The 144,179-nt window shown below is 38.1% G+C and overlaps 3 protein-coding genes across 3 annotated transcripts; 1 reads left to right on the plus strand and 2 right to left on the minus strand.

The window, feature by feature from the left end:
* Positions 1-7,252: 7,252 nt before the first annotated feature.
* On the minus strand, positions 7,253-18,926 carry LOC131395042 (glycine N-phenylacetyltransferase-like). The gene is given in 5 exon segments (XM_058526815.1): positions 7,253-8,225; positions 9,889-10,060; positions 10,915-11,041; positions 13,038-13,145; positions 18,843-18,926. Coding segments are annotated over 5 exon segments (888 nt in total). The 5' UTR covers positions 18,921-18,926; the 3' UTR covers positions 7,253-7,822.
* Positions 18,927-37,951: 19,025 nt separating this feature from the next.
* LOC131395040 (glycine N-phenylacetyltransferase-like) lies at positions 37,952-99,232 on the minus strand. The gene is made up of 6 exons (XM_058526813.1): positions 99,080-99,232; positions 50,169-50,264; positions 43,801-43,908; positions 42,011-42,137; positions 40,993-41,164; positions 37,952-39,311 (listed from the first exon to the last, which is right to left on the minus strand). Exons 2-6 carry the CDS (start codon positions 50,244-50,246, stop codon positions 38,909-38,911), a joined length of 888 nt encoding a protein of 295 aa, XP_058382796.1. The 5' UTR covers positions 50,247-50,264; positions 99,080-99,232; the 3' UTR covers positions 37,952-38,908.
* Positions 99,233-123,074: 23,842 nt separating this feature from the next.
* On the plus strand, positions 123,075-131,576 carry LOC131395041 (glycine N-phenylacetyltransferase-like). Its single transcript, XM_058526814.1, has 5 exons — positions 123,075-123,152; positions 126,142-126,249; positions 128,243-128,369; positions 129,226-129,397; positions 131,063-131,576. Exons 1-5 carry the CDS (start codon positions 123,075-123,077, stop codon positions 131,463-131,465), a joined length of 888 nt encoding a protein of 295 aa, XP_058382797.1. The 3' UTR covers positions 131,466-131,576.
* The last annotated feature ends 12,603 nt before the right edge of the window (positions 131,577-144,179 follow it).

Raw genomic sequence — 144,179 nt, forward strand, 5'->3', positions numbered from 1 at the left:
ATTCTAAATCTTTTCCTCCGGGTGCTGGGTTGAGGTGCTGGTAATGACGACAGAAGCAGCATCACATAGTGGCTCAGAGGGAGGATGATGGGGCCAAACTAAGAGGGTTGAGATCCTGACTGCACCACCTACCTACTGTGTGACCTTCGACAAATTATTTCATTTTCCATGCCTCTGTTTCTATATCTAGAAAGAGGAGTAAACAATAGTAATTACATTGTAGGGTTTTGAGGAAAAATTCAATGTTCTTTCTGTGCTCTGCCACAGGTGAGACGGTCCGTATGTCTTTTCTTGCCTAAGAATGGCATGTCCTTAATTGGAATTCAGGCAAGTGGGTTGCCTTATGCCCACAGATCGCTAATGAGTTCCAGAAAATGTATGATGTTATAGCTTTTTTTTTTTTTTCGAGTCAATAGGTCATAATTTATTTATTTATTTTATTTATTTATTTATTATTTTTTTTAAATTTTTTGTTTATTGCAGTAACATTGGTTTATAACATTGTAAAAATTTCAGGTGTACATCATTGTACTTCTATTTCTGCATAGATTACATCATGTTCACCACCAAAATACTAATTACAACCCATCACCACACACATGTACCGAATTATCCCTTTCACCCTCCTCCCTCCCCCCTTCCCCTCTGCTAACCACCAATCCAATCTCTGTCCCTATGTGTTTGTTTATTGTTGTTATTATCTACTACTTAATGAAGGAAATCATACGGTATTTGACCTTCTCCCTCTGACTTATTTCACTTTGCATTATACCCTCAATGTCCATCCATGTTGTCACAAATGCCTGGATTTCATCGTTGGGTATTTATCCAAAGAACTTGAAAACACCAATTTGCAAAGGTACATGCACCCCTGTGTTCATTGCAGCATTATTCACAATAGCCAAGACTTGGAGGCAACCTAAGTGCCCATCAAGGGACGAATGGATAAAGAAGCTGTGGTATATATACGCAATGGAATTCTACTCAGCCATATGATGTTATAGCTTATTCAGCCCTTTCTCATCATTAGTGTGGGAAAAATACTTTTTGCAGCTTTCTAAATCCTAGGTAGAAGTAGAAATAGGATCGTACCTTTTCTTAATTTAGATATGCAAAGTTATAATTGCTCAGACAGTAATTGCTTAGATAAGTTCCTGGTACATGGTAAGCATGTATAAATGTTTAATTCAATACAGAAATAATTTCTCTAATACAACGCATTATGCATAGGCAAATGTATATAAAAATATCTGGTGGAAATAATTCTTTCCTAGGGTTCTAGGTCCAGTCCCTTTCCATAAGCTCATACTCATGAGATGATGGAGACAAAAATTTCTTTAAAAGTTTCCATGCTGTTTTATCGAGGACATGTATGTCCCTCCCCGCAACCCTAAAATCTCTCATTAAATCCCTGAATTCATTAAATCCCCAAAAACTGATTTTCGACTTTTCTGACTAGTTTATCTCACACACCTCTGTGTACATACTTACATCACAGTTTCAAATGAAGCTTGCCTCAATCTGGAACCCCTGCTACCCAAAAGTAAGTATATGATAAAATATTATCAAAATATAGCCAGACAGCCTAACACCACCATAGGCCTTGATAACAGATAAAAGAGACAGAAGCGAATTACCTCCATCTTCTCAAAAGATGAATTTGGAGTGGAAGAAAGATATTTCTGTTGGATAAACCAGAAATCTTGATGGAGGTAAAAAAAAACGAGAAAACCAGACTGGGCTTACTTCCCAAAATGTTTAAAAATATTTCCCATTGTATGACAGAGAGAAAAAGTTCTAAGCCATGAAAGTAAGAAAAATGAGTTTCCAAAATCCATTTCTTGGATTTTGAATATTTCATGGATATTTCTTGAACACTTGTTTAAGGAAGTAGCCATACTTGATATCTGAAAGAAAAAGCTTGTTGCTTGGTGTTTTTCAGGCTGGTGGTATGGGAGCAGGGCAAATTTTCTCTTGTCCTGGTTTGGCCTCAATCTTAGGCAGGCCCTATATGCCTTAGAGGTGGGACCTTCTCAGCATCCCTGCCCCTTCTTCCCATAGCAGCCAACCTGAGCCTTGCCTCTAAGGCAGGTATTACATAGAAGAGTATTCTCTACCATCCCCACTCCCCAGTGCTAGCATACATTTACTAGTGTTGGAATAGGATCCTGGGCTCAGGACAATTTCCTGCCCCTCCCCAGGGGTATAGGGCTTTTATTTATGTTACTTTTCCCCAGCGACAATGGGTCTTTACTTGTACCTTGTGAGTGGCAGAGTTTGTGGCCTCTCTCACAGCAGCTTACAGGTTTTGCTCCACAGAAGAGAGTCCAGACACGGGTTGGGTTTCATTTCTTCCCGCAGTAATGTTCCTTGCAAAACCAAGGGAGGCACTTGCTGGTCCTCTGCTTGTCCCCAGTATTTAATGTTAGCATATGGGGAAGGCTCATGGAAAAGAATCTTGTGTCTGGTCACCCCTCCCAGGGGTTCTATATTGTCACGCTAGCTCACATTCAACCTTTAGCAATTTAATAAAATTTAAATTGATTTCTTCTTACCTGCTTATATGGAAGCCATCTTGCTCTTCCTATGCTCTGCCACAGGTGAGACAGTCTGCCTGTCATTCCTTGTCTCAGAAGAGCCTGTCCTTTCTTGGAATTCAGGCTATGTGGTTGTACTGTGGCCTCAGATCCCTAATGAGTTCTAAAAAATTTATGATTTTCTAGTTTTATCTAGTTTTTTCTCATAATTATGGTGAAAGCCATGCTCCTTCCAGCTTTTAAATCCTACGCAGAAGCGGAACTAAGATTATCTTTTCTTAATTTGATATGCATTTTTCCACCTTACTTCATATTAATCTTCAAGAAGGGTTATTTTAAGACAAGAAGGGTTAGCAACCGTTGGCAAAAAAAAAAAAAAAAAATACCAAAAAGAAAACATGGAAAATTGAGGAAATATCTTTTGAGACCGAACTGATTCATATGGTTAGGTGGAGTAATGGTACTTAAATAAAGATGTAACAACTCTATCCTAGATATTTATCTATAGCTATTTAAGACAATTTTTGATTAGAATATTCTTGATCAAAATCCATTTTAGAAGTATTAATTGCAGGTATGGCCATTAATTGGGTTTTTCCAGTTGTTGTCATATCCCATACTTCTCTAAATTGTTTCTACTAGCAGTAGCTTGGGATATTTAAATTATAGGCTAACCCTGTCTAGGTCATTAATATTAGTAAATGTAACGTTAAACTGAAAATCAAAGTTGAGTAACCTTCATCTAGTAAAAAGGAAACAAAGACTAAAAGAGTAAAAAGCAAAAGTGTGTGAAGGAGAATGAGGCAATCAGTGGTTCCATGCATCTAGAATCATCTGGTTCTGAGTAGAATCTATCTGTTTCAATGTGAATGTCTTCAAGTTGTGGGGATCGTGAGTCTGCAATCAGTTTCTATGGATTGTCCATTTGAAGAGATTCTCTGGAGAATTTCATTTCAAGATTTCTAATAGATGTAACTTTCCAATTGCCTTCTAATGGGAATGGATTATGTCATTTTAGTTGATAAACATGTATCCAAGGATTATTTCCTTGTAGTTTAGCAGCTGTACTCGTAGACAAAATTATCTTGATGAGGTCACTCCGGGCAAGGCTCGAGGGCAGGCTTTCTCTGATGTTTTTTCCAGAACATCAAATCATCTGATTTCAGGTAATGTCAGTGCTGATTGACTAGGTGGTTGAGGAGAAAAAGCATCCCATATCTGCTGATCTTAGAACTGAGTATTTTGGGCTAGTGATTGCAGCCAGATCTGCTTATATAGTGGGAGCTAAGTATGGCTGGAGATGTTCCTAATTAAATGGGCTGTTGGTGACTAGCTAATAGGATGACACTATGTGACTTTCTGAATAAAATAATGAAGAGTCATGAGAGTTAAAAGTAGTATGTTAGGCCAAGTGAGTTCATGAATATCTGATAATTGAGCTAATTCTAGTTCCAAAATTCTAAAATTTTGAATAAAATAGGAATAGATCCCCAGTGATATGTGAGATTACATCAAATTATCTAAAGTATACATAATTGGAGTTCCAGAAGGAGATGAGAGACAGAGATAGTAACAAAACATTTTTTAATGGCCAAAAAATTGCAAATTTGACTTAAAGTTATCAACCTACAGACCCAAGGATCTCAACAAACGCTGAGGATGATAAACACAAAGTAAAACAAATGTAGGAATATGCTAATTAAATTGACAAAAAGCAAAGATAAAAAGGAAATTTTAAAAGCAGTCAGAGTCAGTAAGATGGCATAATAGGAAACCCTAGATCTCCAAACCCTTGACACACTGACTCAAAAATAATACACATCTCAATTCACTTTGTGAGAAATCCAGAGACCAGTTGAGAAGCTGCTGGACACCAGCCGGGCATGAGAACAGCTGTATTAAGGCCAGTAGGAAAATATGTGGCACCTTCTTGCCATAAGCCCTCACCCTGGCACAGCACTTCATGATTGGAAGGAAGCCCCCAACTCCTTGCCTGTCCCTGGGGAGAAAGGGAGAGCACTGGACCATACACCCAATGATCTGACTTTTCAGAAGCAGCTTGAGGGACTTTTTTTTTTTTTTTGTCTTGCTTGAATCTGAGAGCTGAGAGGAAAGAGCCCCAGAATGGGGACCACCAAGAAGAAAGCTGATGGTTTGGACTAGTGAGCACTCACTGGCAATAGCCCCCCTCCCATGGAATAATGCAGAATGAGGAGGCAAAAATCCCCCAAATTCTAGCTTTTCCCCAAAACAAAAACTAAAATGTGTTGGCAAGGATGCGGAGACATTGTAAACCTTGTGCACTATTGGAAGAAATGTAATATGGTGCAGTCACTATGAAAACCAATATGACAGTTCCTCAAAAAATTAAAAATAGAACTACCATATGATCCATTAATCCCACTTCTGGGTATCTAGCCAAGGGAATTTAAATCAGAATCTTGAATAGCTATCTGCACTCTCACGTTCATTGCAACATTATTCACAACAGCCAAGATGAAGAAACAACTTAAATGTCCATCGACAGAGAAACAGATAAAGAAAATGTGGTATATCCATACAATGGAATACTATTCAGTGTTAAAAAATAAAATCCTGCAATATGTGACAACATGGATGAAACCTGAGGACTTTATGTTAAGTGAAATAAGCTAGTCACAGAAGGACAAATAGTGCATGACTCCACTTATATGAGGCATCTGAAGTAATGATACTCACAGAAGCAGAAAGTGGAGTGGTGGTTACCAGGAGCTGGGGAGAGGGAAAGATGATGAATTGCTGTTCAATGAGTATACAATGTCTGCTATGTAAGACGCAAAGTTCTAGAGATCTGTACAACATTGTGCTTATAGATAACGATACTGTGATACATTTAAATATTTGTTAAGATCTCATATTATTTTCTTAACCACAATAAAATAATAAAAATTTAAAGGGAGGGAAAAAGCAGTCAGACACACAAAGATGAAATTCATCCAGGGAACAATGACAAGAATTATGGTCGGTTTCTCATCACTACAATTTAGAATGCACTGGAACAACATTGTAAAAAGTGCTTCAGGAAAAACATTCATATAATTCTGTATCCAGTAAAAGTATCCTTCAAAAATTTAGGTAAAATAAAGCCATTTTCAGAATAAAACTAAACAGCTAGTATAATTTATCATTAGAATCTGTGCTGCTTTATATTTTCAGTATTCAGAAAATTCCAGTGTTGTGATGATGATCACAGTTGTCACATAAAGTGCCATCTCAGACCAGCAGAATTTGAGTTCATCTTGCTTCCTCCTTGATGCAGCAGCTTGGAGAATTCTGGTTTTTTCTACCATTGGTACATCCCCAGTGTCTATCTTCTCTGATTATCATATCTACTTCACACTAATTCATTAGAGATGTGGGAATTTTGTTGGCGTTGTTTAGCTTTATTGAGATGTGAGAATATTTTTTTATTCCAACACTATGCAGGAAAATATCTAAATACATAAATATATACACATATATATCACTATAAATTAGTGCATTAACAAATTAATGCATTATGCTATTCTCAAATTCCTTTTTGAGGAAGACAAAAAATTCATTACCTTAAAAATATATTTGATGGCAATATAAAATTCTTTCTTTCTGAACTCTTAGAATGTCGAGTGTATTACAAGAGAAAATTGAATATAAAGTCATCCTCCTGAACATTTTTGAAGCTTCAATTTTCTGAAACTGCACAAAACATTAGTGCATAGCATACAATATTAGATGGAGGGTTATTTTCAATATATAATGTCCTTTATTAAATTGTATAAAATGTCCTACAGGTTGGTACATGAATAATGGCTGGTATTAACTATGAAACTCCCCCTCACTCATGATAGAACATTACATTTGAAGTAGCCTTCTCTACCCAGAGTAGTCTTGTCTTTACACAAATAATTCAGGTTCATACTGAAACTTGGAGCAAGCTGATAACATGCCAAATTTCCTTTTATCATCTCAATTTATAAAATAACGTCATATTTGGTATTTACCATTTTAATCTAGTTTATAAAATATATAAACGTTATCTGATAAAACTCCACAAACTAGATACTATTTTTTGTAGATTTTTCCTGATTAACCTTAAATTTAAACTATTTTTGCTATCTAGACTTTAACAGTTATTGTACAATTTTCTTTTTGCATGTGTGTTCTTTCTGGATATCAAGATGTTAAACTGTCCCGCTGTTGTGATATGACAAGGTACTTAAAATATCTTCCTCTGTATGCCATGAACACACTCTAAATAAGGATAAATATGATGCTGCTGGAAAGAAGAATAAATGACACTACTAGAACAGTGGGTTGCTTTTATTCTTTATTGATTATGTATATTTTCCTTACCAGCCATATGGATTAAAAGAAAATTGTAAACCAGAGAAATAAGCCAGATGGAGAAACACAAATACTGCATGGTATCACTTACATGTGGAATCTAAGAAAAACAAAAAAGTCAAACTCATAGAAACACAGAGTAGGATGGCGGTTGCCAGGGTTGGGATGTGGAGGAAACAGGGAGAGGTTGGTAAAAAGGTACAAACTTTCAGTTATAAGATGAATAAGCTCTGAGGATGTAATGTATAGCATAGGGACTATACTTTAATAATATCGTATCACTGAAATTTGTTAAGAGAGTAGACCTAAGCGATCTCAGCAAAAAAAGAAAAAAAAAAAGGTATGTGTGTGAGGTGACAGATGTATTAATTAACTTAATTGTGGGAATTCTTTCACAATGTATACATATATCAAATCATCATGTTGTACACTTTAAATAAATTACAACTTTATTTGTCAATTATACCTCAATAAAACTGGGGAGGGGGTGAAGGGAGGATATTGGAAAGAGAAAGGGAAAATTACACTACCCATAAGATAATACCATATCTTGGCAAAACTGACAAGATATACCCATTAGCAACAATCCACGTGAGAGATAGGAAATCCAGGAGAAGCATTAGGGCAGTTGCAGCTGAATAGAGTGTCATCGAGATCCCAAAGTGTAGGAAACTCAACAAGACCAGGGTCCACTACAGGAAGGTCTGGCCATGACAGTTCTGCTGGACCCAAAGGGAAGTCCATGAGTGGTTTACGAGGAAGGACTGTGGCGGTTCTGTTGACCATTCACACTGCTTCCCCAGAGCCTAAATAACACGCACTGCTTTACTGCTGGTTACAATTTATTCTTTCTCTCTGCCCAACCATCTGTTCCTCCTGCCATGTGACCAGTCCACCCAGCACTGTCTGTGTTCAGGGCTGCTTCACAGAGGCACACAGTTCCACTGGTTCCAGTCACAGGGTATGCAGATGTGATGCAGATTATGACTCATTTTCTGCATAATCTTGTTGGCTCTGTCTATGTGGTTATATGCGGGGAAGCCAAGTTTGTCCAGAGCCTGGACATGAGCATGTAGGTTATGGGAGGCGAGACCCTGACCCCGGTACTCAGGCATGGTGGCACCCATCCTCATCTCTCCTGTCTGGTCCATCAGAGACCAGGACACAGGGGTCCCCTCAGGTCCCAGCACACACATGGTGGGGAAGGTCCGGATACAGCACTCAATGAATCTCTGGCTCCTCTCATTGCCGCCGAAATGCCAGAATTTATTCACCAAAGGAGCATGGGTAACATCCAGGGATGAGAGTTTAAACATCTCTTGGTTACTATAGAGAACAATGGAAAAGAATAGCCCATAATGTCACACATACTGTGCAGTATTATATTTGTTTTCCCAAAATTGTCTTCAGACCATGCAAATAAGGGCACAAGTAAAGGTACAGAGTCTGCAGCCAGGCTGCCTGGATTCAAAATCTGACTAGGTGTGTGATTTTAAGCAGGCAATGTAATGTCTTTCTGCCTCCACTTCTTCTTTATAAAATGGGGAATTAATAGCACCTCCCTCAAAGACAGATATGAATATTATAGGAGCTACTGCATGATAAGTGCCTAGGACTTGTGCCACACAAATTACAAGAATTACATAAATATTAAGTATTGCTCTTCTCAACATTGGTGACTCTCCACTTAAGATGGAGGAATTTATATTATCCCCAATCTACAGATAAGAAAAAGAGATAAACAGAAGATAAATGAGTGCCCAAAAGCACATGCTAGCAAGCTGTAAAGAATCACAGAGTCTTAGAATGCTGGCGTCAGGGGGCAGTGAGGTGGAGTGCAGGTGGCCCCAAGCTACAGAACACTGAAGTCTAAAGGCTTCCGCAACGGTGTAAAGGGGCTTCGGGAGGTGTCCCTGAAAGAACCCACAATGTGGAACTAGAAGATCTAGACTCAACCCCAGTTATGCCCTGAGGCATCCATGTGATCTGAACAAGCTATTTCATCATCTGAGCCTGTGTTCTTCCAGGAAAACGTGCATAATGTGTCCCACCTTGTCTATCTCATGGGCTGGACAAGAGAATCAAATGAGATTCCAGATGTGGAGGTGCTTCTCAGGTTGAAGTGTGATAAGACGTGAATAAATCTCTTCCAGCCCATGGTATTGGGCATGTCCAGATCAAATCTCCACCATCAGTGATCAATTCTATTCAGTGTTAGACTGGACATCAAGGGCGGAAAACATATAATTTGTTGAAATTCTCTTTGTTGGAAAACTTTTGCTCTGTGAAGTGAGTTCATTAAATGTGTAGTTATCAAGCAACTGCTATGTGTTTTGTTCTGGCTATTGAGGATCTATTGGTGAACAAAATAAAGAGGATCCCTGATCTAGTGGAGTTTGAAATATTGTAGGGGAGAATCAACAAACAGGTCAATAAATACGTGAATAAGATGATTTCAGATAATAAATGCAATAAAGAAAACAAAAATTGGGTTTTCTGATGAAGAATTATGAGAGGGGGTGGTTTTAGATGCTTTGAGAAAAACTCTCTAAGGTAACGACATTTAAGAATATGATTAGCAAGAAAGAGGCAAATATGTAAAGATGAGAAGGAAGGTCATTTTAGACAAAGAGGAAATGCAATGACCCAACGGCATGTGTGAGTGTGTGAAATCAAGTTGCAGAAGGAGCCACCAGCTGCTGTTGGGAGTAAGCAAGAGGGACAGGATGAAGTCCAGGAGGTGATGTGATGGGTACCAGATCTTACAGGACCTTGAAGGTTCAAAAGGAGGTTGGATTTTATTCAAGGTGAGCTGAGAAACATCAATGGCTTTCAAGTGAGGGAATTGACATAATCCATGTTATATACTAAAAGGATCATCCTGGAAATGGATTGTAGAGAGGCAAGAGTGAACGTAGAGAGAAAAGTTGGAAGGCTACTTCAGTAGTGAAAGATGTGAGCAGTGCAGAGCATCTTTTTTCAAACTCACACGGCCTTGGGGGTGCCAGTTTGAAGAGGTAAATTCTTTGTCTCCAGCAGGGAAGGGAGCAGTTTCCTGGCTGTCTCTGGCATCACGTAGAGAAGACGTTGTGTTTACCTTACCTTGACCAGTTTAGTGGTTCCAAGATTCTGTATCACCTCATCCAGGCTGGACTGTGAACCTAGAGAGGAACACAGGCAGGAGAGAAGTAATGGCCCACTTAGATGCTACAATCAGTTTCCCAATGGACATCTGCAGGTTTTAAAGTCAGGCAGTGCTGCTTCCGGTGTTACTAAAAACCATGTGACCACAGCCATGTCACTCCCTGAGCATGTTTTCTCTTACTCAAAACAGAGATAATACAAGAAATCCCGACTACACCACCGTGAAATCAAAGGAGCTGTGGTATTTAAAAAATAGCAGCCAACTTTGCATGTGCACATATTACATGCCCAGGTATTGGTCTAACACCACATTTAATTCTTACATTGACTCCATGTTATAAGTACTTCCATTATCCTCATTTTTTATATATGAGGAAACTGAATAATAGATAAGTTACATCACTTGTTCAAGATCACAAAGCAAGTAACAGGCAGAGAAAGGTTGTCACCTGAGGGAGTGTGACTCTGGAGGGCATGCTCACAACCATGGCAGTTGTTTTCATGACCTGAGAGGTGCTCTATGGTACAAGGAGCTGTCACTCTTATTGTAGGCATGGAAGGCCAGAGGGGGAGCTCTGCTCTCACACCTAATCACTTTATCTTAAGGAATCCTTAATATGTCTGCAAAATATATCACGAATCCTCAGCTAACAGTTTCTTATATCAACCCCATAGTTTGCAACGTTTGAATTCCACTCCACTGAAGATGTGCTGTCAACTGATACAAGGAATGAAGAAGGAGTCAAGCTGAGTGTCTGGGTTTGGTAAAAGGAAGTAAAGATTATAGGGGAATGTTCTTGGGATGAATAGTGACCCTAAAGGTATAGACATGAGCAGTCCCAGCAGCCAGCACACATCCCAGATCTCTTACTTTGGATCTGCAAATGTTGTTTCCAATTGATGATATCTGATGCGGCAAGGACTTCTTGACAGTTCTTGGGATCCTTAGAATAGATTTGGTAGGAGTTGGTATAGTGATCAAAGTCGTCTGTCATCTCCTGTTTGGTTGGGTAACATGGAATAAATCAAATTGATTATATCCAGTGGTTGGATTACTTGCGTTTAGTATTTCATTACACTGTGCTTAAATATTTACAAACTTAAATATTTATATTTTTCTCAACATTCTATCATTATTCCTGAATCATTTACATCATGAGACCAAGTCAGGGATTTAATCAATTATTTAATTTGTGATTAAGAAAAACTTGCTGAGGGCCAGCCTGGTTGCGTCTTGCTTAAGTTCGTGCGCTCCACTTCAGCAGCCTGGGGTTCACGGGTTCAGATCCTGGGTGCGGACTTCCGTACCGCTTATCAAGCCATGTGGTGGCAGGCATCCAACATGTAAAGTAGAGGAAGATAGGCACGGGTGTTCGCCCAGGGCCAATCTCCCTCAGCAAAAAGAGGAGAATTGGCCATGGAGGTTAGCTCAGGGCTAATCTTCCTCACCCACAAAAATAAACAAATAAATAAAAACATGCTGAAGTAGATATTTGTATGTCACATTATGATTTCAAATCAACCAAAGGTGCACCAATTATAGAAGAAAGTGTGCTTCTATAATTCTGTAATTCTCAGGAGAAAGAAAGAAAGAATTATTTTCAAAGGCAAGCTTCCACTGCAATAGTAAATCTTATTTTATTTCAAAGAGTCTCAGAACAAATGGATTATGAATAAGACAATTTTGAAATTGATAATTCTAACCTTGTATTAGAATTTTCACTTACACATGATAAAGTTATGCAAAACAAAGACACATGGTGTCTTTAAAACGTAAACCACAATGAACTGTTGTTTAAAAAGAATTCACATTCCCAGCATCATTGAAACACAAAATTTATCCAAAGAGATCTTCTCAAAGTTAACAAATAAGAGATGGGATTATTTGAAGATGAAGGAAGGAGCCAGAGAACAACTCAAGGGTAAAAGAGCTGGGGTGTTGCATGGAAACGCATTCATCACGTAGCATTAATGCCACTGATGATCTGTGCTTTTAAAATCACATAAAGAAAGCAAATATTATTCCATTTTTAGATTTCAATAATTAATTTAATTAGCTTAATTTTTGAATTGTGTTTAGGTTGATTTTTTCTTTTTCGTGAGGAGGACTAGCCCTGAGCTAACATCCGATACCAATCCTCCCCTTTTTTTTTTCTTGAGGAAGAGTGGCCCTGGGTAACGTCCATGCCCATCTTCCCCTACTTTATGTGGGTCGCTGCCACGGCACGGCATATCAAGCGGTGTGTTGGTGAGCACCTGGGATCTGAACCTGTGAACCCTGGGCTGCCGAAGCAGAGCACGAGCACTTAACCGCTTGCGCCACCAGGCCGGCCCCTAGGTTGATGTTTTTTAAAAATACTATACATTTAAATTTTATTTGTAAATAATTTATATTAAAATGATTGTATCTGGTTACATATTTTTGCATGCTGGAATTTTTATTTGATATTTTTCAATATGCATCAAACGTATTTGCACTTGAAATGTATTATCCTCTTAGTTTAAGTGATTTTAAAAGTCTAGTACTGAAAATACATTCCCAAATACAGTCATTGTAATTTGTTCTTTGTATTTTCCTAACATTCTTCATATTTACCTTCACATATTTTTAGGTGTTGCTTTCTTGCTTAGAATGCATCTTCTGTTCTTCTCAGCCTGTCAAAGCCTATTAATCTTCAAAACCAAGTTTTGGGGAAATGTCGACCAGGAAGGCTGTCTGATTCTCTCCCTGCATCCCGTGACATTTATAGATTTAATTATCTCTTAGCCAGTGCTACTTCTGTATCTTGTATGTTCTTGTACATTTTTGTGCATTTTCACACTGTGTTGTGATTTACTTTCCTCCAGGCTGTGAGCTTCTTGAGGACAAGGACTTGTTCACCATCACCGTGATTCATTTCTGTATCCTCACGGCCCACCACATCGCCAGTTGCATGGTAGGCATATAGCAAATAAGAACAGAGAAGCATATTCATTCCACATCTGGCATCTTACCTGCTCCTGAGGGCGGATCACCACTGTCCTAAAATCAGGCCACTTGTCCACCAGGGCCTTGAGCTTGAACGGGTTTCCCTGATTCATGTGGAAGACGGTCCCATAAACCTGCAGCATCCCGAGAAAGCGAGAGGGTCGGCTTATTAGGAAGGGATGGCAAAGTGTATTGTTAGAACAGAACAAGGATTATTTCTATGAAATCAGGGAAAGTAACTGATAGGACACCTAGTTCAAACAGTCTTTAGGTTTTGCTTTATTACTCCAAATGGAAATATATTTTCAGGTCAAACCATGAGAATATCATATGAATATAGTTAAATATCCAGATGAATAAAATGAATAAATTAAAAATCATGCACTATTACATTGTAGAATTTAGTGTTTTATCTTTCCTTTTTACTTCATTTATCTACATATACACACACAATTTTTAAACAATGAAATTACCTAATAAATATTAGGCTAACATCTATCCCCTCCCACACACAGACATACACACACTATACTATGGGCATATTTTCATGTCAATAAATCTACATACTCATTTTTAATGACTGCATACTATCCATTACATCGAAAGATTCTAATTCAATTTTCCTATCTCCTACTGCTGGTCATTTCAGTTTTTTCTAATTTTTTAGTTTAAAGGTTTATTCTTCAAGGACCATTTATTTTGCATAAATCTTTGCAAATATGCCTATTATTACAAATTTTATGAGGAGAATTTCTGCATCAAAGATCAACTCTTTTAAAGATTTCTCTTTTCTTACACATATCTCCAAATTACTTTCCAGAAAGGTTAAATGAGCTCCTGACTATTTAATAAGTAGAGACAGAGCATATTTTGGTGACCAAAGTCCGAGATACAGTGTAGTTTGGTGACCAAAGTTCAAGAACATGACACATTGAGCAATCTGTTTAGCCTTTTCCACAAACATCTGTTCAAACATCGGCGCCCTCAAAAAGAACATTGCAGAGGCTGAGAAAGAGAGATCTTCCAAATTGGAAGGGGCCCTGTGGTTGCGGGGAGAGGAAAAACAGCAGTCCATATCACTGTGGACCTTGAGACCTAAGTGCAGTTGGAAACATGATGCCTCAGCAGATGTTATGGAAAGATGCCAAAGACCAAGGACCAATGGAATGATGAACATTTCAATGACCAAAGACCACAAGTCACCCTGTGCTTCCCTACATTTGCCCTGAAATGTTTTGGTCAGACTTACGGAGAAAGGAGGCAAACTGATTTTACTGAGTTTTTAAGAAATTATTAAATTTCCTGCCATCAGCAGGGGCTCAATATAAAAAATAAATGCAGTTTTAGGAAAAATAAAGAACTTACTTTTTTAAACATTGGAGTTTGGAACCAGTGACATTCATATACACTAGATTAAAAAATAAGTGGAGTCACTCTTTTTCTATGCACATGGCATCATCACTAAGTCAGAACATAGTGACCCAGGCAGCCACTACAAATTGAATGAATTGGAGTTGACATGTGAGATGAACTTATTCAGTGTCTACTATTTGGAGAGTGAGATGGGTAGTCCTTCAGGCCGTGATACACAAATCTTTCTCTCACTTGAGACTCAGTGAGTATTGAATGGGAATGAGTTTTAGGTTATACCTTTGTAACAAGGACCATTCATACAAATATTCTAGATTTCTGTGTACGCAAAAAACTGTGTCATCAAAGAGTCAACTGAGGGGAAAGGAGAACTCACTAAAGTTGAGGATCTACTATTGAGGGGTACTTTGCCACACGATAGAGTTAGGCTAACCGTAGTGCCAAGAGTTTTCTCAAAAAAGTTGGAATCCACTTAACATACGAAGTGAAGAACAATTAAAACCCAAGAGATCTACCCTACAGAACATGCAAGAAAAAAATTTTAATCTGGAAAACTTTAAAGCAGCCACTCAAGATAAAAATATGTCAGTCCACAGAGCATCTAACTGATTTACTACCTTGCCCTCCTAAAAAGATGAAAGGTCATTATCTGTAGGATGAGTTAATTCATTGCATGTGACTTCTAGTTGAAGGCAGTTAAATGTTAATACAGACAAATGTTAGGTGATGCCTACCAAAAAAGATGATTTTAGTTTTAGCATGATTGATCTGGAGTCACTCTTTCCAGTAGTAATTAAACAAGTATGCACTGAATCTAAACCTAGTAAAGAAAATTCTGATTATTTCCTTTTCCCCAAATGCACACTCACCCTGGTTAAAGGCAGTAGGTCCCTTTGGAGAAGACTGGGAGAAAGATTGACAGGATACATTTTTGGCAGCTTGGGTGGTCATTGCTCAAGTGCACCATCCTTCCCTTCATTCAAGGAGTTCTGGGTCTGTAAACTGGCTCAAGTCTGGGAATTAATTGAGAGGATGTGACTCTCTGTTTTTATGATTCAAGTTAGACTTTTTCTTTTTGGTCAGGAAGATTAGCCTGGAGCTAACCTCTGTTGCCAGTCCTCCTCTTTTTGCTGAGGAAGATTGGCCCTGAGCTAACATCTGTGCCCATCTTCCTCTATATATGTGGACGCCTGCCACAGCATGGCTTGATAAGTGGTGCGTAGGTCTGCACCCAGGATCCTAACTGGCAAACCCCGGGCCACTGAAGCAGAGTGTGTGAACTTAACCACTATGCCATCGGGCCAGCCCCTCAACTTAGACTTTTGAGTTCATGAAAATGACACAGTGTACTTCCTGATATTTAGTAAGTGTTCAAGAAGGGTTGGCTCTTAATTTTGTCATTATCATTTTATTTAATCCTCCCAACAACACTGCGAGGTAATGATAACCCTGTTAAAGGTTGAGGAATGTCTACCAAAAGTATGTACTGTCGGGTTTCACTCATTTTACATGCAAGAACACTGAGACTCAGAGATGTTTAACTTTTGCAACATTACGCAGAAAACAGTGAATTTGTGGAGTCAAAGCAGTTTGACTCCAGACCCTGTCTCCCTCGACAGGTGCCCCACCCTACCTCAGTCAGCAGGATCAGTGACTCGGAGTTACACTAAGTGCCCGTGTCTTAGCTACAAATGATCCCTGTACAAGGTGGCAGAGCACCAGGAAAAGGAAGAAAAGGTAGAATATTATGTCATTCCTTCCAGCTTCCCCATCAGCTTGATCAGTGTAATAACTATTAAAGCACACCTCATACTCATGCTTGCCTAAGAAGCCCGGATGTGTGATTCATCAACAAAAGAAATGGCATTTATTTTAAAGGCAAGCCTTATAAACTAACAAGGTTTGTACCTAACGGTTTTTTTCTTGTTGTTGTCTTTTTTTTTTCTCTTTTGGTGCTATTGTAAATGATACTGATTTCTAATTTTGAATTGCAATTGTTCATTGCTGGTATATAGAAATACAATCAATTTTTCTATTTTTTATATTGGCTTTGAATCCTGTGACTTGTCTAAACTTAGTTATTATATCTAAGACCTTTTCTTTCCCATAGATTCCTTAGGAAGTTTTACATTAGACAATCATGCCATCTGTGAACAGACACTACTTTACTAATCTCTTTCCAATATGTATTCCTTTTATTTCTTTTTCTTGCCTTGTTGTACTGGCTAGGATATCCCATACCACATTGAATGGGAGTGGTGGGAATGAATATCCTTGCCTTGTTACCAATCTTAGGGGTACTATTCAGTCTTTCACTAGTTAGTATGATGTTAGGTGTAGATTTTTCCTATATGCTTTTTATCGAGTTGAAGATATCCCCTTCTATTCCTAGTTTGCTGAGAGTGTTATTTTTATCAGAAATATTACATTTGGTGAAGTATTTTTTTCTGCATCTGTTAAAGGAGGATCATATGGCTTTTCTTCTTTAGTCTGTTGATATGGTGAATTACATTGATTGATTTTTGAATATTGAACCTGCTTTGCATTCTCAAGATAAATTCCTCTTCGTTATGATGTATTATCCTTCTGATATATTGATCAACTTGACAGGACGATATTTTGTTGAGGGTTTTTGCATCTATGTTCATGAGGGATATTGTTCTGTAGTCTTCTTTTCTTATAACATCCATTTCTGGGCTTGGTATCAGGGTAATTCTGGACTCTATTCTGCAAGAGTTTGTGTAGAATTGGTATTATTTCTTCTTTACGTGTGTAGTAGCAATTGCCACTGAAACCGTCTAGGCACGGAGTTTTCTTTGTTGGAAAGTTTTAAATTATAAAATCAATTTCTCCAGTAGATTTAGGTTGTATATTTCTTCTTCAGTGACCTTTGGTAATTTGTGCTTTTCACAGAACATAAATTTTGAAATTTACGGGCACAGTGTTGATAATAGTACGTCCGTATTATCCTTATAATGTCTATTGGGTTTGTAGTAATGTCCTATATTTCATTCCTGATAGTGGTAATTTGTGTCTTTTCTCTTTATTTCTTGATCAGTTTGGTTAGAAGTTTATCAACATTATTGATCTTTTCAAAGAACCAGATATTAGATACATTGATTTTCTTAATTCTTTTTCTCCTCTCAAATTCATTGGTTTCTGCTCTTATCTTTTATAATTTCCTTAATTCTTTTTGCTTTTGGGTTAATTTATTCTTCTTTTTCTACTTTTTAAGGTGGAAACTTAAAGCATTGATTTAAAACCATTACTCTTTTTTAGTATAAGCACTTCATGGGATATATTTGCCACTTATCACTGCTTTAGTTGCATCTCAAAACTTTGGATATGTTCTACCTTTATTTTCAGTCAAAATATTTTCTCATTTCCCTTGTGATTTTCAAGCATCATTTATTTGGAAGTGTGTTGTATAATTTCTAAAAATTTGGTATTTTCCCGATATCTTTCAGTTTTTTAAGTTTAATTCCATATTGTTCAAGGATGTATTTGGTATGATTTCAGTTCTCCTAAAATTCATAAAAATAGGGCATATCTTGGCAAATGTTCCATGTGCACTTGAAAAATATATATTCTGCTGTTGTTGAGGGAAGTATTCTATAAATGTCAGTTCAAGTTGGTTCTTAGTATTGTTCAGCTCTTCTATATTGTAAGCTTTCTGCCTATTCTATAAACTTCTGAGAGAGGACTGTTGAAGTCTTTATACCTGTGGGTTTATCTATTTCTTCTTTAAGTTTTATCAGTTTTTATCTCATGTACTTTGAGCCTCTGTTGTTAGGTGTATACATTTCAGCATTTCTTATGTCTTCCTGGTGAATTGATGCCTTTATTATAATGCAATGGTGCTCTTTATTTCTAATAATAATTTAGTCCCCTTGTAACATATATTATTGCAAAAAAAAATCTCTATGGTACCAGATCATTAATCCATTTCTTAAACATAATTTGTCTTACCCCAAATTAAACATAATTCTTTGGGGTTTGACAAAATAGGTGTTGACCTATTACTAATTTCAAAGAAGAATCAATAGTTAACCTTTCATCAGGTGCTTGATTGTTTAGGAAGAATAAATTAAACATTAACATGTTAGTTTCAGTGAACTTTCCAATTCTGGAAAAACTTCCAGTGTTGCAGAACATAAATCTTGGAAGGGCACAAGGGGATGTTTTCGCGTCCTCACACAGTGAAGATCATAGGGGATTCAAATAATAGTCTTACCACTCACTATTGGTGTGATCTTGGTCAAGTCATATAACTGAGCCTCCATTTCCTTTGTGGTTCTATGGATAAAATATACCTGCCTTGCAGCAAGGTGATGTGAACTAAATGAGATGCAAGATGAGTGTCGGGCATAGACTAGGTGATCGGTGAGTGCTCGTTCTCTTTCCCACCCCTTTCATAGGCAGTTGCTTGTATTTTTTCCCTAAGAATGTTCCACTCTCACCTTTAAGGACTCAGGGAGGCTCTTCCTCAAGGATTTCTCTAGCATCTGCAGCATTTGTGGGCCTTGTAAGTGAAACATCTTGGCAGGTATATTAACCTAAGGAGAGGATCAAGAAACATCAAGGAATGAGAAGTGCTGGAAGACATGCAACAGACACAATAGGCGGTTCTGGCTAATGGCTTGGCCTTCATCCCTGCTGTTTCATTGGAGCCCCATTTACTAAACTTCTCACTAATCCAAGGAAGAATAAGACCGGCAGAAAGCACAAGTGCCTCTTTCTGAAATTAATTTTAATACTTTTTAAACTTTAAAAAATATTTCTTAAGTTTTCATACCACCCAGAATTCCAATAATTAAGGATGCACTGATATTAACATATATATATTATCTAAACGTACATGATTGCCCTTTGAGATTAAATTTCCATCCACGATAAGCCTGACTGCCACTTAGAAACTGTATGACGTTGAGCAAGTTACTTAGCTCCTCCGTGTCTTGGTTTCTCATCTATAAATGGCAATGACTATAGCACCTATCTCATAGAGTAGTTTTGACACTTAAATCAATACATAAAAGGTGCTTGGAACAGTGTCTGGGACATAGTAAGTGCTCAATTAATGATTATGATTATTATTATCATTTGCAGAAGCAACAGTAAACCCACACTGTCATCCAAAAAAATCCATTGGGTGACTTTTCTTCTGTGCAACAAATTGTTGTAAGGATTAAATGGGGTAATCCACATAATCTGGCAAGTGGTAGACGAGATCGTGAATATTAAGTCTTTAGCAGAGTGCCTGGCATAGAGGAGTACTCAATATGTGTAAGCCATTTTAATTATTGCCATCATTATAACTTACATAAAGCATATCTTTTCTTGATTCTAGAGTCCCTCCCCCCAAAAAAGGAAAAAATATTTTTGTATGGGGACAAATGAATGATGTAGCACAATATTTTGCAAACTTGACTATGTATTGGAACCATCTGAAAAAATGTTTTAAATTATTTAACCCTGCCCCTGCTATATTTTATTTAGAAGGGCTTAAGGGAGTATGAGATCTAGAAATCTATATTTTTAAAAAATCTATTCAGACTATTTTTATTTTTGTTTTTCAACTTCATTGAGTTATAATTCACATACAATAAAATTCACCAATTTTAAATGAATACTATGATGAGTTTTGGAAAATGTATATATTAGTGTAACTAGCACCATAATAATGATACAGACAATTTGAATAGCCCCAGAAGTTTACTTATGTCACGTTGCAATCCATCTCCTTTTTTTACTCCCAGTCCATAGCAATCATTAATCTGATTTCTGGCCTATGGCTTTTCCTTTGACAAAATGTCAAATAAAATTATTTATTTAGTTTGTAACTTTTTGAGACTATCTTCTTTCACTAGCAAAATGCCTTTGAGATTGTTCAAATTGTTGCATAATTTTATTGCTGAATAGTATTCCATGGAATGGATCTACCAGAGTTTGTTTATCCAGTTTCCTCTGAAGTACATTTGGGTTATTTCTAGTTTTTTGTGTTTATGATATTTGTACACGTGAACATTCATGTACAAATCTTTGAACATATGCTCTTATTCCTCTTGGGTAAATATGTAAAAGTGCATTTGCATGGTCATACAGTGAGCATATGTTTAACCTTATAAGAAACTACCAAACTGTTTTCCTCAAGTGGCGGCACTCTTTTACATTCCCAAAGCAGTGTAGCGAGTTCCATTTGCTCCACATTCTCTCCAACACTTCCCCAGATGATTTTCTTATGCAGTCATATTCAAGAATTGTTGATATAGTAGGTAAAATCCTCAACAATACCCTTCAAATCAGTAAAGCAAGAAGATTTGTAGAACTAATTCTCAAGGCAGACCAAAGGCTGAGGCCAAAATGTGTTTCAATAGATGCAATATTCTGAGAGCCTGACAATACTGAACGTTACCCAAGCCATCCTAGAAAACAGCAAGTGTTAAGGAAACCCGTTCTCTCCCTTTGCATTCCTGAAACAGCTTACTGCACGGGACCATCCTTCCCCCATCTGACTTAATAAGACTCATGAATATCCCCCTCGTTAACCTATGACAAGCCCGACACTGACCCTCCAAATTGCCAATCTTTGCCTCACAGATAATTAGCAGAACTATGAATCACCACTGATAAATCAGAACAAAATGCTTGTTAACCAAATTTCGGTTAAGCTTCTCTCCTTCCCCTAGGCTGAGTCAGCATATAGCCCCTTCTTAACAGCCCCTACCAAGAACAGGCTGAACTTAGGGTAAAACATTCTTGGAGCTGTATTGATCCAGATGCTCTTGCCTCCTACTTCCCCACACTGGATTCTCTCTAGCCCTGCTTCCTGGTCCCTCATAAATGATTAGCTTGACGATTTATCCCCACCGACCCCGCAGAACAAAGTGGTCAGATGTGTTCAAGTTTTAGTGGATTTAACCAAAGTTTAATGAAGCTTCTGTCCTCCACACAGGGCTCTGAACTGTGACCCACCCTCAGCCTGAGCCAACGCTGGCATGCAGAAAGACTGTCCTTCGCAGACACTCCATGAACCTGGCTTACTCCTCTCTATAAAAGAACAGCCCTTTTCTGCCTTACCTAGCAGAGGTTTGTAAATCTTACAGTCTGAAAGTTCTCCCTGTTGAAATAGTCTCCGCCTCCTATTATCTTTTTCTCCTCTTGCAATAATTCTTTCAAATAAAGTTTCTTCTTACCTAAGTCTGGAGTTGCTCTTTATTTAATAATACTTTGGTATAGCTTCATTATAAGTTAAATGGACTTTTGGGACTAGCCTGGAAACCTGAGTACCAATCTATTCATCCATTTATTTACTTATTCAATAACTCAATGAATATGTATTGAGAATCTACTGTAGTGGGTTTGTAAGGTGTCACCTCAGCTAGGCTGAACTCATTTTCCTGGAATTCCCTTCCCTGCATGTTTCCGGTTGGGGTGAGCCACAAGAGAGATTCCTGTGGGAGATATGGAGGGCAGACGTGAAGCAGCAGGCATTTTGTAGCAAACTTCCTGACATGAGGCAGTGGTTGGGCTAACAAGTGCTTTGCTGTCCCTCAGGTCCACCTTCAGTTTCTCTGTCACCTGGCCCAGGTGAGGGTGTTTTAGCTCCTTAATGAAGGAACCTGGCTTCTGCAGGACATCCATTCTACCAAGGTCAGAGTCAGCATGAAGTGACCAAGTCTCTGTCCCTGTGAGCTCCCGCTTGTGCTGTGGGTTTCAGCTTGTTCTTATTCTCTCTCCCTTTAAATCCATTTTCTTTTCCCAACTATGTTCTCTGTGTAACTTCAACCTTCAGCAACAGATGGGAAGAAACAGCCTTACAGAAACTGCTTAACTAGACACACAATTGCAAAAGGTCTAATCCCTGTTCTCTACTTGGACCCTGACTGATACACTTTGATCAACTCATTTACCTGCCTACTTTCCTGACTGTTGGTTTAAAGTTCACTCTGGACTGTTTTTGGTGTCCATGAACTTAGCTCATCAGTGCTAGGAATCTGACTTCAACTGGCTCCTTCTCTGCTCACTTTGGCTTCCTAACTCTCTGGCTACTGTGTTCAGAGCCTTCTCTTCTCCAGCTTGAACTCTGGGAACACTGGTTCTTTGGGAAGATTAAGTAGAATCTGTACTTGCAGAAATGGTGCTGGTGTTAGTGTGTTTCTATTGGCAATCACGGTCCAGTTACTAATGATCTCATTACATTCTTTTGATTCTGTTGCTTTAATTTGTAGAGAATTTTTGGACAATTAATGTTTTGATTTTGTCATGTGTGTTCCTTTTTCCTCATGTTTTTTGTCAGTTATATGGGGACGAAAAGAGTCCTTTCACTTAACCTTGAGTTTCCTTCATGATTTGTGGGGAGGAGACTCTTGAGAACCACTAAGCAGTGCTTGCATCTTTTTTAAAAACTTTTTCCAGCCTTATTGAGGTAGAATTGACATGTAACATTGTGTAAGTTTAAGGTGTACAATGTGATGATTTGATACACATATACATTGCACAATGATGCCACAAAATGTTTAGTTAACACTTCTATCACATCACATAATTACTTTTTTTGTGTGTGTGAGAACGTTTAAGACCTACTCTCTTAGCCACTTTCAAATATATAATACGTTATTGTTAATTATAGTGACCATGCTGTACCTTAGGTCCCCAGAATTTATTTATCTTATAACTTGAAGTTTGTACCCTTTGACTAGCATCTCTCCATTTCCTCCAACCCCAATCTCCTTGCAACCACCATTCTACTCTCTGTTTCTATGAGTTCAGCTTTTTTAGATTCCACATATAAGTGAGATCATACGGTATTTGTCTTTCTCTGTCTAACTTACTTCACTTAGTGTAATGCCTTCAAGGTCCATCTGTGCTGTCACAAATTGCAGGTTTCCTTTTTTACTCATGACTGAATAATATTACATTGTATACATATCCCATGACACCTTTATCCATTCATCTGTCTATGAATACTTAGTTTGCCTCTATGACTTGGCTATTGTCAATAATGCTGCAATGAACACGGGAGTACAGATATCTCCTAACGATAGCGATTTCATTTCCTTCACATATATACCCACAAGTGGAACTGCTGGATCGTATGGTAGTTCTGTTTTTGAATTTTTTGAGGAAACTCCATACTGTTTTCCACAGTGGTACCAATTTACAGTCCCACCAAAAGTGCAGAAAGGTTCCCTTTTCTCCACACCCTCGCCAGCAATTGTTATCTTTTGTCTTCTTGATGATAACCATTCTAACAGGTGTGAGGTGATATTTCATTGTGGTTTTTTTTTGGCAAGTTCCAATTTTTATTAGATTCAAAATACATTCAATAATATAATCAGAATAAACATAACACAGAGAAGACTTTTTTTAAAAAGGTATCAATATTTATTGAAAATGTACATATGATGATTAATGTGGAAAAGCATTCTGACTTTTGCAACTTTTCTTTTTGTTTGCCAATCATAGTTTAACAAAACCCTAGGAGCTAAACAGTAATTCCCCATACTAAATACCTATACTCACAATTTAAACAAACACAATATATAAGAAGATTTAAAATTTTTAATATGACAGATAACCTTGCTTCTTGTTAATTTCTCTAATCTATATTGAATTGATGACAATGCTATTTGCAGGCAATGATGTATATCTCAAGTGTTTCCACATTTGTTAAATAAAACTCATAATAGAGAGCATTCTCACACAAGCATGCTGGCGGGAAAGGTAGGCTTGATGAATTGTTAAAAGTAATTTCATTGAGCTTAGGATACTAGCTTTTAATTTTTATCCAAAATAAATACTATTTTTCAAAGTTAATCTGCAAAACTTCATCAGTAGCCAGTTTCAACAATTTTTCCTGTATTTTTAGTTACATTTACATCTTTATTTATTTATTTTTGGTTCCTTGAACTTTTTATTTACTTATTTTCAATGGAGCTATAATTGACAGACAGTATTATATTAGTTTCAGGTGTTCCACATAATGATTTGATATTTGTATACATTGTGAAATGATCGCCACAATAAGTCTAGTTATCACCGTGGTTAGTTATCATTGTGATTTTGATTTGTATTTCCCTGGTGATTAGTGATGTCAAGCACCTTTTCATCTATCTGTCGGCCATTTGTATGTCTTCTTTGGAAATGTCTCTTGAGGTCCTCAGATTCTATGCTCTTGGGTGGTATGAGTTCCTTATAAATTTTACATATTAACCTCTTATCGGATATATGGTTTGCAAACATTTTCTCCCACTTTCCATAGGTTTCCTCTTCATTTTGCTGATAGTTTCCTTTGCTGTGCAGAAACCTTTTGGTTTGATAGAGTCCCACATGCTGATTTTTGCTTTCATTGTCTGTGCCTTTGGTGTCATATCCAAAAATCATTGCCAAGACTAATGTCAAGGAGATTTCCCTACGTTTTCTTATAGGAGTTTTATGGTTTCAGGTCTTATATTTAAGTCTTTCATTCACTTCGAGTTAATTTTTGTGAGTGGTGTAATATCAGTGGTTGTGTCTGATTGTGACTGCTGGGTGCAGAGGCTGGGACTAGCAGGATTCACACAAGTCCTGTAAGTGATTTTTCTGTTTTTTCCATCAAAGCACAGTTTATTAGTTTCCTCTGTTGTCCTTCTCTTCTATGAAAGACCATGGAATATTTCTTTACCTCAGCATCTGATTTAATACCTCTGGTCTTTCTTCATTGTATTTATGCTCTACCTCAAGACAGCTGTCAAAATTCAGCTTTTATTCTTCTGTCAAAGTTTTACTGAAATGTCAGTTTTCCCCCATCGACTCCCTCCGCTCCCTCAATCCAAACAGAACAAATGACTCTCTTTTCTGCACTCTCCTAGAATCACGTACATATTTAAATTACAAAACTTGTTACAGTGAATTACAGTTTACCTTCTAGATTGTGAATCCTCTGGGCAGGGATTCAAATTATTTATTCTCTTATTCTCAACATTCATGACACTCTCTGAAACCCAGTACGGACTCAGTAAATATGTTTAATGATTGAATGTATGAAGTATTTATATTAAGCTAACCATCTATTTAGTCACTCCACTTACCAAGGGCATAGACTCATTCATTCATTCAACAGGTACCTATTGAAGGCCTACTATGTGCTGTGTGTGGGAATTTGTACCAGATTCTTCTTTGAAAAAAGCCCCAGACTAGAATAGAGGGACCTGTGCCGTGTCTTGAAAGGTCTCAGATGGTAGAAGTATAACATTTCTGAATATTAATCTGACATTTTAGCTATGGGCATCTCACAAAAATGTTACATGAAAATAAGAAGCAAAGCTGAGTCTGATGCCAGATTAATGGGGATTTATATTGATGTATTGCAAAGTACATTTGGGATTACATTCTGCTCATGCACAAACACACACACACACACACACACATACACACTGAAAACACAAATGATGTTCAATAAATGCCGTTGACTAAAACTGAGGAGACCCAAAGGAGCTGGCACATTATCAATGCTTGCAACAATGGGCAAATTCCTATAAAAGGCACTTTGAAACCTTTGACGTGGCCATTCCAGTACTTGGAAATTATCCAAAGAAAACAATTCAAATGAAGAAAAATGCTCTATGAAAAATTTTGTAAAGCAATATTAACTTATGGGGAAGTAGTGGAGACAATCTCAGTGTCTCTCTATAAAGGTAATCTACATAAATAACGATCTGCCATTATTTTACTACTATAAAATCCATTAAAATGAAAGTTATGATATACATATTGCTATATGGGAGACTCTTAAGATGAACAAGAAGAAGGTAGAAAATGACAGTACAGCTCATATTTTTTAAATTATATTTATTTTTATGGTTTTAATTAGCAATTAATCTCATCTGTATTATAGTATTTGTACTAGAATCTACTTTGTCCCTTTGAAACTTGAGGTGGGGCACTTCATTTCCCTGGTCATCAGATATCTAAAGAAAAATTTAATTACCTTAGAATATTTCTAGAGGATAAAATAAGACAATGTTTGCACAGTATGTCTACAAATCGTATTATATAAATGTGACCGGAAAAAGAACACTTCTACTAAAAGGCTGTTACATTTTCTATTCTCCTTATGCCAATGGCAAGCTCCTAAAACTCTCCACATTTATTTAATTCAGAACAAAAGTCCTGGCTTTATCCAGCCAAGAATTCCTTACAGAACTAGACTACTGCCCAATACACAGTGGGTGCCTGATACAGGTTCCTCAAATAGAAGAACATCCTTTCCCTCTGGCGTAATTCTCTACACAAATGAGCTGAGAAATCCGTATCCAAATCCAACAGTTGCATTTAGATTCATCCCACCTCTGTGGGGAAGCAAGAGGAAATGAGGAGAATGAGAGCAATGATTCTCCTCTGTTCTCACCTGCAAAGCTGTCTTCTCATTCAATCTCTGCAGAGATCCCCAGGAAAAGACAAGAGGCAGCAGACTATTCCAGAAGATGAAATATACCGTCGGTATAGTGGTCTTGAAGAGTGTACTTTGATCTGTTTTCTCCAAAAACTGCTGACCTGAGGTTTTTAATAGAAGCCACGCACCTGGCTGTGTGAACTTCTGGCAGCAGAGTGTGAAATGAAGTCCCTCCCTTCAGGTCTCATGATCAGGGAGGTGACTCTGTAACATTGAGAGGTTGGCAGCCTGCCCTCTGAGGCTCTTTTCCCAGAAGGCTGAACTGCTTTCTGGTCCTAAAGTTCCCGCCATTACTCAGCAACTCTGAGTTGTAATACAGCTGCCTAAGAACTGGGAGGTACGTGTATCTGTATAAGAAATACCTCTTTCATTCCCTCGCCTTTCACAAGTACCTGCAGCAGAAGCAAGAGACAGCTAGTGTTCAGATTCTATGTATAGAATCAGAAGTATTTTCTTAACCATAAGTAAAGAAATTACTTATTTAGAAAGTCAAAAGGGTTTAGGACCCTCCCCTTTTAGAATAAGCTCAGTGAACCTCAAGCAAGATAAACAGAAAGAAAACCACACTCAGACACATCATAATTAAACTACTAAAAACCCAATACAAGGAGAAAATCTTAAAAGCAGCCAGAGAAAAAGATGTATTACACATAGGGAAATAAAAATACAAATAATGGCTAACTTTCAGAAGATATATAATAAGGTCTAGAAGATAATAGAATGACATTTTTTAAATGCTGAAACAAAAATAACTCTCATCCTAAAATTCCATATCAAACAAAATATCCTTTCAAGATGGAGGCAAAATATAATCATTTTCAGATAAAGAAGACAGACCTGCCCTACAAAGAAGAAAGTCTGTAGGCCTAAAGGAAATGAAATGCAGTGAAATTTTTGGAATTGCAATAAGGAAGGCAGAGCATAAAAATATAAAAGAGTTTAAAACTTATTTTTGTTTCTGAAATTCATTAAAAATGAATTGACTATTTTTTTTTTTTTTTTTTTTTGGTGAGGAAGTTTAGCCCTGAGCTAACATCTGTTGCCAATACTCCTCTTTTCGGTGTGGAAGATTGGCCCTAAGCTAACATCCGTGCCCATCTTCCTCTACTTTATTTGTGAGACGCCTGCCACAGCATGGTTGATAAGCGGTGCATAGGTCCACACCTGGTATCCGAACTTGAGAACCCTGGGCCGCCGAAGTAGAGGGTGTGAACTTAACAACTATGCCACTGGGCCAGCCCCAACAATTGACTATTTTTAATTCAAACATAAGAATTGTATACTACAGAGTTATAGCATATCTAGAAGTAAATTATTTAACAATAGCAGAAGGGGGAGGAAATGGAATTATATTGTTGATAAGTTCTTATATGTGAAGTGGTGTGACATTAATTCAAGATAAAATGCAATAAGTTAAGAATGCATATTCACAACTGTTAGAGGTCTATGCCATCAGAGCGTGACATTCCCCTGGGAAGTGTAAGACTAGTTGGAATTTCTCTCTCTGTGTCTCTCTTGCTGCATGTTAACAACCCCTGTACTGGCAGCAAATCACAACCATAACGAGAACCAACCTTAGGATGAAACCAATGGTGATCAAAAAAAGAGAAAGAACCTGGCTCCTTGATGACGTCATTGGGCTGCTGATAGACACCAGCCTCAAGCCTGCTCTACATTTGGACTTTTCAGTTTTGTGAGATAAATTTCCTTATTACTAAGGCCATTTTGAATCAGCGTTGTTGTTTTTTTCTTGCTTGAAGCCAAAAGCATCTAAACTATTATACCAAGTGACAATATCATGAAATCATTTAAATTGTGTATATCAAAGACTTTAACAACATGGGAAATGTGTAAGTCATAACAGTAAGAATAAAAAAGTTGAACACAAAATGTTAATATTTTTCTTTCAAGCGTTTGAGAAACTACAGGATCTAATATTATTTCATAATCTTCTGTTATACACCAGACACTGTGTATGTTAGCCTTATTTATATTCTTCCTTATGTAATCTTCATAAGTCTCTATGAAATTTCATTCATTCATTCATTTATTTATTCATTCATTACTTATATTCATCCATTACTTATTCTTTCAGCAGGTATTAACTGATAAGTCTGTGGCTAGGTCTTTCAACTAAAGTTTCAATATGTTCTTTGCCTTCATGGAATTTACTTTGCAGTGCTGGGGAGCGGACAAGCATTTAAGAGATAATCGTACAAGTATTTAATTGTATTTGAGACAAGTTACATGAAGGAGAAATACAGGGTGGTAAGAGAACATACATACATATCAGGGGAAACTGATTCAGTTGGGTTAATGGTGGATGGGTCATGGAAAACTTCCCTTTGGAAGTCATCCTTAAGTTCATATCTGAAGGCTGCACAGGTGTTTTCAGGGATGGAGTAAGAATAGGCATAAAGAACCAGAAGAAAACCTTAGGATTAGAGGGAATTAGACTGTGTAGTTTCTGAGGTCTGTCCCAGTTCAAACATCCAAAGATGTGGCTTAACAGTGGATACATTTGCACATCACAGGTATCATAAACTTATCAGACAAAAGCAAGGGGCAGGTATGATAGAAGTTGTATGATAAATATGCTTTGACTTCAACAAACTAAGATGATTTGTGGTCACCAATGGAGCTAACCTGAGTAGAGGTACATTTCCACTGATCCCAGCCACAGGGTGCAACTCAGAAACCTGAACACTTCATGATCCTTAGGGTTTGTTCATTTTTCTCGGTCACATGTCCATAAAATGGGATACCTGCTCAATGAAGTGTCTCACTGTGTGTCCTGTGACCCACCCTGAGAAACCATAGAGGTGGAGACTAGGGTGGGTAAAAGCCATTCTCACTTCTCAGGACTGCTCCACCACATTCCAGGAGATGGAGTATCCTTCTGGGTTCAGTAGGCCAGGAAATGCCAGATGCAGGGCTGGACCAAACTCAGACTGGATTCATTCTGACCAAATTTCCAGTTACTGTTCACCAGTCCTGCATGCAAGACCTCTAGTGAAAAGATTTTGAAGCCCACGTTTGCTTTCCAAAGAAAAATTCCCAAATGAGAACCATATGATGTAGAGATGAAGGAAGAACATTTGGATTCTGGCTCACTCTGTCATATATCCTGCACATATGCTCACAGGTTCCTCCTCATATCTGAACTCCATCACTCTACATCCAAATTCAACCATAGTCCCTCACTTCATATCTCAAACTAGCCATTCATAGGCATGAGAATCCAAACCAATTTATCCCTAGACCCCCTCCTCTCCAAAACATCCCAAGCAACTCTACCCTCTGGTGCAATTTTATCTCCTTGGGCTATTGAGCAATCTATTTACAGTAAACAGAGGCACCCAAGGTCTAGTCTCACATTTTTTGTTCTCCATTTTTGAGCTGGGTACTTTAGAGGAAGCTCAAACTAGATTTTTTTGGGAATCTCCTCTGAGTTGGTTTGGATACCATCCAATAAGCAGTAGATTCCTCACATGGTCCACTTGCATTAACTTTAAAGCTCCAGTCCTTCTTGTCACCTGATCCATACTCCTCTGACAACTCTGACAGATAATAACAACAAACAACGACATGGAACATTGATTGAACGTTCACTGTGTTCTAGGCTCTGTGAGAAGCACTTTTTGTGCATTATCTGTTTCAGTCATCATTACATCTCTGTAAAGAAGCTGCCATTATTGTCCTTGTTAAGATGTGAGAACTCACTCAGGCTTAAAGAAGAACCCTCAAAAAGAGAAGAAATGTAGCCTAGGCATTAACTCAGTACCCTGCTCTGTCTCCCATCCCACATATCCCTACGTCTATTTTATGGGCCAAGAATTTAATTTTAGCAAACTTGGAAAATTTTAACATTTTTCAAATTCTCCTCCATAGGCCTTTAATTTACTCTGTATTCAGTGATTTTTCCCCTTCCTGTTTGGAAAAAATTTAAATAATAAATTGTTACTGTTATATACCACTTTCGAGTAAAAGTCAGACGAAATTATCTGTGCCCCGTTTGTGAAATAAACACGGAGATAATTGCAGATACCCTCAAGTGTCTGTAGGAATTCACAGATGAATTTTAGTTGCACCGATGCAAGACTGCTTCTCTGCCACTCACAGGTAAGACCAAAGAAGAAATGCTAGACACCTTCAGAAGCTATTGGAAACACCACATATCTCCCAGGAAGTAGACAGAGGCTCAAGGCTCTAGGGCTGTAGACTTGCAAGGCATAAACAAGGAAGACACTCCTCCACTTTGGGTTCAGATACAAGGGAAAAGGTTCAGGAGCACTGACATCAGTCTTCATTCTAAGTGTTTTCCTCTGGGTGCTGGGCTGAGGTGCTGGCAATGACAACAGAAGCAGCATTGTCTGGTGGCTCAGAGGGAGGACGATGGGGCCAAACTAAGAGGGTTGAGATCCTGACTGCACCATCTACCTACTGTGTGACCTTGGACAAATTATTTCATTTTCCATGTCTCTGTTTCTATATCTAGAAAGAGGAGTAAACAATAGTACTTACTTTGTAGGGTTTTGAGGAAAAATTCAGTGTTCTTTCTGTGCTCGGGCATGGGTGAGATGGTCGGTATGTCTTTCCTTACCTAAGAATGGCCTGTCATTAACTGGAATTCAGGCAAGTGCATTGCCTTGTGCCCGCAGATCCCTAATGAGTTCCAGAAAATGTATGATATTATAGCTTATTCAGCCTTTTCTCACCATTAGTGTGGGAAAAGTCCTTTTTTTCAGCTTTCTAAATCCTAGGTAGGTGTAGAAATAGGATTGTATCTTTTCTTAATTTAGATATGAAGAGTTATAATTGCTCAGACAATAATTGCTTAGACAAGTTCCTGGTACATTGTAAGCACATATAAATGTTTTATTAAATACAGAAAGAATTTACCTAATACAGTGCATTATGCATATGCAAATATGCATAAAAATATCCGGTAGAAATAATTCTTTTCCCAGGGTTCTCGGTCCAGTACCTTTCCCTAAGCTCACACTCATGAGATGATGGAGACAAAAATTTCCTTAAAAGTTTTCATGTTGTTCTACTGAGGAACTGTATGTCCCTCCCCACAACCCTAAAATCTCTCGTTAAATCCCTGAATTCATTAAATTCCCAAAACTCATTTTGGACTTTTCTGACTAGTTTATCCCATACACCTGTGTGTACATACCTACATCACAGTGTCAGATAAGGCTTGCCTCGATCTGGAACTCCTGTTACCCAAAAATAAGTACATGATAAAATGTTATCAAAATATAGCCAGATAGCCGAATACCAACATAGGCCTTGATAACAGATAAAAGATATAGAAGTGAATTACCTCCATCTTCTCAAGAGCTGAATTTGGAGTGGAAGAAAGATATTTCTGTTGGATGAACCAGAAATCTTGATGGAGGTTAAAAGACGTGAGAAAACCAGACTGGGCTTACTTCCTGAAAATCTTTAAAAATATTTCCCATTGTAAGATGGGGAGAAAAAGTTCTAAGCCATGAAAGTAAGAAAAATGAGTTTGCAAAATCCATATTTCTTGAAGACTTGTTGAAGGAAGTGGCCATACTTAGTATCTGAAAGAAAAAGCTTGTTTCTTGGTGTTTTTCAGGCTGGTGGTGTGGGAGCATGGCAAATTCTCTCGTCTTAGAGGTGGGACTTTCTCAGCATCCCTGTCCCTTCTTCCCATAGCAGCCAACCTCAGCCTTGCCTCTATGGCAAGTATTGCACCGAAGAGTGTTCTCTACCATCCCCACCCCCCAGGGTGATAGCATATATTTACTAGTGTTGGAATAGGATCCTGGGCTCAGGACAATTTCCTGCCTTTTCCAGGGGTATAGGGCTTTTATTTATGTTACTTTTCCCCAGCAACAATGAGTGTTTACTCATGCCTTGGGAGTGCCAGAGTTTGTGGCCTCTCACAGCAGCTTTCACGTTTTGCTCCAAAGGAGAAGAGAGTCCAGACAGGGGCTGGGTTTCATTTCTTCCCACAGTAATGTTCCTTGCAAAACCAAGGGAGGCACTTTCTGGTTTTCTGCTTGTCCCCAGTATTTAATGTTAGCACATGGGGAAGGCTCATGGAAAAGAATCTTGTGTCTGGTCACCCCTCCCAGGGGTTCTATATTGTCACGCTAGATCACATTCAACCTTTAGCAATTTAATAAAATTTAAACTGATTTCTTCTTACCTGCTTATATGGAAGCCATCTTGCTCTTCCTATGCTCTGCCACAGGTGAGACAGTCTGCCTGTCATTCCTTGTCTCAGAAGAGCCTGTCCTTTCTTGGAATTCAGGCTACTTGGTTGTTCTGTGGCCTCAGATCCCTAATGAATTCCCCCAAATTTATGATTTTGTAGTTTTATCTAGCTTTTTCTCATCCTTAGGGTGAAAGCCATGCTCTTTCCAGCTTTTAAGTCCTAAGCAGAAGCAGAAGTAAGATTATCCTTTCTTAATTTAGATATGCACTGTTCCACCTTAGTTGGTGTTAATCGAGAAACTACATGAAGGGTTAGCAATCGTTGGCAAAACAAAACAAAACAAAAGAAAAATTTTCAAGGCTACGCCACTACTCATAACTAGTTGGACTATATAATTTTAACTGATTCTTTGGGTGGTGGGGGCAGTTATGGTCTGCTATTTATTTTGTCAGCTAAATTGAAGGCTAAATATAATGTGACCACCCTACATGTTCATCTCCTTTTGGTAAGAGCATTAATTATTGAGTCTATTTCACCATTTATAATGTGTACCCTCAAGAAGATTTTTTCACTTCAAATTCTTTGTAAGGAGAAGTAGTCCACTAAGGATGTTGGACAGTCAAACACTAGAAGGGTCTGAGATCCCCAGAGACTAGTAATCTTTATCCTTGACTGGCACAGAAGAGCCAGATTCCCACAAGGGCAAAGAAATCAGACACTCCTCAAGAGAGTGACCAACTTTAGTGGAGCTGCAAATTTATTTTCTCTGGGTTTTGACATGACAAACAGTCTCAGTTACATCTCAAGAGTATTTGTACCTCCTCTTTCAGTACAAGGACATTTGTTTCCCTTATATGTTGTTTACAAAAGGCATATTGTCAATAAGGTTAGTGTAATATACCATTATCCCATTATCAGTTTTTTCTGTACCTAAAATGTTGAAATTCTTTTTATTTTCTTAGGAATTATTCATGGTTTCAAATGTCAAGTCTCTTTGTTATTTGATTTATAGGATCTCTAAAAAGAAAACATGGAAAATTGAGAAAATATCTTTTGAGACTGAACTGATTCATATGGTTAGGTTGAGTAATGGTACTTAAATAGAGGTGTAGCAACTCTATCCTAGATATTTATCTATAGTTATTTTAAGACAATTTTTGATTAGAATATTCTTGATCAAAATGTATTTTAGAAGCATTAATTGCAGGTATGGCCATTAATCAGGTTTTTCCAGTTGTTGTCATATCCCAAAATCCTCTAAATTGGTTCTACAAGCAGTAGCTTGGGATATCTAAATTATAGGCTAACCCTGTCTAGGTCATTAATATTAGTAAATGTAACATTAAACTGAAAATTAAAGTTGAGTAACCTTCATCTTGTAAAAAGGAAAAAAAAGACTAAAGGAATAAAAAGCAAAAGTGTGTGAAGGAAAATGAGGCAATCAGTGGTTCCATGCATCTGGAATCATCTGGTTCTGAGTAGAATCTATCTGTTTCAATGTGGATGCCTTCATGTTGTGGGGATCGTGAGTCTGCAATCAGTTTCTATGGATTGTACACTTGAAGAAGTTCTCTGGAGAATTTCATTTCAAGACTTCTAATAGATGTAACTTTCCAATTGTCTTCTATTGGTGATGGATTATGTCATTTTAGTTGAGAAACATGTATCCAAGGATTATTTCCTTGCAGTTTAGCAGCTGTACTCATAGACAAAATTATCCTGATGAGGTCACTTCTGGCAAGGCTTAAGGACAATCTTTCTCTGATGTTTTTTCCGGAACATCAAATCACCTGATTTTAGGTAATGTCAGGGCTGATTGACTAGGTGGTTGATGAGAATAAGCATCCCATATCTGTTGATATTAGAACTGAGTATATTGGGCTATTCATTTTAGCCAGATCAGCTTATACAGTGGGACTTTAGTATGGCTAGAAATGTTCCTAGTTAAAAGGGCTGTTGGTGACTAGCTAATAGGATGACACTATGTGACTTTCTGAATAAAAATAATGAAGGGTTGTGAGAGCTAAAGGTAGGATGTTAGGCCAAGGCAGTTCATGAATGTCTGATAATTTAGCTAATTCTAATTCTAAAATTCTAAAATTTTGAATAAAATAGGAATAGATCCCCCAGTGATATAGGAGATTATATTGAATTATCTAACGTATATATAATTGAAGTTCCAGAAGGAGAGGAGAGACAGAGAGATAGGAACAAAACATTTTTAATGGCCAAAAAATTGCAAATTTGATTAAAAATATCAACCTACAGATCCAAGGATCTCAACAAACCCTGAGTAAGATAAACACAAAGTAAAACAAATGTAGGAATATGCTAATTAAATTTCTGAAAACCAAAGAACAAAGGAAAATCTTAAAAGCAGTCAGAGTCAGTAAGATGACATAATAGGAAACCCTAGACACACCAACTCAAAAATAATACACTGCTCAATTCACCTTGTGAGAAATCTAGAGACCAGTTGAGAAGCTCTTACACACTGGGCGAGCATAAAACCAGCTATATTAAAGCCAATAGGAAAATATATGGCGTCTTCTCGCCATAATCCCTCACCCCAGCACAGCACTTCAGACTATAAGGAAGCCCCCAACTCCCAACTTGTCCCTGGAGAGAGAAGGAGAGGATTAGACCATATACTCAATGATCTGACTTTTCAGGAGCAGCCTGAGCGACTTTATTTTTTGTCTTGCCTGACTCTGAGTGCTGAGAGGAAACAGCCACATGTTGGGGATCACCAAGAAGAAAGGTGATGGTTTGGACTAGTGAGCGCTCACTGGCAATGGCCCCCCTCTCCTGGCATAATGCAGAATGAGGAGGCAAAAATCCCCAAATTCCAGCTTTTCCCCAAAACAAAAACTAAAAAGTGTTGGCAAGAGTGTGGAGAAATTGTAATCCTTTTGCACTGTTGGAAGAAATGTAATATGGTGCAGCCACTATGAAAAACAGTATGACAGTTCCTCAAAAAATTAAGAATAGAACTACCATAGGATCCATTAATCCCACTTCTGGGTATATAGCCGAAGGAATTTAAATCAGAATCTTGAATAGCTATCTGCACTCCCATGTTCATTGCAACATTATTCACCATAGCCAAAATGAAGAAGCAACCTAGACATCCATCAACAGATGAAGGGATAAAGGAAATGTGGTATATGCATACAGTGGAATATTATTCAGCCTTAAAAAAATAAGAAAATCCTGAAATATGTGATGACATGGATGAAACTTGAGGACATTATGTTAAGTGAAATAAGCTAGTCACAGAAGGAGAAATAGCGCATGATTCCATTTACATGAGGTATCTGAAGAAATGATACTCATAGAAGCAGAAAGTAGAGTCGTGGTTACCAGGAGCTGGGGAGAGGGAAAGATGATGAATTGCTGTTTAGTGGGTATAAAATGTCTGTTATGCAAGACAAAAAAGTTCTAGAGATCTGTACAACATTGTGCTTATAGATAGCAATACTGTGTGATACACTTAAATATTTGTTAAGATCTTATATTATTTTTAACCACAATAAAATAAATAAAAATTAAAAAGAGGGGACAAAGTAGTCAGACACAAAAAGACGAATTTCATGCAGGGAACGATGATAAGAATTGTGGTCAGCTTCTCATCACTACAAGTTAAAATGCACTAGAACAATATTGTAAGAAGTGCTTCAGGAAAAACATTCATATAAGTCTGTATCCAGTAAAAATATCCTTCAAAAATTTAGGTAAAATACAACCATTTTCAGATAAAAATAAACAGATAATATAATTTATCATTAGAATCTGTGATGTTTTATATTTTCAGTATTTAGAAAATTCCACTGTCACGATGATGATCACAGATGTCACATAAAAGTGCCGTCTTAGACCAGCAGAATTTGAGGTCATCTTGCTTCTTACCGGCTTGGAGAATTCTGTTTTTTTCCACCGTTAATTCATCCCTAGTTTCTATCTTCTCTGCTAATTGTATCTATGTCACACTAATTTATTAGAGATGTGGGAATTTTGTTGACATTGTTTAGCTTTATTGAGACATGAGAATATTTTTTTAAAAATTCCCACACTATGGAGTAAATATCTACATACATAAAGATATAGATATATATCACAATAGATTAGTGCATTAACAAATTAATGCACTATTCTATTCCCAAATTCCTTTTTTGAGGAAGACAAAAAATTCATTACCTTAAAAATATATTTGATGGCAACACAAAATTCTTTCTTACTTTCCGAACACTTAGAGTGGTGGATTGTATTACAAGAGAAAGTTGAATATAAAGTCATCCTCCTGAACAATTCTGAAGTTTTAATTTTCTGAAACTGCACAAAACATTAGTGCATAGCATACAAGATTAATCGGAGGGTTATTTTCAATATATAATATCTTTTATTAAATTGCATAAATTGTCCTACAGTTTGGTACAAGAATAATGGTATTAACTATAAAACTCCCCCTCACTTATGATAGAACATTACATTTGAAGTAGCTCTCTCTACCCAGAGTAGTCTTGTCTTTATACAAAGAACTCATGTTCATACTGCAACTTGAAACAAGTTGATAACATGGCAAATTTCTCTTATCTTGTTAATTTAGAAAAAACATCTTCAGTACTTACCATTTTTATCTGGCTTACAGCATGTATAAATATTATGTGATAAAATTCCACAAATTAGATATAGTTTTGTAGATTTTTCCTGATTAATTTTAAATTTAAACTATTTTTGCTATATAGACTTTGTTATTATATAATTTCCTTTTTGCATGTCATTGTTTCTGGATGTCAAGGTGTTAAATTGTCTTGCTATTGTGATATGACAAGGTACTTAAATTCTCTTGCTCTATATTCCATGAACACATTCTAAATAAGGATAAATATGATGCTGCTGAAAAGAAGAATAAATGACACTACTAGAATTGTGTATTGCTTTTATTCTTTATTGATTATGGATATTTTCCTTACTAGGCATATGCACAAGAAAATTGTCAACCAGTGAAATAAGCCAGACAGAGAAACACAAATACTGCATGGTATCACTTATTTGTGGAACTTAAAAAAACAAAAAAGTCATACTCATAGAAACGCAGAATAGAATGGTGGTTGCCAGGGTTGGGATGTGGAAGAATTAGGGAGAAGTTGGTAAAAAAGGCACAAACCTTTTTTTTTGTACCTTTTGTACAAACCTTATATAAAAGAATAAGTTCTGAGAATCTAATGGATAGCATGGTCTATAGTTAATAATACTATATCACTGAAATTTGCTAAAAGAATAGCTCTTAAGCATTCTCGCAAAAAAAAAAAAGGGTAAGTATGTGAGGTGATAGATGTATTAATCAACTTGATTGTGGGAATCCTTTCACAATGTATACATATATCATTTTACACTTTAAATAAATTACAACTTTATTTTTCAATTTTAACTCAATAAAAATTGGGTGGGGGGGTGGGGGTGACGGGAGGATAACGGAAAGGGAGAGGGAAAATTATACTACCCATAAGACAATACCACATCTTGGCAAAACCGGCAAGATATGCCCATTAGCAACAATCCACGTGTGAGATAGGAATTCCAAGAGAAGCATTAGGGCAGATGCAGCTGAATAGAGTGTCATTGAGATCCCAAAGTGTAGGAAACTGAACAAGACCAGGGTCCACTACAGGAAGGTCTGGCCGGGCCAGTTCTGCTGGACCGAAAGAGAAGTCCATGAGTGGTTTGCGAGCAGGGATTGTGGTGGTTCTGTTGACCATTCACACTGCTTCCCCAGAGCCTAAATATCACACATTGCTTTACTGCTGGTTACAATTTATTCTTTCTCTTCATCCATCCATCTGCTCCTCCTGCCATGTGACCAGCCCACCCAACACTGTCTTGTGTTCAGGGCTGCTTCACAGAGGCACACAGTTCCATTGGTTCCAGTCACAGGGCATGGGGATATGATGCATATTGAGACTCATTTTCTGTATAATTTTGTTGGCTTTGTCTGTATGGTTATATACAGGGAAGCCGAGTTTGTCCAGAGCCTGGATATGGGCACATAGGGTATGGGAGATGAGACCCTGGGCCCGGTACTTAGGCACAGTGGCACCCATCCTTATCTCTCCTGTCTGGTCCAACAGAGACCAGGACACAGGGGTCCCCTCAGGCCCCAGCAGGCAGATGTTGGGGAAGCCCCGGATACAGCGCTCGATGAATCTCTGGCTCCTCTCATTGCCTCCAAATTGCCAGAATTCATTCACCAAAGCAGCGTGGGGAATATCCAGGGATGAGAGTTTAAACATCTCTTGGTTGCTATCGAGAACAAGGGAAAAGAAAAGCCCATAATGTCACACATACTGTGCAGTATTATATTTGTTTTCCCAAAACTGTCTTCAGAACATGAAAATAAGGGCACAGGTAAAGGTATAGAGTCTGCAGCCAGACTTCCTGGATTCAAAATTTGACTAGCTGTGTGATCTTAAGCAGGCAACGTAATGTCTCTCTGCCTCCGCTGCTTCTTTATAAAATGGGGAATTAATAGCACCTCCCTCAAAGACAGATATGAATATTAGAAGAGCTATTGCATGATAAGTGCCTAGGACTTGTGCCACACAAACGATAAGAATTACATAAAAATTAAGTATTCTTCTCCTCAACATTAGTGACTCTCCACTTAAGATTGGGGAATTTATATCGTCCCCATTTTACAGATAAGAAAAACAGATAAACAGAAAATAAATGAGTGCCCAAAAGCACATGCTAGCAAGCTGTAAAGCCAGAGCTTAGAATGACGGAGTCTTAGAATGCTGGCGTCAGGGGGCAGTGACGTGGAGTGCTGGCGGCCCCAAGCTACAGAACACTGAAGTCTAAAGGCTTCTGCAATGGTGTAAAGGGGCTTCAGGAGGTGTCCCCGAAAGAACCCACAATGTGGAACTAGAAGCTCTAGACTCAACCCCAGTTATGCCCTGAACCATCCATGTGACCTGAACAAGCTATTTCATCATCTGAGCCTGTGTTCTTCCAGGAAAGCGTGGATAACGTGTCCCACCTTGTCTATCTCATGGGCTGGACAAGAGAATCAAATGAGATTCCAGATGTGGAGGCGCTTCTCAGGTTGTAGTGTGATACGATGTGAATAAATCTCTTCCAGGCCATGGGATTGGGCATCTCCAGATCAAATCTCCACCATGAGTGTTCAATTCTATTCAGTGTTAGACTGGACATCAATGGCGGGAAATATATAATTTGTTGAAATTCTCTTTATTGGAAAACTTTTGCTGTGTGAAGTGAACTCATTAAATGCGTAGTTATCAAGTACCTACTATGTGTTCTGTTCTGGCTGTTGAGGATCTATCAGTGAACAACATAAAGACGGTCACTGTTCTTGTGGAGTTTGAAATATTGTAGGGGAGGATCATGCTACAAACAGGCTGGTAAATACACGTGCAATAAAGAAATGATATGTGCAATAAAGAAAATAACAATTGAGTTTTGTGATAACGAATTACGAGAAGGGATGGTTTTAGATGGGATGCTTTGAGAAGAACTCCCTAAGGAAATGATATTTAAGAATATGATTGGCAAGAAAGAGGCAAATATGTGAAGATCAGAGGGAAGGTCATTTTAGACAAAGAGGAAATGCAGTGACCCAAGCTCGTGTGTGAGTGTGTGACATCAAGTTGCAGAAAGAAGCCCAGAGCTGCTGATGGGAGTAAGCAAGAGGGACAAGATGAAGTCTAAGAAGTGATGTGATGGGTGCCAGGTCTTACAGGACTTTGAAGGTTCATAAAGGAGGTTGGAGTTTATTCAAGGTGAGCTGAGAAATATCGATGGCTTTTAAGCTGGTGAATTGTCACAATCCAGGTTATATACTAAAAGTATCACTTTGGAAATGGATTGTAGGGAAGCAAGAGTGAACGTAGAGAGAAAAGTTGGAAGGCTACTTCAGTAGTGAATGATGTGAGCAGGGCAGAGCACCTTTTTTCAAACTCACATGGCCCTGGGGCTGCTGGGTTTAAGAGGTAAATTCTTTGTCTCTGGCAGGGAGGGGAGCAGTTTCCTCGCTGTCTCCGGCATCACATAGAGAATGCGTTGTGTTTGCTTGACCTTGACTAATTTAGTTGTTGCAAGATTCTGTATCACCTCATCCAGGCTGGACTGTGAACCTAGAGAGGAGCAGAGGCAGGAGAGAAGTAATGGCCCATTTAGATGCTATAATAAGCTTCCCAATGGACACCTGCAGGATTTAAAGTCAGGCAGTGCTGCTTCTGGTGTTACTAAAAACCATGTGACCACAGCCATGTCACTCCCTGAGCATGTTTTCTCTTACGCAAAACAGAGATAATACAAGAAATCCGGACTACACCACCGTGAAATCAAAGGAGCAGTGGTATTTAAAAAATGGCAGCCAACTTTGCATGTGCTGATATTACATGCCCAGGTATTGGTCTAACACCACATTTAATTCTTACATTGACACCATGTTATAAGTACTTTCATTATTCTCATTTTTTATATATGAGGAAACTGAATAATAGATAAGTTACATCACTTGCTCAAGATCACAAAGCAAGTAACAGGCAGAGCAAGGATGTCACCTGAGGGATTCTGACTCTGGAGGGCATGCATGGTAGTTGTTTTCATGACCTGCGAGGTGCTCTATGGTACAAGGAGCTGTCACTCTTATTGTAGGCATGGAAGGCCAGAGGGGGAGCTCTGCTCTCACACCTAATCACATAATCTTAAGGAATCCTTATTATGTCTGCAAAATATATCATGAATCTTCAGCTAACAGTTCCTTATATCAACCCATAGTTTGCAACGTTTGAATTCCACTCTGCTGAAGAGGTGCTGGCAACTGATACAAGGAATGAAGAAGGAATCAAGCTGAGTGTCTGGGGTTTGGTAAAAGGAAGTAAAGATCGTAGGGAAATGTTCTTGGGATGAATAGTGACCCTGCAGGTATAGATGTGAGCAGTCCCAGCAGCCAGCACACATCCCGGATCTCTTACTTTGGATCTGCAAATGTTGTTTCCAATTGATGACATCTGATGTGCCAAGGACTTCCTGACAGTTCCTGGGATCCTTAGAATAGATTTGGTAGGAGTTGGTATAATGATCAAAGTCATCTGTCATCTCCTGTTTGGTTGAGTAACATGGAATAAATCAAATTGATTACATCCAGTGGTTGGAATACTTGTGTTTAGTATTTCATTATACTGTGCTATTTTACATAGTTAAATATTTATATTTTTATTGATGTTCTAGCATTATTCCTGAATCATTTACATCATGAGACCAAGTCATGAATTTAATCAATTATTCAATTTGTGATTATGAAAAACTTGCTGAGGGCCGGCCTGGTGGCATAATAGTTAAGTTCACGTACTCTGCTTCAGTAGCCCGGGGTTTGCAGGTTCAGATTCCAGGTGTGGACCTATGCACTGCTTATCAAGCCATGCTGTGGCAGATGTCCCACATATAACGTAGAGGAAGATGGGCACAGATGTTAGCCCAGGGCCAATCTTCCTCAGCAAAAAAAAAAAAAAAAAACTTGCTGAACTAGATATTTGTATGTTGCATTACGATTTCAAATCAACTAAAGGTGCACCAGTTTAGAAAGCGTACTTCTATAATTCTGTAATCCTCAGGAGAAAGAATTATTTTCAAAGCCAAGCTTCCATTGGAAGAGTAAATCTTATTTTATTTCAAAGCATCTCAGAACAAATGGATTATGCACAAGACAGTGTTGAAATTGACAATTCTAACCTTGTATTAGAATTTTCACTTACACGTGATAAAGCTATGCAAAATGAAGACATATTGTCTTTAAAATGTAAACCACAATGAACTGTTGTTTAAAAAAAATTCACATTCCCCGCAAAATTGAATCACAAAATTTATCCAAAAAGATCTTCTCAAAGTTAACAAATTAGAGATGAAATTATTTGAAGATGAAGGAAGGAGCCAGAGAACAACTCAAGGGTAAAAGAGCTGGGATGTTGCATGGAAATACATTCATCACTTAGCATTAATGCCACTGATGATCTGTGTTTTTAAGATCACATACAGAAAGCAAATATTATTCCATTTTTAGATTTCAATAATTAAAATTATCTTAATTTTTGTGTTGTGTTTAGGTTGATTTTTTTTAAAAACCGCTATACATTTAAATTTTATTTGTAAAAAATTTATGTCAAAATGATACTATATGGTTACAAATTTTTGCATGCAGGAATTTTTACTTGATATTTTTCAATATGCTTATAACATATTTGTATGTGAAATGTATTAACTACTTAGTTTGAGTGAATTTAAAAGTCTGGTACTGAAAATATATTTCCAAATACAGTCATTATAATTTGTTCTTTGTCTTTTCCTAACATTCTTCAAATTTACCTTCACATATTTTTAGGTGTTGTTGTCTTGGCTTAGAATGCATGCTCTGTTCTTGTCAGCCTGTCAAAGCCTACTAATCTCCAAAACCAAGTTTTGGGGAAATGGCGACCAGGAAGGCTGTCTGATTCTCTCCCTGCATCCTCTGACATTTATAGACTTAATCATCTCTTGGTCAGTGATACTTCTGTATCTTGTATGTTCTTGTACATTTTTGTACGTTTTCACACAATGTCGTTATTTATTTACTTTCCTCCAGGCTGTGAGCTTCTTGAGGACAAGGACTTGTTTACCATCACTGTGATTCATTTCTGTATCCTCACAGCCCACCACATTGCCAGTTGCATGGTACACGTATAGCAAATAAGAACAGAGAAGCATATTCATTCCACATCTGGCACCTTACCTGCTCTTGAGGGCGGATAACCACTGTATTAAAATCAGGCCACTTGTCCACCAGGGCCTTAAGGTTGAATGGGTTCCCATGATTCATATGGAAGACGGTCCCATAAACCTGCAGCATCCCGAGAAAGTGAGAGGGTCGGCTTATTAGGAATGGATGGCAAAGTGCCTGGTTTCATCAGAACAAGGTGTATATCTATGAAATCAGGGTAAGTAACTGATAGGACACCTAGTTCAAACAGTCTTTAGGTTCTACTTTATTACTCCAAATGGAAATAGATTTTCAGGTCAAACCATGAGAATATCACACGAAAATAGTTAACTATCCACATAAATAAAATGAATAAATTAAAAATCATGAACTATTACATTGTAGAATTTAGTGTTATATCTTTCCATTTTATTTCTTTTATTTACATACACACACACATTTTTTAATCAGTGAAATTACCTAATATATATTAGTTTAACATCTATCCCTTCCCACACACACACATACACACACTATACTATGAGCCTATTTCCATATCAATAAATTTACATAATCATTTTTAATGACTGCGTAATATTCATGACATGGAAGGATTCTAATTCTGTTTTCCTATCTCCTATTGCTGGTCATTTCAGTTTTTTCTCACTTTTCAGTTTAAAGCTTTATTCTTCAAGGAACATTTATTTTGCATAAACCTTTGCAAATATGCCTGTTATTACAAACTTTAGAAGGGGAATTTCTGTGTCAAAGGTCAACTGCTTTTAAATTTTTTTTTTTCTTAAACATATCTCCAAATTACTTTCTAGAGAGGTTCAATGAGTTCCTGCTTATTTAATAAGTAGAGACAGAGTGTGGTTTGGTGACCAAAGTCTGAGCACATCATACACTGGGCAATCTGTTTAACCTTTTCCACAAACATCTGTTCAAACATTGGTGCCCTCAAGAAGAACATTGAAGAGGCTGAGAAAGAGAGATCCTCCAAATTGGAAGGGTCCCTGTGGTTGTAGGGAGAGGAAAAGCAGCAATGCATACCAGGGTGGACCTAAGACCCTAAGTGTATTTGGAAACATGACGCCTCAGCTGATGGTATGAGAAGCTACCAAAGACCAAGGACCAATGGAATGATGAACATTTCCATGACCAAGGACCATACCTCACCCAGTGCTTCCCTACACCTGCCATGAAATGTTTATGTCAGACTTACGGAGAAAGAAGAGGAGGCAAACTGACTTTACCCAGTTTTTATGAAATTATTAAATGTTCTGGAGCAGCAGGGGCTCAATATAAAAATTAAACGTGGTTTTAGGAAAAATAAAGAGGTCATATTTTTTAAACATTGGAGTTTGGGACCAGTGACATTCATATAGACTAGATTAAAAATAAGTGGAATCACTTCTTTTTTCTATGCACATGGCAGCATCACTAAGCTAGAACATAGTGACACAGTCAGCCACTACAAATTGAATGAATTGGAGTTAACACGTGAGATAAACCTATTCCATGTCCACTATGGAGAGATAGATGGGCAGTGCTTCAGGCCATGATACATAAATATTTCTCTCACTTGAGACTTTAAAGTATTGAATGAGAATGAGTTTTAGGTTATACCTTTGTAACAAGAACCATTCATACAAATATTCTAGATTTCTACCTATGTGAAAAACTATGTCATCAAAGAGTCAACTGAGGGGAGAGGAGAACTCACTAAAGTTGAGGATCTACTATTGAGGGTTACTTTGCCTCACGATAGAGTCAGGCTAATGGTAGTGCCAAGAGTTTTCTCAAAAAAGTTGGAATCCACTTAACACATGATGTGAAGAACAATTAAAACCCCAGAGATCTACCCTACAGAACATGCAAGAAAAAAATTTTAATCTGGATAACTTTAAAGTAGCTACTCAAGATAAAAATATGTCAGTCCACAGAGCATCTAACTTATTTACTACATCCTCTTCCTTAAAAAATAAAAGGCCATTATCTGTAGGATGAGTTAATTTGTTGTATAGGATTGCCAGTTGATAGCAGTTTAGTGTTAACACAGGCAAATGTTAGGTGATGCCTACCAAAAAAGAGAATTTTATTTTTAGCATGGTTGATCTGGAGTCACCCTTTCTGGTAGTATTTAAAGGGTAGAACAGGTTGCACTTAATCCACATCTAGTAAAAGAATGTCTGATTATTTCCTTTTTCCCAAATGCACACCCTGGTTAAAGGCAGTAGGTTCCTTTGAAGATGACTGTGAGAAAGATCGACAGCATGCAATTTTGGCAGTGTGGTGAGTCCTTCCTCAAGTGCACCATCTCTCCCTTCCTTCAAGGAGTTCTGGGTCTGTAAACTGGGTCGAATCTGGGAATTAATTGAGAAGTCATGACTCTGTTTTTATGATTCCAGTTAGACTTTTGAGTTCATGTAAATGACATGGTGTAGTTACTGATATTTAGTAAGTGTTCAAGAAGTGTTGGCTATTAATTTTATTATTATCATTGTAGTTAATCCTCCCAACAACACTGTGAGGTAATGATAACCCTGTTAAAGGTTGAGGAATGTCTACCAAAATATTTACTTTTTGGTTTTACTCATTTTACATGCAAGAACACTGCAACTCAAAGATGTTTAACTTTGGCAATGTTACTCAGAAAACATTGAATTTGTGGGGTCAAAGCAGTCTGACTCCAGACCCTGTCTTCCTCGACTGGTGCCCCACCCTACCTCAGTCAGCAGGATTAGTGACTCGGAGTTACACTAAGTGCCTGTGGCTTAGCTACAATTGATCCCTGTACAAGGTGGCAGAGCACCAGGAAAAGGAAGAATAAGTGGAATATTATGTCATTCCTTCCAGGTTGATTCCATCAGCTTGATCAGTGTAATAACTACATTAAATCATATATCATACTCTTGCTTCCCTAAGAAGCCCAGATGTGTGATTCAACAAAAGAAATGGCACTTATTTTAAAGGCAAGCTTTGTAAACTAACAGGATTTATACCTGAGGGTCTTTTTGTTGTTGTTGTCTGGGGTTTTTTTTCTTTTTGGTGCTATTGCAAATGGTATTGATTTTAATTTTGAATTCTAATTGTTCATTGCTGGTATAGAGAAATACAATCGATTTTTCTATTTTGTATAACAACCTTGAATCCTATGACTGCTAAACTTAGTTATTTTATCTAGGACCTTTTTTTTCCTGTAGACTCCTTAGGATTTTTTACACTAGACAATCATGCCATATGTGAATAGACACTATTTTATTTCTCTCTTTCCAATATGTATTCCTTTTATTTCTTTTTCTTGCCTTATTGTAATGGCTAGGATATCCAGTGCCACACTGAATGGGAGTGGTGAGAATGAATATCCTTGCCTTGTTACCTATCTTAGGGTGAATATGCAGTCTTTCAATATTTAGTATGATGTTAAGTGTAGATTTTTCCTGTACACTTTTTATCAGGTTGAAGATATCCCCTTCTATTCCTAGCTTGCTGAGAGTGTTATTTTTATCAGAAATATTACATTTTATGGAATATTTTTTCTGCATCTATTAAGAGAAGATCATATGGCTTTTCTTCTTTAGTCTGTTGATATGGTGAATTACACGGATTGATTTTTGAATGTTGAACCTGCCTTGCATTCTCAAGATAAATTCCCCTTCATTATGATGTATTGTCCTTTTGGTATACTGATGAATTGGACATGATAGTATTTTGTTGAGGGTTTTTGCATCCATGTTCATGGGGCACATTGTTCTGTAGTCTCCTTTTCTTATAATATCCATTTCTGGGTTTGGTATCAGGGCAATTCTGGACTCTATTTTGCAGGAGTTTTTGTAGATTGGTATTATTTCTTCTTTACATTCGTAGTAGAAATTGCCACTGAAGCCGTCTGGGCATGGAGTTTTCTTTGTTGGAAAGTTTTAAGTTACAAAATCACTTTCTCCGATAGATATAGGACACTTTAGGATGTATATTTCTTCTTTAGTGACTTTTGGTAATTTGTGCTTTCAACAGAACATAAATTTTGAAATTTATGAGTACAGAGTTGATAATAGTATGACCTTTTTATCCTTATGTCTATTGGGTTTGTAGTAATGTCCTCTATTTCATTCTGATATTGGTAATTTGTGTGTTCTCTCTTATTTCTTGGTCAGTTTGGTTAGAAGTTTATCAACATTATTGATCTTTTCAAAGAACCAGATTTTATTTATTTTTATTTTTAATTTTTAACGCCTTTTTTTTATTGTGGTAACATGGTTTATAACATTGTATAAATTTCAGGTGTACATCATTATACTTCTATTTCTGCATGGATTACATCATGTTCACCACCCAAAGATGAATTATAATCCATCACCGCACACATGTGCTTAATCATCCCTTTCACCCTCCTCCCTCCCCACTTCCCCTCTGGGAACCACAAATCCAATCTCTGTCTCTATGTGTTTATTTGTTGTTGTTTTTATCTTCTACTTATGAGTGAGATCATACAGTATTTGACCTTCTCCCTCTGACTTATTTCACTTAGCATAATACCCTCAATGTCCATCCATGTTGTCACAAATGACTGGATTTCATCATTTTTTATGGTTCAGTAGTATTCCATTGTGTATATATACCACATCTTCTTTATCCATTCGTCCCTTGATGGGCAATTAGGTTGCTTCCAAGTCTTGGCTATTGTGAGTAATGCTGTAATGAACACAGGGGTGCATGTATTCTTATGCATTCACGTTTTCATGTTCTTTGGATAAATACCCAGCAGTGGAATAGTTGGATCATATGGTAGGTCTATTCTTAAATTTTTTGAGGAATCTCCATACTGTTTTCCATAGTGGCTGTACCAGATTGCACTCCTACCAGCACTGTATGAGAGTTCTGTTCTCTTCACATCGTCTCCAACACTTGTTGTTTCCTGTGTTGCTAATTACAGCCATTCTGACAGGCATGAGGTGATACCTCATTGTTGTTTGATTTGCATTTCCCTGATAGTTGATGTTGAACATCTTTTCATGTGCCTGTTGGTCACTAGTTTTTAGATTCATTGATTTTCTTAATTGTTTTTCTCCCCTCGAATCCATTGGTTTCTGCTCCTATCTTTTATAATTTCCTTAGTTCTGTTTGTTTTGGGGTTAATTTACCATTCTTTTTCTAGTTTTTAAGGTGGAAACTTAAAGCATTAGTTTGAGACCATTATTCTTTTTTTGTATCAACACTTCATGGTATATATTTGCCACTCATCACTGCTTTAGTTGCATCTCAAAACTTTTGATATGTTGTACTTTTATTTTCAGTCAACTAAAATATTTTCTCATTTTCCTTGTATTTTTGAAGCATCATTTATTTAGAAGTGTGTTGCATGATTTCTAAAGTTTGGTATTTTCCAGAGATATTTCAATTTTTTAATTTAAGTTTAATCCATATTGTTCAAGGATGTATTTGGTGTGATTTCAGTTCTCATAAAATTCTTAAAAATAGGGTATATCTTGGTAAATGTTCCATGTGCACTTGAAAAATATATATTCTGCTGTTGTTGAGAGAAGTATTATATAAATGTCAATTAGTCAAGTTGGTTCTTAGTATTGTTCAGCTCTTCTATATTATAAGATTTCTGCCTATTCTATAAATTACTGAGAGAGGACTGTTGAAGTCTTTATACCAGTGGGTTTATCTACTTTTTTCAGTTCTATCAGTTTTTATCTCATGTACTTTGAGCCTCTGTTGTTAGGTGTATACATTTCAGCATTTCTTATGTCTTCTTGGTGAATTGATGCCTTTATTATAATGCAATAGTGCTTTTTACTTCTAATAATATTTTAGTCCCTTTGAAACTTATATCATTGCAAAAAAAATCTATGGTATAAGATTATTGATCCATTTCTTAAACATAATTTCTGTCTCACCCCAAATTAAACATAATCCTTTGGGGTTTGACAAAATACGAGTTGACCTATTGTTAATTTCAAGGAAGAATCGTAACAGTTAAATTTTCATCAGGTGATTGATTGTTTAGGAAGAATAAATTAAACATTAACATGTTAGTTTCAGTGAACTTTGAAATTCCGCAAAAAACTTCCAGTGTTACATAACATGATTCTTGCAAGGGCACAAGGGAATGTTTTTGCGTCATCACACAGTGAAGATCATAGTGGATTCAAATCATAGTCTCACCACTCACTATTGGTGTGATCTTGGACAAGTCATATAACTGAGCCTCCATTTCCTTTGTGGTTCTATGGACAAAATATATCTGCCTTGCAGCAAGGTGATGTGAACTAAATGAGATGCAAGATGAGTGCCTGGCACAGAATGGGTGATCGGTGAATGCTCGTTCTCTTTCCCACCCCTGTCATACGCAGTTGCTTGTCTTTTTTTCCCTAAGAATGTTCCACCCTCACCTTTAAGGACTCAGGGAGGCTCTTCCGCAAGGATTTCTCTAGCATCTGCAGCATTTGTGGGCCTTGTAAGTGAAACATCTTGGCAGGTATATTAACCTAAGGAGAGGATCAAGAAACATCAAGGAATGAGAAGTGCTGCAAGACATACAAAGACACAGGACAGACATGATAGGCAGTTCTGGCTAATGGCTTGGCCTTCATGCCTGCTGTTTCATTGGAGCCCCATTTACTAAACTTCTCACTAACTCCAAGGAAGAACAAGACTGGCAGAAAGCACAAGTGCCTCTTTCTGAAATTATTTTTATTATTTTTTAAGCTTTAAAAAATATTTCTTAGTTTTCATACCACCCAGAATTCCAATAATTAAGGATGCAGTGATATTAACATATATATATTACCTAAGCATGCATGAGCGTCCTTTGAGATTAAATTTCCATCCATGATAAGCCTGACTGCCATTTAGAAGCTGTATGACATTAAGCAAGTTACTTAACTCCTCTGTGCCTTGGTTTCTCATCTATAAATGGCAATGACTACAGTGACTGTCCCTTAGAGTAGTTGTGACACTTAAATAAATCAATACATATAAGATGTTTGGAGCAGTGTCTGGCACATAGTAAGCACTCAGTTAATGATTATGATTATTATTATCATTTGCAGAAGCAAAAGTTAACCCACATGGTCATCCAAAAAAATCCATTGGGTGACTTTTCTTCTGTGCAAGAAATTGTTGTGAGGATTAAATGGGGTAATCCACATAATCTGTCAAGTGGTAGAAGAGATCATGAATTTTAAGTCTTTAGCAGAGTGCCTGGCATAGAGGAGTACTCAATATGTATAAGCCATTTTAATTATTGCCATCATTATAACTTACATAAAGCATATCTTTTCTTGATTCTAGAGCCCCTCCCCCTCAAAAAAGGAAAAAATCTTTTTCTACAGGGACAAATGAATGATGTAGCACAATATTTTGCAAACTTGACTATGTATTAGAACCATCTGAAAAAATGTATTAAATTATTTAATCCTGCCCCTGCTATATTTTATTTAGAAGGTCTTAAGGAAGTATGAGATCTAGAAATTTACATTTTAAAAAAGCTCTTAAGACTATTTTTATTATTGTTGTTCAACTTAATTGTTATAATTTACATACAATAAAATTCACCAATTTTAACTGAATACTTCGATGAGTTTTGAAAAATGTATATATTAGTGTTACTAGCACCATTATAATGATATAGACAATTTGAATAGCCCCAAAAGTTTACTCATGTCCCTTTGCAATCCATCTCCTTTTCTTACTCCCAGCCCATAGCAATCATTAATCTGATTTCTGGCCTATGGCTTTTCCTTTGACAGAATGTCTAATAAAAGGAATTATTTAGTTTGTAACTATTTGAGACGATCTTCTTTCACTAGCAAAATGCCTTTGAGATTAGTTCAAACTGATGCATAATCAACAGTTCATTTCTTTTTATTGCTGAATAATATTCTATTGAATGGATCTACCAGAGTTTGTTTATTCAGTCACCAGTTGAAGTACATATGTGTTGTTTCTAGTTTTTTGTGTTATGAATAAAGATTCTGTGAACATTCATAGACAAATCTTTGAACATATGCTCTTATTCCTCTTGGGTAAATGTGTAAAAGTGCATTTGCATGGTCATACAGTAAGCATATGTTTAACTTTATAAGAAACTACTAAACTGTTTTCCCCAAGTGGTGGCACTCTTTTACATTCCCAAAACAGTGTATGAGAGTTCCATTTGCTCCACATTCTCTCCAACACTTCCCCAGAAGAATTTCTTATGCAGCCATATTCAGGAATTGTTGATATAGTAGGTAAAATCCTCAACATACCCTTCAAATCAGTAAAGCAAGAAGATTTGATGAACTAATTCTCAAGGCAGGCCAAAAAGCTGAGGCCAAAATGTGTTTCAATAGATGCAATATTCTGAGAGCCTGACAATACTGAACGTTACCCAAGCCATCTTGGAAAACAGCAAGTGTTAAGGAAACCCCTTCACTCCCTTCGCGTTCCTGAAACAGCTTACTGCAAGGTACCATCCTTCCCCCTTATGACTTAATAAGACTCACGGATACTTCCCATGTTTACCTATGACAACGCCAAACACCGACCTTCCAAATTCCTAATCTTTGCCTCACAGATGATTAGTGGAATTATGAATCACCACTAATAAAGCAGAACAAAATCCTTGTTAACCAAACTTCGGTTAAGCATCTCTCCTTCCCTTAGGCTGAGTCAGCATATAGCCCCTTCTTAATAGCCCCAACAAGAACAGGCTGAACTCAGGTAAAACATTCATGGAGCTGTATTGATCCCACTGCTCTTGCCTCCCACTTTCTCACATGGGACTCTCTCTAGCACTGCTCCCTGGTCCCTCATAAATGATTAACTTCACTGTTTATCCCCACCGACCCCACAGAACAAAGTGTTCTGATGTGTTCAAGTTTTAGTGGATTTAACCAAAGTTTAATGAAGGTTCTGTCCTCCACACAGGGCTCTAAACCCACTCAGCCTGAGCCAACGTTGGCAGGCAGGAAGATTGTCCTAAGCAGAAAGACACTCCATGAACCTTGCTTACTCCTCTCTGTAAAAGAACAGCCTTTTTCTGCCTGATCTAGCAGATATTTGTAAACCTTATAGTCTGAAAGTTCTCACTGTTGAAATAGTCCCCACTCTCTATTATCTTTTTCTCTTCTTGCAATAATTCTTTCAAATAAAGTTTCTTCTTACGTAAGTCTGGAATTGTTCTTTATTTAATAATACTTTGGTATAGCTTCATTATAAGTTAAATGGACTTTTGGGAGATCAACAAAATTGACAAACCTTTAGCTAGACTCACCAAGAAAAAAAGAGAGAAGGCACAAATAAGTAAAATCAGAAATGAAAGAGGAGAGGTTACAACAGACACCTCAGAAATACAAAAGATTATAAGAGAATACTATGAAAAGCTATATGCCAACCAATTCGACAATCTGGAAGAAATGGATAAATTCTTAGAATCATACATCCTTCCAAAACTGGATCAAGAAGAAGTAGAGAATTTGAATAGACCAATCACCAGTAAGGAGATCGAAACAGTAATCACAAACCTCCCCAAAAATAAAAGTCCAGGACCAGACGGCTTCCCTGGTGAATTCTACCAAAAACTCAAAGAAGACTTAATACCTATCCTTCTCAAACTCTTCCAAAAAATTGAGAAGGGGGGGAAGCTCCCTACCTCATTCTACGAAGCTGACATTACCCTGATACCAAAATCAGACAAGGACAACACAAAAAAAGAAAATTACAGGCCAATATCACTGATGAACATCGATGCAAAAATCCTCAACAAAATACTAGCAAATCGCATACAACAATACGTTAAAAAGATTATACACCATGATCAAGTAGGATTTATTCCAGGGATGCAGGGATGGTTTAACATTCGCAAATCAATCAACGTAATACACCACATTAATAAAATGAAGAATAAAAATCATATGATCATCTCAATAGATGCAGAGAAAGCATTTGACAAGATACAGCATCCATTTATGATAAAAACTCTGAATAAAATGGGGATAGAAGGAAAGTACCTCAACATAATAAAGACCATATATGAGAAACCCACAGCTAATATCATCCTCAATAGTGAAAAACTGAAAGCTATCCCTCTAAGAACAGGAACCAGACAAGGATGCCCACTGTCACCACTCCTATTTAACATAGTACTGGAAGTCCTAGCCAGAGCAATCAGGCAAGAGAAAGAAATATAAGGGATCCAAATTGGAAAGGAAGAAGTGAAACTGTCACTATTTGCGATGACATGATTTTATATATAGAAAACCCTAAAGAATCCACCAGAAAACTTTTAGAAGTAATAAACGAATATGGTAAAGTTGCAGGATACAAAATCAACATACAAAAATCAGTTGCATTTCTATACACTAACAACGAAGTAGCAGAAAGAGAAATTAAGAATACCATCCCATTTACAATTGCAACAAAAAGAATAAAATATCTAGGAATAAACTTAACCAAAGAGGTGAAAGATCTGTACACCGAAAACTATAAAACATTTCTGAAAGAAATTGAAGAAGACACAAAGAAATGGAAAGATATTCCGTGCTCTTGGATTGGAAGAATTAACATAGTTAAGATGTCCATACTTCCTAAAGCCATCTATAGATTCAATGCAATCCCTATCAAAGTTCCAACAACATTTTTCACAGAAATAGAACAAAGAATCCTAAAATTTATATGGAACAACAAAAGACCCCGAATAGCTAAAGGAATCCTGAGAAAAAAGAACAAAGCTGGAGGTATCACACTCCCTGATTTCAAAATATACTACAAAGCTATAGTAACCAAAACAACATGGTACTGGCACAAAAACAGACACACAGATCAATGGAATAGAATTGAAAGCCCAGAAATAAACCCACACATCTATGGACAGCTAATCTTCAACAAAGGAGCCAAGAACATACAATGGGGAAAAGAAAGTCTCTTCAACAAATGGTGTTGGGAAAACTGGACAGCCATATGCAAAAAAATGAAAGTAGACCCTTACCTTACACCATACACAAAAATTAACTCCAAATGGATTAAAGACTTGAATGTAAGACCTGAAACTGTGAAACTTCTAGAAGAAAACATGGGCAGTACGCTCTTCGACATCGGTCTTAGCAACATCTTTTCAAACACCACGTCTGACCGGGCAAGAGAAACAATAGAAAAAATAAACAAATGGGACTACATCAAACTAAAAAGCTTCTGCACAGCAAAGGAAACCATCAACAAAACGAAAAGACAACCTAACAATTGGGAGAAGATATTTGCAAACCATACATCTGATAAGGGCTTAATCTCCAAAATATATAAAGAACTCATGCATCTCAACAACAAAACAACTACCAACCCAATTAAAAAATGGGCAAAAGACCTGAACAGACATTTCTCCAAAGAAGATATACAGATGGCCAACAGACACATGAAAAGATGTTCAAAATCACTAACTATCAGGGAAATGCAAATCAAAACTACAATGAGATATCACCTCACGCCCGTCAGAATGGCTATAATTAACAAGACAGGAAACAACACGTGTTGGAGAGGATGTGGAGAGAAGGGAACTCTCAAACACTGGTGGTGGGAGTGCAAACTGGTGCAGCCACTATGGGAAACAGTATGGAGATTCCTCAAAAAATCAAGGATAGAACTACCATATGATCCAGCTATTCCACTGTTGTGTATTTATTCAAAGAACTTGACAACACCAATTTGTAAAGGTACATGCACCCCTGTGTTCATTGCAGCGTTATTCACAATAGCCAAGACTTGGAAGCAACCTAAGTGCCCATCAAGGGACGAATGGATAAAGAAGATGTGGTATATATACACAATGGAATACTACTCTGCCGTAAGAAACGATGAAATCCAGCCATTTGTGACAACATGGATGGACATTGAGGGTATAATGCAAAGTGAAATAAGTCAGAGGGAGAAGGTCAAATACCGTATGATTTCCTTCATTAAGTAGTAGATAATAACAACAATAAACAAACACATAGGGACAGAGATTGGATTGGTGGTTACCAGAGGGGAAGGGGGGATGGAGGAGGGTGAAAGGGATAATTCGGTACATGTGTGTGGTGATGGGTTGTAATTAGTATTTTGGTGGTGAACATGATGTAATCTATGCAGAAATAGAAGTATAATGATGTACACCTGAAATTTTTACAATGTTATAAACCAATGTTACTGCAATAAACAAAAAATAAAAAAAAAAACAACCAAAAAAAAAATCTGTAATACAGCATCATGTAGTTGTACATGTTTGAAGAAAATAAAGTACAGATGCATCTTATAAAAAAAAAAAAAAAAAAGTTAAGTGGACTTTTGGGACTAGCCTGGAAACCTGAGTACCAATCTATTCATCTATTTATTTACTTATTCAATAACTCAATAAATATGTATTGAGAATCTACTGTAGTGGGTTTGTAAGGTGTCGCCTTTGCTGTCCCCCAGGTCCACCTTCAGTTTCTCTGTCACCTGGCCCAGGTGAGGGTGTTTTAGCTCCTTAATGAAGGAACCTGGCTTCTGCAGGACATCCATTCTACCAAGGTCAGAGTCAGCATGAAGTGACCAAGTCTCTGTCCCTGTGAGCTCCCGCTTGTGCTGTGGGTTTCAGCTTGTTCTTATTCTCTCTCCCTTTAAATCCATTTTCCTTTCCCAACTACGTTCCCTGTGTAACTTCAACCTTCAGCAACAGATGGGAAGAAACAGCCTTACAGAAACTGTTTAACTAGACACACAATTGCAAAAGGTCTAATGCCCCTTCTCTACTTGGACCCTGACTGATACACTTTGATCAACTCATTTACCTACCTACTTTCCTGACTGTTGGTTTAAAGTTCACTCTGGACTGTTTTTGGTGTCCATGAACTTAGCTCATCAGTGCTAGGAATCTGACTTCAACTGGCTCCTTCTCTGCTCACTTTGGCTTCCTAACTCTCTGGCTACTGTGTTCAGAGCCTTCTCTTCTCCAGCTTGACCTCTGGGAACACTGGTCCTTTGGGAAGATTAAGTAGAATCTGTGCTTGCAGAAATGGTATTGGTGTTAGTGTGTTTCTATTGGCAATCATGCTCCAGTTAATAAAGATCTCATTACATTTTTTTGATCCTTTGTTGGAGAATTCTTGGATAACTAATGTTTTGATTTTGTTAAATGTGTTCCTTTTTACCCAGGATTTTTTTGTCAGTTATATGGGGACAAAAACAATCCTTTCTCTTAACCTTGAGTTTCCTTCATGATTTGTGGGGAGGAGAGTCTTGAGAACCACTAAGCAGTACTTGTATCTTTTTAATTTTTTCCAGTGTTATTGAGGTATAATACATGTAACATTGTGTAAGTTTAAGGTATACAATGTGATGATTTGATACATGTATACATTGCAAAAGGATTGCCACAAAAAGGTTAGTTAACACTTCTATCACATCACATAATTACGTTTTTTGTTATTGTAAGAACGTTTCAGATCTCCTCTCTTAGCAACTTTCAAGTATGTAATTTGGCATTGTTAATTACAGTGACCATGCTGTATCTTAAGTCCCCAGAACTTATTTATCTTATAACTGGAAGTTTGTACCATTTGACTAACATCTCTCCATTTTCTCCAACCCCAATCCCCTTACAATCATCATTCTACTCTCTGTTTCTACGAGTTCAGCTTTTTTAGATTCCACATATAAGTGAGATCATACAGTATTTGTTTTTGTCTGTCTGACTTATTTTACTTAGGGTAATGCCTTTAAGGTCCATCTATCTTGTTACAAATTGCAGGATTCCCTTTTTATTCATGACTGAATAATATTACATTGTATACATATACCACAACTCCTTTATCCCCCATTCATCTGTCTATGGACACTTAGTTTGCATCTATGACTTGGCTGTTGTGAATAATGCTGCAATGAACACAGGAGTACAGATATCCCTTCAACATAGTGATTTCATTTCCCTCAGATATACTCACAACGAGAATTGCTGGATCATATGGTAGCTCTGTTTTTTAATTTTTCGAGGAATCTCCATACTGTTTTCCATAGTGGCTGCACCGATTTACAGTCCCACCAAAAGTGCAGAAAGGTTCCCTTTTCTCCACACCCTCTTGGAGCCAACACTTGTTATCTTTTGTCTTCTTGACCATAGCCGTTCTAACAGGTGTGAGGATTATATCTCACTGTGGTTTTATTTTTTTTGGCAAGTTCCAAATTTTATTAGATTCAAAATACATTCGATAATATAATCAGAATAAACATATAATACTGATAAGATAAGATTTTTTAAAAAGGTACTAATATTTGTTGGAAATGTACAGATGGTGATTAATGTGGAAAAGCATTCTGACTTTTGCAACTTTTCTTTTTGGTTGCCAACCATAATTTAACAAAACCCTAGGAGCTAAACAGTAATTCCCCATACTAAATACCTATACACACAATTTGAACAAACACAATGTATAAGAAGATTTAAATTTTTTTTTTTTTAAAGAATGAAGACTTTTATTTATTTATTTGTGTGTGGGTGTGAGGAAGATCAGCCCTGAGCTAACATCCATGCCAATCCTCCTCTTTTTGCTGAAGAAGACGGGCCCTGGGCTAACATCTGTGCCCACCTATCTGCGCCCATCTGCTTCCACTTTATATGGGACGCCACCACAGCATGGCTTGACAAGCAGTGCCTCGTTGTGCGCCCGGGGTTCCGAACCCGGGGTGCCAGCAGCGGAGCGCGCGAACTTAACCACTATGTCACAGGGCCAGCCCCAGACTTAAAATTTTTAATATGACAAATAACTTTGCTTCTTGTTAATTTTTGTAATCTATATTGAATTGATGACAATGATATTTGCAGGCAATGATGTATATCTAAAGTATTTCTATATTTGTTAAACAAAACTCATGATAGAGAGCATTCTCACACAGGCTTGCTGGCAGGAAAGGTAGGCTTGAGGAATTGCTAAAAGCAATTTCATTGAGCTTGGGATACTAATTTTTAATTTTTATCCAAATAAATACTATTTTTCAAAATTAATCTGCCTAACTTCACCAGTAGCCTTTCAACAATTTTTCCTCTATTTATGATTACATTTACATCTTTATTTATTTATTTTTGGTTCCTTGAGCTTTTTATTTATTATTTTCAATTGAGCTATAATTGACAGACAGCATTATATTAGTTTAAGTTGTTCCACATAATGATTTGATATTTGTATATACTGTGAAATGATCACCACAATAAGTCTAGTTAACACTGTGGTTAGTTATCATTGTGATTTTGATTTGTATTTCCCTGGTGATTAGTGATGCTGAGCACCTTTTCATGTACCTGTTGGCCATTTGTATGTCTTCTTTGGAAATGTCTTTTCAGGTCCTCGGATTATACGCTCTTGAGTTGTATGGATTCCTTATAAATTTTGGGTATTAACCCCTTATCAGATATAACGTTTGCAAATATTTTCTCCCATTCCCTAGGTTCCCTCTTCATTTTGTTGATAGTTTCCTTTGCTGTGCAGAAGACTTTTAGTTTGATAGAATCCCACTTGCTGATTTTTGCTTTCATTGCCTGTGCCTTTGGTGTCATATCCAAAAATCATTGCCAAGACTAATATCAAGGAGTTTTTCCCTATTTTCTTATAGGAGGTTTATGGTTTCAGGTCTTACATTTAAGTCTTTCATTCATCTTGAGTTAACTTTTGCGAGTGGTGTAATATCAGGAGTTGTACCTTGATTGTAACTGCTGGGGGCAGGATCTGGGACTAGTAGGATTCATGTACGTCTTGTATTGAAGTTTTTGTTTTTACCATCAAAGTACAGTTTATTAGTTTCCTTTGTTGTCCTTTTCTTCCACACAAGACCACGGAATATTTCTTTAACGCAGCATCTGATTTAACGCCTCTGGTCTTTCTTCATTGTATTTATGCTCTATCTCATAACAGGTTTCAAAATTCAGCTTTTATTCTTCAAAGTCTTACTCAAATGTCAGTTTTTTCCCCTATCAATTCCCTCTGCTCCTTCAATCCAAAAGAACAAATAACTGTCTTTTCTGCACTCCCCTAGAATTATGTACATATTCAATTGCAAAACTTGTGACAGTGAATTACAGTTTACCTTCTAGATTGTGAATCCTGGGCAGGGATTCAAATTATTTATTCTTTTATTCTCAATATTTACCACACTCTCTGATACCCTGTAAGGACTCAATAAGTGTCTGTTTAATGATTGACTATATGAAGTATTTATATTAACATAACCATCTATTTAGTCACTCCACTTATCAAGGGCATAGACTCATTCATTCATTCAACAGGTACCCATTGAAGGCCTACTATGTGCTGTGTGTGGGAATTTGTACCAAATCCTTCTTTGAAAAATGCCCCAGACCAGAATAGAGGGACCTATGCCCTGTCTTGAAAGGTCTCAAGACAGTAGAAGTATGTCTTTTCTGCAGATTAATCCAACAGTTTAGCTATGGGCATCTCACAAAAATGTTACATGAAAATAAGAAGTAAAGCTGAGTTTGATGCCAGATTACTGGGGATTTAAATTGTACACTGCCAAATACATTTGGGACAACATTCTGCACGTGCACACACATAGACACGCTGAAAACCCAAATGATGTTCAATAAATGCAGTTGACAAAAACCGAGGAGACCCAAGGGGGCTGGCACATTTTGGTGGTTTGCCAGCACTGATAATGGGCAAATTCTTCTAAAGTGCACTTTGAAACCTTTGACGTAGCCTTTGTAGTACTTGGAATTTATTCAAAGAAAACAATTCAAAATACTCTACGAAAAATTTTTGTAAAGTAATATTAACTTATGGGGAAGTACCAGACACAATCTCAGTGTCTCTCTATAAAGATAATTCACATAAATAATGATCTGTCATTATTTTACTACTTTAAAATCCATTAAAATGAAAGTTAGGATACATGTGTTGCTATACAGGAGAGTCTTAAGATGAACAAGGGAAAGGTAGAAAATGACAGTACAGCTGAGATTTTTTTAAAATTACATTTCTTTTTATGGTTTTAAATTAACAATTAATCTCATCTGCATTGTAGTCTTTCTACTTGAATCTACTTTGTCCCTTTGACACTTTAAGTGGGGCACTTAATATCCCTGATCATCACGCATCCAAAGAAAAATCTGACTACCTTAGAATGTTCGTAGAGGGTTACATAAGATAATGTTTGCACAGTATGTCTACAAATTGTGTTATAGAAATGTGACCAGAACAAGCACATTCCTTCCCAGAGGCTGTTATGTCTTCTGTTCCCCTTCTGCCAATGGCAAGCTCCCCAAACTCTCCACATTTATATATCAATGCAGAAAAAAAGCCCAGCTTTATCCAGCCAAGAATTCCTCAGAGAGCTAGAATACTGTCCCATACACCATAGGTGCCTGATGCAAGTTTCTCAAATAGAAGAGCTTCCTTTTCCCCTGGCATAATTCTCAACACAAATGAGCTGAGAAATGTGTATGCACAACCAACAGTAGCATTTAGATTCATCCCACTTCAGTGGGGAAGCAAGAGGAGATGAGGGGTCCCAGAGCAATGATTTTCCTTTGTTCTCACCTGCAAAGCTGTCTTCTCATTCAATCTCTGCAGACACCCCCAGGAAAAGACAAGAGGCAGCAGACTATTGCAGAAGCTGAAATATACCGTCTGGGTATAATGATCTTGAAGAGTGTACTTTGATCTGTTTTCTCCAAAAAACTGCTGAGCTGAGGTTTTTAAGAGAACCCATGCACCAAGCTGTGTCAACTTCTGTCAGCAGAAGTGAGATGGAGTCCCTCCCTTCAGGTCTCCTGTTTAGGGAGACAGCTCTGTAATATTGAGAGGTTGGCAGCATGCCCTCTGAGGCTCTTTTCCCAGAAGGCTGAACTGTTTTCTGGTCCTAAAGGTCCTGCCATTACTCAGCAACTCTGAGCTGTAAAACCAGCTGCCTAAGAACTGGCAGGTAGGTGGATCTGTATAAGAAATACCTCTTTCTTCCCATCCCCTTCAGAAGTACCTGCAGCAGAGCAAGAGACAGTTATTGTCCAGATTTGATGTATAGAATCAGAGTTCTTTTCTTAACCATAAGTAAAGAAATTATTTATTTAGAAAGTTAAAAGGGTTTAGGATTTTTCCCTTTTAGAATAAGCTTAGTGAACCTCAAGCAAGATAAACAGAAAGAAAACCACACTCAGACACATCATAATTAAACTACTTAAAGCCCAATGTAAAGAGAAAATGTGACACCCTCTTGGTGTCAAGAGGGGGACGTAGGCAGACACTGAACTCACCTCCTCCCACAGACACAGCAGATCTACAACTACTCTTGGAACAATTACCCTTGAGAGAGAACTGAAAGCTGGGTAAGAGGAACCCCTGCAAAAAACCACAGTCCAGACTGAGGTGGAAGAGGCAGAAATTCCCTTCTGGAGAGAAAAGAAGCCACCTTCGCAAGCCACAGCATCTCACGGCCACCCAGGAGCAATCCAAAGGTAGGCAGCCTTCCCTGGAGGAGGGGGGGCCCTGAGCAGGGGAGTGTTGCCGCTATAAACATCTTTTGGACCCAGCACAGCCGAGACAAGTGTCATAATATCTGGCCTTTCTGGCTATTAACAACAACCAGCCATATCCACAGAAAAGCTATCAGACATAAGGGAAAGAAAACCAGTTCTTAAAGGGCCCACACATAAATTCACCCATTGGGGAAGCAACCTAAAATCCCCGGAAAGAAAGGTGCACAGCCCTTTGGTGAAAAGAGATTCAACACATAGGCTTTGGGTGCATCTCAGTGAGAGGTGAGACCTCTCCAGGGACTAAGACATTGGCAACAGCCATTATTGTGACCTGGTGCAGGCACAAATGCTGGCAGATGTCATTGATGTTCTTCCTCATGGCCTGCTAGCCCAGGGTCGGCCCCACCCACTAGAGCACAGATTTAATCCAGCTCAGCCAGGGCAGGCAGCCTACCCTAGGGACTGGCCCCACCCAACAGCCAGCCCTTGGGCCATGTGTGGGCCTGCATAGGCTAGGTGATTGCATTCTCTGCAGCCAGGTGAGTAGGTCCACCTCTCTCTGGGGCAGGGTGTGTGCGAGGAGGGGGTGGAGTGTCTGAGGTATTGGTGGAGTGTGGAAAAAGAAAAACAAATAAAGCCCAAAACCAGTAGAAGGAGGGAAATAATAAAAATCAGACCAGAAATAAGTGAAATGGACACTAAAAAGGAAAAGCAGAAAAAATCAATGAAACCAAGAGCTAGTTCTTTGAAAAGATAAATAAAATTGACAAACCTTTAGCTAGACTCACCAAGACAAAAAGAGAAAAGGCTCAAATAAATAAAATCAGAAATGAAAGAGGAGAAATTACAATGGACACCTCTGAAATACAAAAGATTATAAGAGAGAGCTACAAAAAGCTATAGGCCAACAAATTACATAATCTGGGAGAAATGGATAAATTCTTAGAATCATTCAACCTTCCAAAACTGAATCAAGAAGAAACAGAGAATTTCAATAGACCCATCACCAGTAAGGAGATCGGAATAGTAACCAAAAACCTCCCTAAAAATAAAAGTGCAGGACCAGATGGCTTCCCCAGTGAATTCTACAAAACATTCAAAGAAGACTTACTGCCTACCCTTCTCAAACTCTTCCAAAAAGCTGAAGAGGAGGGGAAGCTTCCTAACTCATTCTATGAAGCCAACATTACCCTGATACCGAAACCAGACAAGGACAACACAAAAAAAGAAAATTACAGGCCAATATCACTGATGAATATAGATGCAAAAATTCTCAACAAAATACTAGCAAATTGAATACAACAATACATTTAAAAGATCATACACCAAGATCAAATGGGATTTATTCCAGGGATGTAGGAATAACTCAACATCTGCAAATCAATCAACGTGATACACCACATTAACAAAATAAAGAATAAAAATCATGTGATCATCTCAATAGATACAGAGAAAGCATTTGACCAGATACAGTATCCATTTATGATAAAAACTATGAATAACATGTGTATAAAAGGAAACTATTTCAATATAATAAAGGGCATATATGACAAACCCACAGCGAAGATCATTTTCAATGGTGAAAAACTAAAAGCTATCCCTCTAAGAACAGAAACCAGACAAGGATGCCCACTTTCATCACTCCCATTTAACATTGTATTGAAAGTCCTAGCCAGAGCAATCAGGCAATAAAAAGAAATAAAAGCAATCCAAATTGGAAAGGAAGAAGTGAAACTCTCACTATTTGCAGATGACATGATTTTATATTTAGAAAACTCTAAAGAATCCACCAAAAAACTTTTAGAAATAATAAATGAATACACAAATTCGCAGTATACAAAATCAACATACAAAAATTAGTTGCATTTCTATACACTAACAATGGAATAGCAGAATGAGAAATTAAGAATACAATCCCATTTACAATTGCAACAAAAATAATAAAATACCTGGGAATAAATTTAACCAAAGAGGTGAAAGACCTGTACACAGAAAATTATAAAACAGTGTTGAAGGAAACTGAAGAAGGCCCAAAGAAATGGAAAGATATTCCATGCTCCATTCACATAATTAAAACGTTCATTATTCCTAAAGCAATCTATAGATTTAATGCAATCCCTATCAAGTTCCAAAGACATTTTTCACAGAAATACAACAAAGAATCCTAAAATTTATATGGAACAAGAAAGGACCCTGAATACCCAAAGCAATCCTGAGGAAAAAGAACAAAGCTGGAGGTATCACACTTCCTGATTTCAAAACATACTACAAAGCTGTAGTACCCAAAACAGCATGGTACTGGAAGAAAAACAGGCACACAGATCAGTGTAACAGAATTGAGAGCCCAGAAATAAACCCACACATTTATTGACAGCTAATTTATGACAAGGGAGCCAAGAACATAAGAAGGAGAAAGGAAAGTCTTTTCAATAAATAGTATTGGGAGAACTGGACAGCCACGTGCAAAAGAATGAAAGCAGATCATTACCTAACACCATACACAAAAATTAACTCAAAATTGATTAAATATTTGAATGTAAGACCTGCAACCATGAAACTTCCAGAAGAAAACATAGGCAGTAAGCCCGTAAGCTTTGGCACCATATTTTCAAGTACCATGTCTGACCAGGCAAGGGAAACAGTAGAAAAAATAAACAAATGGGACTACATCAACTACATCAAACTAAAATGCTTCTGCACAGCAAAAGAAACCATCAACAAAATGAAATAACAACCTGCCCATTGGGAGAAGTTGATAAGGGGTTAATATCCAAAATATATAAAAAACTCATACATTTCAACAAAAAAAAAACTAACAGCCCAATGAAAAAATGAGCAAAAGATCTCAACAGGCATTTCTCCAAAGAAGATATATAGATGACCAACAGGGAAATGAAAAGATGTTCTCATTAACTATCAGGGAAATGCAAATCAAAACTACAATGACATACCACTTCATGTCTGTCAGAATGGCTATAATTAACAAGACAGGAAACAACAAGTGTTGGAGAGGATGTGGAGAGAAGGGTACTCTCATATACTGCTGGTGGGAGTGCAAACTGGTGCAGCCACTATGGAAACAGTATGGAGATTCCTCAAAAAATTAAGAATAGAACTACCATTTGATCCAGCTATTCCATTGCTGGATATTTATGCAAAGAACATGAAAACACAAATGCATAAAGATGCATGCACCCCTGTGTTCATTGCAGAATTATTCACAATAGCCAAGACTTGGAAGCAACCTAGTTGCTTGTCAAGGGACACGTGGATATAAAGAAGATGTAGTACATATACACAATGGAATACTATTTACCCATAAGAAATTATGAAAACCAGCCATTTGTTACAACATGGATGGACCTTGAGGGTATTATGCTAAGAGAAATAAGTCAGAGGGAGAAAGTCAAATACTGTATGATCTCACTCACAAGTAGAAGATAAAAACAACAACAAACAGTCACATAGAGACAGAGATTGGATTGGTGGTTCCGAGAGGGAAAGTGGGGAGGGAGGAGGTTGAAAGGGATGATCAGCCACATGTGTGTGGTGATGGATTGTAATTAGTCGTTGGGTGGTGAATAGGATGTAATCTATACAGAAATCAAAATATAATGATGTACACCTGAAATTTATATAATGTTATAAACCAATGTTACTGCAATAAAAAAAAAGAGAAAATCTTAATAGCAGACGGAGAAAAAGATGTATTACACATAGGGAAATAAAAATACAGGCAATGGCCGACTTTCAGAAGATATATAATAAGGTCTAGAAGATAACAGAATGACATTTTTTAAATGCTGAAAGAAAAATAACTTTCAACCTAAAAGTCCATATCAAACAAAATATCCTTTCAAAATGGAGTCAAAATATAAACATTTTCAGATAAACGAGGCAGACCTGCCCTACAAGGAGGAAAGACTGTAGACCAAAAGGAAATGAAATGCAGTGATATCTTTGGAACTGCAGTTAGGAAGGGAGAGCATAAAAATATTAAATAATTTAACACTTATTTTTCTATCTTTCCTTAAATTCATTCAAAACAATTGACTATTTTTAATTCAAACATAATAACTGTGTACTACAGAGTTAGCATATCTAGAAGTAAATTATTTAACAATAGCACAAGGGGGAGCAAATGGAATTATATTTTTGTTAAGTTCTTATATGTGAAGTGGTGTAACATTAATTCAAGATAAAATGCAATAAGTTAAGAATGCATACTCATAACAGTTAGAGGTCTAAGCCATCAGAGCATGACATTCCCCTGGGAGTGTAAGACTAGTTGGAATTTCTCTCTCTGTGTCTCTTTTGCTGCATGTTAACAACCCCTGTACTGGCAGCCAAATCACAACTGTAAAGAGAATCAACCTTAGGATGAAACCAATGGTGATCAAAGAAAGAGAAAGAACCTGGCTCCTTGATGACGTCATTGGGTTGCTGACAGGCACCAGCCTCAAGCCTGCTCTACATTTGGACTTTCAGTTTTGTGAGGTAAATTTCCTTATTACTAAGGCCATTTTGAATCAGGGGTGTTTTATTCTTGCTTGAAGCCAAAAACATCCAAACTGCTATACTATGTGATGATATCATGAAATCATTTAAATTGTGTTTATCAAAGAATTTAACAACATGGGAAATATGTCAGTCACAACAGTAAGTATAAAAAAGTTGAACATAAAATGTTAATATTTTTCTTTCAGGGGTTTGAGAAACCAAAGGATCTAATATTATTTCATAAACTTCTATTATACACCAGACACTGTGTATGTTAGGCTTATATCCTTACTTAATTTTCACAACTCTCTATGAAGTTGCATTCATTCATTCATTCATTCATTATTTACATTCATTCATTATTCATTCAACAGGTATTGACTGATAAGTCTCTGGCTAGGTCTTTGGACTAAAGTTTCAATATGTTCTTTGCCTTCATGGAATTTACTTTCCAGTGCTGAGGAGTGGGGCAAGCATTTAACAAATAATTGTACAAGTATCTAATTGCCTTTGGGACAAGTTAGATGAAGGAGAAATACAGGGTGCTAAGAAAACGTACACATCAGGGGAAAGTGATCCAGTTGTGATATTAATGGTGGATGGGTCATGGAAAACCTCCCTTTGGAAGTCATCCTTAAGTTCATATCTGAAGGCTGCACAGGTGTTTTCAGGGATGGAGTAAGAATAGGCATAAAGAACCAGAAGAAAACCTTAGGATTAGAGGGAATTAGACTGTATAGCTTCTGAGGTCTGTCCCAGTCCAAACATCCAAAGATGTAGCTTGACAGCTTCTAGCTTTGACCTGTACATTATAGGTCTGATTAACTTAGATAAAAGCAAGGGTCAGGTATGATAGAAGTTGTATGATGCATATTCTTTGACTTCAACAAGATGATTTGCGGTCACCAATGGAGCCAACCTGAGTAGGGGTACTTTCCCACTGATGCCAGCCACAGGGTACAACTCAGAAACCTGAGTGTTTCATGTTCCTTAGGGTTTGTTCATTTTCCTCTGTCACACGTCCATAAAATGGGATGCCTGATCAACAAAGTGTTTCACCGTGTGTCCTGTGACCTGCCTGGAGAAACAATGGAGGTGTACAGCAGGATGGGTAAAAGCCATTCTCACTTCTCAGGACTGCTCCATCACATTCCAGGAGATGGGGTATCCTTCTTGGCTCAGGAGGCCAGGAAATCCCAGATGCAGGGCTGGACCTAACTCAGACTGCATTCATTCTGACCAAATTTCCAGTTAGTGTTCACCAGTCCTGCATGCAAGACCTCTAGTGAAAATATTTTGAAGCCCATGTTTGCTTTGCAAAGAAAAATTCCCAAGTGAGAACCATGTGATATAGAGATGAAGGAAGAACATTTGGATTCTGGCTCACTCTGTCATATATCCTGCACATAGGCCCACAGGTTCCTCCTCATATCTGAACTCCATCACTCTATCCAAATTCAACCATAGTTCCTCAATTCATATCTCAAACTAGCCACTCATAGGCATGAGAATCCAAACCAATTTATCCCTAGACCTCCCTTTTCTTCAACATATCCCAAGCAACTCTACCCTTTGGTGCAATTTTAACTCCTTGGGCTATTGAGCAATCTATTTACAGTAAACAGATGGGCCCAAATTCTATTCTCACCTGTTTTGTTCTCCATCATTTGAGCTGGGAACCTCAGCAGAGTTTCCAACTTGATTTTTTTGGAATCCCTGAGTTGGTTTGGATACCATCCAATAAGCAGTAGATTTCTCACATTAACTTTAAAGCTTCAGTCCTTCTTGTCACCTGGTCCAAACCTCCCTGACAATAACAATAAACAATGACATGGAACATTGATTGAACGTTCACTGTGTTCTAGGTGCTGTGAGAAGCACTTTTTGTGCATTATCTCTTTTAGTCCTCATTACAACTTTGTACAGAAGCTTCCATTATTGTCCATGTTAAAATATGATAACTCAGGCTTAAAGAAGAACCCTCAAAAAGAGAAGAAATGTATCCTAGGCATTAACTTAAGACCCTTCTCTGTCCCCCATCCCACATACCCTTATGGCTATTTTATGGGCCAAGAATTTAGGTTTAGCATATCTGGAAACTTTTAGAAATAAAGTCTAGCCCAATTCTGCCAGCTTACTATAACTGCTTCCCATCACCCCACTCCCACCTCAAACATACATCTGTTTGTTCCCTGCATCTCTGCTTGTCTTAACACTAAAGTATGTGTATAGGTAGAAAGGTGTTCAGTGAACTGAGACAGGACTGGTACCTTATGAAAATTCAAAATATTTAATTTTCTTTATGTTCCCTTTCAATGCTCTTCTCTTAACTCATCTTCTGGAAAGCTATCCCCTCCCTTTCTCCTGCCCCTCTCTCAGAAATATTTCCCTGTCCTCTGGTTACCCCATCATGGTCCACTGTGTCCCATATTCTAGATGTTTCCTAGTTACTCTAAATCTCCCTTTTGCACTGTATGTTAGGAATGCAAACTAATCACATCACACTATTACAACCGACTGATAAGGAAGCTGTTTGTATCTCACTAATTGGCCCACCCACACACCCCCATTCCTTCTGTTCTCACCAGATGCCACTTCTAACTATGGCTTTAAATGTTCTTTTAGGCAGATTTTGTTTGTTTGTTTGTTTCACTTGGCTTGGATTATTAGAGAGAAAGGCTATACAACACAATAAACTCAGGGCATTTGTCCTTTTTTATTTTCTTCCTGGAACTCCCGTAATCTCAGTGATTTTGTGCTTTTGGATATTGGGTCCACCTAGTCCGCTTGTAAAAAAGAACTAGTAATGAAGAGGGGGCAACTCGTATGATTTCTGAGGGGTCTCAATTTCTCCCATCTACTGGCATAGACTTTTTTAAAGCTTGGCTCATAAATTCTGGGTCTGGCTACACTGAGATAATACTCATTGTTTTCATATTTACAAATTAACGTTTATGACAAAACCATGCGATTTCATGAGCAACATACACATTTTAAAATGTATGTCATCTTCTTTTGTTGCAGATTTATTTCAACATTAAACTGCACAGAATGTCAGCCCTTGCGATCTGCAGCACATGGCAAGCCACTCACGATCCACAGCAATTTGAACAAACACTGAGATTGAGATGGAGGACTCTTTTTTTATCCATCTTTCCTTGGTTACTTTGGATTTGGAAGGCTTATTTCAGGTGATGACCCTGTGAGAATCCAGGATTTCCTGGAGATTTTGAGGTGCTCTGATGAAGACGTGATAGTGTTGGAACAGTGGTCCGAATTACCTGTTGTCTCCTATGTGGAAAGGGGAGAGTATGGGAGATGTGAATAACTGCTGCTCCTCTCTCACTGCTACATCTACACATCCAAGTCTATCCTGTTTCATTAGGTGGCAGAGCCAAGATTTCAAGTAAAATAAATGTAAGGAGATTATAGAAAAAGAACTCTGTGTAAGGAGGCAGCATGTCCACTCCTGTCTCCTCAGACCCTAGAACACTGTCTGGCACATAGTGGGCATGCAATAGATATTTGTGAAATGAACTTAAAATATTTACACTAGTAATAATAACTGCCATTGACTGAGTGCTTGTCATATACTAGGCACTGTGCTGAGTAATTTCTACACTAAACAACCTCACAAGCAGTATGATTCCCATTTCTCATTTGAGAAAATTGAGGCACAGAAATGATAAAAGACTAGTTCTAGGCTTGTAACTGTATTTGAATCCCCCTCAGTCTGACTTGAAGAACTCACCTCAACACTGCTCTCTCCATGTAGGCTCCAGGAAACATTTCCTTCCTTCCCTCGAAATGAATTCCTTTCACTTAAAATCTTTCCATGATAATCACTTCTTCCCAGTTCCCTCCCGGTTTCCTGTTTTTTTCCCAACATCTTTACTTTTTCTTTGTCGCTCTGTCTCTCTGTCTCTCTCTCTCCTGGCTTCTTTTATTCAGTTTTCAAAATCCCGGACTCAGGCAACAACAACAAAAGTCTTCCCTTAACTTTGTTGCCCTTTCTAGATTCTTTCAAAGCCAAAGTTCTTGAATGGTTCTGACATATTCTCTCCCCGGTGCCCCACAATTTCGCTTCTACCCTTTTTCTTCCACTTAAAATTCTCTTTGGGATATTACTTATCAAAACTTTCCTCATAATTTCTGTGTATCATTTTATATTTTTCCAAATAGAGTGAGAGACATTTATCAAATTGTCCTTTAGAGGTCTTTAATTTACTCTATATTTAGGGATTTTCCCCCTCCTTTTTGGAAAAAAATGTAAATAATAAATTGTTACTGTTATATACCGCTCTCAAGTATGTCATATGAAATTATCTGTGCCCCTTTTGTGAAATAAACACAGAGACACGTGCAGATATCCTCAAGTGTCTGTAGGAATTCACAGGTGAATTTTGCTTGCACCACTGAAAGACTGATTCTCAGCCACTCACAGGTAAGACCAAAGAAGAAATGGTAGATACCTTCAGAAGCTATTGGAAACACCAAATTTCTCCCAGGAAGTGGACAGAGGCTCCAGGCTCTAAGGCTCTAGGTTTGCAAGACATAAACAAGGAAGACACTCTTCCTCTTTGGAGCCTATGTAAAAGGTCTGTGATGCACTAAACCATTCCCAACTCTCCCTCGTCAACTCCCTCACATCCAGGGACTCAGGAAGGCTTCTTGTCAAGGACTGGTGCAGTTTTAGCAGAACTTTAGCATCATGCAATAGAGCATCTTGTGTGTCACTTCAAAACTTCTCTACCTTAATTAAAAAAAAAAAAAGCTCTGTAGAGTTGAAGAGAAAAGGAAAGAAAATGTTACAGGGACACAGAAGTAAAGGAATGCAATATTGTGGGAGATGTGCAAGCCAGTGTTATGCTAATTTCAGTTAAATGAGACTAAAAAGCTATTATGCCCTCACAATATTCAGCCCTCTTCTCATATGAAACTAAAACAAGAATATAATTTAAATTTTTTTGTTATGGAAAATTTTCAATATACATGTAGTAGAGAGAATAGGGTAATGAACTATATACCCATCACCCAACTTCAAAAATTATCAACACATGACCCATCTTATTTCATGTATACTACTCTACTTCTCTCTCCTCTGCTGAATTAATTCAAAGCAAATCCTAGACTTCATATAATTTCATCCATAAGAACTTCAGTATGGATTTCTAAAAAAGATATTTCTATCATACTCACAATGGCATTGCACAAAGCTAAATATATTAACAATAATTTCTTGATACCTTCTAATTTCCAGGCAAGGTTGACTCTCCTACAATTGTCCTATAAATATGTTGATAGTTGGTTTGTCCGTTTAAGGGTGTTGTTTTGTTTTGTTTTTAATTTTTGCTGAGGAAGATTGGCCCTGGGCTAACATCTGTGCCCATCTTCCTCTACTTTATATGTGGGATGCCTGCCACAGCATGGTTTGATAAGTGGTGGGTACGTCCACGCCCAGGATCCAAACCTGCGAACCCCGGGCCACCGAAGCAGACTGCGCAAACTTAACCACTACGCCACTGGGCCAGCCCCTAAGGGTGTTTTTAGTGATGTGCCATTTTCACTGTATGCATGGACTTTGGAGCATAGCCACCACATAAACTGTAACTTTAAGATAGAGATTTTCACCAAAACTCTACTTGCTAACAGAATCAGATTTTTTCCAGACTAGTAATGTGCATACTCTCTTTCTTACCCATCCCTGCCTCTTAAATTGTGACCTTAAGTGATTTTAACCAACTGTTACACTTTATAACCCAAAGTACTATGTTGTTTGCAAGCAGGAGCCTTCTTGCTTTCTGTGTCCTCCTGAGTATGGCCTTACAGATAGAAACTCACCATCTTCAAAATGCAGAAACTATTCACACAGAATAATTCTGCACTTCGTTTCTCTGATTAATTTCTTCTTCAAGCTGGAACTCAATATTCTATCTTTTTACAAGTTATTTAGAGCTGTGGAATTGACTCCTGTAATGCTGTCTATGAAACATGACCAGGCCAATTTTCGAAGATTGATGTTAGAACCAGGAACTGAAGTCAGGTTTTTTTTTTTTTTTTTTGTGAGGCGATCAGCCCTGTGCTAGCAACTGCCAATCCTCCTCTTTTTTAGCTGAGGAAGACTGGCCCTGGGCTAACATCCATGCCCATCTTCCTCCACTTTATATGGGACGCCGCCACAGCATGGCTTGCCGAGAAGTGCGTTGGTGCGTGCCTGGGATCCAAACCAGCAACCCCGGGCCGCCGCAGTGAAGCGCACGCACCTAACCGCTTGCACCACCCGGTCGGCCCCTGAAGTCAGTTTTTTTAAATTTTATACTTCACATCTCTCCTTCCCTCCTGTCTTCCCGCCCTCCCTCCATCCTATCTTCCTTCCTCTCTCTCTCATCTTTTCCTTCCTTCATTTTTAATTGTTTACTATTAAAAACAATACACATACACCCAAAGAACAGCTTAAAACAAATGCACAGTAAAATAAAAGATTCTCAGGTCGTCCAATCAAGAACTAGAACATTGCAAAAATGCCCAGAAACCCGTAGTGTGAATCTTCACACTCACAAATCTCCCCTTTCTCTTTTTAAGTAACCACCATTGTTACAAATGGTTCTCACTTGCTCTTTATGGTGTTTCCAACTATGTATGTATCCCTAGACAATAGAGCCTGGTTTTTCCTGGTTTTGATCTTTGTATAAATAAAATCATCTAGACATATGGATTCTTGTGTGTCTCTCTTATTTTGCTCAGTATTGTATTTTTAAGAACCACCCATGCTATTACATGTAGCTGTAATTTGTTCATTTTCATTGCCATATAGAATTCTATTTTATGATAATGCCACAATTTATCTATTTTACTATTGATGGACATTTTGTTGTGTCTAGTGCTATGAACATTCTTGTCCACATTTCCTACAGCACAGGTACATTTATTTCTCCACAATAGGTACACAGGGGTGGAATGAAGGATTGGCATATCTGCAGATCTACTCAGTGAGGCCAAAGTGGTTGCCAAAGAGATTTTCCCAGTCTATGTTCTATCAGTGTGTTTTCTACCATCTGTTTGGTATGTTCTGCTCTGTTTCTTTTCTTTTCTTTCTTGCTTTCTTTGGACTGATTGTTTTCTTTGTCATCCCCTTTATTTCCTCTACACTCTTTTTTCTCTTTTCTTGGCTATCGTAGAATTGCTCTTTATATTTTTAATAGATCATAGTCAAATATATAGTGATACTTTTACCCTCCTCCCAGAAAATGCAAGAAATTTAGAGCATTTTGACTCCATCTTTTTTTCTTCTGACCTGTGGCTACTGGTTTAACAAACCTAAGTCAAGGTTTATTTAAATTTAGTCATTTGTGGATAAATTTCTAGAAACACACAATCTTCCAAGACTGAATCATGAATAAATAGAAGATCTTAATAGACCAATTCCTAGTAATGAGATTGAATCAGTAATCAAAACACTCCCAACAAACTGGAGTCAAAGGCCAGGCAGCTTCACTGGTGAATTCTACCAAACATTGAAAGAAACAAAGTTATAAATAAGAAATGCAAATTGCTGGGAAGATGGTGGTGTAGGAGGACTCTGAACTCACCTCCTCCCACAGACTCAATAAATTTACAACTACCTGTGAAACAATTACCACTGAGAAAGAACTGGAAATTGGGTAAAAAGAACCCCCACAACAAGGGACAACACTGACAGAGGTGGAAGAGGCAGAAATACCTCTCTGCTGAGGAAAAAAAACACATTCCAGCCATGGTGCCTCACAGCTGGGAGCAATCTTACATTATGAAACTTTTCCTGGAGGAGCAGGAGAGCTATGTCACAATAAGCAGCCTTTGAATACAGCACAACTGATCCATAATGCCTGGCTTTGCTGGCTATTAAAACCAGTGGGGAATATCCCCAGAAAATCTGTTGAATATAAGAGAAAGAAAAGCCTGCTCTTAGAGGGCCCACTCACAGATTCACCCATTCCAGAAACCAACACAAAATCACAAGAAAGAAAGGTACACAGTCCTTTGGTGAATACCTACCACTTGATAGGCTCTGGGCACATCTCAGAGAGGGAGGAGGTGGCTGGCCCACCTTCCCAGGGACTGAGACACTGGCAGCAGCCATTATTGTGACCTAGTACAGATGTGCTGACACAGATGTTGGCAGATGCCACTGGATTTCTTCCTCTAGCCTGTTAGCACAGGGGTATGCCCCGCCCACTAGAGAACTGACATTAATCCAGCTCAGCCAGGGCAGGCAACCTGCCCTAGAAACTGGCCACCAGCAAGCATCTGGGAAACTTGTGGGCCCATGCAGGCAGGGTGAGACATTGTAGACATCTTATAGAATACTCATGCACTAGGCAGAAAGTTAAAATCACCTACAGTCCCACTATGGAGAGACAGCAACTGCTGACATTTTAATGTATAGCCCTCTAATGTTATTTTCTATGATTGATACTTTATTTATGAAGGTATATTTGTCAAGATAGAGGATAGAACACATTTAACAGCTTGCAGATTTTTTTTTGTAGTCTGAATATTTAGGGTTTGGTATATAGACCTATATTTTTGCTCCGAGTACCGCAAATGTCAGGGTGGTCCTGTCCTCCAGTGGAAGAGACAGAATTGTCCACAGATAGATCTCTGCGATAGGGCTGAGCTGTCCTGAGGAAGCATATGCACATGTGGCATCCAGTGGTGCTTGTGCAGCTGCCTAATCTTGGGAGAGGGGCAATGTGTTGGAATATGGGACAGGATCCAGAGAGGAAAAAATCACATAGATAACATTTTTATAAGACTGATACCCTCCACATTGTTTTGCAATCTGCTTCCTTCATTTAACAGTATTTTCATGAACATGTTCTCTTGACACTGAGTATTTTTGCTCAGTACCACTGAGTGGGTACAACATAAGGTTATTTAACCACTTCCCTATGGTTGGGCATTTAAATGTTTTTCTGACTTTTCACTTTTCAAAATATCTCTGTGATCAATCTTCCACACTTTCACATCTTTGTAAATAGATACAGTTATTTCCTTAAATTACATTTCAAAAATTAAAATTGAGAATCACGAATGGTTAATATCTTGTTCCAGAAACTTGTAAGAGCCAGCCTTTATGAAGCCTCTACTATGTGTTAGCTACCTTCACATAACAATATCTTATTTAATACTCTCAATAGCCCAAGTTATTCTCATTTTACAGATGAGGAAACCACGGCTCAAAAGGTGATTTATTTAAGGTCATTCAGCTAAGACAGTGGCAGACACAAGATCTGCACTCCCTTGTCTAATTCCAGTTTCAGTGCTAGCTCCAATCTGCTCAAGGCTGCCTGGGTTTCTTGCACACACTGTCTCACGATCTTGGACAGGAGGACAGCTTCCTCGTGGGCTCCCCTCCCATTTGTAGGGCAGCTGAGCATGCCAGTCCTTTTGACCACTTGGTCAAACTAGTATCCTCTGCAACAGCCTTAACGATAAGCTCTGGAGTCTCTCTGGAGCTCAGCCCAGGCTCATGGGGTGCAGAGGGCTAAAGCTCAACCTAGACCCCTATGCCTCCTTTCTCAGGAATGTCTGCCTTCTGACAGGCAGTGGTCACTTTGAAGGACTTCAAATCAACTTCCCTGATGCATCTAGCCTGTGGGTCAAAACAGAAAGTTTTATCCTTACGTGTCACTGTCTCAGGCCTCTGACATTAGTCACAAGGTAACTTCCTGAAACACTCATGGCAGCCTGGCCTCTGGCAGGAATGCAGGCTCTTTGAATGGTGGCAATGGATTCTGGTTTCACAGGTGTTCCATCCATGCTAATCAGTTTTGGCCTTTTCACGTTGTGTTTATTATTTATTTATTTATTTATTTATTTATTTATTTATTTTATTGAGGTCACATTGGTTTATAACATTATATAAATTTCAGGCGTACATCATTTTATTTTGATTTCTGTATAGACTACATCATGTTCACCACGAAAAGTCTAGTTTCCATTTGTCACTGTACACCTGTGCCCCTTTACTCTTTTTACTCTCCTTCTACCTCCTTCCCCTCTGGTAATTACCAATCTATTCTCTGTATCTATGTGTTTGTTGTTGTTTTTGTTGTTTTATCTTCCACATATGAATGAAATTGTACAGTATTTGGCTTTCTCCATCTGACTTATTTTGCTTAGCATAATATCCTCAAGGTCCATCCATGTTGTCGTAAATGGCAAGATTTCATCTTGTTTATGGCTGAGTAGTATTCCATTGTTATATATAACACATCTTCTTTATCCATTCATCCATTGATGGGCACTTAGGTTGTTTTCAAGTCTTGACTATTGTGAATAATGCTGCAATGAACATAGGGGTGCACATATCTTTTCAAATTAGTTGTTTTTTGTATTCTTTGGATAAATACCCATAAGTGGAATAGCTAGGGGTGACCCTCTCCCCTCTGATTCTGGGCCTTTCACAGCTTGCTATCCCTGAACTTCCTTCCATCCTTTAGGGCTCTGCAGTTCCATAATGGAATTATAGTGAAATGGAGGATGAGGAGGACCATTTGGGCATGGCCCCACTTCCACAAAGTGTCCCAAACTTGATCTTCTGGTGTTATCTCCCAGTGAGGTGGTATATACAGGAACTCTGACAGAACTGAAATAAAATATTCACCATAAACTTTTTAACCATGATTTGATATTTATTTATTTATTTTTTGCTGAGGAAGATTGGCCCTAATCTAATATCCACTGCCAATCTTCCTCTGTTTGCTTGAGGAAGATTGTCCCTGAACTAACACCTGTGGCATCTTCCTTTACTTTGTATATGGGATGCTGCCACAGCATGGCTTGATGAGCGGTTTGTAGGTCCATGCCCGTGATCTGACCCCATGCACACCGGGCCACTGAAGCAGAGCACATGAACTTAACCTCTATACCACAAGGCCAGCCCCCTATCTTTATGTTTTAATATACCCAGTACCACAAAGAATGGCCATGAACTGGCCATCTCTGAGCCTCTGTGAGGCTCTGACTCTCTTAAAGCTTTGGGACTGCAAGGCTGGGTGACTGTGGCTGGTGTAGCGTCACCCTCTGCATTCTCTCAGAATGTGTCAAGGGTCTCTGGGAGGCTCCTCTCATACTGAAGTCCTTCATTAACCCTTAACAATGTAAAACTGGGATGTAGAAGCTGCCTTAGGAATAGGAGTGCCCAACTGGTGGCAGTCAGCATTTGTCTATAAAATCCTTGGAGATCCTGAGGTGTCTTGTCCTTGTAAGATCTCTTGGAGGACTTTTGAGGGACCTAAAACTCAAAGGATCACTCTACCCCCAGCTTAGGTTAAAACTGACTCCTTAAAAGTTACCTTGAGACCGTGACTGGACATGTGCACACCTCTTCTGAGTGTCAGTGAATTCCTGGTTTTTGTTTATCATGGAATTTATCAAGAGGTCCTCTTACTCTCAAACCTGGAGACAGCTTTTACATAGAGAGTCTTTCTATGGTCAAGATCTTCTCTGCTGGCTTTTGAGATGACAGGAGGACACATGGGCTGGGGGTCCTCCTGATATATCTGCTCTGGCTCAGAATTCCTAATGAGGTTCCTCTTGATGGTCCACAGGAGAAGCCAGACTCTCAGTTCAGAAGCTTTGGTGAATGAGCAGATTCTGCACCTCTGGACACTCAAGGAGGGGTTATTCAACCAGTCAGAGGACCTTGGACTGCTGCTGACTTTAGATGTGGTTATACCTCTTTGTGGCAAAAGAAAGCTGTTCCAGCTGACCAGTGGCTGGTGGCAAGGCATAAAAGGGCCAAGACGATGCAGATTCCTTTGGGTCAAGAGATTGACGGCACCAATTTGAATGAGTCCCAGAAAGGGATGGGGGTCCTGGAGTTTGAGACAAGCAACAACTTTCCCCTGTAGAAAAACTTGAGGCCTAAAGTGGGGTCTAACCGGGGAAGAAAAGGGATGTTTGGGGACTTTATGGAGAGGACAAATCATTCTGAATTGTTCTAGGAGGTAATGAGTCTTCAATGACTCCTGAGAAATAGGGAAATGGGATATGGTCTTGGATAGATCAGGAATTTAGGAGAATGTGGGCTCTGCAAGACATGCTTCCTTGGCTTGGGGCATCCTAGAACATTTTCAAGCTCTCTATATTAGAGCTCTATACTTTAGAGGTACCTGATGTGTTCTGGTTCTGTTGGAGTTTAAAGAAGGGAAAAGCAAATATATTGTTAGCTGCACTACAAAGCAATAGGGGATTTTTTTTCTGTTGCTCCTAAATCTTTTCTTCCCTGATTCTTTGATCACTTGTTCCCACATTTTCTATCTCAGACTCAGCTTTCATTAGTTGCCTGGTCCCTGCTGATGGACAAACTATTCATTCTCTAAATACACGTTCTATAGCTGTGGATAAGAAAGACACACAATGCCTTCTACTTTGTCCCTTAGGACCAACCAACTGACCTCAGCCCCTGTCTGTCTTCCCTCTAAGAGAAGAGAATCAGAAAGTAGGTATAGTAGAAATTGCCAAGTCTCAACACCATTTTTTCACTTGTGGAAACCAAATCCCAGAAAATGGATACATAATTGCACAGTTATGTGCAAAACTGGGTCTAGAACCCAGGCACTCTGAATCCCAGGCCACTGTTCTTTATTTTTGCAGGAGATTGGCTCCCACTTCATGATACATTTTGCATGCGGTGGCTTCAAAAAACACCTTCAACATTTTATCATGAGCCTCTTCCTCTTAAGGGTTTAGTTTAATTAATCTCCATAATTTTTTGATCTGGAAACTTGTTTTCCTCTCACTCTAGTCTGGTCCTGGCTTGAATTACTTGAACAAGTCCTCCTCTCATGTCCAGGGAAAAGTTGATTAATAGATCCTTAAATAGGTATTTTGTCCTCTCTAACCCAAGGTATCCTTTTTTATTATATATTTATCATCAGAAAATCTGAAATATTCAATAAGCATCAGAAATCTGAACTACAAGCTGTACTTCATGAAGAAAGAGGCCAAAGACATTTTTCCCTCATTGTGTTTAACTTTCTTTTTTTAAAACCACTTTATTGAGGTATGACTGACATATAAAAAGCTGTACATATTTAACGTATACAACTTGATGAGTTTGCAGATACGTATACACTCATGAAACTGTCACCACAGTCTGTACCATAAACACATCCATTACCTTCTAAAGTTTCCTCCTGCCCTCTTTATTTGTTATTATTTTTATTATATTTATTATAATAATTATTGTGTGTGTGTGTGTGTGTGTGATAAGAACACTTAACATAAGATCTACCCTCTTTCTTAATTGGCAGGAGACTTGTCTCTGGTGCCTCTGAGGTACTTTCTAAATCATTGCATAGAAGTCTGATTGAGTTTCTGCCTTTCCCTGCTTATGTGGCCTTTTGTCTCCAAGCTCAAAAACCTTGGAGAAATTCACTGCCTCCTTATCATTATCTAGCAACCTCTTTCGGGTTAGCAAGGTGTTTCCTGAGCAAATTTTCTACTCACCTTGATACCTTTCATACCAAAACCCCATTCCCAACTAAATTTTGTTGGCAACAACTATTATCAGTTTACCGCTATGACGGAAGCGAATATTGGCCATTCTATTTCCTCTTCATGTTACCTTCAAATAAAGTTATAAGAATTTAACACCATATATGTTTGTTTCATGAATGCATATTTACATCACGTGGTCCTCAGAATGGTCACAATAAATCTGGGATTTCAGAATTCCATGGGGGTAAGTCTAGGGAAAACTGCTATCTAAGGGGAAAACTAGAAGTTCCATCTTCCACGTGTCCTATCTTTCTCCTTCTTCAGGGATATAGAAACTAACTAGATTGCTTACAGCACTGAAATACCCATTTTTGAATTTTTAGTCTATAAGATTAAAATATATAGTATACCTACATATTGTTATTATATTTCTTTTAATTAAAAAGTAATATATGCTCATTGTCATGAATCAAACAATAACAATTTTGGGGGATGCTAATGTAAATAGTATTGTGTTTTAAATTTCAAATACCACTTGTTCATTGCTGGTATATAGGAAAGCAACAGACTTTTGTATATTAATGTTGTATCCTGCAACCTTGCTATAATCACTTATTAGTTCCAGGAGGGTTTTTTTTTTTTTTTAATCAATTTTTTTGGATTTTCCAAATAGACAATCATGTCATCTGCAAACAAAGAAAATTTTATTTCTTCCTTCCCAATCTGCATACCTGTTATCTCTTTTTCTTGTCTTACTGCATTAGTTAGAACTTCCAGTTCAATGTTCAAAAAGAGCAGTGAGAGAGAACCTCCTTGTCTTGTGGGAAAGCTTCAAGTTTCTCATCATTAAGGATGATGTCAGCTGTAGGGGTTTGTAGATATTCTTTAGCAAGTTGAGGAAGTCCCCCTGTATTCCTAGTTTACTGATAATTTTTATAAGTATTGGATATTGGGTATTGGATTTATCCCAATGCTTTTTCTGCATCTACTGATACGATCATGTGATTTTTCTTTTTTGGTTTGTTGATGTGATGGATTACATTAATTGATTTTCAAATGTTGAACCAACCTTGCATACCTGGGGTAAATCCCACTTGGTCATGGTGTATAATTCTTTTTATACATTGTTAGATTTGATTTACTAATATTTTGTTGAGGATTTTTGCATCTATGTTCATGAGAGATATTCACCTGTGGTTTTCTTTTCCTGTAATATCTTTGTCTAGTTTTAGTATTAAACAGTAGCAATTTAAAAGAAAGAGTTAATAATCAATCCAAGACTCCTCTCCAAATCCACAACCCCATGGCAAGCAATATATTGACAGTTTGGAGCATCTTTTTACAATTTTTTTTAAATTTAACCTCCTTCACCCAAGGGAAAATTTTACCTTCATTTTTCATTTTCCCTAGCATCTAATATCAGCCATATTCTTTTCTGCTCAATAGAGAAAGCTCTTTGTATACAAAAGTGTACAGCAAAGGGATTTGGGAGTTGATGTTAGTTTTTTATAGGTTTTATTAGATTTCCAACTTTTCAAATTCCTAGCTTCCTCTCACTGAATGCACAGGAAAACCATACAGATGTGACCTTGTCCCAGTTAAAAAGCTGGAAAATCTACGAGGTGTGAAAATCAGAGTATTGCTAGGGTATATTATCCAGTTCTGGGTAGTCCAGAATTATAGCTATAAATAAGTCAGAAGCAGTTGTTTTCCTTGAACATATTATTCAAATTTGGAGCTTTTATGACACTGTTTTTTATTGTCATTCATCATTTTAACCATTTCAAACTGTAAAATTTGGTGGCATTTAGTACATTCACAATGGCTTCCAACCATCACTACTATCTAGATCTAGAATATTTTCACCATTCTAAAAGGAAATCCCATACCCATTAAGCAGTTACTCCCCTTTCTTCCCCTGGCCACCACTAATTTGCTTTCTGCCTCTGTGTATTTGCCTATTTGTGTGTTTCAGATAAATAGAATTATACAATATGTGGCCTTTTGTGTCTGGCTGTAGCATGTACTTTATTCCTTTTCACGATTAAATAATATTTCATGACCTCACAATGGACATATCACATAAATTATTATTATTGTAGAAATATTCCAAAGTATTTTAATTTCATTATATAAATCACAATCACTTATTTTACTATTTTTACCATCTTTTAAAGTAACAACTAGATCCTTCAAATGATATAAAGAATTGATGTCATACTTTATGCATGTTCCTTCTACATCTACATGAATACAAGTTAAAGAGAAATATTAATTATTTAATATGGCAAATGTTCCTTATCTCCTTTACGCAAGTGCTGCAAATATTGTACTAATTCATTAGAACCTCCAGACCCACGACTTGGAACATAAAGAAAATGGACACTTGGAGCTACCCTTATGTAATAATGTATTGCATTTAAGCTATCTGAGAGGAAGGATCTGGCAAGATAAGTAATTTGTATTTTTTCTTACAATGTTTCAGTAATGGCACAACCCACAAACCTTCATGGCATTTGGATGGTAGCTTTTCTTTCAAAAAATGTGGAGAAGCATTTCCCTGGGGCCCAAACAGTGTCAGTCACAAGAACAGATGTTTAAGTTTATAGCTTGTACTATGTCAGCACTGAGAACTGGATCCAAAGTGGTTAAAGAGCCCAAGTGTCCTTGAATAAATTTATTTTTGTGAATGGTTGTGATATGCTGATCGCTTAAACAATGGTTCCCAGGTCAGGCGCTCCTTTGGCCCAGACACAATTAGCTTCAAGGTCTTCCTCTGATTATGATGCACTATCAAGTGCATTTTGATGGTCTACACTCCAGGTTCTCCAGGGAATCTCACGACATGACCCTCTCCCAGTTACCGAGTGTGGAAGTAGAGTCAAGAATCCCTCACCTGTGGTATTACCCTTACTCATCTAACATCCACTCTCTCTTCTCCAAAGTAAAAATGCTTAGGGGAAAAATCACAGGTCTGATAACCAGCCTCCTCCTTCTCCCTCTTCTTTTCTCTCTCATAGTCCTAGAGTCCTAGAATGTCCTCTTTGTCATATCCTTTTTCTTCTGTAGAGCATTAAATCACATGGCCTTGATGCCATAAACAGAAGGGAAGCTGTCTATAAGAAGAGTCCTCCAGGTTTGGCTTTTGATAAGATAAAGGGGGGAGGAGAAACAAGCTTTGCTTCATAGACCTATTTTTGAGAACCAGAAACCAAACATTAATTCTTCTTCATTGCATTCCTTTTCTAAGAAGAGCCATGTCTCTCCCAAACATATGTTTGCTCCAGGTTAATACTATTTGTCAAGATATTTTAAAATTATATGTATTCATATAGCCTGAAATCCTGCAAACAACCTTGCAGGGTTGGTATAATTGTCCATATTTTACAGATAAAGAGGTTGAGATTTGGGTTAATTGCCTAAAGTCATACAGCTAATAAAATGGCAAAGCTAAAACAAGGTTTGAATAAATGACTAAATGAATGGAATTCTTGAATACATGTGTAAATCAAATGAATACCAAACGAATGAATACCAAATGTACTGCTTACCATATAAAGATACTTCATCAGTTAGGGTTATTGTTTGCAAGCAACTCTCTGGCTGATTTAAGTAAAAAGGAATTCATTGTGGTGGAAGAGGTCTTAGACATAGCATTGGGAACAGAGAGTAACTAAGGAAAGTTCTGGTGGCCCAGGAAGCAAGAAGTACAGCAGCATTCGCCTAGAAGCAGCCCTTTGATCAGCACACTTCTGTCCTTGCATCAACCACTCAGGATTCAACATCTCTAGTGAAAGTATCTAGTTGGCTGACCCTGCCTCCGTAGCAGGGGTTCAGAGGAATAAACTGTTTTCCTGAATAAAAACGTGACATTATTAGGAAGAGGGGATGGATGCTGGGAAACCAGATAAAACAATAAAGACCAGCACACTGGCATCTTGGTGGAAGTAATAATACTTTAAAAACACAATAGGTTCCAGAAAGCGAGTTTAGTGCATCTCATGCGTTATCTTATTTCATCCTCACAACAACCGTGTGAGGTAGACAGTATTATTGTTTACATGTTTATAGCTCTGTAAACTGAAGCTACGGAACTTCCGTGCTCAATGTCACGTAGCTCCTAAGTTGTAGAATCTGGTCTAGAATGCAGGCCCAATCAGCAAAAGTTCCTGGTTTTAACGATTATGTTATATTGCCTTTCTACCAGTGGTGGACAGGGGAGACTCATAGAAGCGGGGGATGCAGCAGCCTCTAGTCCATGTTTCTTTCAGCTTACTTGCTAATCTCCCAGAAATACTGAACGCTGAACATAGTGGACCTCAATACATTTATTCTAAACTAACTCGATTTGAAAAGATTTTTTTTATTTCCCACCCTTTGAATCAAGTGTTGTCTTATACTTTTGTTAAGTAGTTTTCAATAAGAATAGTTGAGTAAAATATATCTCTATGTATTTATCTATTTTTACCTTTTGTGGTCTTCCTGGGAATTCAGGCTTCCACATCAATGAGGAAACTGACAGACAATGTGGTCTCAAATAGCTAATGGTAATCAGAAGCAGCAGAATGATGTTTGCCTCCACATCTTGTTTGGAGGCACTTGACAAAGGTTTTGGAGCCTTAGTCTCTGGAATCAGACTACCTAGATTTGAGTTTTGGTTCAGCTATTTCTATTCTATGTGAACTTGAACAAGCTACTTAATCTCTCTGTATCTCAGTGTACTCCACTACAATATGTGAATAATGGTAATGTTTACCTCCTAGGGTTGTTGTGAGGATCAAATAAAATAACATGCATGTTAATCAGTATGTGCCTGGTATATTGTTAATTACTCAATAAATGTTAGCCTTTGTTATTCAAAACCTGTAATCAGGTAACTTGGGAACATCTTTGGATTTCTTAGTTACATTCTCATTGTCCTCTAATTGAATGTCCATAAGTAAATTTAAAAGGCCTCCTTGGTAAATAGTAAATCCTTCCTCATGAAGCATGAGGGGAGGACAGAGATGGAGCTGGATATGTAATAACCCCTATTGCAAAACTTGTTATTGAGAAACACATGGCCTCATGGAAAGAATAGGGTTGAGGGAACTGACTTTAGAAGGTGCAAGACCATGAAAGCCCTATAAAAAGTAAGTATATTCATAAATAGACACATTTGGTTTCATAGCCACTCAAATACCATAATAAAGACCTCAAGTGAAATAACACTGTTACCAACTTGCATATTTTTTCCTTAAAATAATTAAGATTATTGATGCTTCCAGTGGATTAGTCCACAGACCTAGATTCATCCTTGACTTCTCCCTCCTTATCAATCAATCACCAAATTCTGTCAATCCTACCTTTGAACTCTCTCAAATCTATCTAACTCTTTCTATCACAATGTCTATTGTACTAGCTCAGGTGGCTATCGTCTCTTGTGTGTATCCGTCTAACAGACATCCACATCCCAGCCACGTTTCTCCAGTCTTAACTTTCCAATGGCTTTCCATCACTCTTGTGATGAATTAGAAACTCCTTAACAGGTCTGATAAATCCTTTCCCACTCGACACCCTCTTTCACTCTCCCATCTATACTCCAGTCATACTTGAGTTCCTCAGGTAGGTCCTCCAAAGTGCTGTACTCGATTTTGCTCTGAGAAGTCACAGATGCTGTTCCTCTGCCTGGAGCATGGTCCTCACCAACTCCAATATCTCAACTCTCCTTCACTTGTCTGGCTCTAATTTGTCCTTCATGATTTGGCTTAATTATCACGTTTTCTGGGAGGGCTCTCTTGAATCTCACAGTCTAGGACAGTGTCTAACAGAGTGGGTACTCAACCAGCATTTGTTAGATAAATCAAAGAATGGCAAGTGAATGGTTTGCTGTACCTAGCCATGTTCAATGAAGGACTTAAGGCAATTATTTCTATTTGCCTTTCTCTGAACAAGAATCAATACTTCTTTCCATTCCAGCTTCCCTAAGATAGGTTAATTGAAGTCAGTTGTAAAGAATACATATTTTTCTGTATTGGGTTCTCTATCCATGTACCAGTGCTTTTCTGATTTTATGACTTGGAAGATATTGGTGCCTCTTCCATCAGGCTTCCTTCCTCATTTTCCAGCCTCCTCCCTTATCACAATAGGTTATTTTCCTTCATTGTAGCAGGTTCTGCACGTGCTCTCCAATATCTATACTCTCTTTTTTTCTTGAGACCACGGCTAGACCCTGTTGTCCAGTCTCATTTGTAGTTAAGTATGGCCATGTGCCTGATTCATGACTAGTGGAATTTTAGTGAAGTGATGGAACCACTTCCATCACGGGTCGTTGCTCTCTTTCACCATCTGTGAGCTGACTGGAGAGAACCCTGAGGTCTTAGAGGAGGATAGAACCACAATATAGAAAAAGCCTGCATCCTGATAGGATTGTGTGGGACAGAGTACCTGTGCTACCTCATATGGCACTGTGCTATGGGCAAGAAGTAAAGTTTTACTAAGTCACTGAAATTTTGGGGTAGCCTACCCTAACTAATACACTTGTCTTTGCAATATCTCAATGATAAGATCTCTACCATCTGGCTTCCCTCCCCTTTCTTTCAACCTTCTTTCTACGTGTTTATGAAAGACTGACAATTTGCATGGAAAAGATGCAAAAGTGTCCAAGTTGCATAAAGGCATGAGTTATAAGAGCGATTCTACTTGGGATAGGAATATTTGGTAGAATAAACCATTAGTAAAAAACGTGACTGTCCATATGGCTCTATGGAAGTAAGGAGGGTGTGTTCAGGAACCTTGCATTACTACTTCTCTCTCCTACATGTCTGGAGTTTTTAGAAGAGTCCAAATGTCATGAAATAAATAAAATTCTTTCTATGATGGGCAATTCAATTGTACAACTGTTGTAAACTATATTTATAAAAATTTTTAATGGCTTGAGGAATTACTTATGCAATACTTAGTGTGGGATACAAAATTGTGTGATCTCAACTATCTTCAGGGTGATGTGAACTATGTAAAAAAATTATGCATTTACTGGCAGTAAATAGACCAATGTTTTTAAAAAGGAGGATGAATTAATAGACTGTATAAGTATATGGAATTTTGTGAACAAATTAATCATATAACATTACAAATGTGCAAAAATTATTTGATGGATTGTATGATCCATTTTGGTTCAAAAAATGGAAATACTAAAACTGGCAGACTCAATGTCTTACATAACAAGCACATACATACTTATTACTAAATCCTCCTTGGTGGTTTTTAATATGTCATCTGAAGTAAATGAAGTAGATTTGTAAGAAGATATAAACTGACCAAGGATAGGGAATCACTCACTGAAGAATCATGGTGTCATTAAAAGAACCTGGTCTTTGGCTTCAGCTTGAGGCATTGCTGCTGTTTTGCTGTTAAGTCAGGACCCCAATGTGACTGTTTTCTAGGCTCAGGGGCTCACAGTTGTTGTAGGCCTCTGGCCTGTGGCTGTTGTCAGCTCTGTCAGGAGCACAGCTGGGTGGCGCTGGCCCCAGACATGGCAGCACACACTCCTTTCATGCATTGGAAGGTGAGGCAGGTCCCCTGTGTGGCTGCTTGAGGAGGCCAGTAGCACAAGTCTGCTGCAGCCCCACTGCCCACTCCCCCTCTCTCCCTCCAACACAGTCCTGCACCAGGAGCATGCCCTCCCCACCTACATGGGGCCACAAGTTCCCCATGGGCTTGCTGTTGGGGAGGGCCAGTCCTTAGGGCAGGCTGCCTGCACTGGCTGAGCTGGATTAAATTGGTGCTTTAGTGGATGGGGCAACCTCTGTGCTAACAGGCCAGAGGAAGAACTCCAATGGCATCTGCTAGCATCTGTGTCAGTACACCTCTATTAGATCACAATAATGGCTGCTGCCAGTGTGTCAGTCCCTGGGGAGGTGGGCCCAGCCACTTCCTACCTCTCTGAGATGTGCCCAGAGCCTATCAAGTGAGACTTTTTCACCAAAGGACTGTGCACTTTTCTTTCTGGTGATTTTGTGTTGCTTTCTGGAATGGGCGAATCTGTTGGTGGACCCTTTAAGAGCAGGCTTTTCTTTCTCTTATGTTCAGTAGCTTCTCTGTGGGTATTCCCCATTGGTTTTAATAGCCAGAAAAGCCAGGCATTACGGTATTCATCTCAGTTGTGCTCAATTCAAAGGCTGCTTAATGTGGCATAGCTTTCCTTCTCAGATTCCCTGCTCCTCCAGGAAAACTTTGTCCCTTAAGATTGCTCCTGGCTGTGAAGTGCCACCGCTAGCATGTGGTTTTTTAATTCACTAGAAATGTATTTCTGCCCCTTCCATGTCTGTCAGTGTTCTCCCTTGTTGTGGGGGTTCTTTTTATCCAGTTTCCAGTTGTCTCTCAGGGGTAATTGTTTACCAGTAGGTGTAGATTTGTTGTGTCTGTGGGAGGAGATGAGTTCAGGGTCCTACACCAACTTCTTCCCAGTAATCTGTGTTTCTTATTTATATATACTACTTTGTTTCTTTGAATGTTTGGTAGAATTCACCAGTGAAGCTGTCTGGTCTTTAACTCCTGTTTGTTGGGAGTTTTTTTGATTACTGATTCAATCTCATACTAGTAATCAATCTATTTGTATTTTCTATTTCTTCATTATTCAGTCTTAGAAGATTGTGTGTTTCTATGAATTTCTTCACAAATAAGTAAATTTAAATAAACATTGACTTGTTTGTGAAGCAGTAGCCACAAGTCAGGAGAAAAGTAGATGGAGCTAAAATGCTCTAAGTTTCTTACAGTTTCTGGGAGGAGGATAAAAGTATCAATAAATATTTGACTGTGATCTATTAAATATATAAATAGCAATTCTAGGAAAGCCACTAAAAGTGTAAAGAACAGTATAAAGGAAATAAAGGGAATGACAAAGAAAACAATCAGTCCAAAGAAAGAAGAAAAAAGAAAGGGAGCAGAGCATACTGAACAGAAAATACAAAACACACTAATAGAATATAGACTGGGCAAATTTCTTTGGCAAACACCTTGGCCTCACTGAGCAGATCTGCAGATATGCCAATCCTTCATTTCACCCCTGGGTACATATTGTAGAGAAATGAATGTACTTGTACTGTAGGAAATGTGGGCAGGAATGTTCATAGCAGCTTCATTCATAAGCCAAAACTAGAAACAAGAAAATGTTCATAAATAGTAAAATGGATAAATTGTGGCACAATCATGTAATAGAATACTATGTAGCAATGAAAATGAACAAATTACAGCTACATGTAATAGCATGGTAGATCTTGAAAACAGAATATTGAGCACAATAAGAGAGACACACAAGAATCCATATGTCTAGGTGATTTCATTTATGTGAAGTCAAAACCAGGCAAAACCAGGCTCTATTGTATAGGGACACATGCATAGATGCACACAAGATAAAGAGCAAGAGAGAACCATTTGTAACAATCATAGTTACTTAAAGAGAGAAAGAGGAGATTTGTGAGCGAGAAGATTCACAATAGAGGTTTCTGGGCATCTTTACAATGTTCTATTTCTTGATCGGATGGCCTTATAATCTTTTATTTTACTAGACATTTATGTTTTAAGCTCCTCTTCGGATGAATGTTTATTGTTTTTAACAGTAAACAATTAAAAACGAAGAAAAGAAGGAAAATAGGAAGAAAGGAAAAGATGAGAGAGAGAAGAAAGAAGATAGGGAGGAAGGGAGAGAGGAAAAGAGAGAGGGAGGGAGAGAGAGATGTGAAGTTTAGAATTTAAAAAACTGCTTTCAGTTCCTGGTTCTGATGCTAATCTTGGAAAACTGACCTGGTTGTATTTCATAGACAGCATCACAGAATTCAGTTTAATAGCTCCAAATAGCTTGTAAAAAAGACAGAATATTGAGTTCCAGCTTGAAGAAGAGAAACAAAGCACAACATTATTGTGTGTGGACAGTTTCTGCATTTTGAAGATAATGAGTTCCTATATATAAGGCCAGACTCCAGGATGACACAGAAGGCAAGAAGGCTTCTGCTTGCAAACAACATAGTGCTTTGGTTTATAAAGTTCAAGAGTTTGTTAATGTCCCTTAAGGTCACAATTTAAGAGGTGAAGATGGGTAAGAAAGGGGGTAGGCACATGACCACCTTGGAAAAAATCTGATTCTGTTAGCAAAGTAGAGTTTTGGTGAAAGTCTCTACTTTAAAGTTACAGTTTATGTGGTGGTTATGCTCCAAAGTCTGTGCATACAGTGAAAATGGCTTTATCATTAAAAATACTCTTAAATGGACAAAACAATTATCAAGATATTTATAGGACAATTGTAGGAAATTTAACATTGCCTGGAATTAGAAGCAATCAAGAAATTATTGTTAATATATTTAGCTTTGTGCAATGCCATTGTGATTCTGATAAAAATTTCTTTTTTAGAAATCCATATTGAAGTACTTATGGACGAAATTATACGATGTCTAGGATTTGCTTTGAATTAATTTGGCAGAGGGGAGAGAAGTAGAATAGTACAGATGAAATAAGATTGATCACACGTTGACAATCTTTGAAGCTGGGTGATGGGTACATAGTTCATTATCCTATTGTCTCTACTACACGTATATTCAAAATTTGGGGGGCTGGCTCGTGCCTAGTAGTTAAGTTTGGTGTGTCCCACTTTAGCAGGCCAGGTTCGGTTCCTGGGTGCCAACCTACTACTTGTTGGTGGCCATGCTGTGGCAGTGTCCCACATATAAAATAAAAGAGATTGACACAGATGTTAGCTCCAGGTGAATCTTAATCAGCAACAATAACAAAAAAATAAAAAAATAAAAACAGAAACAAAATTCTCCATAACAAAAAATTTTAAATTATATTCCTGTTTTAGTTTCCTGTAAGACGAGGGCTGAATATTGTGAGGGCATAATAGGTTTTTAGTCTAATTTAACTGAAATTGGCATAACATTGGCTTGCACATCTCCCACAATATTGCATTCCTTTACTTCTGTGTCCCTGTAACATTTTCTTTCCTTTTTTCCTCAGCTCTACAGAGCTTGTTTTTTTTTTGAGTAAAGTAGAGAAATGTTGAAGTGGCACACAAGATGCTCTATTGCATGATGCTTTGATTCTGCTAAAACTGCACCAGTCCTTGGCAAGAAGCCTTCCTGAGTCCCTGAATGTGACGGAGCTGAAGAGGGAGAGTTGGGAATGGATGGGTGCATCCCAGACCTTTTATATAGGCTGCAAAGTGGAGGAGTGTCTTCCTTGTTTATGCCTTGCAAGTCTAGAGCTCTAGAGCCTTGAGCCTCTGTCTACTTCCCGGGAGATATTTGGTGTTTCCAAGAGCTTCTGAAGGTGTCTACCATTTCTTCTTTGGTCTTACCTGTGAGTGGCATAGAAGCAGTCTTGCATCGGTGCAACTAAAATTCATCTATGAATTCCTACAGACACTTGAGGGTATCTGCAATTATCTCTGTGTTTGTTTCACAAACGGGGCACAGATAATTTCGTCTGACTTACTCGAAAGTGGTATATAACAGTAACAATTTATTATTTAAATTTTTTCCAAACAGGAAGGGGAAAAATCACTGAATACAGAGTAAATTAAAGGCCTATGAAGGAGAATTTGAAAAATGTTAAAATTTTCCAAGTTTGCTAAAATTAAATTCTTGGCCCATAAAATAGACGTAGGGATATGTGGGATGGGAGACAGAGCAGGGTACTGAGTTAATGCCTAGGCCACATTTCTTCTCTTTTTGAGGATTCTTCTTTAAGCCTGAGTTCTCACATCTTAACAAGGACAATAATAGAAGATTCTTTAAAGAGTTATAACGATGACTAAAACAGATAATGCATGAAAAGTGCTTCTCACAGTGTTAGAACATGGTGAACATTCAATCCATGTTCCATGTCATTGTGTACTGTTATTATCTGTCAAGGTTGTCAGAGGAGTTTGGATCAGGTGACAAGAAGGACCGGAGCTTTAAAGTTAATGCAAGTGGACTATATGAGAAATCTACTGCTTATTGAATGGCATCCAAACCAACTCAGGGGGGATTCCCAAAAGAAATCTAGTTGGAACCTCCTCTGAGATACCCAGCCCAAATGGTGGAGAACAATAGAGGTGAGAATAGACCTTGCTCACCTCTGTTTATTGTAAAAAGATTGCTCAATACACAAGGAGTTAAAATTGCACCAGAAGGAAGAGTTGCTTGGGATATGTTGGAGAGGAGGGAGGTCTAGGGATAAATTGGTTTGGATTCGCATGCCTATGAGTGGCTAGTTTGAGATACGAATTGAGGGACTATGGTTGAATTTGGATACAGAGTGATGGAGTTCAGATATGAGGAGGAATCTGTGGGCCTATGTGCAGGATATATGACAGAGCGAGCCAAAATCCAAATGTTCTTCCTTCATCTCTATATCACATGGTTCTCACTTGGGAATTTTTCTTTGCAAAGCAAACATGGGCTTCAAAATATTTTCACTAGAGGTCTTGCATGCAGGACTGGTGAACAGTAACTGGAAATTTGGTCAGAATGAATGCAATCTGAGTTAGGTCCAGCCCTGCATCTGGCATTTCCTGGCCTACTGAGCCCAGAAGGAGACCCCATCTCCTGGAGGTGATGGAGCAGTCCTGAGAAGTGAAAATGGCTTTTACCCACCCTAGTCTCCACCTCTATGGTTTCTCAGGGCAGGTCACAGGACACACGGTGAAACACCTCATGAGCAGGCATCCCATTTTATGAACATGTGACAGGGAAAAATGAACAAACCCTAAGGATCATGAAACACTCAGGTTTCTGAGTTGCACCCTGTGGTTGGCATCAGTGGGAAAGTACTCCTACTCAGGTTGGCTCCATTGGTGACCCCAAATCATCTTAATTTGTTGGAGTCAAAGAATATGCATCATACAACTTCTATCATACCTGACCCTTGCTTTCGTCTAAATTAATCAGACCTATAATGTGCAGGTCAAAGCTAGAAGCTGTTAAGCCACATCATTGGATGTTTGAACTGGGACAGACCTCAGAAACTACACAGTCTAATTCCCTCTAATCCTAAGGTTTTCTTCTGGTTCTTTATGCCTATTCTTACTCCATCCCTGAAAACACCTGTGCAGCCTTCAGATATGAACTTAAGGATGACTTCCAAAGCGAAGTTTTCCATGACCCATCCACCATTAATATCACAACTGGATCAGTTTCCCCTGATGTGTACGTTCTCTCAGCACCCTGTATTTCTCCTTCATCTAACTTGTCCCAAATGCAATTAAATACTTGTACAATTATTTGTTAAATGCTTGCCCCACTCCTCAGCACTGGAAAGTAAATCCCATGAAGGCAAAGAACATATTGAAACTTTAGTCCAAAGACCTAGCCAGAGACTTATCAGTCAATACCTGCTGAATGAATCAGTAATGAACGAATGTAAATAATGAATGAATAAATAAATGAATGAATGAATGAATGCAACTTCATAGAGAGTTGTGAAAATTAAGTAAGGATATAAGCCTAACATACACAGTGTCTGGTGTATAATAGAAGTTTGTGAAATAATATTAGATCCTTTGGTTTCTCAAACCCCTGAAAGAAAAATATTAACATTTTGTATTCCACTTTTTTATACTAACTGTTATGACTTACACATTTCCCACGTTGTTAAAGTCTTTGATAAACACAGTTTAAATGATTTCATGGTATCGTCACATAGTATAGTAGTTTGGATGTTTTTGGCTTCAAGCAAGGAAAAAACAATCCTCGTTCAAAATAGCCTTAGTAATAAGGAAATTTATCTCACAAAACTGAAAGTCCAAATGTAGAGTAGGGGGCCGGCCCCGTGGTTTAGTGGTTAAGTGTGCACGCTCTGCTGCTGATGGCCCGGGTTCCGATCCCGGGCGCGCACCGACGCACCGCTTCTCCGGCCATGCTGAGGCCGCGTCCCACATACAGCAACTAGAAGGATGTGCAGCTATGACATACAACTATCTACTGGAGCTTTGGGGGAAAAAATAAAGAAATAAATAAAATTACAAATGTAGAGCAGGCTTGAGGCTGGTGCCTGTCAGCAGCCCAATGACGTCATCAAGGAGCCAGGTTCTTTCTCTTTCTTTGATTACCGTTGATTTCATCCTAAGGTTGGTTCTCTTTACCGTTGTGATTTGGCTGCCAGTACAGGGGTTGTTAACATGCAGCAAGAGAGACACAGCGAGAGAAACTCCAACTAGTTTTACACTTTCCAGGGGAACGTCACTCTCTAATGGCTTAGACCTCTAACAATTATGAATACGCATTCTTAACCTATTGCATTTTATCTTGAATTAATGTTACTCCACTTCACATATAAGAACTTAACAACAATATAATTCTATTTGCTCCCCCTTGTGCTATTGTTAAAGAATTTACTTGTACGTATGCTATAACTCTGTAGTATACAGTTATGTTTGAATTAAAAATAGTCAATTGTTTTAATGAATGTAAGAAAAGTAAGGAAAATAAGTTTTAAATGATTTGATATTTTTATGCTCTCCCTTCCTAACTGCAGTTGCAAAAATGTCACTGCATTTCATTACCTTTCAGCCTACAGACTTTCTTCTTTGTAGGGTAGGTCTGCCTTGTTGATCTGAAAATGTTTATATTTTGACTCCATTTTGAAAGGATATTTTGTTTGATATGGAATTTTAGGTTTAGAGTTACTTTTCTCTTGGCATTTAAAAAGTGTCATTATAGTATCTTCTAGATCTTATTATATATCTTCTGAAAGTCAGCCATTATTTGCATTTTTATTTCCTTATGTGTAATACATCTTTTTTCTCCTGCTACTTTTAAGATTTTCTCTTTATATTGGGTTTTCAGTAGTTTAATTATGATGTGGTTTTTTTCTATGTTGTTTGAGTTTCACTGAGCTTATTCTAAAAGGGGAGGATCCTAAACCCCTTTGTCTTTCTAAATAAGCAATTTCTTTACTTATTGTTAAGAAAAGAATTCTGATTCTATATGTAAAATCTGAACACTAGCTGTCTCTTGGTCATGCTGCAGGGGCTTGTGAAAAGGGAGGGGAAAAAGGAGGTCTTATACAGATCCACTCACATCCCCCAGCCAGAAGTTCCCACAGCTTGGTGCATGGGTTCTATTAAAAACCGCAGCTTAGCAGTTTTTAGAGAAAACAGATTAAAGTACACTCTTCACGACCACTATACCCAGATGGTATATTTCATCTTCTGGAATAGTCTGCCCCCTCTTGTCTTTTCCTGGGAATCTCTGCAGAGTTTGAATGAGAAGACAGCTTTGCACATGAGAACAAACGAGAATCATTGTTCTGGGACCCCTCATCTCCTTTTGCGCCCCTCCCCACGGAAGTGGGGTGAATCAAATGCTACTGCGGGATGTGGATACAAATTTCTCAGCTCATTTGTGTAGAGAATTATGCCAGGGGGAAAGGAAGCTCTTCTACTTGAGAAACCTCTATCAGGCACCTGCTGTGTATGGGGCAGTATTCTAGTTCTTCAAGGAATTCTTGACTGGATAAAGCCAGGCTTTTTTCTGCATTGATATATAAATGTGGAGAATTTTGGGAGCTTGCCATTGGCAGAAGGGGAACAGAAGATGTAACAGTCTCTGGGTAGGAATGTGCTTGTTCTGGTCACATTTCTATAACACAATTTGTAGACATACTGTGCAAACATTATCTTATTTAATCCTCAAGAAACATTCTAAGGTAGTCAGATTTTTCTTTGAATAAATGATGACCAGGGAAATTAAGTGCCCTGCTTAAAGTTTCAAAGGGACAAAGTAGATTCTAGTACAAAGTCTACAATACAGATGAGATTGTTAATTTAAAACCATTAAAAAAAAGTAATTTAAAAAATATCAGCTGTACTGTCATTTTCTACCTTTTTCTTGTTCATCTGAAAACTCTCCCCTATGGCAACATACATATCTTAATTATCATGTTAATGAATTTTAGACTAGTAAAATAATGATAGATCATTATTTATGAAAATTATATTTATAGAGAGACACTGAGATTGTGTCCCATACTTCCCCATAAGATAATATTGCCACAAAACTTTACATAAAGCATTTTTTTTATTTGAATTCCTTTTTTTTTTTTGAGGAAGATCAGCTCTGAGCTAACATCTGACGCCAATTCTCCTCTTTTTTTTTTTTTTCCTGAGGAAGATAGGCCCTGAGCTAACAACCGCACCCATCTTCCTCCACTTTATATGGGACACCGCCACATCATGGCTCGACAAGCAGTGAGTCAGTGCTCACCCGGGATCCGAACCGGTGAACCCAGTGCGGCCTCAGCAGAGTGCGCGAACTTAACCACTTGCTCCATTGGGCCGGCCCCTGAATTCTTTTCTTTGGATAAATTCCACGTACTTGAGTGGCTATGTCTAGGGTTTCAAAATGCCCTTTATAGGAATTTGCCCATTATCAATGCTGGCAACCCACCGAAATGTGCCAGCTCCCTCAAGTCTCCTCAGTTTTAGTCAACTGTCAATTTAGTGAACATCATATTTGTGTTTTCAATGTGTGTGTGTATTTGTGTGTGTGTGCAGAAGGTTGTCCCAAATGTACTTGACAGTACATCAGTAAAAATCCACAGTAACCCGGCATCAAACTCAGCTTTTCTTCTTATTTTCATGTAACTTTTTTGTGAGATGCCCCTAGCTAAAATGTCAGATTAATCTTTGGAAATGTTATACTTCTATTGTCTTGAGAACTTTCAAGACATGGCATAGGTCCTTCTATCTAGTCTGGGGCTTTTTTCAAAGAAGAATCTGGTACAAATTCCCACGACCAGCACATAATAGGCCTTCAATGTGTACCTGTCGAATGAATGAATAAGTCTATGCCCTTGGTAAGTGGAATGACTAAATAGATGGTTATGTTAATATAAATATTTCATACAACCAATCATTAAAGAGACATTTATTGTGTCCTTACCGTGTGTCAGACAATGTAATAAACATTGAGAATAAAAGAATAAATAATTTGAATCAGTGCCCAGAGGATTTACAACGTAGAAGGCAAACTGTAATTCACTGTAACAAGTTTTGTAATTGAAATATATACATACCACAAGCGAGTGCAGAAACGAAAGTGATTTGTTCTGCTTGGATTGAGGGAGCAGAGGGAGTTGATAGGTGAAAAACTGACATTTGAGTAAGACTTTGACAGAGGAGTAAAAGCTAGATTTTGAAAGCCGTCTTGAAGTAGAGCATAAATACAATGAAGAAAGACCAGAAGAGTTAAATCAGATCCCGAGTTACAGAAATATTCTATGGTCTTGTGTAGATGAGAAGGACAACAAAGGAAACTAATAAACTGTACTTTGATGGCAAAAACAAAAAATTTATTTACAGGACCTAAATGAATCCTACTAGTCCCAGCTATACCCCCAGCAGTTACAATCAAGATATAACTCCTGATATTACACCACTCGCAAAAATTGAGTCAAGATGAATAAAATACTTAAATGTAAGATCTGAAACCATAAAACTCCAAACAATAAGAAAACATAGGGAAAAACTCCTTGGTCTTGGCAATGATTTTTTTGGATATGACACCAAAAGCACAAGCAATGAAAGCAAAAATCAACAAGTGAGACTCTATCAAACTAAAAGGCTTCTAAACAGCAAAAGAAACAATCATCAAAATGAAAAGGCGACATATGGAATGGGAGAAAATGTTTGCAAACCATATATCCCACAAGGAGTTAATACCTAAAATTCATGAGGAATTCATATAACTCAAGAGAAAAAAAAAGCCCATATACTCCTATTAAAAAATTGAGCAGAGGACCCGAAAAGACATTTCCAAAGAAGACATACAAATGGCTAACAGGTACAGGAAAAGATGCTCAAGATCACTAATCACCAGGGAAGTACAAATCAAAATCACAATGATAACTTACCACAATGTTAACTAGAGTTATTACGGTGATCATCTCGCAATACATACAAATATTGAATCATTAAGTTGTACACCTGAAACTAATATAATGTTATATGTGAATTATACCTCAATTAAAAATAAATAAACCGACAAATAAATAAATAAAAAGCTCAAGGAATCAAAAATAAATAAATAAAGATGTAAATGTAGTTATAAATACAGGAAAAATTGTTGAAACTGGCTACTGATGAAGTCTTGCAGATTAATTTTGAAAAACAGTATTTCTTTATTTTGGTTAAAAATTAATATCCTAAGCTCGATGAAACTGCTTTAAGCAATTCTATCAAGCTTACCTTTCCTGCAGCATACCTGTGTGAGAATGCTATTATGAGTGTTGTTTAAAAAAATGCAGAAATATTCTAGATATAGATTATTACCTGCAAATAGCATTGTCACCAAATCAATATAGATTAGAAAAATTAACAAGAAGCAAAGTTATTTGTCATATTAAACTTATAAATCTTCTTATACATCGTGTTTGTTCAAATTGTGTGTATAGAAATTTAGTATGAGGAATTACTACTTCAATTACCTAGATTTTTGTTAGGTTATGATTGGCAAACAAAGAGAAAAGTTGCAAAAGTCAGAGTGCTTTTCTGCATTAATCACCCATTTGTACGTTTTCAAAAAATGTTAATACCAAGAGTGACGTTCGCAACATGACGTCAGCAACATGGCGGAGTAAGCTGTTCCCTTTGCCTCTTCCCTCTTGAACTACAAGTAAATGTACATTCATTGACCAAGGAGGAAGCCCACACATCGCAAGAGACACAGCTATACATCTGAGGGTGGATTGACTGGCGCTCCGGGAAGTGGTGGAGATAGGTGAGCACTCCCTACCCTCCCCCAGCAGCCCTGTGCACGCGCACAAATGGCGCACACACGTTTTCCAGGCTGGCGCGATCGCCCAGAAAGTGGGAACGCTCACCGTGATCGCTTTCCTGGCGACGGGGGAGGAGGGATAGTCCACTGTGCCCTTGTGGCCCCAAGGAGTGGTCCTGGCTCCGTTCCCACGAGAAGCCCCAGCCGCCCACCAAGCACAGCCGCCCAGCTGGACCACAAGAGACAGCTGGAGACTGCGACAGATCTACCCGCCAGGGCAAGCACCCTTCAGGCCAGCGCGAGCACCGCTAGTACCGCGGAGCCTGTGTGCCCTGCAGCTACTGTAGGAAGAAGCAGCAGCTACCCTTAAGACCATGTTTTTAACCACTTAGCTTCCTTTCGTTTTGATTCTGGCAACACACGCGCAAAGACACACACACACGCTCACACGGTGGCTGCTAGATTTTCCAAGACTGTTGTGATTGGAAAACAATTGATGGCCTGCCTATAAGCCATCAAAATTGCTTTGAATTTCTTGTATTTGTTGGTTTTTGGAAAATATGGCTCCACTTATATAAATGTCTTTAATAATCATATATACCTTGATCAGGAATATGTAATATAAATATATAATTATATATATAGTCAGATATTCATGTGAAAGAAAGTTCATATGTGTTTCTTTTTTTTAATTTATTGTTATTGAGGCAACATTGACTTGTAACGTTATATAAATTTCAGGTGTACATCATTATATTTCAGTTTCTGGATAGACTACATCATGTTCACCACCCAAACACTAATTACCATCCATCATTGTACACATATGCCATATCACCCCTTTCACCCTCCTCCCTTCCCCCTTCCCCTCTGGTAACCACCAATCTAATTTCTGTAATCTATGTGTTTATTGTTGTTTTTATCTTCTACTTTTGAGGGAAATCACACAGTATTTGACTTTCTCCATCTGACTTAGCACAGTACACTCAAAGTCCATCGATGTTGTCACAAATGGCCAGATTTCTTCTTTTTTATAGCTGAGTGGTATTCCATTGTGTATATATACCACATCTTCTTTATCCATTCATCTGTTGATGGGCACTTAGGTTGCTTCCAAGTCTTGGCTATTGTGAAGAATGCTGCAATAAACATAGGGGTGCGTATATCTTTACGGATTCGTGTTTTTACATTCTTTGAATAAATACCCAGCAGTGGCATAGCTGGATCATATGGTAGTTTTATTCTTAACTTTTTGAGGAATCTCCATATTTTCCTTAGAGGCTGCACCAGTTTACATTCCCACCAGTGGTGTATGAGAGTTCCCGTTTCTCCACATACTCTCCAACACTTGTTATATCTTGTCTTGTTAATTATAGCCATTCTAATGGGCATGATATGATAGCTCCTTGAAATTTTGATTTGCATTTCCTAATAATTACTCATGTTGAACACCTTTTCATGTGCCTGCTGACCATCTGTATATATTCTTTGGAAAAGTGTCTGTTCAGAACTTTTGCCTATTTTTTAATTAGGTTGTGTGGGTTTTTTGTTGTTGTTGTTATTGACAAGTATGAGTTCTTTATATATTTTGGATATTAACCCCTAATCAGAAGTATGGTTTGCAAATATTTTATCCCACTTGGGTGTTTTTTCATTATGTTGGTGGTTTCCTTTGCTGTGCAGAAGCTTTTTAGTTTGATGTAGTCATGTTTGTTTATTTTTTCTTTTGTTTCCCTTGCCTGGTGAGTCATGGTATTTGAAAAGATGCTGCTAAGACTGATGTCAGAGAGTGTACTGCCTGTATTTTCTTCCAGGAGTTTTATGGTTTCAGGTCTTATATTCAAGTCTTTAATCTATTTTGAGTTAACTTTTTTGTATGGTGTAGGATAATGGTTTACGTTCATTCTTTTGCATGTGGCTGTCCAGTTTTCCCAATGCCATTTGTTGAAGAGACTTTCCTTTCTCCATTGTGTATCTTTGCCTCGCTTGTCAAAAATTAGCTGTCCATAGATGTGTGGGTTTATTTCTGAGTTCTCGTTTCTGTTCCATTGATCTGTATGTCTGTTTTTGTGCCGGTATCATTCTGTTTTGACTACCATAACTTTGTAGTATATTTTGAAATCAGGCCATGTGATACCTCCAGGTTTGTTCTCTTTTCTCAGGATTCCTTTGGCTATTTGGGTTCTTTTGTTGTTCTATATAAATTTTAGGATTCTGTGTTCTATTTCTGTGAAAAATGTTTTTGGGACTTTGATAAGGATTGCATTGAATCTCTAGATTGCTTTAGGAAGTATGGACATTTTAACTATGTTAATTCTTCCAAGCTACGAGTATAGCATATCTTTTTATTTCTTTGTGTCGTCTTCAATTTCTTTCAACACCGTTTTATAGTTTTCAGTGTACAGGTTTTTCATCTCTTTGGTTAAATTTATTCCTAGGTATTTTATTCTTTTGTTGTAATTTTAAATGGGATTGTATGCTTAATTTCCCCTTCTACTGTTTCGTTGTTCGTGTATAGAAACACAATTGATTTCTGTATGTAGATTTTGTCTCCTGCAACTTTACTGTATTCATTTATTATTTCTAATCGTTTTCTGGTGGATTCTTTAGGATTTTTCTATATATAAAATCATATCATCTGCAAGTAGTGACAGTTTTACTTTTCCTTTCCAATCTGGATCCTTTTATTTCTTTTTCTTCCCTGATTGCTCTGGCTAGGACTTCCAATACTATGTTAGTAAGAGTGGAAAAAGTGGGCATCCTTGTCTGGTTTCTGTTCTTCGAGGGATAGCTTTCAGTTTCTCACCATTGATTATGATATTAGCTGTGGATTTGTCATATATGGCCTTTGTTATGTTGAGGTATTTTCCTTCTATAGCTATTTTATTCAGAGTTTTTATCAAAAATGGACGTTGTGCCTTGTCAAATGCTTTTTCTGCATCTATTGTGATGATCATGTGATTTTTATTCTTCATTTTGTTAATGTGGTGTATCATGTTGATTGATTTGCAGATGTTGAAGCATCCTGCACCCCTGGAGTAAACCGCACCTGATCATGGTGTATGATCTTTTAAATGTATTGTTGTATTTGATTTGCTAGCATTTTGTGGAGGATTTTTGCATTGATGTTCATCAGTGATATTGGCCTGTAATTTTCTTTTTTTGTGTTGTCCTTGTCTGGTTTTGCTATCAGGGTAATGTGGTCCTTGTAGAATGAGTTAGGAAGCTTCCTCTGCTATTTAACTTTTTGAAAGAGTTTGAGAAGGAGAGGTATTACATCTTCTTTAAATGTTTGGTAGAATTCAATGGGGAAGCCGTCTAGTCCTGGACTTTTGTTTTTTGGAAGGTTTTTGAATACTGTTTCAATTTCCTTACTGGTGATTGGTCTATTCAAGTTCTATATTTCTTCTTGATTCAGTTTTGGAAGGTTGTATGATTCTAAGAATTTATCCATTTATTCTAGATTATCCAATTTCTTGGCATATAGCTTTTTGTAGTATTCTCTTCTAATCCTTTGTATTTCTGACACGTCCATTTTAATTTCTCTTTCCATTTCTGATTTTATTAATTGAGCCTTCCCCCTTTCTTCTTGATGAGTCTAGCTAAAGGTTTCTCAATTTTGTTTATCTTTTCAAAGAACCAAGTGTTAGTTTCATTGATCTTTTCTATTTTATTTAGTCTGTATTTCATTTATTTCTGGTCTGATTATTATTATTTCCTTCCTTCTACTGATTTCAGCTTTCTTTTTTCTTCTTTTTCTCGTTCTTTTAGGTGCACTGTTAGATTGTTTACTTGAGATTTTTCTTGTTTGTTGAGGTAGGCCTGTAATGCTATAAACTTCCTTCTCAGTAGTACCGCTTTTGCCGTATCCCATAAATTTTGGTATGGCATATTTTCATTTTCATTTCTCTCCAGGTATTATTTTATATCTCCTTTGATTTCTTCATTTATCCAGTAGTGATCCAGTAGCATTTTGTTTAATCTCCATATATTTTTAGCTTTTCCAGTTTTCTTCCTGTAGTTGGTTTCTAGTTTCATGCCACTCTGGTCAGAAAAAGATGCTTGGTATTATTTCAATCTTCTTAAATTTATTGACACTTGTTTTGTGGCCTAATATGTGATCTATCCTGGAGAATGTTTCATGTGCATTTGAAAAGAATGTGTTTTCTGGGGTTTTTGGATGGAATGTTCTGTATATATCTACTATGTCCATCTGGTCTAGTGTGACATTTAAGGCCTATATTTCCTTATTGATCTTCTGTTTGGATTTTCTGTTCATTGATGTAAGTGGAGTGTTAACGTCCCCTACTATTATTTTATTACTGTCTGTTTCTCTTTTTATGTCTGTAAACAATTGCTCTATATATTTGGGTGCTCCTATGTTGGGTGCATGCACAAAAGGTCTTGTTTTTTCCTCTCCAAAGCACCAGTACATAGTTGTATATCCTATTTGTAAGTCATTATAGTTCGTCTATGTGAGCTGCCATCACAGCATGGGAACTGACAGATGGGTAGTGTGGTTCTGTGCGTGGGAAGCAAACCTGGGCCACTGAAAAGGTGAGTGCTTTACTTTAACCAGTAGGCCATCAGGGCCAGCTCCATTTTGTTTTTTTTTTGTCTGGTTGTTTTAGTACTTCTTCTCTGTTCCTTTCTTCTTCTCTGGCTCTCTTATCTTGTGGTTTGATGGCTTTCTTTAGTATTATGTTTGGGTTCCTTTATCTTAATTTTTTGTGTATTTGTTATAGGTTTCTGGTTTATGATTACCATAAGGTTCATATATAGTAGCCTATGTGAATTGCAATCTATATTAAGTTGATGGTCTCTTAAGTTAGACCTCTTACTAAAAGCACTACACTTTTACTCTCTTCCCTCTACAGTTTATGTATTTGATATCATATCAAACCTCTTTTCTGGGAGGATAGATCTTTTAATTTCTTATCTTAGAAATAATTTTAGTACTTTTATTTTTTGACCTTCATATTATCTTCATTGGTAGTTGATTTGCCACCTTTACTGTATATTTGCTTTTACCAGTGACTTTTTTTTTTTTTTTGATAATTTTCTTATTCCTATTTGTGGTCTTTCCTTTTCCACTTAAATAAGTCCCTTTAACGTTTCTTGTAAGGCTTGTTTAGTGGTGGTAAACTCCTTTAGTCTTAGCTTGTCTGGAAAACTCTTTATCTGTCCTTTCATTCTGAATGATAACCTTGTCGGGTAGAGTATTCTTGGCTGTAGGTCTTTTCTTTCAGCACTTGGAATATATCGTGCCACTCCCTTCTGTCCTAGAAGGTTTCTGCTGAGAAGTCAACTGATAGCTTATGCAGTTTCCTTTGTATGTAACTTGTTGCCTTTTTCTTGCAACCTTTAGGATTCTGTCTTTATCCTTATTTTTGACATTTTAATTACAATGTGTCTTGGTGTGGGCCTCTTTGGGTTCATCTTGTTTAGTGCTCTCTGTGCTTCCTGTACCTGAATGTCTGTTTCCTTCCTTAGGTTAGGAAAATTTTCAGCTATTATTTCTTCAAATGAGTTATCTGCCCCCTTGTCTCTCTCTTTTCCTTCTGTGACATCTATAATATGGATATTAGTATGCTTGATGTCCCAGAGGTCCCTTAGACTGTCCTTATTCTTCTTGATTCTTTTTTCTTTCTTCTGTTCAGCTTGGGTGATTTCCCCTACTCTTTCATCCAGCTCACTGATCCATTCTTCTGTGTCATCTACTCTGGGTGTTGATTCCCTCTAGTGAATTTTTCATTTCCATTATTGTATTGGTCAGTTTTGATTGGTTCTTTGTTATGTTTTCCCTGTCCGTGTTCATCTGTTCTTCTCCCAAGATCAATGAGCCTCCTTTTGACTATTAGTTTGTACTCTTTATCAGGTAGATTGTTTATCTCTGTTTCTTTTGTTCTTTTTCTGAGGATTTGTCCTGTTCCCTTATTTGGAACATATTCCTTTGTCTGCTCATTTTGCCTACTTCTCTGTGCTTATATCTATGTATTAGGTAGATCAGCTATGTCTCCTGATCTTGGAGATGTGGCCTTATATAAGAGATGCCTTATGGGGCCCAGCAATGTGCTTCCCTCTCATCACCAGTTCCAAATGTTCCAGGAGTGTTCCCTGTGTGGGATACACTTGCCGTTCTGTTGTGGCCAGGTTGCTCTTGCTGTAGGTGCATGGGGAGGCTAGGCTGGCCCCAGCCAGCTCGTTGTAAGGCTCAGCTGCACTTGCCTGCTGCAGCCACTTTTGTCACTTTATTGAGTGGGGCGAGCCCCAGCACAGCTGGCTTCAAGGTCTAAAAACACACATTTGCTGCTGTTTTTCTTTAAACAAGGCAGGTAGCCGGTTGCTAGGCTCAGAGGCTCACAATTGCTCTTGGCTTTCACCCTGTGAGGCTGTCGTCAGCTCTCTCAGGAGCGCATCTGTCTGGGGCCGGCCCAGGCATGGCAACACACAATCGTTTCAGACATTGGAAGGTGCAGATGCCCTTTGTGGCTGTTTGAGAAGGCCAGTGACACAAGTCTGCTACAGCCAACAAGCGCCACCACCCACGGGCCCACCCACTCTCCCCCCCACCCTACCATGTGGACCCTCTCGCCTGGCTGCAGAGGTCCCACACACCTCACTTACCTAGGCCCACAAGTTCCCCGGGGGCTTGGTGGTGGGAAAGGCCAGTCCCTTGGGTGGACTGCTTGCCCTGGCTGAGCTGGATTGAATCGATTCTCTATTGGGCAGGGCAAACCCGTGCACTAACGGGCCAGAGAAAGAAATCCAGTGGCATCTGCCAGCGTCTGTATCAGCACACCCAAACTACGTCAGAATAACAGCTGCTGCCAGTGTCTCAGTCCCTGGGAAGGTTTCCCCTGCCACCTCCAGCCTCTCTGAGATGTGCCCAGAGCCTATCAAATGATAGGCTTTCACCAAAGGACTGTGTACCTTTCTTTCTCTTCATTTTGTGTTGGCTTCCAGAATGGGTCAATCTGTGAGTGAACCCTTTAAGAGCAGGCTTTTCTTTCTCTTATGTTCCACAGCTTTACTGAGGGTATTCCCCATTGAATTTAATAGCCAGCAAAGCCAGGCATTATGGCTCGGTTGTGCTGAATTCAAAGGCTGCTTGTTGTGGCATAGCTCTCCTGCCCACATCACCCACTCTTCCAGAAAAAGCTTCACACCATAAGATTGCTCCTGGACGTGAAGCACCACAACTAGAATGTGTGTTTTTTCCTCAGCAGAGAGGTATTTCTGCCTCTTCCTCCTCTGTCAGTGCTGTCCCTTGTTGTGGGGGTTCTTTTTATCCAGTTTCCAGTTCTCTCTCAGTGGTAATAATTGTTTACAAGGAGTTGTAAATTTGTTATGTGTGTGGCAGGAGGTGAGTTCAGAGTCCCCCTACACCACCATCTTCCCAGAAATCTATGTTTCTTATTTATATATATAATTTTGTTTCTTTGACTGTTTGGTAGAATTCACCAGTGAAGCTGTCTGATCTTTGACTCTTGTTTGTTGGGAGTTTTTTAATTACTGATTCAATCTCATTGCTAGGAATTTATCTATTTCTTTATGGTTCAGTCTTGGAAGATTGTGTGTTTCTAGGAATTTACATGCAAATGAGTAAATTTAAATAAACATTGACTTAAGTTTGTGTAGCAGTATCCACAAATCAGGAGAAATGAAGATGGAGTTAAAATGCTCTAAATTTCTTGCATTTTCTGGGAGAAGGATAAAAGTATCAATAAATATTTGACTGTGATCTATTAAAAATATAAACAGCAATTCTGCTATAGCCATGGAAAGAGAAAAAAGAGTGTAGAGGAAATAAAGGAAATGACAAAGAAAACAATCAGTCCAAAGAAAGAAAAGAAAAGAAATGGACACAGCATACTGAACAGAAGATACAAAACACACTGATAGAATATAGACTGGGAAAATCTCTTTGACAAACACATTGACCTCACTGTGTAGATCTGTAGATATGCAAATCCTTCACTCCAACCTTGTGTACATATTGTAGAGAAATAATGTACTTGTGCTTTAGGAAATGCGGACATGAATATTCATAGAAGCTTCATTTGTAGGCCAGCACTAGAGGCAACAAAATGTCCAACAATAGTAAAATGGATAAATTGTGGCATGATCATAAAATAGAATACTATATAGCAATGAAAATGAACAAATTACAGCTACATGTAATAACATGGGTGGACCTTAAAAATATAATACTGAGCACAATAAGAGAAACACACAAGAATCCGTTATGTCCAGATGAGTTCATTTATATAAAGGGCAAAACCAGGCAAAACTAGGCTCTATTGTATAGAGCTACATACACAGATGGAAACACCGTAAAAAGCAAGCAAAAACCGTTTGTGACAATTATGGCTACTTAAAGAGAGAAAGGGGAGATTTGTGAGTGAGGATATTCACAGTGGGCATGTTTGCAATGTTCTAGTTCTTGAATGGATGACCTGAGAATCTTTTATTTTACTGTGCATTTGTTTTAAGCTCTTCTTTGGATGTATATGTATTGTTTTTAATTGTAAACAATTCAAAAGGAAGGAAGGAAAAGATGAGAGAGAGAGGAAGGAAGATAGGAAAGGAGGGAGGGAGGGAGGGAAGACAGGAGGAAGGGAGAGATGTGAAGTATAAAATTTAAGAAAACTGACTTTGGTTCCTGGTTCTAACATCAATCCTGAATTATTAGCCTGGTCATGTTTCACAAACAGCGTTATAGGAGTCAATATGACAGCTTCAAATAACTTATAAAAAGACAGAATATCGAGTTCCAGCTTGAAGAAGAAATGTATCAGAGAAACAAAGTACGGAATTATTCTGTGTGAATAGTTTCTGCATTTTGAAGATGGTGAGTCCCTATCTATAAGTCCATACTCAGGAGGACACAGAAGGCAAAAAGGCTTCTGCTTGCAAACAATGTGGTACTTTGGTTTATAAATTTTAAGATCTGATTAATGTCCCTTAAGGTCACAATTTGTGAGGCATGGATGGGTAAGAAAGTGGGTATGCACTTTACCAGTCTGGGAAAAATCTGATTCTGTTAGCAAAGTAGAGTTTTGGTGAAAATCTCTACCTTAAAGTTATAGTTTATGTGGTGGCTATGCTCCAAAGTCCATGCGTACAGTGAAAATGGCACATCATTAAAAACACCCTTAAATGGACAAACCAACTATCAACATATTTATAGTACAATTGTAGGAAATTCAACATTGCCTGGAAATTAGAAGATGTCAAGAAATTGTTGTTAATATATTTAGCCTTGTGCAATGCCATTGTGATTATGATAAAAACATCTTTTTTAGAAATCCATACTGAAGTACTTATGGATGAAATTATATGAAGTCTAGGATTTGCTTTGAAGTAATGCAGCAGAAGGGAGAGAAGTAAAGTAATATAGATGAAATAAGATTGGTCATGTGTTGATAATTTTTGAAGTTGGGTCATGGGTACATAGTTCATTACCCTATTCTCTCTACTACATGTATATTCAAAATTTTCCATAACAAAAAATTTTAAATTTTATTCTTGTTTTAGTTTCACATGAGAAGAGGGCTAAATATTGTGAGGGCATAATAGCTTTTTAGTTTTGTTTAACTGAAATTAGCATAACACTGGCTTGCACATCTCCCACAATATTGCATTCCTTTACTTCTGTGCCCCTGTAACATTTTCTTTCCTTTTCTCCTCAAGTCTGCAGAACCTCTTTTTTAAAATAAGGTAGAGAAGTTTTGAAGTAGCACACAAGATGCTGTATTGCATGATGCTGTGATTCTGCTAAAACTGCACCAGTCCTTGGCAAGAAGCCTTCCTGAGTCCCTGAATGTGAGGGAGTTGAAGAGGGAGAGTAGGGAATGGATGGGTACATCCCAGACATTTTATACAGGCTGCAAAGAGGAGGAATGTCTTCCTTGTTTATGCCTTGTGAACCTAGAGCCTTAGAGCCTTAAGCCTCTGTCTACTTCCTGGGAGAAATTTGTGTTTCCAATAGCCTCTGAAGGTATCTACCATTTCTTCTTTGGTCTTCCCTCTGAGTGGCTGAGACTCAGGCTTGCATTGGTGCAAGCAAAATTCATGTGTGAATTCCTACAGACACTTGATACTTGTATATGTCTCTGTGTTTATTTCACAAACAGGGCACAGATAATTTCGTTTGACTTACTTGAGAGTGGTATATGACAGTAACTATTATTTACACTTTTTCCAAAGAGAAGGGGGAAAAATCCCTAAATATAGAGTAAATTAAAGACCTGTAAAGGAGAATTTGATAAAGGCCTATAAAGGAGAGTTTGATAAATGTCTCTCAGACTATTTGGCAAAATATAAAATAATACACAGAACTTACAAGAAAAGTTGTGGTGATTAATATTCCAAAGAGAAGTTTAAGTGGGATAGAAGCCAAATTGTGGGGCACTGGGAAGAGAGTATGTCAGGACTATGCGAGAACTTTGGCTTTGAAAGGCTCTACAAAGGGCAACAAAGTTAAGGGAAGACTTTTATTGTTGTTGCCTGAGACAGGGATTTTGAGAACCGAAGAAAAGAAGACAGGGAAGAGAGAGAGACAGACACAGACACAGAGACAGAGCAACAAAGAAAAAGTAAAGATGCTAGAAAAACAGGAAACCACACAGAAACTGGGAAAAGGTGGAAGGAATCATATCCAGAGAAAGAAGGAAATGTTTCCTGGAGCCTATGTGGAGACAGCAGTGTTGAGGCAAGTTATTCGAGTCAGACTGAAGGGAGTTCAAATACATTTACAAGCCTTGAGCTAGTCTTTTATCATTTCTGTGTCTCAATTATCTCAGATGAGAAATGAAAATCATACTCCTTGGGATGTTTTTTAGCATCTAAATTGCTCAGCACAGTGCCTGGTGTATGACAAGCACTCAGTCAATTGCAGTTATTATTACTAGTGTAAATGTTTTAAGTTCATTTCACAAATATCCATTACATGCCTACTATGTGTCAGACAGTGTTCTAGGGTCTGAGGAGACAGGAGTGGACATGCTGCCCCCTTACACATAGTTCTTTTTCTATAATCTCCTTACATTTATTTTGCTTGAAATCTTGGCTCTGCCACCTACTGAGACAAGATAGACTTGGATGTGTAGATGTAGCAGTGAGAGAGGAGCAGCAGTTACTCACATCTCCCTCACTCTTTCCCCATTGCATACAGGGATAATTCGGACTACTATTCCAACACTATCACATCTTCATCAGGGCGTCTCAAAAACTCCAGGAAATCCTGGATTCTCACAAGGTCATCAACTGAAATAAGCCTTCCAAATCCAAGGTAACCAGGGAAAGGGGGATGAAAAAGAGTCCTCCATCTCAATCTCAGTGTGTGTTCAAATTATTGTGGATCGTGAGCGGCTTGCCATGTGCTATAGACTGTAAAGGCTGATGTCCTGTGGAGTTTAATGTTAAAATAAATCTGCAACAAAAGAAGATGTCATACATTTTAAAGTATGTATGTTGGTCATGAAACCTCATGGTAATTTGGCATAAATGTTAATTTGTACATATGAAAACAATGAGTATTATCTCAGTGTAGCCAGAAGAAGCATTTATGAGCCAAGCTTTAAAAAAGTGTATGCCAAGAGATGGGAGAAGTGGAGGCCCGTCAGAAATTACACTAGTTGCCCCCTCTTCCTTACTGTTCTTTTTCACAAGCTGGCTAGGTGGACCCAATATCCAAAAGCACAAAACGACTGAGATCATGGGAGTTCCAGAAAGAGAATAAAAATGGACAAATGCTCTGAATTTATTATGTCAAATAATCCTTTTTCTCTAATGTTAGAAGCTAAATGAAACAAGCAACATCTGCCTAAAAGGACATTTAAGGCCATAGTGAGAAAGGGCAGCTGGTGAGAACAGAGAAATGGGGATGTGAGGGTAAGCCAGTTACCTGGACACAAACAGCTGCCTTATCAGTTGGTTGTAATAGTGTGATGTGATTAGTTTACATTCCTAACATCTAGAGCAAAAGAGAAATTTAGGGTAACTCAGATACGTTTGGAATATGGGACACAGTGGACTATGGTGGGGTAATCAGTGGACAGGGAAATATTTCTGAGAAAGTGGCAAGAGAAAGGGAGAGAATGGTATTCCAGAAGATGAGTTAGGAGAAGAGCATTGGAAGGGAACATAAACAAAATTAAATATTTTCCATTTTCACATGGTACCAGTCCTGTCTCAGTTCACTGAACACCTTTCTACCTGTACACATACTTAACTTTGCCTTTAGTATTAAGACAAGGAGAGACGCAAGAAACAAACAGATGCCTGTTTGAGGTGGGGGTGGGGTGGTGGGAAGCAGTTATAGTAAGCTGGCAGAATTGGGCTGGACTTTGTTTCTAAAAGTTCCTAAATTTACTAAAATTAAACTCTTGGTCCACAAAATAGCCATAGGGGTGTGTGGGATGGGGCACAGAGAAGGGTCTTGAGTTAATGCCTAGGCTACATTTCTTGTCTTTTTGAGGATTCTTCGTTAAGCCTGAGTTATCATATCATACCATGGACAATAATGGCAGCTTCTTTACAGAGTTGTAATGATGACTGAAACAGATAATGCACAACAAGTGCTTCTCACAGAGCCTAGAACACAGTGAACGTTCAATCAATGTTCCACGTCGTTGTTTGTTGTTATTATCTGTCAGGGTTGTCAGAGGAGTATGGATCAGGTGACAAGAAGGACTGGAGCTTTAAAGTTAATGCAAGTGGACCATGTGAGAAATCTACTGCTTATTGGATGGTATCCAAACCAACTCAGAGGAGATTCCCAAAAAAATCTAGTTTGAGCTTCCTCTAAAGTACCCAGCTCAAAAATGGAGAACAAAAAATGTGAGAACAGACCTTGGGCGCCTCTGTTTACTGTAAATAGATTGCTCAATAGCCCAAGGAGTTAAAATTGCACCAGAGGGTAGAGTTGCTTGGGATGTTTTGGAGAGGAGGGGGTCTAGGGATAAATTGGTTTGGATTCTCATGCCTATGAGTGGCTAGTTTGAGATATGAATTGAGGGACTATGGTTGAATTTGGATATAAGGTAATGGAGTTCAGACATGAGGAGGAACCTGTGGGCTTATGTGCAGGATATATGACAGAGTGAGCCAGAATCCAAATGTTCTGTATTCATCTCTACATCACATGGTTCTCACTTGGGAATTTTTCTTTGCAAAGCAAACGTGGGCTTCAAAATATTTTCACTAGAGGTCTTCCATGCAGGAGTGGTGAACGGTAACTGGAAATTTGGTCAGAATGAATCCAGTCTGAGTTTGGTCTAGTCCTGCATCCGGCATTTCCTGGCCTACTGAGCCCAGAAGGAGATCCCATCTCCTGGAGGTGATGGAGCAGTCCTGAGATGTGAGAATGGCTTTTACCCACCCTAGTCTCCACCTCTACGGTTTCTCAGGGTGGGTCACAGGACACACAGTGAGACACTTCATTGAGCAGGCATCCCATTTTATGGACATGTGACTGAGAAAAATGAAAAAACCCTAAGGATCATGAAGTGCTCAGGTTTCTGAGTTGCACCCTGTGGCTGGCATCAGTGGAAATGTACCTCTACTCGGGTTGGCTCCATTGGTGACCACAAATCATCTTAGTCTGTTGGAGTCAAAGAATATTTATCATACAACTTCTGTCATACCTGCCCCTTGCTTTTGTCTGATAAGTTTATGATACCTGTGATGTGCAAAGGTAGCCACTGTTAAGCCACATCTTTGGATGTTTGAACTGGGACAGACCTCAGAAACTATACAGTCTAATTCCCTCTAATCCTAAGGTTTTTTTCTGGTTCTTTATGCCTATTCTTACTCCATCCCTGAAAACACCTGTGCAGCCTTCAGATATGAACTTAAGGATGACTTCCAAAGCGAAGTTTTCCATGACCCATCCACCATTAATATCACAACTGGATCAGTTTCCCCTGATGTGTACGTTCTCTCAGCACCCTGTATTTCTCCTTCATCTAACTTGTCCCAAATGCAATTAAATACTTTACGATTATTTGTTAAATGCTTGTCCGCTCCCCAGCACTGCAAAGTAAATTCCACGAAGGCAAAGAACATATTGAAACTTTAGTTGAAATACCTAGCCACAGACTTATCAGTTAATACCTGCTGAATAAATAAGTAATGAATGAATATAAATAATGAATGAATAAATGAATGAATGAATGAATGAATGAAATTTCATAGAGACTTATGAAGATTAAATAAGGAAGAATATAAATAAGGCTAACATACACAGTGTCTGGTATATAATAGAATTTTATGAAATAATGTTAGATACTTTAGTTTCTCAAACCCTTGAAAGAAAAATATTAACATTTTGTGTTCAACTTTTTTATTCTTACTGTTATGACTTACACATTTCCCATGTTGTTAAAGTCTTTGATAAACACAATTTAAATGATTTCATGATATTGTCACGTGGTATAATAGTTTAGATGCTTTTGGCTTCAAGCAAGAAAAAACAACAACCTTGATTCAAAATGGCCTTAGTAATAAGGAAATTTATCTCACAAAACTGAAAAGTCCAAATGTAGAGCAGTCTTGAGGCTGGTGTCTATCAGCAGCCCAATGACGTCATCAAGGAGCCAGGTTCTTTCTCTTTCTTTGATTACCATTGGTTTCATCCTAAAGTTGGTTCTCTTTACGGTTGTGATTTGGCTGTCAGTACAGGGCTTGTTAACATGCAGCAAGAGAGACACAGAGAGAGAAATTCCAACTAGTCTTACACTTCGCAGGGGAATGTCACGCTCTGATGGCTTAGACCTCTAACAGTTATGAGTATGCATTCTTAACTTATTGCATTTTATCTTGAATTAATGTTACACCACTTCACATATAAGAACTTAACAACAATATAATTCCATTTCCTCCCCCTTCTGCTATTGTTAAATAATTTACTTCTAGATATGCTATAACTCTGTAGCATACAATTATTATGTTTGAATTAAAAATAGTCAATTGTTGGGGCTGGCCCAGTGGCATAGTTGTTAAGTTCACACTCTCTGCTTTGGCGGCCCAGGGTTCTCAAGTTCGGATACCAGGCGTGGACTTATGCACCGCTTATCAACCATGCTGTGGCAGGCATCCCATATATAAAGTAGAGGAAGATGGGCACGGATGTTAGCTCAGGGCCAATCTTCCACACCGAAAAGAGGAGTATTGGCAACAGATGTTAGCTCAGGGCTAAACATCCTCACCGAAAAAAGAAAAAGTAGTCAATTCATTTTTAATGAATTTCAGAAACAAAAATAAGTTTTAAACTCTTTTATATTTTTATGCTCTGCCTTCCTTACTGCAATTCCAAAAATGTCACTGCATTTTATTTCCTTTCGGCCTATAGACTTTCTTCCTTGTAGGGCAGGTCTGTCTTCTTTATCTGAAAATGATTATATTTTGCCTCCATCCTGAAAGGATATTTTGTTTGATATGCAATTTTAGGATGAGAGTTATTTTTCTTTGAGCATTTAAAAAATGTCATTCTATTATCTTCTAGATCTTATTATATATCTTCTGAAAGTTAGCCATTATTTGTGTTTTTATTTCCCTATGTGTAATACATGTTTTTCTCTGGCTGCTTTTAAGATTTTCTCCTTATATTGGGTTTTTAGTAGTTTAATTTTGATGTGTCTGAGTGTGGTTTTCTTTCTGTTTATCTTGCTTGAGGTTCACTAGGCTTATTCTAAAAGGGGAGGGTCCTAAACCCTTTTGACTTTCTAAATAAGTAATTTCTTTACTTATGGTTAAGAAAATACTTCTGATTCTATACATAGAATCTGAACACTAGCTGTCTCTTGCTTCTGCTGCAGGTACTTGTGAAAGGCGAGGGAACGAAAGAGGTATTTCTTATACAGATACACGTACCTCCCAGTTCTTAGGCAGCTGTATTACAACTCAGAGTTGCTGAGTAATGGCAGGATCTTTAGGACCAGAAAGCAGTTCAGCCTTCTGGGAAAAGAGCCTCAGAGGGCACGCTGCCAACCTGTCAATGTTACAGAGTCACCTCCCTGAACATGAGACCTGAAGGGAGGGACTCCATTTCACACTCTGCTGCCAGAAGTTCACACAGCCAGGTGCGTGGCTTCTATTAAAAACCTCAGGTCAGCAGCTTTTGGAGAAAACAGATCAAAGTACACTCTTCAAGACCACTATACCCAGATGGTATATTTCATCTTCTGGAATAGTCTGCTGCCTCTTGTCTTTTCCTGGGGATCTCTGCAGAGATTGAATGAGAAGATAGCTTTGCAGGTGAGAACAGAGGAGAATCATTGCTCTCATTCGCCTCATCTCCTCTTGCTTCCCCACTGAAGTGGGATGAATCTAAATGCTACTGTTGGATGTGGATATGGATTTCTCAGCTCATTTGTGTAGAGAATTACGCCAGAGGCAAAGGATGTTCTTCTATTTGAGGAACCTGTATCAGGCACCCACTGTGTATTGGGCAGTATTCTAGTTCTGTAAAGAATTCTTGGCTGGATAAAGCCAGGACTTTTGTTCTGAATTAAATAAATGTGGAGAGTTTTGGGAGCTTGCCATAGGCAGAAGGAGAATAGAAAATGTAATAGCCTTTGAGAAGAAATGTGCTTTTTCCGGTCACATTTATATAATACGATTTGTAGACATACTGTGCAAACATTGTCTTATTTTATCCTCTAGAAACATTCTAAGGTAATTAAATTTTTCTTTAGATATCTGATGACCAGAGAAATGAAGTGCCCCACTTCAAGTTTCAAAGGGACAAAGTAGATTCTAGTACAAATACTACAATACAGATGAGATTAATTGCTAATTAAAAACATAAAAATAAATATAATTTTTAAAATCTGAGCTGTACTGTCATTTTCTACCTTTTTCTTGTTCATCTTAAGAGTCTCCCATATAGCAACATGTATATCATAACTTTCATTTTAATGGATTTTATAGTAGTAAAATAATGGCAGATCATTATTTATGTAGATTATCTTTATAGAGAGACACTGAGATTGTGTCCACTACTTCCCCATAAGTTAATATTGCTTTGCAAAATTTTTCATAGAGCATTTTTCTTCATTTGAATTGTTTTCTTTGGATAAATTCCAAGTACTGGAATGGCTACATCAAAGGTTTCAAAGTGCTCTTTATAGGAATTTGCCCATTGTTGCCAGCAGTGATAATGTTCCAGCTCCCTGGGGTCTCCTCAGTTTTAGTCAACTGCATTTATTGAACATCATATTTGTGTTTTCAGTGTGTGTGTGTGTGTGTGTGTGTGTTTGCATGTGCAGAATGTAATTCAAATGTACTTGGCAATACATCAATATAAATCCCCATTAATCTGGCATCAGACTCAGCTTTGCTTCTTATTTTCACGTAACTTTTTTGTGAGATGCCCCAGCTAAAATGTCGGATTAATATTCAGAAATGTTATACTTCTACCGTCCTGAGACCTTTCGAGACACAGCACGGGTCCCTCTATTCTAGCCTGGGGCTTTTTTCAAAGAAGGATCTGGTACAAATTCCCACACACAGCACATAGTAGGCCTTCAATAGGTACCTGTTGAATGAATGAATGAGTCTATGCCCTCGGTAAGTGGAGTGACTAAATAGATGGTTAGCTTAATATAAATACTAAATACATTCAATCATTAAATATATTTATTGAGTCCTTACTGGGTGTCAGAGAGTGTCATGAATGTTGAGAATAAGAGAATAAATAATTTGAATCCCTGCCCAGAGGATTCACAATCTAGAAGGTAAACTGTAATTCACTGTAACAAGTGTTGTAATTTAAATATGTGCATAATTCTAGGGGAGTGCAGAAAAGAGAGTCATTTGTTCTGTTTGGATTGAGGGAGCGGAGGGAGTCGATGGGGGAAAACTGACATTTCAGTAAAACTTTGACAGAAGAATAAAAGCTGAATTTTGACAGCTGTCTTGAGGTAGAGCATAAATACAATGAAGAAAGACCAGAGGTATTAAATCAGATGCTGAGGTAAAGAAATATTCCATGGTCTTTCATAGAAGAGAAGGACAACAGAGGAAACTAATAAACTGTGTTTTGATGGAAAAAACAGAAAAATCATTTACAGGACTTGTGTGAATCCTGCTAGTCCCAGCCTCTGCCCCCAGCAGTCACAATCAGACACAACCACTGATATTACACCACTCACAAAAATTAACTCGAAGTGAATGAAAGACTTAAATGTAAGACCTGAAACCATAAAACTCCTATAAGAAAACGTAGGGAAAAACTCCTTGACATTAGTCTTGGCAATGATTTTTGGATATGACACCAAAGGCACAGACAATGAAAGCAAAAATCAGCATGTGGGACTCTATCAAACCAAAAGGTTTCTGCACAGCAAAGGAAACTATCAGCAAAATGAAGAGGAAACCTATGGAAAGTGGGAGAAAATGTTTGCAAACCATATATCCGATAAGAGGTTAATATGTAAAATTTATAAGGAACTCATACAACGCAAGAGCATACAATCCGAGGACCTCAAGAGACATTTCCAAAGAAGACATACAAATGGCCGACAGATAGATGAAAAGGTGCTCGACATCACTAATCACCAGGGAAATACAAATCAAAATCACAATGATAACTAACCAAGGTGATAACTAGACTTATTGTGGCGATCATTTCACAATATATACAAATATCAAATCATTATGTGGAACACCTGAAACTAATATAATACTGTCTGTCAATTATAGCTCCATTGAAAATAAGTAAATAAAAAGTTCAAGGAACCAAAAATAAATAAATAAAGATGTAAATGTAACTAAAAATACAGGAAAAATTGTTGAAACTGGCTACTGATGAAGTTTTGCAGATTAACTTTGAAAAATAGTATTTATTTTGGATAAAAATTAAAAGCTAGTATCCTAAGCTCAATGAAATTACTTTTAACAATTCATCAAGCCTACCTTTCCTGCCAGCATACTTGTGTGAGAATGCTCTCTATTATGAGTTTTATTTAACAAATGTGGAAACACTTTAGATATACATCATTGCCTGCAAATAGCATTGTCATCAATTCAGTATAGGTTAGAGAAATTAACAAGAAGCAAGGTTATCTGTCATATTAAAAATTTTAAATCTTCTTATACATTGTGTTTGTTTAAATTGTGAGTGTAGGTATTTAGTATGGGGAATTACTGTTTAGCTCCTAGGGTTTTGTTAAATTATGATTGGCAAACAAAAAGAAAAATTGCAAAAGTCAGAATGCTTTTCCACATTAATCATCATATGTACATTTTCAATAAATATTGATGCCTTTTAAAAAAAATCTCTGTGTTATGTTTATTCTGATTATATTATTGAATGTATTTTGAATCTAATAAAAATTGGAACTTGCCAAAAAAAAAACCACAATGAGATATCACCTCACACCTGTTAGAATGGCTATCATCAAGAAGACAAAAGATAACAAGTGTTGGCGAGGGTGTGGAGAAAAGGGAACCTTTCTGCACTTTTGGTGGGACTGTAAATTGGTACCACTGTGGAAAACAGTATGGAGGTTCCTCAAAAAATTCAAAAACAGAACTACCATACGATCCAGCAATTCCACTTGTGGGTATATATGTGGAGGAAATGAAATCTCTATCGTTAGGAGATATCTGTACTCCCGTGTTCATTGCAGCATTATTGACAATAGCCAAGTCATAGATGCAAACTAAGTATTCATAAACAGATGAATGGATAAAGGAGTCATGAGATATGTATACAATGTAATATTATTCAGAAATGAGTAAAAAGGGAAACCTGCAATTTGTGACAGCACAGATGAACCTTGAAGGCATTAAGCTAAGTGAAGTAAGTTAGACAGAGAAAGACAAATACTGTATGATCTCACTTATATGTGGAATCTAAAAAAGCTGAACTCATACAAACAGAGTAGAATGGTGGTTGCAAGGGGATAGGGATGGGAAGAAATAGAGAGATGTTGGTCAAATGGTACAAACTTCAAGTTATAAGATAAATAAGTTCTGGGGACCTAAGGTACAGCATGGTCACTATAATTAACAATACCGTATTATATAGTTGAAAGTGGCTAAGAGAGTAGATCTTAAATGTTCTCACACACACAAAAAAAGTAATTATGTGATGTGATAGAAGTGTTAACTAAACATTTTGTGGCATCATTTTGCAATGTATATGTGTATCAAATCATCACATTGTACACCTTAAACTTACACAATGTTACATGTCAATTCTACCTCAATAAGGCTGGAAAAAGTTTTTTTAAAAGATACAAGCACTGCTTAGTGGTTCTCAAGAGTCTCCTCCCCACAAATCATGAAGGAAACTCAAGGTTAAATGAAAGGACTGTTTTTGTCCCCATATAACTGACAAAAATCATGAGGAAAAAGGAACACACATGACAAAATCAAAACATTAATTGTCGAAAAATTCTCTACAAATTAAAGCAACAGAATCAAAAGAATGTAATGAGATCATTAGTAACTGGAGCGTGATTACCAATAGAAACACACTAACACCAATACCATTTCTGCAAGCACAGATTCTACTTAATCTTCCCAAAGAACCAGTGTTCCCAGAGGTCAAGCTGGAGAAGAGAAGGCCCTGAACACAGTAGCCAGAGAGTTAGGAAGCCAAAGTGAGCAGAGAAGGAGCCAGTTGAACTCAGATTCCTAGCACTGATGAGCTAAGTTCATGGACACCAAAAACAGTCCAGAGTGAACTTTAAACCAAGAGTTAGGAAAGTAGGCAGGTAAATGAGTTGATCAAAGTGTATCAGTCAGGGTCCAAGTAGAGAACAGGGATTAGACCTTTTGCAATTGTGTGCCTAGTTAAGCAGTTTCTGTAAGGCTGTTTCTTCCCATCTGTTGCTGAAGGTTGAAGTTACACAGGGAACGTAGTTGGGAAAGGAAAATGGATTTAAAGGGAGAGAGAATAAGAACAAGCTGAAACTCACAGCACAAGCGGGAGCTCACAGGGACAGAGACTTGGTCACTTCATGCTGACTCTGACCTTGGTAGAATGGATGTCCTGCAGAAGCCAGGTTCCTTCATTAAGGAGCTAAAACACCCTCACCCAGGCCAGGTGACAGAGAAACTGAAGGTGGACCTGGGGGACAGCAAAGCACTTGTTAGCCCAACCACTGCCTCATGTCAGGAAGTTTGCTACAAAATGCCTGCTGCTTCACGTCTGCCCTCCATATCTCCCACAGGAATCTCTCTTGTGGCTCACCCCAACGGGAACCTGCAGGGAAGGGAATTCCAGGAAAATTAGTTCAGCCTAGCTGAGGTGACACCTTAGAAACCCACTACAGTAGATTCTCAATACATTTTTATTGAGTTATTGAATAAGTAAATAAAGGGATGAATAGATTGGTACTCACGTTTCCAGACTAGTCCCAAAAGTCCATTTAACTTATAATGAAGCTATGCCAAAGTATTATTAAATAAAGAACAACTCTAGACTTAGGTAGGAAGAAACTTTATTTGAAAGAATTATTGCAAGACGAGAAAAAGATAATAGGAGGCGGCGACTATTTCAACAGGGAGAACTTTCAGACTGTAAGATTTACAAACATCTGCTAGGTAAGGCAGAAAAGGGCTGTTCTTTAATAGAGAGGAGTAAGCAAGGTTCATGGAGTGTCTGGGAAGGACAGTCTTTCTTCATGCCAGCGTTGGCTCAGGCTGAGGGTGGGTCACAGTTCAGAGCCCTGTGTGGAGGACAGAAGCTTCATTAAACTTTGGTTAAATCCACTAAAACTTGAACACATCTGACCACTTTGTTCTGCGGGGTCGGTGGGGATAAATCGTCAAGCTAATCATTTATGAGGGACCAGGAAGCAGGGCTAGAGAGAATCCAGTGTGGGGAAGTAGGAGGCAAGAGCATCTGGATCAATACAGCTCCAAGAATGTTTTACCCTAAGTTCAGCCTGTTCTTGGTAGGGGCTGTTAAGAAGGGGCTATATGCTGACTCAGCCTAGGGAAAGGAGAGAAGCTTAACCGAAGTTTGGTTAACAAGCATTTTGTTCTGATTTATCAGTGGTGATTCATAGTTCTGCTAATCATCTGTGAGGCAAAGATTGGGAATTTGGAGGGTGGGTGTCTGGGCTTGTCATTGGTTAACGAGGGGCATATCCATGACTCTTTAAGTCAGATGGGGGAAGGATGGTCCCTTGCACTAAGCTGTTTCAGGAATGCAAAGGGAGAGAAAGGGTTTCCTTAACACTTGCTGTTTTCTAGGATGGCTTGGGTAACGTTCAGTATTGTCAGGCTCTCAGAATATTGCATCTATTGAAACACATTTTGGCCTCAGCCTTTGGTCTGCCTTGAGAATTAGTTCTACAAATCTTCTTGCTTTACTGAATTGAAGGGTATTGTTGAGGATTTTACCTACTATATCAATAATTCCTGAATATGGCTGCACAAGAAAATCATCTGGGGAAGCGTCGGAGAGAATGTGGAGCAAATGGAACTCACATACACTGCTTTGGGAATGTAAAAGAGTGCCGCCACTTGAGGAAAACAGTTTGGTAGTTTCTTATAAGGTTAAACATATGCTTACTATATGACCATGCAAATGCACTTTTACACATTTACCCAAGAGGAATAAGAGCATATGTTCAAAGACTTATACATGAATGTTCACGTGTACACATATCATAACCACAAAAAACTAGAAATAACCCAAATGTACTTCAGAGGAAACTGGATAAACAAACTCTGGTAGATCCATGCCATGGAATACTATTCAGCAATAAATTATGCAACAATTTGAACAATCTCAAAGGCATTTTACTAGTGAAAGAAGATAGTCTCATAAAGTTACATACTAAATAATTAATTTTATTTGACATTCTGTCAAAGGAAAAGCTATAGGCCAGAAATCAGATTAATGATTGCTAGGGGCTGGGAGTAAAAAAAGGAGATGGATTGCAAAGTGACATGAGTAAACTCTTGGGGCTATTCAAATTGTCTATATCATTATTATGGGTTAGTTACACTAATATATACATTTTCCAAAACTCATCATAGTATTTATTTAAAATTGGTGAATTTTATTGTATGTGAATTATAACTCAATGAAGTTGAAAAACAAAAATAAAAATAGTCTGAATAGATTTTTTTAAAATATAGATTTCTAGATCTCATACTCCCTTAAGACCTTCTAAATAAAATGTAGAAGGGGCAGGGTTAAATACTTAAAACATTTTTTCAGATGGTTCCAATACATAGTCAAGTTTGGAAAATATTGTGCTACATCATTCATTTGTCCCCATACAAAAATATTTTTTCCTTTTTTGGGGGGAGGGATTCTAGAATCAAGAAAAGATATGCTTTATTTAAGTTATCATGATAGCAATAATTAAAATGGCTTACACATATTGAGTACTCCTCTATGCCAGGCACTCTGCTAAAGACTTAATATTCACGATCTCGTCTACCACTTGCCAGATTATGTGGATTACCCCATTTAATCCTTACAACAATTTGTTGCACAGAAGAAAAGTCACCCAATGGATTTTTTTGGATGACAGTGTGGGTTTACTGTTGCTTCTGCAAATGATAATAATAATCATAATCATTAATTGAGCGCTTACTATGTCCCAGACACTGTTCCAAGCACCTTTTATGTATTGATTTAAGTGTCAAAACTACTCTGTGAGATAGGTGCTATAGTCATTGCCATTTATAGATGAGAAACCAAGGCACGGAGGAGCTAAGTAACTTGCTCAACGTCATACAGTTTCTAAGTGGCAGTCAGGCTTATCATGGATGGAAATTTAATCTCAAAGGGCAATCATGTATGTTTAGATAATATATATATGTTAATATCAGTGCATCCTTAATTATTGGAATTCTGGGTGGTAAGAAAACTTAAGAAATATTTTTTAAAGTTTAAAAAGTATTAAAATTAATTTCAGAAAGAGGCACCTGTGCTTTCTGCCGGTCTTATTCTTCCTTGGAGTTGGTGAGAAGTTTAGTAAATGGGGCTCCAATGAAACAGCAGGGATGAAGGCCAGGCCATTAGCCAGAACCGCCTATTGTGTCTGTTGCATGTCTTGCAGCACTTCTCATTCCTTGATGTTTCTTGGTCCTCTCCTTAGGTTAATATACCTGCCAAGATGTTTCACTTACAAGGCCCACAAATACTGCAGATGCTAGAGAAATCGTTGAGGAAGAGCCTCCCTGAGTCCTTAAAGGTGCGAGTGGAACATTCTTAGGGAAAAAAAGACAAGCAACTGCCTATGAAAGGGGTGGGAAAGAGAACGAGCACTCACCGATCACCTATTCTATGCCCGACACTCATCTTGCATCTCATTTAGTTCACATCACCTTGCTGCAAGACAGGTATATTTTATCCATAGAACCACAAAGGAAATGGAGGCTCAGTTATATGACTTGACCAAGATCACACCAATAGTGAGTGGTAAGACTATCATTTGAGTCCACTATGATCTTCACTGTGTGAGGACGCGAAAACATCCCCTTGTGCCCTTCCAAGATTTATGTTCTGCAACTGTTGGATTCCCAAGGGGAAGGGGAGGGAAATCCCAACTCACCAGGTCTCGGGATGACGCGGGCCCACAGACACAGAAGACCGAACTTGATGCAAACGCAAGAGGTTTATTGAGCGGAGCTCCGGGTCGACTCGTGTCCCTCGCAGGAGACAGAGGGGTCGACTCCGAGCCTTAGGGGGCAAGTTCTTTTATAGGATTTGGGAGCATAAAGCGGGAAAAGGTTGGCGCGGTTTTACATGATTGGTTAATTCAAAACATTCAGACAGTTACATTTTATGGCGCGAATTGCTACGGCGCGAAACAGCTATCAAGGTGCACACACATGTCCCCACCTGGCCCCCCTCCACCCCGACCCTCCCAAACTTATCCCTCTGTAGCACTCCCTTGTTCTCAATTTTCTCTGAACAGTTTAGGGTGAGTCTTCCGCGAACAGAGTCAGTTAGGATCGATAGACTCTATTCATAGAAGACTCGCCCCAACTGCCCCTTAAGGTGTTAACATATTAAATTTTTAACATAATTTACATCCTTCACAACACTGGAAGTTTTTCCAGAATTGGAAAGTTCACTGAAACTAACATGTTAATGTTTAATTTATTCTTCCTAAACAATCAAGCACCTGTTTAATTACTGGTGGAAAGAGTGACTCCAGATCAACCATGCCAAAACTAAAATCATCTTTTTTGGTAGGCATCACCTAACATTTGTCTGTATTAACATTTAACTGCCTTCAATAAGCAATCCTGTGCAATGAATTAACTCATCCTACAGATAATGACCTTTCATCTTTTTAGGAGGGCAAGGTAGTAAATCAGTTAGATGCTCTGTGGACTGACATATTTTTATCTTGAGTGACTATTTTGAAACGTTTTCCAGGTTAAAATTTTTTCTTCCATATTCTATAGGGTAGATCTTTGGGGTTTGAATTGTTCTTCACTTCTTGTGTTAAGTGGATTCCAACTTTTTTGAGAAAACTCTTGGTACTACCGTTAGCCTAACTCTATCGTGAGGCAAAGTACCCCTCAATAGTAGATCCTCAACTTTAGTGAGTTCTCCTCTCCCCTCAGTTGACTCTTTGATGACATAGTTTTTCACATAGGTAGAAATCTAGAATATTTGTATGAATGGTTCTTCTTACAAAAGTATAACCTAAAACTCATTCCCAATCAATACTCACTGAAGTCTCAAGTGAGAGAAAGATTTGTGTATCACGGCCTGAAGGACTACCCATCTCACTCTCCAAATAGTAGACACTGAATAAGTTTATCTCACATGTCAACTCCAATTCATTCAATTTGTAGTGGCTGCCTGGATCACTATGTTCTGACTTAGTGATGCTGCCATGTGCATAGAAAAAGAGTGACTCCACTTATTTTTAATCTAGTGTATATGAATGTCACTGGTTCCAAACTCCAATGTTTAAAAAAGTAAGTTCTTTATTTTTCCTAAAACTGCATTTATTTTTTATATTGAGCCCCTGCTGATGGCAGAAAATTTAATAATTTCTTAAAAACTCAGTAAAATCAATTTGCCTCCTTTCTCCGTAAGTCTGACCAAAACATTTCAGGGTAAATGTAGGGAAGCACAGGGTGACTTGTGGTCTTTGGTCATTGAAATGTTCATCATTCCATTGGTCCTTGGTCTTTGGCCTCTTTCCATAACATCTGCTGAGGCATCATGTTTCCAACTACACTTAGGTCTCAAGGTCCACCGTGATATGGACTGCTGTTTTTCCTCTCCCCACAACCACAGGGCCCCTTCCAATTTGGAAGATCTCTCTTTCTTAGCCTCTTCAATGTTCTTTTTGAGGGCGCCGAGGTTTGAACAGATGTTTGTGGAAAAGGCTAAACAGATTGCTCAATGTGTGAGCTTCTTGGACTTTGGTCACCAAACTACACTGTGTCTCGGACTTTGGTCACCAAACTATGCTCTGTCTCTACTTATTAAATAGTCAGGAGCTCATTTAACCTTTCTGGAAAGTAATTTGGAGATGTAATTTGGAGATATGTGTAAGAAAAAAGAAATCTTTAAAAGAGTTGATCTTTGACGCAGAAATTCTCCTCATAAAATTTGTAATAATAGGCATATTTGCAAATATTTATGCAAAATAAATGGTCCTTGAAGAATAAACCTTTAAACTAAAAAATTAGAAAAAACTGAAATGACCAGCAATAGGAGATAGGAAAATTGAATTAGAATCTTTCGATGTAATGGATAGTATGCAGTCATTAAAAATGAGTATGTAGATTTATTGACATGAAAATATGCCCATAGTATAGTGTGTGTATGTCTGTGTGTGGGAGGGAATAGATGTTAACCTAATATTTATTAGGTAATTTCATTGTTTAAAAATTATGTGTGTATATGTAGATAAATGAAGTAAAAAGGAAAGATAAAACACTAAATTCTACAATGTAATAGTGCATGATTTTTAATTTATTCATTTTATTCATCTGGATATTTAACTATATTCATATGATATTCTCATGGTTTGACCTGAAAAGATATTTCCATTTGGAGTAATAAAGTAAAAACCTAAAGACTGTTTGAACTAGGTGTCCTATCAGTTACTTTCGCTGATTTCATAGAAATAATCCTTGTTCTGTTCAAACAATACACTTTGCCATCCCTTCCTAATAAGCTGACCCTCTCACTTTCTCGGGATGCTGCAGGTTTATGGGACCGTCTTCCACATGAATCAGGGAAACCCGTTCAAGCTCAAGGCCCTGGTGGACAAGTGGCCTGATTTTAGGACAGTGGTGATCCGCCCTCAGGAGCAGGTAAGATGCCAGATGTGGCATGAATATGCTTCTCTGTTCTTATTTGCTATATGCCTACCATGCAACTGGCGATGTGGTGGGCCATGAGGATACAGAAATGAATCACGGTGATGGTGAACAAGTCCTTGTCCTCAAGAAGCTCACAGCCTGGAGGAAAGTAAATCACAACACAGTGTGAAAATGCACAAAAATGTACAAGAACATACAAGATACAGAAGTAGCACTGGCTAAGAGATAATTAAATCTATAAATATCACAGGATACAGAGAGAGAATCAGACAGCCTTCCTGGTCGACATTTCCCCAAAACTTGGTTTTGAAGATTAATAGGCTTTGACAGGCTGAGAAGAACAGAAGATGCATTCTAAGCAAGAAAGCAACACCTAAAAATATGTGAAGGTAAATATGAAGAATGTTAGGAAAATACAAAGAACAAATTACAATAACTGTTTTTGGGAATGTATTTTCAGTACTAGACTTTTAAAATCACTCAAACTAAGAGGATAATACATTTCAAATGCAAATATGTTTGAAGCATATTGAAAAATATCAAATAAAAATTCCAGCATGCAAAAATATGTAACCAGATACGATCATTTTAATATAAATTATTTACAAATAAAATTTAAATGTATAGCGATTTTTAAAAAACATCAACCTAGGGGCCAGCCTGGTGGCCCAAGCGATTAAGTGTGCGTGCTCCGCTTCAGCAGCCCAGGGTTCACAGGTTTGGATCCCGGGCGCACACCGACACACCATAAGCCACGATAAGCCATGCCGTGGCGGCAACCCATATAAAGTAGATGAAGATGGGCATGGACGTTAGCCAGGGCCACTCTTCCTCAAGAAAAAAAAAAGGGGAGGATTGGCATCAGATGTTAGCTCAGGGCTAGTCCTCCTCACGAAAAAAAAGAAAAAAAATCAACCTAAACACAATTCAAAAATTAAGCTAATTAAATTAATTATTGAAATCTAAAAATGGAATAATATTACTTTCTTTATGTGATTTTAAAAGCACAGATCATCAGTGGCATTAATGTTACGTGATGAATGCGTTTCCATGCAACACCCCAGCTCATTTACCCTTGAGTTGTTCTCTGGCTCCTTCCTTCATCTTCAAATAATCCCAACTCTTATTTGTTAACTTTGAGAAGATCTCTTTGGATAAATTCTGTGTTTCAATGTTGCTGGGAATGTGAATTCTTTTTAAACAACAGTTCATTGTGGTTTACGTTTTAAAGACACCATGTGTCTTTGTTTTGCATAGCTTTATCATGTGTAAGTGAAAATTCTAATACAAGGTGAGAATTATTAATTTCAATATTGTCTTGTTCATAATCCATTTGTTCTGAGACTCTTTGAAATAAAATAAGATTTACTATTGCAATGGAAGCTTGCATTTGAAAATAATTCTTTCTGTCTCCCGAGAATTACAGAATTATAGAAGAACACTTTCTAAATTGGTGCACATTTGGTTGATTTGAAATCATAATGCGACATACAAATATCTACTTCAGCAAGTTTTTATTATTTGTTTATTTTTGTGGGTGAGGAATATTAGCCCTGAGCTAACATCCATTGCCAATTCTCCTCTTTTTGCTGAGGGAGATTGGCTCTGGTCTAACATCCATGCCCATCTTCCTCTACTTTATATGTTGGACGCCTGCCACCACATGGCTTGATAAACGGCGTGTAAGTCCGCACCCAGGATCTGAACCCGTGAACCCCAGGCTGCTGAAGTGGAGTGCACGAACTTAACCACTACGCAACCAGGCTGGCCCTCAGCAAGTTTTTCTTAATCACAAATTAAATAATTGATTAAATCCCCGACTTGGTCTCATGATGTAAATGATTCAGGAATAATGATAGAATGTCGAGAAAAATATAAATATTTAAGTTTGTAAAATAGCACAGTGTAATGAAATACTAAACGCAAGTATTCCAACCACTGGATATAATCGATTTGATTTATTCCATGTTACCCAACCAAACAGGAGATGACAGACGACTTTGATCACTATACCAACTCCCACCAAATATATTCTAACGATCCCAAGAACAGTCAAGAAGTCCTTGGCGCATCAGATATCATCAATTGGAAACAACATTTGCAGATCCAAAGTAAGTATGAGATCTGGGATGTGTGCTGGTTGCTGGGACTGCTCATGTCCATACCTGTAGGGTCACTATTCATCCCAAGAACATTCCCCTATAATCTTTACTTCCTTTTACCAAACCCCAGACACTCAGCTTGATTCCTTCTTCATTCCTTGTATCAGTTGACAACACGTCTTCAGCGGAGTGGAATTCAAAGTTGCTAACTATGGAGTTGATATAAGAAACTGATAGCTGAGGATTTGTGATATATTTTGCAGACATATCAAGGATTCCTTAAGATAAAGTGATTAGGTGTGAGAGCAGAGCTCCCCCTCTGGCCTTCCATGCCTACTATAAGAGTGACAGCTCCTTGTACCATAGAACACCTCGCAGGTCATGAAAACAACTACCATGGTTGTGAGCATGCCCTCCAGAGTCACACTCCCTCAGGTGACAACCTTTCTCTGCCTGTTACTTGCTTTGCGATCTTGAGCAAGTGATGTAACTTATCTATTATTCAATTTCCTCATATATAAAAAATGAGGATAATGGAAGTACTTATAACATGGAGTCAATGTAAGAATTAAATGTGGTGTTAGACCAATACCTGGCATGTAATATGAGCACATGCAAAGTCGGGTGCTATTTTTTAAATACCACAGCTCCTTTGATTTCACGGTGGTGTAGTCGGGATTTCTTGTATTATCTCTGTTTTGCGTAAGAGAAAACATGCTCAGGGAGTGACATGGCCATGGTCACATGGTTTTTAGTAACACCGGAAGCAGCACTGCTTGACTTTAAATCCTGCAGATGTTCATTGGGAAACTGATTGTAGCATCTAAATGGGCCATTATTCTCTCCTGCCTCTGTTCCTCTCTAGGTTCACAGTCCAGCCTGGATGAGGTGATACAGAATCTTGGAACCACTAAATTGGTCAAGGTCAAGCAAACACAATGTCTTCTCTACGTGATGCGAGAGAGAGCCAGGAAACTGCTCCCCTCCCTGCCAGAGACAAAGAATTTACCTCTTCAAACTGGCACCCCCAAGGCCGTGTGAGTTTGAAAAAAGATGCTCTGCACTGCACACATCTTTCACTACTGAAGTAGCCTTCCAACTTTTCTCTCTACGTTCACTCTTGCCTCTCTACAATCCATTTCCAGGATGATCCTTTTAGTATATAACATGGATTATGTCAATTCCCTCACTTAAAAGCCATTGATGTTTCTCAGCTCACCTTGAATAAAATCCAACCTCCTTTTGAACCTTCAAGGTCCTGTAAGACCTGGTACCCATCACATCACCTCCTGGACTTCATCCTGTCCCTCTTGCTTACTCCCACCGGCAGCTGGTGGGCTCCTTCTGCAACTTGATTTCACACACTCGCACATGCCTTTGGGTCATTGCATTTCCTCGTTGTCTAAAATGACCTTCCCTCTGATCTTTACATATTTGCCTCTTTCTTGCTAATCATATTCTTAAATGTCGTTACCTTAGAGAGTTTTTCTCAAAGCATCTAAAACCACCCCCTATCATAATTCATCAGAAAACCCAATTTTTGTTTTCTTTATTGCATTTATTATCTGAAATCATCTTATTCACGTATTTATTGACCTGTTTGTTGTCTGATTCTCCCCTGCAATATTTCAAACTCCACTAGATCAGTGATCCTCTTTATTTTGTTCACCAATAGATCCTCAATAGCCAGAACAAAACACATAGTAGGTGCTTGATAACTACACATTTAATGAACTCACTTCACAGAGCAAAAGTTTTCCAACAAAGAGAATTTCAACAAATTATATGTTTTCCGCCCTTCATGTCCAGTCTAACACTGAATAGAATTGATCACTGATGGTGGAGATTTGATCTGGACATGCCCAATCCCATGGCCTGGAAGAGATTTATTCACGTCTTATCACACTACAACCTGAGAAGCACCTCCACATCTGGAATCTCATTTGATTCTCTTGTCCAGCCCATGAGATAGACAAGGTGGGACACACTATCCACGTTTTCCTGGAAGAACACAGGCTCAGATGATGAAATAGCTTGTTCAGATCACATGGATGCCTGAGGGCATAACTGGGGTTGAGTCTAGATCTTCTAGTTCCACATTGTGGGTTCTTTCAGGGACACCTCCCGAAGCCCCTTTACATCATTGCAGAAGCCTTTAGACTTCAGCGTTCTATAGCTCGGGGCCACCTGCACTCCACATCACTGCCCCCTGACGCCAGCATTCTAAGACTCTGTGATTCTTTACAGCTTGCTAGCATGTGCTTTTGGGCACTCATTTATCTTCTGTTTATCTCTTTTTCTTATCTGTAAAGTGGGGATAATATAAATTCCTCCATCTTAAGTGGAGAGTCACCAATGTTGAGAAGAGCAATACTTAATATTTATGTAATTCTTGTAATTTGTGTGGCACAAGTGCTAGGCACTTATCATGCAGTAGCTCCTATAATATTCATATCTGTCTTTGAGGGAGGTGCTATTAATTCCCCATTTTATAAAGAAGAAGTGGAGGCAGAGAGACATTACGTTGCCTGCTTAAAATCACACACCTAGTCAGATTTTGAATCCAGGCAGCCTGGCTGCAGACTCTGTATCTTTACTTGTGCCCTTATTTGCATGGTCTGAAGACAATTTTGGGAAAACAAATATAATACTGCACAGTATGTGTGACATTATGGGCTATTCTTTTCCCTTGTTCTCAATAGTAACCAAGAGATGTTTAAACTCTCATCCCTGGATGTTACCCATGCTCCTTTGGTGAATAAATTCTGGCATTTCGGCGGCAATGAGAGGAGCCAGAGATTCCTTGAGCGCTGTATCTGGACCTTCCCCACCATGTGTGTGCTGGGACCTGAGGGGACCCCTGTGTCCTGGTCTCTGATGGACCAGACAGGAGAGATGCGGATGGGTGCCACCGTGCCTGAGTACCGGGGCCAGGGTCTCGTCTCCCATAACATACATGCTCATGTCCAGGCTCTGGACAAACTTGGCTTCTCCGTATATAACCACACAGACAGAGCCAACAAGATTATGCAGAAAGTGAGTCATAATCTGCATCACATCTGCATACCCTGTGACTGGAACCAGTGGAACTGTGTGCCTCTGTGAAGCAGCTCTGAACACAGACAGTGTTGGGTGGACTGGTCACATGGCAGGAGGAGCAGATGGTTGGGCAGACAGAAAGAATAAATTGTAACCAGCAGTAAAGCAGTGCGTGTTATTTAGGCTCCGGGGAAGCAGTGTAAAGGGTCAACAGAACCGCCACAGTCCTTCCTCGTAAACCACTCATGGACTTCCCTTTGGGTCCAGCAGAACTGTCATGGCCAGACCTTCCTGTAGTGGACCCTGGTCTTGTTGAGTTTCCTACACTTTGGGATCTCGATGACACTCTATTCAGCTGCATCTGCCCTAATGCTTCTCCTGGAATTCCTATGTCTCACGTGGATTGTTGCTAATGGGTATATCTTGTCAGTTTTGCCAAGATATGGTATTATCTTATGGGTAGTGTAATTTTCCCTTTCTCTTTCCGTTATCCTCCCTTCACCCCCTCCCCAGTTTTATTGAGGTATAATTGACAAATAAAGTTGTAATTTATTTAAAGTGTACAACATGATGATTTGATATATGTGTACGTTGTGAAAGAATTCCCACAATTAAGTTAATTAATACATCTGTCACCTCACACACTTACCTTTTTTTTTTTTTTTTTTGCTGAGATCGCTTAGGTCTACTCTCTTAACAAAGTTCAATGAGACAATATTATTAACTATAGACCCTATGCTATACATTACATTCTCAGAGCTTATTCATCTTATAACTGAAAGTTTGTACCTTTTTACCAACCTCTCCCTATTTCCTCCACATCCCAACCCTGGCAACCGCCATTCTACTCTGTGTTTCTATGAGTTTGACTTTTTTGTTTTTCTTAGATTCCACACGTAAGTGATACCATGCAGTGTTTGTGTTTCTCCATCTGGCTTATTTCTCTGGTTTACAATTTTCTTTTAATCCATATGGCTGGTAAGGAAAATATCCATAATCCATAAAGAATAAAAGCAACCCACTGTTCTAGTAGTGTCCTTTATTCTTCTTTCCAGCAGCATCATATTTATCCTTATTTAGAGTGTGTTCATGGAATACAGAGGAAGATATTTTAAGTACCTTGTCATATCACAACAGCGGGACAGTTTAACATCTTGATATCCAGAAAGAACACACATGCAAAAAGAAAATTGTACAATAACTGTTAAAGTCTAGATAGCAAAAATAGTTTAAATTTAAGGTTAATCAGGAAAAATCTACAAAAAATAGTATCTAGTTTGTGGAGTTTTATCAGATAACGTTTATATATTTTATAAACTAGATTAAAATGGTAAATACCAAATATGACTTTTTTTCTAAATTGAGAAATAAAAGGAAATTTGACATGTTATCAGCTTGCTCCAAGTTTCAGTATGAACCTGAATTATTTGTATAAAGACAAGACTACTCTGGGTAGAGAAGGCTACTTCAAATGTAATGTTCTATCATGAGTGAGGGGGAGTTTCATAGTTAATACCAGCCATTATTCTTGTACCAAACTGTAGGACATTTTATACAATTTAATAAAGGACATTATATATTGAAAATAACCCTCCATCTAATATTGTATGCTATGCACTAATGTTTTGTGCAGTTTCAGAAAATTGAAGCTTCAAAAATGTTCAGGAGGATGACTTTATATTCAACTTTCTCTTGTAATACACTCGACATTCTAAGAGTTCAGAAAGTCAGAAAGAATTTTATATTGCCATCAAATATATTTTTAAGGTAATGAATTTTTTGTCTTCCTCAAAAAGGAATTTGAGAATAGCATAATGCATTAATTTGTTAATGCACTAATTTATAGTGATATATATGTGTATATATTTATGTATTTAGATATTTTCCTGCATAGTGTTGGAATAAAAAAATATTCTCACATCTCAATAAAGCTAAACAACGCCAACAAAATTCCCACATCTCTAATGAATTAGTGTGAAGTAGATATGATAATCAGAGAAGATAGACACTGGGGATGTACCAATGGTAGAAAAAACCAGAATTCTCCAAGCTGCTGCATCAAGGAGGAAGCAAGATGAACTCAAATTCTGCTGGTCTGAGATGGCACTTTATGTGACAACTGTGATCATCATCACAACACTGGAATTTTCTGAATACTGAAAATATAAAGCAGCACAGATTCTAATGATAAATTATACTAGCTGTTTAGTTTTATCTGAAAATGGCTTTATTTTAACTAAATTTTTGAAGGATATTTTTACTGGATACAGAATTATATGAATGTTTTTCCTGAAGCACTTTTTACAATGTTGTTCCAGTGCATTCTAAATTGTAGTGATGAGATACCGACCATAATTCTTGTCATTGTTCCCTGGATGAATTTCATCTTTGTGTGTCTGACTGCATTTTCCCTCTCTTTAAATTTTTGTTTATTTTATTGTGGTTAAGAAAATAATATGAGATCTTAACAAATATTTAAGTGTATCACAGTATCGTTATCTATAAGCACGATGTTGTACAGATCTCTAGAACTTTGCGTCTTACATAACAGACATTGTATACTCATTGAACAGCAATTCATCATCTTTCCCTCTCCCCAGCTCCTGGTAACCACCACTCCACTTTCTGCTTCTGTGAGTATCATTACTTCAGATGCCTCATATAAGTGGAGTCATGCACTATTTGTCCTTCTGTGACTAGCTTATTTCACTTAACATAATGTCCTCAGGTTTCATCCATGTTGTCACATATTGCAGGATTTTATTTTTTAACACTGAATAATATTCCATTGTATGGATATACCACATTTTCTTTATCTGTTTCTCTGTCGATGGACATTTAAGTTGTTTCTTCATCTTGGCTGTTGTGAATAATGTTGCAATGAACGTGAGAGTGCAGATAGCTATTCAAGATTCTGATTTAAATTCCCTTGGCTAGATACCCAGAAGTGGGATTAATGGATCATATGGTAGTTCTATTTTTAATTTTTTGAGGAACTGTCATATTGGTTTTCATAGTGACTGCACCATATTACATTTCTTCCAATAGTGCACAAGGGTTACAATGTCTCCACATCCTTGCCAACACATTTTAGTTTTTGTTTTGGGGAAAAGCTGGAATTTGGGGGATTTTTGCCTCCTCATTCTGCATTATTCCATGGGAGGGGGGCTATTGCCAGTGAGTGCTCACTAGTCCAAACCATCAGCTTTCTTCTTGGTGGTCCCCGTTCTGGGGCTCTTTCCTCTCAGCTCTCAGATTCAGGCAAGACAAAAAAAAAAAAAATGTCCCTCAGGCTGCTTCTGAAAAGTCAGATCATTGAGTGTATGGTCCAGTGCTCTCCCTTTCTCCCCAGGGACAGGCAAGGAGTTGGGGGCTTCCTTCCATCATAAAGTGCTGTGCCAGGGTGAGGGCTTATGGCAAGAAGGTGCCACATATTTTCCTACTGGCCTTAATACAGCTGTTCTCATGCCTGGCTGGTGTCCAGCAGCTTCTCAACTGGTCTCTGGATTTCTCACAAGGTGGATTGAGAAGTGTATTATTTTTGAGTCAGTGTGTCTCGGGTTTGGAGAGTCTAGGGTTTCCTATTATGCCATCTTACTGACTCTGACTGCTTTTAAAATTTCCTTTTTAACTTTGCTTTTTGTCAATATAATTAGCATATTCCTACATTTGTTTTACTTTGTGTTTATCATCCTCAGCATTTGTTGAGATCCTTGGGTCTGTAGGTTGATAACTTTAAGTCAAATTTGCAATTTTTTGGCCATTAAAAAATGTTTTGTTACTATCTCTGTCTCTTCTCCTTCTGGAACTCCAATTATGCATACTTTAGATAATTTGATGTAATCTCACATATCACTGGGGATCTATTCTTATTTTATTCAAAATTTTAGAATTTTGGAACTAGAATTAGCTAAATTATCAGACATTCATGAACTCACTTGGCCTAACATACTAACTTTAGCTCTCATGATTCTTCATTATTTTATTCAGAAAGTCACATAGTGTCATCCTATTAGCTAGTCACCAACAGCCCATTTAATTAGGAACATCTCCAGCCATACTTAGCTCCCACTATATAAGCAGATCTGGCTACAATCACTAGCCCAAAATACTCAGTTCTAAGATCAGCAGATATGGGATGCTTTTTCTCATCAACCACGTAGTCAATCAGCACTGACATTACCTGAAATCAGGTGATTTGATGTTCTGGAAAAAACATCAGAGAAAGCCTGCCCTCGAGCCTTGCCAGAAGTGACCTCATCAAGATAATTTTGTCTATGAGTACAGCTGCTAAACTGCAAGGAAATAATCCTTGGATACATGTTTCTCAACTAAAATGACATAATCCATCTCCAATAGAAGACAATTGCAAAGTTGCATCTATTAGAAATCTTGAAATGAAATTCTCCAGAGAACCTCTTCCAATGGACAATCCATGGAAACTGATTGCAGACTCACGATCCCCACAACTTGAAGACATTCACATTGAAACAGATAGATTCTACTCAGAACCAGATGATTCTAGGTGCATGGAACCACTGATTGCCTCATTCTACTTCACACACTTTTGCTTTTTATTCTTTCAGTCTTTGTTTCCTTTTTACTAGATGAAGGTTACTCAACTTTGATTTTCAGTTTAATGTTACATTTACTAATATTAATGACCTGGACAGGGTTAGCCTATAATTTAAATATCCCAAGCTACTGCCAGTAGAAAAAATTTAGAGAAGTATGGGATATGACAACAAGTGGACAAACCCAATTAATGGCCATACCTGCAATTAATACTTCTAAAATGGATTTTGATCAAGAATATTCTAATCAAAAATTGTCTTAAATAGCTATAGATTAATATCTAGGATAGAGTTGCTACATCTTTATTTAAGTACCATTACTCAACCTAACCATATGAATCAGTTCGGTCTCAAAAGATATTTTCTCAATTTTCCATGTTTTCTTTTTTGAGATCCTATAAGTCGAATAACAAAGAGACTCGACATTTGAAACCATGAATAATTCCTAAGAAGATAAAAAGAATTTCAACAATTTATGTACAGAAAGAACTGAGACTGGGATTACACTAACCTTATCAACAATGCAACTTTTGTAAGCAACATATAAGGGAAACAAATATCCTTGTACTGAAAGAGGAGGTACAAATATTCTTGAGATGTAACTGAGACTGTTTGTCATGTCAAAATCCAGAGAAAATAAATTTGCAGCTCCACTAAAGTCGGTCACTCTCTTGGGGAGTGTCTAACTTCTTTGTCCTTGTGGCAAAGTTGTCTCTGGGGATGTCAGAGCATTCCAGTGTTTGACTGTCCAACATCCTTAGTGGACTGCTTCTCCTTACAAAGAATTTGAAGTGAAAAAGTATTCTTGAGAGTACACATTATAAATGGTGGAATGGACTCGACAATTGATGCTCTTACCAAAAGTAGATGAACATGTAGGATGGTCACGTTGTATTTATCCTTCAGTTTAGCTGACAAAGTAAATAGCAGACCAGAACTCCCCTCACCACCAAAAGAATCAGTTAAAATTACGTAAAATTATATAATCCAACTAGTTAAGAGTAATAGCATAGCCTTGATTTTTTTTTTTTTTTTTTTGCTAACCGTTGCTAACCCTTCTTGTCTTAAAATAACCCTTCTTGTCTTTAAGATTAATATGAAGTAAGGTGGAACAAGGCATATCAAATTAAGAAAAGATAATCTTAGTTCTGCTTCTGCGTAGGATTTAAAAGCTGGAAGGAGCGTGGCTTTCACCATAATTATGAGAAAAAGCTAGATAAAACTACAAAATCATAAATTTTTTGGAACTCATTAGGGATCTGAGGCCACAGTACAACCACATAGCCTGAATTCCAAGAAAGGACAGGCTCTTCTGAGACAAGGAACGATACACAGACTGTCTCACCTGTGGCAGAGCATAGGAAGAGCAAGATGGCTTCCATATAAGCAGGTAAGAAGAAATCAATTTAAATTTTATTAAATTGCTAAAGGTTGAATGTGAGCTAGCGTGACAATATAGAACCCCTGGGAGGGGTGACCAGACACAAGATTCCTTTCCATGAGCCATCCCCATGTGCTAACATTAAATACTGGGGACAAGCAGAGGACCAGCAAGTGCCTCCCATGGTTTCGCAAGGAACGTTTCTGTGGGAAAGGAATGAAACCCAACCCTTGTCTGGACTCTCTTCTCCTGTGGAGCAAAACCTGTAAGCTGCTGTGAGAGAGGCCACAAACTCTGCCACTCACAAGGCACAAGTAAAGACCCATTGTCGCTGGCGAAAAGTAACATAAATAAAAGCCCTATACCCCTGGAGAGGGGTAGGAAATTGTCCTGAGCCCAGGATCCTATTCCAACACTAGTAAATGTATGCTAGCACTGGGGAGTGGGGCTGGTAGAGAATACTCTTCTATGTAATACCTGCCTTAGAGGCAAGGTTGAGGTTGGCTGCTATGGGAAGAAGGGACAGGGATGCTGAGAAGGTCCCATCTCTAAGGCATATAGGGCCTGCCTAAGACTGAGGCCAAACCAGGACAAGAGAGAATTTGCCCTGCTCCCACACCATCAGCCTGAAAAACACCAAGCAACAAGCTTTTTCTTTCAGATATTAAGTATGGCTACTTCCTTAAACAAGTGTTCAAGAAATATCCAAGAAATATTCAAAATCCAAGAAATGAATTTTGGAAACTCATTTTTCTTACTTTCACGGCTTAGAACTGTTTTTCTCCGTCATACAATGGGGAATATTTTTAAACATTTTCAGGAAGTAAGCCCGGTCTGGTTTTCTCGTTTCTTTTAACCTCCATCAAGATTTCTGGTTCATCCAACAGAAATATCTTTCTTCCACTCCAAATTCAGCTCTTGAGAAGAAGGAGGTAATTCGCTTCTATCTCTTTTATCTGTTATCAAGGCCTATGTTGGTATTCGGCTATCTGGCTATATTTTGATAACATTTTATCATATACTTACTTTTGGGTAGCAGGGGTTCCAGATTGAGGCAAGCTTCATCTAAGACTGTGATGTAAGTGTGTACACAGAGGTGTGTGGGATAAACTAGTCAGAAAAGTCCAAAATGAGATTTGAGGATTTAATGAATTCAGGGATTTAATGAGAGATTTTAGGGTTGCGGAGAGGGACATACATGTCCTCAGTAAAACAGCATGGAAACTTTTAAAGAAATTTTTGTCTCCATCGTCTCATGAGTATGAGCTTATGAAAAGGGACTGGACCCAGAACCCTGGGAAAAGAATTATTTCCACCAGATGTTTTTATGCACATTTGCCTATGCATAATGCATTGTATTCGAGAAATTCTTTCTGTATTGAATTAAACATTTATACATGCTTACCATGTACCAGGAACTTATCTAAGCAATTATTGTCTGAGCAATTATAACTTTGCATATCTAAATTAAGAAAAGGTACGATCTTATTTCTACTTCTACCTAGGATTTAGAAAGCTGCAAAAAGTATTTTTCCCACACTAATGATGAGAAAAGGCTGAATACGCTATAACATCATATATTTTCTGGAACTCATTAGTGATCTGTGGGCATAAGGCAACCCACTTGCCTGAATTCCAATTAAGGACATGCCATTCTTAGGCAAGAAAAGATATACGGACCGTCTCACCTGTGGCAGAGCACAGAAAGAACATTGAATTTTTCCTCAAAACCATACAAAGTAAGTACTATTGTTTACTCCTCTTTCTAGATATAGAAACAGAGGCATGGAAATGAAATAATTTGTCCAAGGTCACACAGTAGGTAGGTGGTGCAGTCAGGATCTCAACCCTCTTAGTTTGGCCCCATCATCCTCCCTCTGAGCCACTATGCGATGCTGCTTCTGTCGTCACTGCCAGCACCTCAACCCAGTACCCAGAGGAAAACACTTAGAATGAAGATTGACACCAGTGCTCCTGAACCTTTTCCCTTGTATCTGATCCCATAGTGTGTGAGAAGATTTACATCCGTTGTCTCATATAACACAGCAAGAATAATAACCACAGAGTCAAGGAAAATCAGGAAAAATCCTTGGTCTCCTGGTATAACAACACTCTTTTTACAGCTGAGGAAACAACTCAGAGAGGTTAAGATACTAGTTCAAGACAGAAGGGTAGTAGAGACCCATGAATCTTCTGACTGAGAGAGTGAGTATGAGGGCTGAGGGATACAGAGGCCTAGGGGTCTGGTTTCCGGGACTGGGGCACAGGAGGACCCCACTCTTTGTTGTATTCAGCCTTTGTGAGATATGGACCCTACTGGTGCCAAGGGGTCCACTCTACTGATAGTGACACAACAGTCTCAATGGCCTTTGGCCTTGGAGAAAGCATAATGAATGATTTTAAAGATCTCAACCCCAGGAGATAAGATTGAGAATTAATATTCTAGGTGGGACAAGACTCCTAGAGAGGACAGAGGAAAAATATGTGCAAACTTGTGCTGTACTGGTCCATGGACTGGAGGAGCACACCAGCTTTTTTGACTTTCTCTCTAGACACTAGCTACCCCTGTCCCTGCTCCTCTGACTAGAGTGACTCTTCCTCCCTCCGTAATGAAACTACCCACTAACCTGATAAACTAGGATAAGGGTGACGAGGACAAGCATCCAGTCATGTCGACCTTCCCCCCTTGGTTGTTTCACACAGTTGAGTTGGGACTTGAAATATCTTTTCTATGAACATCTTTTCTTTTCTCAGGATGGCAGAACAAATGTTAATGTGAGGATCGTGGGCACTTTGGAAAAGGCTCCGGGTTTAAATTCTATCTAATTCACCTGCACTTAGCCTTAGCTTCCTTCTCTATAAAAGTGAGACCGAGAAGTGCCCACATTGAATAATAATTGGGATGTTTAACTGCAGCCTCAGAATGGGCAAGGGAGAGCGTACAGCTTATCCTAAAAAAGGAGGATCCTAACAGCGTTAGTCACTCCATGCAAGTGACTTCCTGTTGTATATGTGTAAACAAAGAGATCAGATTCTGCAAATCAGACCTCACTCATATCTTTCTTACCACTTGCTCCTGTTGCAGGTACATGTCCTTGAGAATGAGAAGGGGTGGAAGAAGTTGTTGCCTACACAATGGTACTATCCTTCTGGCATCTGGTCTGTTGGTTTCACACAGCTTGGTTTGCAGAGTAATGGCAGGGCCTGTGGGGGCCAAGAGCAGCCTGGTGTTTTGTAAAGAGAAGTTCAGATGACACACTGGCAGCCTCCCAACATTGCAGAGCCAGCTTCCTCAACACGAGACCCAGAGAGGAAGGGCTGGATCTCATGTGAAGTGACACCCAGAATTTCTGGCTTAGTGCAAGGTCCACCTTATGAGCCTCAGCTCAGCAATTTCTGGAGGAGACACGCCTGAACGCTCTCTTCAAGACCCTGCTGAACTCTCTGCATCGGAGGGAAATTTCATCATCTAGAAGTCTCTCCTCTTCATTAGTTCCTGAGGACATTTGCAAAGGTTGGTGCGGAGACAGCTTTGCAGGTGAGGACTCACGTCAAAAAAATAAAAGATAATCATTTCTTTGTGACATCCTCTCCACCAAAATGAGACCATCAAAATGCTCATATTGTGTTATGCTCAGAATATGTTGTCAAATATACCTGATGAAAGGAATAACTTCAATTTAAGAAACATATATCTGCTACCTACTCTGTAAAGGGCAGCTTGTTAGGTACTATGAAAAATTCTTAGAGGCTTCTGATCTGAACTAACAAACAAATGAGGAGAGATTTGGGCGCTTTCTGGAAGTAGGTGGGTGAACGGAGCACTTAATGCGTAGAGGCACTGCAAACATTACCATATTTAATCCTTCTAGTTAGCTCATAACATAGGCAGTTTTTTTCCCCTGCGTGACTGAAAAGAAGATTGTTCTACTTCAAGTCAAACAGGAAATAAGTTGATAAGAACAAGAACGCACACTAGATTTATTGTTTATTTGAATCATTTAATAAACAAACTTATTTTAAAGCTTTCACCTCTATTGCTACTTCCACAATCTATTTTTTTGTTTGTCTGTGTTCTCTTTTAAATTTATGCCTATCTATGTGGTATATGAACTGTTTTCTGTCCTATATTTTCTCTTTCTATTTTACCAGTTTACCCCATGTCTATAATGTTAATGTCTGAGAGTTGCATCACCCTGATAGATCATATTTTATATTACCTTTGCCTATTGCTGGACACTGGGATTTTGTTCAGTCCTTGCTTATGTTTGTGTGGCTTTATAAAATTCTGTTAGAGTTTTTTCTTCTTTTGAGTTATTTTCTTTGGATTCATTTCTACTTCTGGAATGAATGGGTCATAGGTTCTGAAGTTCACTCACAAGGATGTTGCCTGTGGTCCAATACAGGCAGCTCACAGTGAGTGCATCAGATTTTCTGGAGAATCTCAGTCCCAGTCGTTTTTAGTCTACCCTATTTATTGGGAACTAAGCTTGGTTGTTGGTTTGTGTGTACATCCTTGGAAGGTGGTGCCAAATTCTACACTTCTGAGGAAATGCAGTAATATTACACCCCAGAGATTTGACATCAAACTCTACATTGCATCTTATACTCATGTAACTTCCTTGTGAGTTGTCTTTAAATAAAAGGTAAGATTGGCCTTCAGGAAAACTATATTTTTACAGTCCTAAGACCCTCGGATATAAGATAAGGGTGGCTTTATCCTGGTCTGGACTTTTCTTCAAGGTGTGACTTGTACAAAGTAGCTGATGTGAATCTTAATAAGCTCAACAGCTATTGTCAAGGTATACCACAGCCTCCATGTTCTGGCCAAGTGGCTCCTCACATGATGACAGAGATGCAAGGAAAAATTAAGCACCTGTTGTTTTCTTCTAATGAATGACAAGAATCTGGGAAGGGGACAGGGGACACTTAAGTGGAAAAATCAGGAACACTCACCAGTGTGCACATTGGTGGAACACGTTGAAGCAACAAGATCCAAAAATGCAGTGAAATCTTTGGAACCTAGTCCTGTTTTTCCATAGACACAAACTAATATTGGCTCCATTTCTGCAAGTCCAACTCTTTCATGACCAACCCAGAGATCCAGTGGTCCTGAAGAGTTAAGCTGAAAAGAAGGCCCTGAGGTCCAGTAAGTCAAAGAGAACAGAAAAGAAGTCACTAGGAACCGATGCCTCAGAGCTAATGGTTTAAGTTTGTCAATAACTTCCAGTCAAAGACCATGTGGAACACATCTGTAATTCAGCAAAGTTGGGTTTATTGCCTGTTGCAATAAGAGAGACAGCACACGACTGCGAAATGCGGTGCATCTCAGTAAGAATGTGTCAAGAGGGACTTGACTTAGGTGATTTGGAGAAGGGCTCAAGGAAGCATGGCTTTGCTCTGGCTTGGTTACTGTCAGAAAGCATTACAATTTGACTTAGTACTTTTATCCATGAAGCAGGAGGAGAGGAGCAGGGGTAAAGAAGGACCAGCGATTCATTAACTGGGGAGAGGACTATTTGGCCATTTTTGCAGATAAGACTGCTTTCTTGTTTTTTTTCCATGTTCAAACATGATTGTGAAATGGTCTTGTTTCTGACGCATTTCATTATGGCCACAGAGTGACCTTGCCTGATGTTGCTGTTCTGTGAAAGTGTTATGTTTTAGAGGATGCCGTTTTTTCTTTCTCAAATTCATCAAACACCCAAAGTGGAGTAGGGGCTATTTTAGATAAATGACCTGGGGAGCACAAAGTAGCAAATAAGTATAGACAACAATGACTTTCTACTAACATCTACATTCAGAAATTTACAATCATTTGAGTCTCTCAAGAAGTCATATGGACTGTTTAAAAATAAAAATCAGCACCATTTGTGGAAAAGACTATCCATCTCCATTTAATTGTCTAGACATTTTTGTACAAAGTTAGCTGAGCACAAATGTCCATCAGTTTCTGAGTTCTCTAATTTATTTCATTGATCTATTGTCTATCCTTATGCCAAGACCACTCTATCATGATTACTATAGTTTTCTATAAGCCTGAAATTATGTAAGTTTTAGAATCTGTTTGTCACATTATACAAATAAAACTTGGGGTGTTTATGACTAATTTTAATTTATAGATCAATTTGGGGAGAAAATGGTGACATATTAACAGCAATAAATCTTCTCATCTCTTTTTCCCCTCTGTGTATCATTAGGGATAGTTTCCATTCCTGTGTCTTTGACTTTATTGATCTTTTCTTTTGCAGTGTCTAATCTGCTGTTAATCACATTAAATGTATTTTTCATTGTAGATTATTTTTTCATTTTTATAAGCTCCACCTGAGTCTTTTTTATATCTTCCATTTTTCTCCTCATCATGATCATATGTTCCTCCATCTTCTTAAACATGAGAAGCGATATTATTATAACTATTTAAAGTCATTTTCTGCTAGTTCTAGCATCTCTGGATTACACTTTCCTACTTCTTTCCATGACTAGCATTTTTTATTGGATGCTAGAAAATGTGACTTATACACTGTTAGTTGATAGACTTTGTTGCGCTTATTTATAGCGTTGTATTTTTTTCTGGTGCACAGTTACGTTACTGGAATCAGCTATAGGAATTTTTCCACCTACTCCTTTCCAGTGGTTCCTTTCCTAGGATGAAGTCTAAGGTGGTTTCCCCTTACACAGATCAATAATGAGCCAAAGACTCTAGGAGATCACTCTTCCCTGAAGATCTCCAGATCTCTCTCTTTGCTTTCTTTCTCCATGAAGCTCTATCCTGGCCTCCCCAAACTCCAATCTCTCTATGCTCAAGTCAGTAAGACCCCTGTGCTC

Source organism: Diceros bicornis, chromosome 31, assembly GCF_020826845.1.
Source record: "Diceros bicornis minor isolate mBicDic1 chromosome 31, mDicBic1.mat.cur, whole genome shotgun sequence".
NCBI classification, from domain to species: Eukaryota; Metazoa; Chordata; class Mammalia; order Perissodactyla; family Rhinocerotidae; genus Diceros; species Diceros bicornis.

Coding starts and splice junctions, on each gene's coding strand:
- LOC131395040 (XM_058526813.1), bottom strand. CDS start 50,246: ATGTTTCACTTACAAGGCCCACAAATGCTGCAGATGCTAGAGAAATCC. Junction 42,138..43,800: donor TTATCCGCCCTCAAGAGCAG/GTAAGGTGCCAG, acceptor TCAACCAAACAG/GAGATGACAGATGACTTTGA. Junction 41,165..42,010: donor ACAACATTTGCAGATCCAAA/GTAAGAGATCCG, acceptor GCTCCTCTCTAG/GTTCACAGTCCAGCCTGGAT.
- LOC131395041 (XM_058526814.1), top strand. CDS start 123,075: ATGTTTCACTTACAAGGCCCACAAATACTGCAGATGCTAGAGAAATCG. Junction 126,250..128,242: donor TGATCCGCCCTCAGGAGCAG/GTAAGATGCCAG, acceptor CCAACCAAACAG/GAGATGACAGACGACTTTGA. Junction 129,398..131,062: donor ACTGGCACCCCCAAGGCCGT/GTGAGTTTGAAA, acceptor TGTTCTCAATAG/TAACCAAGAGATGTTTAAAC.